The following is a 144179-nucleotide window of genomic DNA, read 5'->3' on the forward strand; positions in this document are numbered from 1 at the left end:
GAGCTCAGGTCCCCTTAGCTCCCCCGTAATTCGAACTCTGCCTGTTATTAAAGACAAGTTGATCTGGTGTAGTATTGAATACTAACACTAATGAGAAAAATGTCACTAAAGAGTTTAGTGAGAATTGAATCTAACATTCAAGTTGTTGGTTTAGATCAGGGGTGTGCAATCCTGGTCCTGGAGGGCCGCAGCCAGGCCCGCCCCTCCCTACACGCAGAACACGCGCTGTGCGTAGGGCCCCGCGATCCATGGGGGCCACATTTTGCGCAAGTGAATTGAATTTCCCTCGGGATCAATAAAGTATCATCATTCTCTGCAAATGCGCAAAGGATGCGCTGCATTTTGCCGAGAGGCGCGTAGAACACCGCCACCAAGTCAGCCCGAGGCAGGAGAGAGAGAGAGAGAGAGAGAGAGAGAGAGAGAGAGAGAGAGAGAGAGAGAGAGAGAGAGAGAGAGAGAGAGAGAGAGAGAGAGAGAGAGCTAGCTTCCAAACATCAATACGATTCAGGAGCTAGCAAAAGAAAGAAAAAGTCCAAACAGTCAGAGGCTCGTGCTTCACTTGAAGGTGGGATGTTGTTGAAATAAAAAAGAAAAAACTTTGTGGCATAAACTGTTTATGCCACAAAGTTTTTTCAGATGTGTGCATCTGTAAAGTTCTTGTTCCACTGTTGATCTGTATTATTATTATTATTATTATTATTATTATTATTATTATTATTATTATTATTATTATTATTATTATTATTATGTTATTGGAAGGGGGGCCCCAAAATAAAATCCTGCTAAGGGCGTGTGTGTGTGTGTGTGTGTGTGTGTGTGTGTGTGTGTGTGTGTGTGTGTGTGTGTGTGTGTGTGTGTGTGTGTGTGTTTCACTGCTGGCCTGGCGAGGATGCAAGCCTGAATTACATAAAACAATGCAGAAGTGGTCACTTGAAACGTATTTTCTCTACTCATGCTTTATTTTTAACATCTGAATGATCCAGTTGTTTGCGGTTTCTGATTTTTGGTTCTTCTTTCTATCGCCTGGCCACTCCGGATGAATGCTGTTATTGTGAAGGGTCGCACCGGAAGTGGGCTGCTCGCTGCTCCGTGCCCCCCACCCCCCACCCCCCTGTGCTGAGATGGCTGTTGAGTCTCGGTGGTTCCTGTGAAGTCAGAACGGTTTCTATGGACGTACCGCAGGAGGCAGCGAGCTCTTCGCAGTCCGCTTCGTTTGATAAAAACTCAAATCAACGGTAAGACAGAACAGACTCTGCTAGTTAGCTTAACCATTCAGCCCACAGGAAGAAACAAACAAACAAACCAAAAATCCCACTCATTGAGCGTTCGTTTTGTTGGTTGTGTTCTCCCGCCGAGGGGGAGGGGCGGGGAGGCTGAAGCAGACAGCCGGAGACCGAACCCAGTCTTCTGCCGATGTCGTTCTGCCTGGGCCTCTGCTGAGTTTTCCGCAGAAATGCCCGGCGCCTCCCCGGGCTGTGAGCTCCTGCACGGCTCTGTCCGCCCCTCTGCCCCCGGTCCGGCCCGTCAGCTGCACTCAGCAAACAGGAGAGAGTAAATGCGAGCAACATGGCTGACGTTGGCCCTGCACAACCTGCTCACTCTTTTTATTGTTGTTGTTGTCAGAGCAGAGGATGTGTGCATGTGCGCCTTTCTCTTGTTTCGCTTGTCGACAGGGAGGCCGCTGCTTAAAGACAGGCGGAGAGTGATGGGGGGGGGGGGGGGGGGGGGGGGGGGGGCAGCTGTCAGAGTGGAGGAAAAGCTGTTTTCAGCTGTGGGGAGGGGGAGTTGCTTTGGCACAGTCTTTCAAGGATGCATTTGCTGCATTGTGTCATTTTTAGCGCAGCAGGCAAAGTGAAAGAAGCCTCGGCTTTTTTGAGAGAAAGTGATTTGAATGCACCTTCTGCAACAATCCTTTGTTAACTTGTAACCAAATAAGCCAAGCGAAGGTCATCTTCAGTCTGGATCCTGCAGCTCTGCTGACATCCACCTGCTAATGCTTCGCTCCTTCCTGACAAGCAAACTTGAGACCTGGAGTGATGATGACATTTTTACCCATTTTCAACCCTGAAAGCGGAGCGTTTCACAACATCTGCAGCACATCTGTCTTCCCACACTGTGACAATGACAGCCTGCAGCAGTGATCTTCTTCAGAAGCTGGGTTCATCTGAATCACATCGGTGGCATGAATCCACCCATCATTTTAACGGCACCTCCATCGGTTGACGAGACGTCTGCACCAATTCTTCCTCGCTTATTGAAACGGGAGCATTGTGGAAGCTGATGAAAATACGAGTAACAGACACTGTCAGGGAACGAGACGCACACATTGCAAGTCTCAATTTGTGCATGATGTGGCCGTGCGAGGAACCAGAATGCAGTCGCACCCAAGAATTCAGATTTTTAACGGTATTGCCGAGGACAGCTATCAAACAATCACTGTTTGGATTGAACGCAGTGTTGCACCTCTTGTAACACCTTAAGCAGTTTTCCAGCAGCTGCTGATCAGTTCACTGGGAGATTTGGACGATTCTTCTTTCTAGAAGCTCTTCAGTTAAGCAAGACTCAGGATTTCACTTGTGAATGTCTCTGAGCTCATTTTACAACGTCTCCATTGGATTCAGGTTCAGTGACTGTAGCTACAAAAGAAGGATCCTCTTCATTTGGAGCAATTCTGTAGTAGATTTACCTCCTCTTTGAAGATTATTCTCTCTTGCACACCATGTGCCTTAATAATGGCAAAGCAGCCCCAGATCATCATGATCCCTCCTCCATGCACCCCCTAGGGATTATGGCTGTGTGACATTAGGTGACGATGGAGATGACAATGATAAAAATAAGACGCATTTAAAATACAATATCATAGCAGATAAAATGTGTAGTAAACTGATTTATTTCTATAAATTAGATTATACGAGAATATAATAAAAACTGTAGATCAAAACAATGCAGATTACATCAAATAAAATCAATAACAGAAATGATCTAAGCTCTATTAAAGAATCACAGATAAAGGAAGTGTATGTAAAATAATATAATTGATTGAAATCTTGATTCAATGGGTTAAAAAGGGAAGTGTAGCGATAGGAAACAGATTATATGAAGTATATGTGCTTTGTAATTCCATATAAAAGAGATCTTTCTCTTTACTCGTACAAATGATTTGTGATTGGACAGTTTTTCCACCCAAACCTGTACGTCTCCACCAGCAGCATCTCAGTAGCGGTTTGTAGAGTTTCATTGCCAATCCATCTTCATCTCAGTACGTTTTATTCTGAAAAGGACTGGATTCAAAAGCAACTTCCTGCCTTGCTCAGTCTGCCCTGCAATTCGAATAGATTCAACTGCTGTTCTATTTTATTGGATCTGGAGACACGCCTGCAGGTAGCTTAGCAGTTAGCCACCAGTCTTTGTCCAGGTTTTATTTGTTCATCTTCCAGCATTATTACGATACTCACCAACCTCTCCAGCAGCGCACTCTAGCGCCATACCTTTGTGAAATGTTGTGCAGCCATAGCCGGGACGGTATTCTTTGCAGCATTTGCACCGTCGCTATTTGCATTTTCTTCGCCAGCAACTCAGCAGTAGTTACATTCATCCGTGAAACATTGCTCAGCTTTTATGGAAACTTTAGCTTCACTTTTTTGGAAGAAAAGCATTGCTGCACTTATGAACAGATGTTACCGTGTTCCTGTGAGTTCTTCAAGCCTTCAGCTCCTGCTCTCGCCTTCAGATAAGAGTATCTGCATTATGTGCAGCGGGGAAGAAAAACCTGATGGAGATGAAGAAAGTCCTGGAGAAAATCAGCTCTCTTCCTCCCTGAACGTGACGGAGGAGGACTCATCTGGAGGAGGAAGGTTTGAGGATCTTCTTGTGTCAAAGTGGGAAGTAGCAGGCCTGTGGAGAAACCTGACAGGGATGTAGAGGAAAGTATGTATGTTTGAATTCAATGTGAAAGTATTGCGTTACAGCGCTTTTGTTTTACTCACTGACTCATGACATGTAGACCAGTTTGCCCTGCGCTGTGACTTGATGTAATCCAGATGTTTGGGTCGGGACGGAGAAAAACCTTCAATGCATTTTCTTTTTCGGAGGGGGGGGGGGTCATTAATCTGCTCACAATTACATTGTGGGGATTTTTCCCCCATGAAGGACAAAAATGTGTCCTCGTGAGGCAAGTTATTCAGTTTGAAGGTGAAGGCTGGGTTGAAAGTGATAATATATAATATCATTGGTTTTATGTGATCGGTTGGTGCTCAGCTTTGAAGGCCTGCTCCGCCACTCCAGATTTACCGTATTGTTCAGACTATAAGTCACACTTTTTTTCATGGTGTGACTAGTCCTGTGGCGAGTCAAGAGCCACTTGTATATCAAACTATATAACATAGCTGGTATTATGGTGAGCATCTCTTCTGACCGGGGTGCAGAAGCTTTAATCCCCTTTACATCAAGATGATCGAGTTTGAAGCCAACTTCATCAGTCAACCATTAGCATAGCCACCGGCATCAATCGTGCAGGCCGGCTGAGGAGGGCCGGGGACGGACGCCCCACCGTCCGGCTCAAGATGCCGGAACTGGGCTTGGGCACAGATGTGGAAGTCGTCCCACCTTGTCTGAGCTTAAGAGTCACCCACTGCGGCCCCAGCCACTCCACCCCGGAATAGATGTCGATCAGCTGGTTCTCTTAGAAAGCCCACATTTGACTTGGCCATGGGCCGAAGTGTTGCAGAGAAAGAGCAGAAAGTGTGAATCTATGTTATTGGTCAGGAGAAATCGACCTTCACTGTGGAGCTGGCAGTTTGTGGAGACAAACCAAACCTAGCCACCTACATGAAGCAACTTTAACCTGCACCACCTACATGAAGCAACTTTAACCTGCACCACCTACATGAAGCAACTTTAACCTGCACCACCTACATGAAGCAACTTTCACCTGCACCACCTACATGAAGCAACTTTAGCCTGCACCACCTACATGAAGCAACTTTAGCCTGCACCACCTACATGAAGCAACTTTAACCTGCACCACCTACATGAAGCAACTTTAGCCTGCACCACCTACATGAAGCAACTTTAGCCTGCACCACCTACATGAAGCAACTTTAGCCTGCACCACCTACATGAAGCAACTTTAGCCTGCACCACCTACATGAAGCAACTTTAACCTGCACCACCTACATGAAGCAACTTTAGCCTGCACCACCTACATGAAGCAACTTTAGCCTGCACCACCTACATGAAGCAACTTTAACCTGCACCACCTACATGAAGCAACTTTAGCCTGCACCACCTACATGAAGCAACTTTAGCCTGCACCACCTACATGAAGCAACTTTAGCCTGCACCACCTACATGAAGCAACTTTAGCCTGCACCACCTACATGAAGCAACTTTAGCCTGCACCACCTACATGAAGCAACTTTAGCCTGCACCACCTACATGAAGCAACTTTAGCCTGCACCACCTACATGAAGCAACTTTAACCTGCACCACCTACATGAAGCAACTTTAGCCTGCACCACCTACATGAAGCAACTTTAGCCTGCACCACCTACATGAAGCAACTTTAGCCTGCACCACCTACATGAAGCAACTTTAGCCTGCACCACCTACATGAAGCAACTTTAGCCTGCACCACCTACATGAAGCAACTTTAACCTGCACCACCTACATGAAGCAACTTTAGCCTGCACCACCTACATGAAGCAACTTTAGCCTGCACCACCTACATGAAGCAACTTTAACCTGCACCACCTACATGAAGCAACTTTAGCCTGCACCACCTACATGAAGCAACTTTAGCCTGCACCACCTACATGAAGCAACTTTAACCTGCACCACCTACATGAAGCAACTTTAACCTGCACCACCTACATGAAGCAACTTTAGCCTGCACCACCTACATGAAGCAACTTTAACCTGCACCACCTACATGAAGCAACTTTAACCTGCACCACCTACATGAAGCAACTTTAGCCTGCACCACCTACATGAAGCAACTTTAACCTGCACCACCTACATGAAGGAACTTTAACCTGCACCACCTACATGAAGCAACTTTAACCTGCACCACCTACATGAAGCAACTTTAGCCTGCACCACCTACATGAAGCAACTTTAGCCTGCACCACCTACATGAAGCAACTTTAACCTGCACCACCTACATGAAGCAACTTTAGCCTGCACCACCTACATGAAGCAACTTTAACCTGCACCACCTACATGAAGCAACTTTAACCTGCACCACCTACATGAAGCAACTTTAACCTGCACCACCTACATGAAGCAACTTTAGCCTGCACCACCTACATGAAGCAACTTTAACCTGCACCACCTACATGAAGCAACTTTAACCTGCACCACCTACATGAAGCAACTTTAACCTGCACCACCTACATGAAGCAACTTTAACCTGCACCACCTACATGAAGCAACTTTAACCTGCACCACCTACATGAAGCAACTTTAACCTGCACCACCTACATGAAGCAACTTTAGCCTGCACCACCTACATGAAGCAACTTTAACCTGCACCACCTACATGAAGCAACTTTAACCTGCACCACCTACATGAAGCAACTTTAACCTGCACCACCTACATGAAGCAACTTTAGCCTGCACCACCTACATGAAGCAACTTTAGCCTGCACCACCTACATGAAGCAACTTTAACCTGCACCACCTACATGAAGCAACTTTAACCTGCACCACCTACATGAAGCAACTTTAGTGTTTGATATGTTTTATTAACTTTTGTACAGAAATATAGAAACAACAATTACATATTTTCAGAGTTATATATGAAAAGACAAAGACAAAAAACTCCACCCCACACAAACAACAAACTCCTTGCCCCTACTGTCACTTATACCAAAAAACAACCTGTCAAACACAAATATTATAGACGTTCAGTGAGTCATACAGCCAGAATACTGAGTAAAGAATCACTCCTGCACCTTTGTCGATGGATTGTTAAAAAAAGTTAGACAAGGCCCCCACACCTGATAGAACTTCTTTTCAGAACCCCTCAACACAAATCCAATTTTCTCCAGTTTTAAATGATGCAATACGTCTCTCACCCAATGTGAAACGGTAGGCGGGGCAGCATCTTTCCATTTCAAGAGGATCAAGCGGCGTGCCAACAGAGTTGAAAAAGCAATGAGCTTCCGACCCCCGACAGGTAGTCCTAACCCCTGACCCCCCACCAGTGACCCCGAAGAGGAGCAGGAGGGCATTCATTGTTACCTTAACACCGAGAACACAAGAAAGTGCTTCACAAATACCGTCTCAATACTGTTGTATTTTGGGACAAAGCCAAAACATGTGTATTAAAGTGGCTTCCTTGGATTTACACCTGTCACACGTTGGGTTGATATGAGGGTCAATTCTTGCCAGTTTAGATTTGGGAATATGAGCTCAGTGTACCACTATAAATTGAATTAGAGAGTGTCTCGCACACATTGAGGATGAGTTAATTTTCTTTAAAGATTTAGTCCAGTCTGCTTCACTGATAGCAGCTTCAAGGTCTTGCTCCCAAGCTTCTTTGATGGCAGACATGGAAGGAGACCGCAAACCAGAAATCAAGCGCAACATTAGAGAGATGGCTTTTTTCTTTGTTGGGTTGAATGATGTCACCTCGTCAATAACGTTATCGGGTGGCTTGTCGGGGAACCCTGGGATGGAGGTCAAAACAAAGTGCCTTACTTGCAGGTATCTAAAAAAATGAGAAGGGGGTAAGTTATATTTAACAGATAGTTGTTGAAAGGAAGCAAATGAGTTTTCGGTATAAAGATCTTGAAGCATTTTCAGCCCCTGCCTTTGCCATGCATGGAAAGCGGCATCTAGCATTGAAGGTGGGAAAAATATGTTTGATGCTATTGGGCTGGAGAGACTCATACCTTGGATATCAAAATGTTTTCTAAATTGTAAGTAGATTTTAACAGAATTATGAACCACAGGTTTAGTAAATGTCATGTTTGCAGGTAATGGGATTGATGCACCAATTACAGCTGGTAAGGACAGGGAGCTACAGGAGAGCTTGTCCATCTGCACCCACTTTGGCTCATTATTACCAGAGTGACAATGTGTCCAAAAGGACAAACCACAAAGATTAGCAGCCCAGTAGTAATGTCGAAAATTTGGAAGTGCTCGGCCGCCATCCTGCTTTGACTTCTGCAGGTGTTCTTTACGCAGACGGGGTTTCTTATTGTTCCAAATAAAAGATAACATTCTAACATTTTGGTATCACAGACATTTTGATGACATTTACTCTTCCAACCAACGAGAGTGGAAGGAGTGACCAGTTGGATAAGTCCTGTTGAACTTTGTTTTGCAGAGCATCAAAATTATGTTTAAAGAGATCACAAAAATTTCTTGTTTCAATGACCCCAACATAGACAAAGGTGTCAACAGCTATCTTAAAGGGCACTGCGATATTTTGTAATGCTGCGTTAGTCAGGTTCAGTGGCAATAATTCACTCTTGTGTAGATTCAGTTTATACCCTGAGAGTTCTCCAAATCTCGCGAGAAGCTCCAGAATGAGGGGAATGGTAGTCTCAGCCTTGGATACAAATAGTAACCAATCATCAGCATACAATGATAATTTATGTTCAGTGCCAAATCTTGTAATGCCATGTATAGAATGGCTGTTTCTTATCGCTATGGCTAGAGGCTCAATAGCTAGCACAAAAAGAAGGGGGCTAAGAGGACATCCCTGACGGGTGCCATGATGTAACCTGAACAACTTTGAATAATGGCTACTTGTTAATACCATTGCAGAAGGACAAGTGTACAATAGTCTAACCCATGATATGAATGTATCACCAAACCCAAACCTACGCAAAGTTTCAAACAAACAGCCCCACTCCACTCTGTCAGACGCCTTCTCTGCATCCATGGAGAGAAGGCATTCAGAGTCAGTCTGGCAGGAAGTGTACATGATGTTAAACAAGCGACGTACACTGAAAAAGGAGCGCCTGTCTTTCACAAAACCAGTCTGGTCTGATGATATAATAATCAACAAAACCATTTCTAGACGACGTGCTAATATTTTCGCCAGAATTTTATAATCACAGTTTAAAAGTGAGATTGGCCTGTATGACGCACACTCTAAAGGGTTTTTATCTTTTTTTGGGAGTAGTATTATACAAGCCTGATTCAAAGTGTCAGGAAGAGTCCCCCTATTTATAGAGTCTACGCACACTGCAGCAAAAACAGGTGTTAATTGCTTCGAAAAAGCTGCGTAAAACTCAGTCGGCAAGCCGTCTGGGCCAGGTGACTTCCGGGGTTGTAAAGATTTGATTGCCTCCTCAATCTCCTGCAACTGTGTTGGTGCCTCTAAGGAAGTGACCTGATCTAGACAAAGTTGGAATAGGCAGATCTCTGAAGAAGTTAGACAAGGAAGAGGGGTCACAAGAACTATTAGAGCTATAAAGATCATTGTAGTAACATTGAAATGCATTATTTATTCCTAGCTGCTCAGTGACAATCTCGCCATCTTGCGATTTCACTCCATTAATACATGAAGCAACTTTAGCCTGCACCACCTACATGAAGCAACTTTAGCCTGCACCACCTACATGAAGCAACTTTAGCCTGCACCACCTACATGAAGCAACTTTAGCCTGCACCACCTACATGAAGCAACTTTAGCCTGCACCACCTACATAAAGCAACTTTAGCCTGCACCACCTACATGATAGCGACTTTAACTTGCACCACCTACATGAAGCAACTTTAGCCTGCACCACCTACATAAAGCAACTTTAGCCTGCACCACCTACATGATAGCGACTTTAGCTTGCACCACCTACATGAAGCAACTTTAGCCTGCACCACCTACATAAAGCAACTTTAGCCTGCACCACCTACATGATAGCGACTTTAACTTGCACCACCTACATGAAGCAACTTTAGCCTGCACCACCTACATGAAGCAACTTTAGCCTGCACCACCTACATAAAGCAACTTTAGCCTGCACCACCTACATGATAGCGACTTTAACTTGCACCACCTACATGAAGCAACTTTAGCCTGCACCACCTACATGAAGCAACTTTAGCCTGCACCACCTACATAAAGCAACTTTAGCCTGCACCACCTACATGATAGCGACTTTAACTTGCACCACCTACATGAAGCAACTTTAGCCTGCACCACCTACATGAAGCAACTTTAGCCTGCACCACCTACATAAAGCAACTTTAGCCTGCACCACCTACATGAAGCAACTTTAGCCTGCACCACCTACATGAAGCAACTTTAGCCTGCACCACCTACATGAAGCAACTTTAGCCTGCACCACCTACATGAAGCAACTTTAGCCTGCACCACCTACATGAAGCAACTTTAGCCTGCACCACCTACATAAAGCAACTTTAGCCTGCACCACCTACATGATAGCGACTTTAACTTGCACCACCTACATGAAGCTAACACTCAGGTTAGTTTGACGCGTTAACGCTCTGAGGCAATAACGCAGCTTATCAAGACAATTAATGCACACGACCTGCTTCCACTTAACTTATTGATGTTTTATAGACTTTAAGACATTATTGGAATACTATTAACCTCAAGCTAAGATGCTAAATGCTAACCTCATGAGTACTGCCCAGAGTAAGGAGACTCGTACTTCAACAACATCCAGTATCTGACATTGTGATTTAAGGCTCCAAATGGCTCTTATTACTCTCACTACAGCTCAAGAACAATGTTTAAAATCCTCGACTATACATTGTGCCAAATTCTGACTTTTTTAAAGTTTAAGTAGTTGTATTTCTGGACTGGTTGGCACTTTTTAATTAAATTTTTTTGTGTAATTGACTGAGGAATGAGTTGTCAGTTGCTTGTATTAAGAGCTGTTTTTCTGACAGTCTTCACCTTTGCAATGAGCAGTATCGAAATTAGGATTCAATTAATAACAGCAATCTGATGGTTGCATTACGTATCTTTTTATTGAACTTTACACAGTGCACCTTTAAATGTGAGCATGTAATATCTTTTATTTCAAACTATGGCAGTAAACACAACAGATGCTGGACCTCTTGGTAATTATTGACTAAATTAAAAAAACTGGGTCACACAGTGGCTCATGACTGCCCCCAATGCACAGAAGAGGTATTACTTAGTTTCCTCACTGTTACTTCAAGGTTAAAGGTCAGTGGTGCAGTTCATTTCCAAAAAAAAACGTCATTGTAAAGCTGCTCAAGTCCTGGAAACATGTTTGTGTCACAGCGATGTCATGTTTTTGTCATGTTGCTGGATACTTTAAACTCTAAAGCATCCTGCAACATGACAAAAACACCGGCGTCACTCAGCCCCTCAGGAACGCCTTTGACTGGGTGTCGTTGTTGCCCATGGCAACAGGATCTCTGCCTCCAGCTGCAGTCAAACGCTGTAAAGTATCTCATGTTTCTGGTGGTTGGTTTCCTCTGCAGCTGAGCAGGAATGTGTTTGAAGTGGGAAACGCAGCTCAGCTGATGAAAGTGTTTCACCCTGCGGAGTGCAGAGGAAGGTTCCGGAAACTATCAGCTCGCTGCGTACTGGTTACTTCAGTCTTGTTTGCCGAGCCTCTTCAGATGATGATCAACAAAGTTAAAAATATTGAAAAAAACAGGTGAACAACCTTTGAAATCTTCCAATCTTTTATGTTCATCACACACGTCTTAACCTTGTCCTTTGGAACACTGATGATGGTGGCCCCAAATCATGATGCTACCTCCACCCTACTTCACTATGGGAGGCTGTTCTCATGTTACTGAGCAGTTCCCCCTCACCTGAGGGTTTAATTGTCCACTGGCTGATTGTCACTGAATGTTCTCCACCATAGACACTTTGTCTCAATGGGGATTTGACAACACTTGGAAGTATTTGAAATTACTTTGTGACTCTTTCCAACCTGGTTCATGATGGGACATCTTCACATGTTTTTGTGAGGCCCGGCTCACAGCAGCAGAGTTGGAGGAGGAAAGTATGTTTTGAATGCTTTAAACCAGTTTTCTCCTTCAGGCTTGACTTCAGCTCAGATCCATCACTGAGGCCTTGTGCAGTTTTTTTCCCTCCATCGACTGAAGTTGACTTCAGATTTGGAAGTGTGGCTCCTCAGAGCAGACGGGAGTTATATGTGTCAGGTAATCCACTGACTGCAGATAAATAATACACCACTGACCCGTCTCCCAGGCTCGACCAATCAATAATTGAAGTGTCATGTTCTGGCTTTGCGACCTCGGTGAGCTGTCAGCAACAACTCAGTTTGGGGTGGAACACAGGATGTTCTCAGACGAGGGTTTGGGCTGGACTTATGGAGGTGTTATTGGTGAAACAGGTTTCAGCACTTGTAAAAGTGAAATTTGTAGTTGTGAACATGTAGTTTTGTACTGTGAGTTGTGTACTTGTAGAATCTTTTTTCTCTACAAATACAACTGTATCGTCATCGCAAATTGAAATGTGGAAATTTAATCCAAAAAGAGAGAGCACTGTTATTTGGCTATACAAATAATATTAATTAAAAAAACATACTTAAGTATCACAATGTATTAGTATATATATGTGTATATATATATACATAAGCTAGCAGCTGATACATCCATGATGTTTTCATACACTACACACTGACAATACCACAATTATAAAATGTTGCTGAAATATGGGTGTAATTCACCAAAGTTAATTTATTACAAATCAAATCACAATACTGGTTAGTTTGATCAATTCAGCTTTAATAGAAGGTCATGTTGAGGTCGCATCCCTCCCTTTTTTGTCTTCTTTATACCAGCATGGCAATATAATCTTGTTATATTATGATATTTTAATTTTTCTGTGTAACATTTTTAAAACATGTTTTAGGCACTCTTGATAAAATAATTTATTTTAAATAAGTAAATTGTATTATGTTTAAAAAAAAATAATTCCAAACTACACCAAAGATAATCTTTTAGTGTTTATCCAGCCACTCAAACATGGTTGAAGTGTTTCCTTGTTTTAAATGTCTCTTATTAGCTACTTTGTTTTCAATGTGTCCCTTCAGTGTTTTGAAAGAATTATTTTAAAATCTTTAGTCCTACATGATAGCATTTTTAAACTATAATGCAATATTGATTTAATTAAACTCACTGAGCTTCTCACTGTGTGTGTGTGTGTGTGTGTGTGTGTGTGTGTGTGTGTGTGTGTGTGTGTGTGTGTGTGTGTGTGTGTGTGTGTGTGTGTGTGTGTGTGTGTGTGTGTGTGTGTGTGTGTGTGTGTGTGTGTGTGTGTGTGTGTGTGTGTGTGTGTGTCTGTGTGTCTGTGTGTGTGTGTGTGTGTCGCCCCCTGCTGTTCACTCCCCAGAAAGCACCCGGAGGTTTTCATGCACTGTGAAGGTTCATGCACTGTGATTTTTCCCGCAGGCTTGACTCCACTCTGAAGGAAGTGAAGTGGTGAACGTCCCCGGCACGGTGAAGACTGGGTAACTACTGCTAACATCTGATATTGCTTTAGTTTGAAGGCTATTTTCAAGGTTTTTCTGTTTTAGATTGGACTCCAGAAAGATTTATCATCACATGCATACAGAACAAAATGATGGAAAACAGAAGGTCACTTGAAAGCTGGATAGTCTCTGCAGTGGCTGACGGAAAGGAAGCATCAGGACTATTTAATAATTCTCACTCATGCTGAAAAAAATTCATCCTGTCACTGTTGTTCATGACGTTTTCTAAAAATATCCAAATCATGAAACATTCCGTACACCATTACAGTACGGATTTAGTCCTCTTAAACCAATTGCATTTATGTAAACCAGAGAAAGGTGGTTTACTGCAGTTGAATGTGTGTGTGTGGCTTAATGACAGTGTTTGCTAAGCCTCAGTTCTTAACAGTTAACGTGATACATACATTTTTTAAATACAATATATACATTATTCAATTCAATTCAACTTTATTTATATAGAACCAAATACAACACAGTCATTCCTAGGCGCTTTTAACAGAGAAACTAGAAAAGCCCAACAAATCCACATGAGCAACAGGTTTATTTGGGACTGTGGAAAGAAAAAACTCCACAACAGGAAGAAAGCTTTGCAGAAACCAGACTCAGAGGTGGAGGAATTCTGCGGACCGGTTGGGGTGAAAGATAGAGGAGAGGAGAGGAGAGGGAAGATGGAGAGATGGATCGGGTGGGAGATACAAACCTTGATTCGGGTAATTGGCCCTGGTCACAGACCCTGGTCTGGGTCGAGAGGGGGAGAGAAAGAGGTAGAGAGAGAGGCAGAGCGTTGTTTATCACTGTTATTTATTCACTGTTGTTTATCTCACTTAAAAGAGCATAGAGATTTCTCAGGGTTGAGAGCAGCCAGCGTGAGTTCATCAGCTCTCTAATGGAACTCAACAGACGGGAGTTTTCAGTGGAGCTCACAGACGAGACGTTGTTGTGGTCGTGATGGTGGAGCTCTGGAGGCTGACGGCTCTCCGTCCTGTTGCAGGTGTGTGTTTTTAGCTGTGTGGCCGGGCAGCCTGGCTGCTCCCCTGCCTCCAGATGAATGAAGAACACTCCAGGACACAGAGACGCAGCTGATACAGGTCAGAGGTCGCGGTACACGCTGCCGCCACACTTCACCAAGCTTCCCAATGTTTGTAACTTTTAACCGCGAGATCCTCAAACTTTGGATGTGCTCTTGGCTCTCGGGACACATTTCTTCCATCCAGCGACTGACTGGACCAACAACATGAAGAACTACAGAGATTAAAGGAGCTGGAATGTTTCTATCTGAGTACAAACCCAGTGATTCTGGCAGTTCTCTGGACGATGATGGTCTGAATGGTGAGCGATGCAGCTTCTGTCAGTCGTGTGAACACGTTGTGATGTGTTTGTCTCCTTAGGGCATGCGGGTGTTTCTGCAAATATGATGAAGAAAAAGAATCCGCACAAGTGAGTTGGCTGCGGGTCCTCGGCCCCTCGGTGTTCAGTGCACCGGTCCTGATGCAGGTACACACATCTGACTGTCGTTTAATGTCTTCCTCAAGAAAACATAAGAGCAATCTGGGCCCCACCACCAAAGTCCTGTCTCAGCCTCGACGCAACATTGTGGGCTGCCGGATTCAACACATCTGGAAGGAGGGCGGAGGAGGACATGTGGTCTGGAAGGGGACGGTGCTGGACCAGGTAACGGGACTCCGGATCAATCACTGTGACCGGCTCGTTGTGCGCCACTGTCTTCCTGAAAGGGTAAAGATTGTTTTGTGTTGCAGGTACCAGTGAACCCGTCTCTCTATTTGATCAAGTATGACGGATTCGACTGTGTCTACGGTCTGGAGCTCCATAAAGACGAGCGGGTTCAGGGCCTGGAGGTTCTGCCTGACAGACTGGGTAGGAATCTGCTGCTCACTTGTTAGCAACCAGACTGCTTCAGAAGCCTTTCTAAAGGAAAACACCAGAGACACTTGGTGTTGGAACATTTGCCAACATGCAGCCAGGAATCATTGAAGCGTAGAAACGACCTGATAAAGTTTGGTCATCTGTCAAAAAACATCAATCAATATCGTTCACCAACAGCAGAGAAGTAACGTGATCAACTCTGTGACATGTATTCTGTTGGTTCTCTTCAATTTTCAACATGGAGACTCCACCAGCCTCTATCTGAACTCCACCAGAGACCGGTGGAGACCAGTCTCTACCAGTCCCAAGCAAACCTCCAACAATCCCACCAGACCTCATCTCCACCAGACCTCTACCAGACTCCATCAGTTCCCATCAGACCTCCAACAGTCTCACCAGTCCTCCAACAGTCTCCACCAGACACCACCTAAACTCCACCAGACTTCATCTGAACTCCACCAGACCTCCACACGTCACCACCAGACTCCACCAGTCCCCATCAGACCTCCACCAGTCCCCATCAGACCTCCACCAGTCCTCCCAACAGTCTCCACCAGATACCACCTGAACTCCACCAGACTTCTTCTGACCTCCACCAGACTCCACCAGTCCCCATCAGACCTCCACTATTCTCCACCAGACCATCACCAGTTTCCATCAGACATCCACCTGACTCCACCAGTCCCCATCAGACCTCCAACGGTCTCACCAGTCCTACAACAGTCTCCACCAGACCTCCACCAGACCTCCACCAGTCTCCACCAGTCTCCACCAGTCTCCACCAGACTCCACCAGACTCCACCAGTCTCCACAGTCTCTACCTGACCTCCACCAGTCTCCACCAGACCTCCACCTGACCTTCACCATTCCCCACCAGACCTCCATCTGATCTCCACTAGTCTCCATCAGAACTCCATCAGTCTCCATCAGACCTCCACCAGTCTCTACCAGTCCCCATCAGACCTCCACCATTCTCCACCGGACCTCTACCAGTCTCCGTCAGACCTCCACCTGAACGCCACCACTATCCTTCAGATTCCAGCAGTCTCCATCCGACTTCCACTAGTTTCTATCAAACCTCTGCTAGTCTCCACCTGTCTGCTTCAGACTCCACCAGTCTCCACCAGACCTCCACTAGTCTCCATCAGACCTCCACCAGTTTCCACCAGATCTCTGCTAGTCTCCACCAGACCTCCACCAGATTCCACCAGTCTCCATCAAACCTTCACCAGTGTCCATCAGACCTCCACCAGTCTCCATCAAACCTTCACCAGTGTCCATCAGACCTCCACCAGTCTCCATCAAACCTTCACCAGTGTCCATCAGACCTCCACCAGTCTCCATCAAACCTTCACCAGTGTCCATCAGACCTCCACCAGTCTCCACCAGACACTACCTGAACTTCACCAGTCTCCACCAGAACTCCACCAGTCTCCACCAGACGCTACCTGAACTCCACCAGACTCCACCAGACCTCCACCAGACTCCACCAGACCTCCACCAGTCTCCACCAGACCTCCACCAGTCTCCACCAGACCTCCACCAGAACTCCACCAGACCTCCACCAGTCTCCACCAGACCTCCACCAGTCTCCATCAGACCTCCACCAGTCTCCACCAGACGCTACCTGAACTCCACCAGACTCCACCAGACTCCACCAGACCTCCACCAGTCTCCACCAGAACTCCACCAGTCTCCACCAGAACTCCACCAGTCTCCACCAGACGCTACCTGAACTCCACCAGACTCCACCAGACCTCCACCAGACCTCCACCAGTCTCCATCAGACCTCCACCAGTCTCCACCAGAACTCCACCAGTCTCCACTAGACGCTACCTGAACTTCACCAGACTCCACCAGACCTCCACCAGACTCCACCAGACCTCCACCAGACTCCACCAGACCTCCACTAGTTTCCACCAGACATCTGAAGGTGTGCTGTGGTATCTGGTACCAAGATGTCACAAGTAGATCCTTTCAGTCCTGGAATGTATTCTTTGATTACTGGCCTCTTCTGGCAGCCATGCCAGTCTCAGGAATACTACAGCCCACCTAAAAATCCTAAAATCTTTCAGGGTCCGCCACATCTCAAGTTCACGCCAATCCTTAGATTTTTCATTTTTGGGACTCTTACACACTGTCTTCAAAAGTGGAGCGTAGATTTGCTGCATAATATGTCATGGCGGGTCCGTTGAGGTGAATGTAGTAGTTGGCCCTGGATAGGGGTCATAATGTTGCGGCTGACCGATGTTTCAGCTGACTTGTTTGGCGTTTTTCCTCAAACAGCTAAATCCCGACTGACAGACGTCAACCTGGCTGATACCATGATCGGCAAAGCAGTGGAGCACATGTTTGAGACGGAGGAGGGTCCGAAGGAGGAGTGGAGGGGGATGGTTCTGGCACGGGCCCCCATCATGACCACCTGGTTCTACATCACCTATGAGAAAGACCCTGTTCTCTACATGTACCAGCTGCTGGATGACTACAAAGAAGGAGACCTCCGTATAATGCCTGACTCCAGTGAGTCAACTTACCTCACTCCGTTTTCACTTCAATGCTTTTTGGGTGGTTTTTTTTTTTATTCCCTTTTTGTTCCATAAGGAAATCAGCAGACTTTCTTACAAACGTACAGTGCCAACTGTTTTTCAGGTTTGTAAACAACTAGACAAACAGAATGAGCATGAAAAATAAGAATAGCAGAAGACATGCCAGACCAGAAAACGGAAAAGAAAAAGAGTAGCATAGAATCAGGTCTCATAGTACAGCTTGTGTTATGTCATTTAAAGTCTGATCTATATGGGCTGATAAACTAAAGCCAGCCGTTCCAACATTTATCAAACATTTGTTTTTGAGTCTCTCCGTAACAAAACCTGTCTTCTATGGAAAGTGATTCCTGGCATAACTTTCTTTGTCAAGGTCATGCTGGAAACCAACACATTTCTAAATAGTATTTCTTAGGGAATCTTACCAAAGTACAAGACCCCCGAGTTCAGTATCATACTGTTGATTTTACTACTGAGCAGTTGTGTTCGCCTGGCCCACGAGACGAGTCCAACTCTGGGTTTAACTGAATATTTCCACAATAGTTGTTGATGAGGACAGGGTTTTCATGTTCTGCTCTCTGTCATTGAATTTTACTCTGCTGCCTCTGCATCTGGAGTTCAACACTGTCTTCTTCACATTGACAGAAGTTATCTCCGTTCATACTGAGTCCAGTGGTAGAACACTGAATTCTCAATGAGGTTGAAAAAAATGGGGTAGTTTGACCCCAAGTATGACATGTTGTTGCTTTAGTAAACCCTCTTATAGCCTCTGTTCAACCAAACGTACCTACAACCTTGAGTCCGGGGGCCTTTAAGAAACTGAAATTGTTCCTGTGTGGATTGTTGCCTGTGCTTCCACTGCTTCTTGGTGACGTGTTGTGGAGATGAAAGAAAAAGTTGTATAAGATCTGTGCGGACTGTGAACAGAATAATGCACGAGGCGAGTGTTTGTCCAATAGAGAGAAAGATGTAGATCCTGGTTCCTGTGTTCCAAACACACACACAGTTCTTGTGATGGTTCTGCTGGGAAGTTCCTACAGTGGAAATGGTGACCATGCAGTTGAGTCGTTGTTATTCGATCAGAATGACGACTCCGAACATTGAAGTGAATCCAGCACGGAATACCTTCGACCGCCTCTCAATTCCAGCTTTTACTTCTATATTATAGCAGCCTTTGTTGAATGGCTGCGTCCAATTCTGGAAATGTAAGACTGGAATTGTTCGTCTGAAATAATTTGGGTGAGAAATTCATGTCACTTGATGAAATTTGACCTTTCAATGGTTTGCACACTTGAAGTTGTATTTTCTTTCCAATAACGAACATATGTTGTTGATCCTACGTAGAAAAGTCCTTTTTCATGTCAGAAAATCAAGAAGTTGTGAGCTGATTGCGATGCCAACGTGTGTCTCCTGCAGACGACAGCGTCCCGGCGGAGCGCGAACCTGGCGAGGTGGTGGACAGCCTGGTGGGCAAGCAGGTGGAGTACGCCAAAGAGGACGGCGGGAAACGAACGGGCATGGTCATCCACCAGGTAGAGGCCAAACCGTCGGTCTACTTCATCAAGTTCGACGACGACTTCCTTATTTACGTCTACGACCTGGTGAAAACGTCCTAAGACTGTGGAGGCCTGAGCTCCGCCCACCACCCAGTGAAACATCTGAAGCATTTACCCAGCACTCGTTCCTCAAACCATCACAGACTGAACTGGCTTTTCACAGCTTCAAGAAAGAAAAAGAACCCGTTATTTTATTTGTTCTTTGGAGGAAGAAAATATCTTTAAATCCTAAAATACCAGGAGAAATCCCGCTTTCCCTTTTTACAGGCCTTGGGAGCCCTTCTAGCTTTCTGAATCAAGAAAGAGATTTTGAAAAGCTTCTGTCGTCAGAACAAAAAGGCTTTAGGATCTTTTTTTCTAAACGAGTGGATCTGTGAGCTCATGCTTATTGATTGATGAATTGACTTGATTCATGCAAGCCAACCGTGCTCCGCTTGGAAATCTGAGAAATCGCATCAACCAACAGTTCTTCTCCTTGTTGCCGTCGTCAGTCGTCCAGAGGAGGAGTCTCCAGTGAAGAAGTGCAGAAATCAAACCGATGGGAGAAAGTCTGATGGTCATGAAGGACTCACTGGCGGATTACAGTCAGTTTGGAACGGTAGCTCCGATGTACCGTAGCCCTTCATCCCACACAACGATCGTGGAAAATCAGTATTACATAATAATAAGTAAATATTACTTCAAAATTTAAATACTAAATGGTAAAAATTTGATTGACATTGTCTGCTTACTAAATGATGTTTTAATGTTTCAGTAGAAGAAGAAATGTCACAGTATCCACTGATTTGTGGCTTTTACAAACAAACATTGACTTGTAATGTGAAATTCAGCACTTTTCAAATGTATCAGGACAACCTTGGCCTAATAAAGGTCGTGACTGAGAATTGTGGGTTGGCAGTCTGAAGACCTCGTTGGGTTTGTACTCACCAGTATCAGTTTGGACTTGAAACCTTGAAGACTCATTCAGGAACTTCCTACCCTCTATTTTGCGGCCGTGTGTTGGAATGGAGTGAGCTGAAGTGAGATCTCACTTCCCGTTGTACAGAGCAAAAGGACTTTTTCATCACCATAGTGCGCTACTTCCAAACTTCATCATCCGTGAAGGTGGAGGAATCCTCATCCGAACATCCACAGTTAAAAACTGATAAAAAAAAAAAAGAGGAATGATTTCCAGATTTTCTTTAATGCGTTTTTGCTTTCATCATTGCCAAAACTTTTCCTGTTGTGAAGTTGTTTGACGTTAAATATGATCAGACAGCTTCTTCTTGTGATTTCACTGTAGCCTTTGAGTTCGGGTGTTCGTCTTTTCTAAGTCGCTGTTGAAGGAGCGGGGGAAACCCTTTGTGTTGAAACAGTCGCAGAGAAACGCCAGTTCTGTAGTTTGTTGGATCTTGAATGCAGTGCTGGTCCTGAGCAGAAAACACTCCCACTCTGGTTCCACCTGTTGCTTGTTGAAATTAGAACTGGAACACACACAAAAAAGAGAAATCTGTTTGTTTTTACACACAAGTCAAAAGCTGAACAGACCTGTTAGGATGGAAACGTTTCTTTTACCTGGACTTTGTAACAAAGGCCCCGAGGGGAGTGTTGGCTTCTGAGGCAGGCTTGCAATAAAAAAGGACAGTCGGCTGTGTTTGGTAAATGAAGAGATTAACAACCAGTCAAGGTTAAAAAAAGTTCCCTTTTCACTAATGTAGCTTTTGTTTGGATCTACTTCAGACTGGAGGTTTTGCATAAACTTTTGTTATTTGCTGATTTGAACGTTTTGGGGAAGTGAGAACTTGAAGTGTTTTGTCATCCAGCTACATTTCCAGAAGAGAAACGTCTTTAAAAGACGTTAGTCTCAGTGAAAAGGATTGTCCAAGACAAAACCGGCCAGCCCACTTCTGCTAAATTTTAAATTTGGTGGGATTATGAAGAGATTGGTTACAGGGTAAAAATCTTAAAGAGAACATTTTGGTGTGTGTGAAGCCTTCAGTCTGTAAATCCTGTGATGTAGTTAGCTATTTAGGCAGGTTAAAGCGCATTGTTGACTTCTCTAAAAGTGAGAAAAGAAAAAAAAAAGAGTCTGCATTGTGTATCTGTTTTGTTTTTCCATTACAAAGCAGAACGATTGTGATCATCTCTCCCGGTCGAGGCTGCAGCTTCACTTTGCTGTTCTGTTGATGCCAGATTATTGTTGTTGTTGTTGGAATGATATGGGCCTTCTATCATCCTTCTGCCTTTAACTTGCTTTGTTTTGTATGTTGGAAAATGTATGTTAATTTTTATTGTCATTGGAAAACTGACATGGCGTGCTGCGTCTTCTTTCTCACCTCAGTCTGCTCTTCACTTTAGCACCTTGTTCAAATCCGTTCATGACGGGAAGACGTTTGTAACCCGTTTAAAAAAAACAAAGTCAAGTCTTGCATCCAACATTAAGGAACATTTGTAGTTTTAAATTTGTCTGGAAATGTGTCTGCGTGGAGGATGACACCCTGTACAGCAGCGTTACTCATGTTAATGGTTCCTCCTCACTACCAGAGGTCCAGATTGTCCTGGGAGGACGGCCTCTAATTCATGAAAAGGACTGAAATCAGTGAGCAGCCACGTTGGAGTTTCCATCTTATTACAAAGTCATCAGTATGGTGTCAATTGTTTGAAATAACTATCCTACACACGCACACATACATGCTCACACACTCAGGGTCTCCAATTAACCTTAAATGAACAGTTCAGAACTGCAGAAAGAACCTGGAGGAGAATGAAATAGTGGCTACACAGGAAAATATGCAAACTCCAAATAATACTTAAGGTGCTGACCAGTAAACCAAGTTTCTCTCAAATCACAGAACTTTTGTGGCTGCAAGGTATGGTGACATACACGGCTCAAAAAAATAAAGGGCCCTGAAATAACAAGATCTCAATGAAATATTGCAGTTGAAAGTCTTTATTCAATATATAGTAGAGTGTGTTGAGAACAAAATAACATAAAAATGATCACTGTAAATCAAAATGATTCTCTGGAATCTGGATTTCGAATCCTATCAAAATAAAAGTAGAGAATCACATTGTAGGCTGATCCAACGTCGGTGACCAGTCAAAGTGGTGTGTGTGTGTGTGTGTGTGTGTGTGTGTGTGTGTGTGTGTGTGTGTGTGTGTGTGTGTGTGTGTGTGTGTGTGTGTGTGTGTGTGTGTGTGTGTGTGTGTGTGTGTGTGTGTGTGTGTGTGTGTGTGTGTGTGTGTGTTCTCCTGAGGGATGGCCTCCAAGACTGGGATCAAAGCATCAGGAACTCCTGGACAGTCTGTGGTCAACGTGTGGGTGGTGGACAGAACCAGAGATGATGTCCAGATGTCCATTGGCCTGAGGTCTGGGAGACGGGCCGGCCAGTCCAGAGCATCAATACCTTCATCATGAAGAACTGTGGACACACTTCAGCCACATGAGGTCTGGCATTGTCCTGCATCAGAAGGAACCCAGGTTCCACTGCACCAGCATCTGGTTTCACACTGGGTCTGAGGATCTCATCCTGGTACCTGATGGCAGTCAGGGTTCCTCTGGCTAGAACATGGAGGCTGTGGGCCGTCTAAAGAAATACCTCCCTACACCGTTACTGACCCCCTGTCAAACCGCTCATGCTGGAGGATGTTCCTGCAGCAGAACGTTCTCCACGGCTCATGATGGAGGATGTTCCTGCAGCAGAACGTTCTCCACGGCTCATGATGGAGGATGTTCCTGCAGGAGAACGTTCTCCATGATGCTGGAGGATGTTCCTGCAGCAGAACGTTCTCCATGATGCTGGAGGATGTTCCTGCAGCAGAATGTTCTCCACGGCTCATGCTGGAGGATGTTCCTACAGCAGAACGTTCTCCACGGCTCATGCTGGAGGATGTTCCTGCAGCAGAACGTTCTCCACGGCTCATGCTGGAGGATGTTCCTGCAGCAGAACGTTCTCCACGGCTCATGATGGAGGACGTTCCTGCAGCAGAACGTTCTCCATGATGCTGGAGGATGTTCCTGCAGCAGAACGTTCTCCACGGCTCATGATGGATGACATTCCTGCAGCAGAACGTTCTCCACGGCTCATGATGGAGGAGGTTCCTGCAGCAGAACGTTCTCCACGGTGCTGGAGGAGGTTCCTGCAGCAGAACGTTCTTCATGATGCTGGAGGATGTTCCTGCAGCAGAACGTTCTCCACAGCTCATGATGGAGGACGTTCCTGCAGCAGAACGTTCTCCATGATGCTGGAGGATGTTCCTGCAGCAGAACGTTCTCCACAGCTCATGATGGAGGACGTTCCTGCAGCAGAACGTTCTCCATGATGCTGGAGGATGTTCCTGCAGCAGAACGTTCTCCACGGCTCATGATGGATGACATTCCTGCAGCAGAACGTTCTCCACGGCTCATGATGGAGGAGGTTCCTGCAGCAGAACGTTCTCCACGGTGCTGGAGGAGGTTCCTGCAGCAGAACGTTCTTCATGATGCTGGAGGATGTTCCTGCAGCAGAATGTTCTCCACGGCTCATGCTGGAGGATGTTCCTGCAGCAGAACGTTCTCCACGGCTCATGCTGGAGGATGTTCCTGCAGCAGAACATTCTCCACAGCTCATGATGGAGGATGTTCCTGCAGCAGAACGTTCTCCATGATGCTGGAGGATGTTCCTGCAGCAGAACGTTCTCCACGGCTCATGATGGATGACATTCCTGCAGCAGAACGTTCTCCACGGCTCATGATGGAGGAGGTTCCTGCAGCAGAACGTTCTCCACGGTGCTGGAGGAGGTTCCTGCAGCAGAACGTTCTCCATGATGCTGGAGGATGTTCCTGCAGCAGAATGTTCTCCACGGCTCATGCTGGAGGATGTTCCTGCAGCAGAACGTTCTCCACGGCTCATGCTGGAGGATGTTCCTGCAGCAGAACGTTCTCCACGGCTCATGCTGGAGGATGTTCCTGCAGCAGAACATTCTCCACAGCTCATGATGGAGGACGTTCCTGCAGCAGAACGTTCTCCATGATGCTGGAGGATGTTCCTGCAGCAGAACGTTCTCCACGGCTCATGATGGATGACATTCCTGCAGCAGAACGTTCTCCACGGCTCATGATGGAGGAGGTTCCTGCAGCAGAACGTTCTCCACGGTGCTGGAGGAGGTTCCTGCAGCAGAACGTTCTCCATGATGCTGGAGGATGTTCCTGCAGCAGAATGTTCTCCACGGCTCATGCTGGAGGATGTTCCTGCAGCAGAACGTTCTCCACGGCTCATGCTGGAGGATGTTCCTGCAGCAGAACATTCTCCACAGCTCATGATGGAGGACGTTCCTGCAGCAGAACGTTCTCCATGATGCTGGAGGATGTTCCTGCAGCAGAACGTTCTCCACGGCTCATGATGGATGACATTCCTGCAGCAGAACGTTCTCCACGGCTCATGATGGAGGAGGTTCCTGCAGCAGAACGTTCTCCACGGTGCTGGAGGAGGTTCCTGCAGCAGAACGTTCTCCATGATGCTGGAGGATGTTCCTGCAGCAGAATGTTCTCCACGGCTCATGCTGGAGGATGTTCCTGCAGCAGAACGTTCTCCACGGCTCATGCTGGAGGATGTTCCTGCAGCAGAACATTCTCCACGGCTCATGATGGAGGACGTTCCTGCAGCAGAACGTTCTCCATGATGCTGGAGGATGTTCCTGCAGCAGAACGTTCTCCACGGCTCATGATGGATGACATTCCTGCAGCAGAACGTTCTCCACGGTGCTGGAGGAGGTTCCTGCAGCAGAACGTTCTCCATGATGCTGGAGGATGTTCCTGCAGCAGAATGTTCTCCACGGCTCATGCTGGAGGATGTTCCTGCAGCAGAACGTTCTCCACGGCTCATGCTGGAGGACGTTCCTGCAGCAGAACGTTCTCCACGGCTCATGATGGAGGATGTTCCTGCAGGAGAACGTTCTCCACAGCTCATGATGGAGGACGTTCCTGCAGCAGAACGTTCTCCATGATGCTGGAGGATGTTCCTGCAGCAGAACGTTCTCCACGGCTCATGATGGAGGATGTTCCTGCAGCAGAACGTTCTCCACGGCTCATGATGGAGGATGTTCCTGCAGCAGAACGTTCTCCACGGCTCATGATGGAGGATGTTCCTGCAGGAGAACGTTCTCCACAGCTCATGATGGAGGACGTTCCTGCAGCAGAACATTCTCCATGATGCTGGAGGATGTTCCTGCAGCAGAACGTTCTCCACGGCTCATGATGGAGGACGTTCCTGCAGCAGAAGGTTCTCCATGATGCTGGAGGATATTCCTGCAGCAGAACGTTCTCCACGGCTCATGCTGGAGGATGTTGCTGCAGCAGAATGTTCTCCATGATGCTGGAGGATGTTCCTGCAGCAGAACGTTCTCCATGGCTCATGCTGGAGGATGTTCCTGCAGCAGAACGTTCTCCATGGCTCATGCTGGAGGATGTTCCTGCAGCAGAACATTCTCCACGGCTCATGATGGAGGACGTTCCTGCAGCAGAACGTTCTCAATGATGCTGGAGGATGTTCTTGCAGCAGAACGTTCTCCACGGCTCATGCTGGAGGATGTTCCTGCAGCAGAACGTTCTCCACGGCTCATGATGGAGGATGTTCCTGCAGCAGAACGTTCTCCACGGCTCATGATGGAGGATGTTCCTGCAGCAGAATGTTCTCCATGATGCTGGAGGATGTTCCTGCAGCAGAATGTTCTCCACGGCTCATGCTGGAGGATGTTGCTGCAGCAGAACGTTCTCCACAATGCTGGAGGATGTTCCTGCAGCAGAACGTTCTCCACGGTGCTGGAGGAGGTTCCTGCAGCACAACATTCTCCACGGCTCATGATGGAGGATGTTCCTGCAGCAGAACGTTCTCCACGGCTCATGATGGAGGACGTTCCTGCAGCAGAACGTTCTCCACAATGCTGGAGGATGTTCCTGCAGCAGAACATTCTCCACGGCTCATGCTGGAGGATGTTCCTGCAGCAGAACGTTCTCCACGGCTCATGATGGAGGATGTTCCTGCAGCAGAACATTCTCCACGGCTCATGATGGAGGACGTTCCTGCAGCAGAACGTTCTCAATGATGCTGGAGGATGTTCTTGCAGCAGAACGTTCTCCATGATGCTGGAGGATGTTCCTGCAGCAGAATGTTCTCCACGGCTCATGCTGGAGGATGTTCCTGCAGCAGAACGTTCTCCACGGCTCATGCTGGAGGATGTTCCTGCAGCAGAACATTCTCCACAGCTCATGATGGAGGACGTTCCTGCAGCAGAACGTTCTCCATGATGCTGGAGGATGTTCCTGCAGCAGAACGTTCTCCACGGCTCATGATGGATGACATTCCTGCAGCAGAACGTTCTCCACGGCTCATGATGGAGGAGGTTCCTGCAGCAGAACGTTCTCCACGGTGCTGGAGGAGGTTCCTGCAGCAGAACGTTCTCCATGATGCTGGAGGATGTTCCTGCAGCAGAATGTTCTCCACGGCTCATGCTGGAGGATGTTCCTGCAGCAGAACGTTCTCCACGGCTCATGCTGGAGGATGTTCCTGCAGCAGAACGTTCTCCACGGCTCATGCTGGAGGATGTTCCTGCAGCAGAACATTCTCCACGGCTCATGATGGAGGACGTTCCTGCAGCAGAACGTTCTCCATGATGCTGGAGGATGTTCCTGCAGCAGAACGTTCTCCACGGCTCATGATGGATGACATTCCTGCAGCAGAACGTTCTCCACGGTGCTGGAGGAGGTTCCTGCAGCAGAACGTTCTCCATGATGCTGGAGGATGTTCCTGCAGCAGAATGTTCTCCACGGCTCATGCTGGAGGATGTTCCTGCAGCAGAACGTTCTCCACGGCTCATGCTGGAGGACGTTCCTGCAGCAGAACGTTCTCCACGGCTCATGATGGAGGATGTTCCTGCAGGAGAACGTTCTCCACAGCTCATGATGGAGGACGTTCCTGCAGCAGAACGTTCTCCATGATGCTGGAGGATGTTCCTGCAGCAGAACGTTCTCCACGGCTCATGATGGAGGATGTTCCTGCAGCAGAACGTTCTCCACGGCTCATGATGGAGGATGTTCCTGCAGCAGAACGTTCTCCACGGCTCATGATGGAGGATGTTCCTGCAGGAGAACGTTCTCCACAGCTCATGATGGAGGACGTTCCTGCAGCAGAACATTCTCCATGATGCTGGAGGATGTTCCTGCAGCAGAACGTTCTCCACGGCTCATGATGGAGGACGTTCCTGCAGCAGAAGGTTCTCCATGATGCTGGAGGATATTCCTGCAGCAGAACGTTCTCCACGGCTCATGCTGGAGGATGTTGCTGCAGCAGAATGTTCTCCATGATGCTGGAGGATGTTCCTGCAGCAGAACGTTCTCCATGGCTCATGCTGGAGGATGTTCCTGCAGCAGAACGTTCTCCATGGCTCATGCTGGAGGATGTTCCTGCAGCAGAACATTCTCCACGGCTCATGATGGAGGACGTTCCTGCAGCAGAACGTTCTCAATGATGCTGGAGGATGTTCTTGCAGCAGAACGTTCTCCACGGCTCATGCTGGAGGATGTTCCTGCAGCAGAACGTTCTCCACGGCTCATGATGGAGGATGTTCCTGCAGCAGAACGTTCTCCACGGCTCATGATGGAGGATGTTCCTGCAGCAGAATGTTCTCCATGATGCTGGAGGATGTTCCTGCAGCAGAATGTTCTCCACGGCTCATGCTGGAGGATGTTGCTGCAGCAGAACGTTCTCCACAATGCTGGAGGATGTTCCTGCAGCAGAACGTTCTCCACGGTGCTGGAGGAGGTTCCTGCAGCACAACATTCTCCACGGCTCATGATGGAGGATGTTCCTGCAGCAGAACGTTCTCCACGGCTCATGATGGAGGACGTTCCTGCAGCAGAACGTTCTCCACAATGCTGGAGGATGTTCCTGCAGCAGAACATTCTCCACGGCTCATGCTGGAGGATGTTCCTGCAGCAGAACGTTCTCCACGGCTCATGATGGAGGACGTTCCTGCAGCAGAATGTTCTCCACAATGATGGAGGACGTTCCTACAGCAGAACGTTCTCCACAATGATGGAGGATGTTCCTGCAGCAGAACGTTCTCCACAGCGTCTCCAGACTCTGTCTCGTCTGTCACATGTGCTCAGTGAGAACCTTCTCATCAGTGAAGAACTCAGGGCTCCAATGGCCAATCTGCCAATATTGCTGTTCTCTGGCAAATGCCAATGGCCCTGCAGGGTGTTGGGCTGTAAGAACAGCTCCCCCTGGTGGACGAGGTTCCTCATAGCACCCTGGTGAAGTGTGTTTCTGACACTTTGAGCAGAAACATCACATTAGTGTCCTGCTGGAGGTCATTCTGCAGCTCTTGCAGCTCCTCCTGGTCCTTCTTGCACCAAGGAGGAGGTAGCAGTCCTGCTGCTGGCTTGTTGTCCTCCTACCCCCCCTCCATGTCTCCTGGTGTCCTGGCCTGTCTCCTGGTATGTCCTCCATGTCTCCTGGTGTCCTGGCCTGTCTCCTGGTATGTCCTCCATGTCTCCTGGTGTCCTGGCCTGTCTCCTGGTATGTCCTCCTACCCCCCCTCCATGTCTCCTGGTGTCCTGGCCTGTCTCCTGGTATGTCCTCCATGTCTCCCAGTGTCCTGGCCTGTCTCCTGGTATGTCCTCCATGTCTCCTGGTGTCCTGGCCTGTCTCCTGGTATGTCCTCCATGTCTCCCAGTGTCCTGGCCTGTCTCCTGGTATGTCCTCCATGTCTCCTGGTGTCCTGGCCTGTCTCCTGGTATGTCCTCCATGTCTCCTGGTATGTCCTCCATGTCTCCTGGTGTCCTGGCCTGTCTCCTGGTATGTCCTCCATGTCTCCCAGTGTCCTGGCCTGTCTCCTGGTATGTCCTCCATGTCTCCTGGTGTCCTGGCCTGTCTCCTGGTATGTCCTCCATGTCTCCTGGTATGTCCTCCATGTCTCCTGGTGTCCTGGCCTGTCTCCTGGTATGTCCTCCATGTCTCCTGGTGTCCTGGCCTGTCTCCTGGTATGTCCTCCATGCTCTGGACACTGTTCAGGGAGACACAGCAAACCTTCTTGCCACAGCTCATTGATGTTCCATCTTGGATGAGCTGCACAACCTGAGCAGCTTGTGTTGGTTGTCGACACGCCTCCTGCTCCTCCAGGACTGAAACACTAACAATGTTCTAAAGTGAGCAGAACATCAGCCAGGAACCAGGAGAACCCCATCATGGTCTGTGGTCACCAGCTGCAGAACCACTCCTTGAGTGGAGTTGTCTTGACCAGTGCCTTATTTCCACGTCTGTTTCATTTCACAACAGATGAAATAGATTCACAGTGAGTGTTGCTTCCTACCTGGACAGGTTGATTTCACACCAGTGTGATATACTGGGAGTTACGTTGTGTTGTTTTGGCGTTTGCTTCAGTTTTTATTAGCAGTGTATTTAGAATTCAGTCATTCACGGCATGAAATCCATCACTTTAGTGAGTTTATAGTACATGTTATAAGGCTTGATCTCTGCAGCTTTGAGGTCAACCCTTTGAATTTTTGCATGTTTATGCCTTCAAATGTAATCAGTTGCACACAATATTCTTCAAACACTCCATAGATAGCAGGTTTTATTACAGGTTAACTTAAAGTGTCAACATGGGGCAGAAAAATAACAGTCTCGAAATACCAACGTCAAAGGTTTATCAGTTTTAGTGAATAAAAATACAAGTACATCCTAAAAATGTATCCAATTGAATGTGCTTTAAAATCTATGTTCTGAAAGGTGCTTGGGAAACAGCTGAATTAAGCCTCCCGCATCACTCTTCTTCTCATTCTTGTGTTTTCTATCACTTTCTCATACTGTTTCTCACCGTTGTCTGAGCTCCAGAGACGGAAGGGCAGCAGTTGTTTGTTAAATACTCAGACCAACAACCACAGTCACTTCTAATCATTTTCTTCAAGACGGGGAACTTTAGCCGCTCATCTTCATGTTGAAGATGTTTGCATTCACAAGTACTTGAATAGGCGTTCCTAATCAAATGCACACACTGACATGAGTGAAACTCCTACGATTGATTCTGACTCGAGGCAAGAAACGTGATTTGGTTTGTTGATTCAAAGTTGACAAACAAACTTTCACGGACACAATGTCTCAGTACTGTTTGCCTTTAATGCCACCAAAGCAGGACAATAAATAGTCAGTAGGCGAGCTGGTTGAAGATGCAGCGCCAGTTCCTGAAGAGACTCAGCAGAAAACAAGGAGAACATCCAAACTTGTCTCAGCAGTCATTTTTGGCTTCTTGTTACAACGAGACGTCAGAAGTGCTCGTCTATTGTTCTTCTGCTGACAGGGAAAAAGCAGATCCGAGCAGAAGAGGCAAAGACAGGGTTCAAATGAGCAGCAATACATTGGGACTCGCTGCCGACCAAAGACTCGGCGCTGATCTGTAAACCGACCAAAAAAACTAAACTCATGATTTTACTGGGAAGAGAAAAGAACAAAAATTCGAGACTTTGCACGACAGTCAGCGTGACGGGCTTCCATTTGGAAATTAGAAAAATGACGCGCCGTAAGAAAAGTACTGGAAAACCTGAAGCTCGCAGTGCTCTCCAAGACTTGATCATTATGAAAATATCTCTCACTATATATATATTAACAGGCAGAGTGGGTCCTTCTGTACAGTTGGCACTGAGGTCAAAGCTCCGGGTCCGACCGTCACTCGTCGATGAAGGTGAGCCGGCCGGGTCCCTCGTTCTTCATCCAGCGCCGGTACCTCTTCATCCGAGGGTCCATCGCCATCTTCACCTTCATCTCCTCCTCCTGCTCTCTTCTATACACCTGCAACGGCACATCAGTGTCGGCGTCACCACACAGCTGGAAACGCTCCACCTGCTGCAGTTCAATGTTCTGGAAGCTTCACCAGCACACAGGGAGACCATGCAAACTGCCAGAAGAAAGTCTGGAGCCTGCAACAACACTGTTTCCAGGAAAAAACGGTTTTACTTTTGGTAAAGTCCGACTAACTGCGTGAATAATCGTCACATGAATTGTATTAATAGTTGTAGAAAGCAATCGGAGAACAGAGTTCTACATTCACTGAAGAAGTTTTACCGGATAAGACTTAGAACACTTTCCTGGTCTAGATGTGGCGGTAGTTCATGAGCTGGTCATAAAAAGTGGTCTGACCCATCCCAAGCGTCTCCTTCCGGTCCAGGACGTTTGAGCTGCCGATCACTTTTTGCTCTGACGTTGTCACAATTACTGTATTTTCCAGACGATAAGCTTTGAACCCTGCGGCTTATAACACGATGCAGCTTATTTATGGATTTTTTATGTGTTAGCGGGCTTCATGCCGCCAGATTGTACTTCCGCATGTGGATACATGCTGTTTTTAGCCTCTGCTTCTCCTACACTTGCCTTAAAAGTGACATTTGTGCTCTTGGTGAGCTCGTCTTGTTCTGCTTCCTGAGGTCCGACTGCCGTCAATGCTGCGTTCAGGTGCATCACGTAAACTAACGTGGCTGGGGAATCTTCCTTCTCAGAATCACAATCAGCAAATAACCAATAAAATACTTTATCAAGAGATAAAACGCTGGCTGGCTGTATCTGTCTCTCTGTGCGTCTCCCTCTGTCTGCGCCTGTCAATGTTGTGTTCAGGTGCATCATAAAGCCGACGTCTTGCATCCTTGGCTGAGAAATCTTCCTCCTCAGAGTCACAATCACCAAATAACCGATAAACCGATCAATAGAGATATAACGCTTGGTGATCATGTATGTGTCTGTCTGCAGGCTTCACCGCAGGTGCACAACACAGCGCTGTGTGCAGGAGCTCCAGCACTATGAAAGACAGTTTAGCGGAGGCAGACAGTTTAGCGGAGGCAGACAGCTTAGCGGAGACAGACAGTTTAGCGGAGACAGACAGCTTAGCGGAGACAGACAGCTTAGCGGAGACAGACAGTTTAGCGGAGACAGACAGCTTAGCGGAGACAGACAGTTTAGCGGAGACAGACAGTTTAGCGGAGGCAGACAGCTTAGCGGAGACAGACAGTTTAGCGGAGACAGACAGCTTAGCGGAGACAGACAGCTTAGCGGAGACAGACAGCTTAGCGGAGACAGACAGCTTAGCGGAGACAGACAGTTTAGCGGAGACAGACAGTTTAGCGGAGGCAGACAGTTTAGCGGAGACAGACAGTTTAGCGGAGACAGACAGTTTAGCGGAGACAGACAGTTTAGCGGAGACAGACAGTTTAGCGGAGGCAGACAGTTTAGCGGAGGCAGACAGTTTAGCGGAGACAGACAGTTTAGCGGAGGCAGACAGTTTAGCGGAGGCAGACAGTTTAGCGGAGGCAGACAGTTTAGCGGAGACAGACAGTTTAGCGGAGGCAGACAGTTTAGCGGAGACAGACAGTTTAGCGGAGGCAGACAGTTTAGCGGAGACAGACAGTTTAGCGGAGACAGACAGTTTAGCGGAGGCAGACAGTTTAGCGGAGGCAGACAGTTTAGCGGAGACAGACAGTTTAGCGGAGACAGACAGTTTAGCGGAGGCAGACAGTTTAGCGGAGACAGACAGCTTAGCGGAGACAGACAGCTTAGCGGAGACAGACAGCTTAGCGGAGACAGACAGTTTAGCGGAGGCAGACAGTTTAGCGGAGGCAGACAGTTTAGCGGAGACAGACAGTTTAGCGGAGACAGACAGTTTAGCGGAGACAGACAGCTTAGCGGAGACAGACAGCTTAGCGGAGACAGACAGTTTAGCGGAGGCAGACAGTTTAGCGGAGGCAGACAGTTTAGCGGAGACAGACAGTTTAGCGGAGACAGACAGTTTAGCGGAGGCAGACAGTTTAGCGGAGACAGACAGTTTAGCGGAGACAGACACACTGGTTTAAATTAAAGTAAATGTAATCATTTAAAGGAGAAACGGTATGAAGCGGTAAAACGGGGACAAACCTCATAGTTTTCTCTTTTCCAGAGTTGTTTTTCCAGGAAAGACTGTCGGAGGTTGTCCTCTAGGCTGTCGAACTGCGACTGGGACATTTTCATATTCCTCCTGAAAATGAAGAAACAGCTGCTGCTGTGAGAAAAGGTCACACAGGAAGTCGGGGACCGGTCCAGGGGGCGGAGCTTACCGGATGATGTAGAGCTTCTCTTCCTCTCCGTACTCCTCCCTGCAGAGGGTGAAGCGGTACAGCCAGGACACGTACCAGGCCACGTAGTTGGTCAGGTAGTAGGGGAACAGGAGGATCTGGCAGACCAGGATGTCGGACAGGTTGGGCTTCTGGTAGCCGCCCTTGATGTCAATCTTGTTTTTGATGATGTCCCGTATAACCTCCTCCTCCTGCTCCCGGATCTCCTCCTTGGAGCGCCGGTTCTTGCCCTTCTCCTTGGTGCGGTTCAGGAGGCCTTGCTCCTTGGCAATGTGCGTGGCCTGGATTCGGTACTTGGGCACCGTCACCAGGTAGTTGATGGCTTCGTTGTAGCTGCTGTGCCAGCTGTAGTACTGGAGAGGAGGCACACGTCAGGCTTCAACACAACACTTCAGACTGGAGGACAAGAGGACAGGAGGACAAGAGGACTGGAGAGGAGGCACACGTCAGGCTTCAACACAACACTTCAGACTGGAGGACAAGAGGACAAGAGGACAGGAGGACAAGAGGACTGGAGAGGAGGCAGACGTCAGGCTTCAACACAACACTTCAGACTGGAGGACAAGAGGACAGGAGGACAAGAGGACTGGAGAGGAGGCAGACGTCAGGCTTCAACACAACACTTCAGACTGAAGGACAGGAGGACAGGAGGACAGGAGAGGAGGCAGACGACAGGCTTCAACACAACACTTCAGACTGGAGGACAGGAGGACAGGAGGACAGGAGGACAGGAGGACAGGAGAGGAGGCAGACGACAGGCTTCAACACAACACTTCAGACTGGAGGACAGGAGGACAGGAGGACAGGAGGACAGGAGAGGAGGCAGACGACAGGCTTCAACACAACACTTCAGACTGGAGGACAAGAGGACAGGAGGACAAGAGGACAGGAGGACAGGAGGACAGGAGAGGAGGCAGATGACAGGCTTCAACACAACACTTCAGACTGGAGGACAAGAGGACAGGAGGACAAGAGGACTGGAGGACAAGAGGACTGGAGGACAAGAGGACTGGAGAGGAGGCACACGTCAGGCTTCAACACAACACTTCAGACTGGAGGACAAGAGGACAAGAGGACAGGAGGACAAGAGGACTGGAGAGGAGGCAGACGTCAGGCTTCAACACAACACTTCAGACTGGAGGACAAGAGGACAGGAGGACAAGAGGACTGGAGAGGAGGCAGACGTCAGGCTTCAACACAACACTTCAGACTGAAGGACAGGAGGACAGGAGGACAGGAGAGGAGGCAGACGACAGGCTTCAACACAACACTTCAGACTGGAGGACAGGAGGACAGGAGGACAGGAGGACAGGAGAGGAGGCAGACGACAGGCTTCAACACAACACTTCAGACTGGAGGACAGGAGGACAGGAGGACAGGAGGACAGGAGAGGAGGCAGACGACAGGCTTCAACACAACACTTCAGACTGGAGGACAAGAGGACAGGAGGACAAGAGGACTGGAGAGGAGGCACACGTCAGGCTTCAACACAACACTTCAGACTGGAGGACAAGAGGACAGGAGGACAAGAGGACTGGAGAGGAGGCACACGTCAGGCTTCAACACAACACTTCAGACTGGAGGACAAGAGGACAAGAGGACAGGAGGACAAGAGGACTGGAGAGGAGGCAGACGTCAGGCTTCAACACAACACTTCAGACTGGAGGACAAGAGGACAGGAGGACAAGAGGACTGGAGAGGAGGCAGACGTCAGGCTTCAACACAACACTTCAGACTGAAGGACAGGAGGACAGGAGGACAGGAGAGGAGGCAGACGACAGGCTTCAACACAACACTTCAGACTGGAGGACAGGAGGACAGGAGGACAGGAGGACAGGAGGACAGGAGAGGAGGCAGATGACAGGCTTCAACACAACACTTCAGACTGGAGGACAGGAGGACAGGAGGACAGGAGGACAGGAGAGGAGGCAGACGACAGGCTTCAACACAACACTTCAGACTGGAGGACAAGAGGACAGGAGGACAAGAGGACAGGAGGACAGGAGGACAGGAGAGGAGGCAGATGACAGGCTTCAACACAACACTTCAGACTGGAGGACAAGAGGACAGGAGGACAAGAGGACTGGAGGACAAGAGGACTGGAGGACAAGAGGACTGGAGAGGAGGCACACGTCAGGCTTCAACACAACACTTCAGACTGGAGGACAAGAGGACAAGAGGACTGGAGAGGAGGCACACGTCAGGCTTCAACACAACACTTCAGACTGGAGGACAAGAGGACAGGAGGACAAGAGGACTGGAGAGGAGGCACACGTCAGGCTTCAACACAACACTTCAGACTGGAGGACAAGAGGACAGGAGGACAAGAGGACTGGAGAGGAGGCAGATGACAGGCTTCAACACAACACTTCAGACAGGAGGACAAGAGGACAAGAGGACAGGAGGACAAGAGGACTGGAGAGGAGGCAGACGTCAGGCTTCAACACAACACTTCAGACTGGAGGACAAGAGGACAAGAGGACAGGAGGACAAGAGGACTGGAGAGGAGGCAGACGTCAGGCTTCAACACAACACTTCAGACTGGAGGACAAGAGGACAAGAGGACAGGAGGACAAGAGGACTGGAGAGGAGGCAGACGTCAGGCTTCAACACAACACTTCAGACTGAAGGACAGGAGGACAGGAGGACAGGAGAGGAGGCAGACGACAGGCTTCAACACAACACTTCAGACTGGAGGACAGGAGGACAGGAGGACAGGAGGACAGGAGAGGAGGCAGACGACAGGCTTCAACACAACACTTCAGACTGGAGGACAAGAGGACAGGAGGACAAGAGGACAGGAGGACAGGAGAGGAGGCAGACGACAGGCTTCAACACAACACTTCAGACTGGAGGAAAAGAGGACAGGAGGACTGGAGGACAAGAGGACAGGAGGACTGGAGGACAAGAGGACAAGAGGACAGGAGGACTGGAGGACAGGAGGACAAGAGGACAGGAGGACTGGAGGACTGGAGGACAGGAGGACAGGAGGACAGCCCAGCAGCAGGCAAACACCAACACATCGTCTGCAACCGGGAACAGATCCCTCCTGTTCACTGCAGCTTTTCCTCATTAATGCCCAGTTGATGGCAGAAAGCGACGGTGGCTTTGTAAACGTTATTCACTCTCAAACAAGTGCATTTGTGTAACCTCTGCATTTTAACCTGGTTTTTCCCCAAACATGCTGCAGCATCTACAGGTATAATGTGGCTAATAATGCACCTTTTACAAGCATGTTGCGTCTTTTGCTTGCGTTTGTGCCATTATTATTTGTAATGTGCCGTTTGCGTGCCATGGTGAGGCAGGTCTGACCCTGGACACATTCCAACCTTTGGAAAATCCCCTCATCAATTCACATCAAATGCAAATGTTTGTACTTTGGGAGGAAGACTCGTCAAAATGTTTCAAATCAAAACTTAACTTGGGATCAAGTCACTGATCACTTAGTTAACTGGGATTGTTTCTTACAGTCACATCTGAACGATTCCTTGTGTTGTCCTGAAAGCCAATCCTTCGCTCGGCCGGCTCTTACCTGGAAAATGGAGACGGCACAGATGGTGACCAGGATGACGACCCTGACGTCCACTTTGGGCGTGAGCTGTCGGCGATAGTAGGCATAGTAGTGCTGGTAGTACTCCTCAGGGTGGTCCAGCATGTAGTCGTAGTCCCGCCGCGTGTCTTCATCCTACACACACACACACACACGCACACACGTTGTCCAAACCTCCAGTAAAGAAGGATTACGTCTCTTTATTCAGTTAAATGGCTGATAATTATACGTTTCAAGTTTTCAGGTTGTTAAGCAGGTTTTTGAACACGTGTGACTTCGAACCATCAGCTGTCATGAAGCCAGTTGAAATACTGTCAAGTCTCCATATTTTGGTCTAAAATACAGACCAACTCAATTTGCTCTACCTGACAACCTTTAGTTACATTTCAGGTGTTTAGAGTCGCCCATCACACACTGCAGTCGTACAGTAAGGCAAACCAGATAAACACTTCAGTCATGTGTATACATTCGTCTAAAAGAATTTTACACGCTTTAAACACCAGGGGTCTCATCTATAAACGCTGCTGACGTACAAAACGGGTCCTGAAACATGCCTGTGCCACTTCCCACGCAAGGTTTGTGATGTACAACAAGAAACTTTGCGGGAGAATGTGGAACCAGTACAACAAATATGGATCCTGTGCACATTTTCCCACAACAACGGAGCTGCAGCGTTCTCTGTGTTTCTTTAGTGAACCATTAGTACTGAATCATCAGCACCATGTTCATGTGTCAGACTCCATCTTCAACTTTGACTGTGACACCAAATAATGTCTTTTTCTGGTCTTCACCTCCCCATGACCGTTTCGCTCTTTCTAAAATTCCATTTCCTTGTCCTTTCTGCCAGGATAGATTGGGAAAGGCCGTTGATCAGCTGATTGAGCTGCACAAAATTCCCAAGACACTTTGTATTGCATGATGCGTGTTGAGGAGGGACATCTACTGCTCAACCTGCTGGCTGGACTGATCTATAAAAAGCAAGGTGCGTGCAGATGTGCATTTTACTGAAACAAATATTTTTGGGCACACGTCATTTTCAGCTATTGGGTGCACATACATCTTGAGGTTTTTTTGTTATGCAATGTTTTATAAATGAGGTCCCAGAACAGTATCCTAACTGTAATGTACGGTGGAGGGAGCATCGTGATCTGGGACTGCTTTCCCATTAAAGTAGAAACATGACCTACAAAATTCCTCAGACATTACAAGATGAGGTGAGGGTCAGTCTATAGATTGTCTTTAAACTAAGAAAATCCACTTTTTGAAGTGATCCAGTCAGACATGTTAAGAAGCTGTCCAGTCGAGGCAGATCCGGAAGGAAACATTGATCCGAGTTCCTTCTTAACATTACAGTTCGGATGTTCTGTTCAAAGCTCAGGTTCCTACTTTTAAACACCCGGGGTCCAATTCTTGGCAGGACTGTGAATGCTGAATAAAGGCACGACAGTTTATGTGGTCTTAAGTTGCACTCAGTGCTTTTATGACGCGGACGAAGAATAAAGCAGGAAACAGAGACTTTACATCCTCCTCCATATGGCAGCTGCTCAGGAAAGTTACCATATTCTGATATAGAAAAGATATTTTTGAAGAAAAGCGGCGATATTGTGAGATACAACATGTAGAAGCACAAAACTACTCTGTTGTTTCGAGTAAGGAAGATAAATGAGGGGCTGAAGAAGAGCAGAGATGGACTCAGCGACTGATTCTGTCTGATAATCTGACAAACTGAAGTGAACAAGTAAGAAGACTTCAGCGACCTTTAACGTCTCGTAGGCGGTCGCGATGAGCAGGAACTTCTGGTGGGCGAACTCCTGGGAGTCTCCCTCCGAGCCGGGCTCCCCGGGCCTGAAGCGATCCGGGTGGTACCGACGGGCCAGCTGCCGGTACGCCCGGGCGATCTCTGCCTTGGAGGCCTCCCGAGTGACGCCGAGCACGTCGTAGCACACGTCGGTGCCGCAGTATAGCCCCTCCAGCAGCGCCGCGGCGCCCGGCAGCGAGGCCGCGGCGAGCAGGAGCACCGCCAGCCGCCACCGTGACGCCCCGGGAGCCCCCCTTCTGCTGCCGCCGCCGCCGCCGTTCGCCGCTGCGGCCAACTCCATCGCTTCGGTCCGTCTGCCAGCAAACGACTCCGGAGCAGGTCGACCGACGCAGACTAATGACGTCTAATGCAACCGCCATGCTACGTTCAGGGGCTGCTCGGATTCACCAACACCTGTGCTGAATGAAACATTCATTCGTTCGTTCGTTCGTTCGTTCGTTCATTCATTCATTCATTCATTCATTCATTCATTCATTCATTCATTCATTCATTCATTCATTCATTCATTCATTCAAGGTTCCTTTCATTAAAGCAAAAAAACCCGAAAAAACAATTAAACAACAGTACACCCTAAATTATCAGATAAGTATGCATGACTGGAACGAAACAGTTGGAAGAAAACCCATCCATCCATCCATCCATCCATCAATCCATCCATCCATCCATCCATCCATCCATATTCTGCCGCTTATCCGGGGCCGGGTCGCGGAGGCAGCAGTCTGAGCAGAGTTGCCCAGACTTCCCTCACCCCAGACTCTTCCTCCAGCTCTTCCAGTGGCACCCCAAGGTGTTCCCAGGCCATAGAGAGACATAGTCTCTCCAGCGTGTCCTGGGTCTGCCCCGAGGCCTCCTACCGGAGGGACATGCCCGGAACACCTCCCTAGGGAGGCGTCCGGGGGACATCTGAAACAGGTGCCCGAGCCACCTCAGCTGGCTCCTCTCTATGTGGAGGAGCAGCGGCTCTACTCCGAGCTCCTCCCTGGTGACTGAGCTCCTCACCCTATCTCTAAGGGTGACTGAGCTCCTCACCCTATCTCTAAGAGTGACTGAGCTCCTCACCCTATCTCTAAGGGTGACTGAGCTCCTCACCCTATCTCTAAGGGTGACTGAGCTCCTCACCCTATCTCTAAGGGTGACTGAGCTCCTCACCCTATCTCTAAGGGTGACTGAGCTCCTCACCCTATCTCTAAGCGTGACTGAGCTCCTCACCCTATCTCTAAGGGTGACTGAGCTCCTCACCCTATCTCTAAGCGTGACTGAGCTCCTCACCCTATCTCTAAGGGTGACTGAGCTCCTCACCCTATCTCTAAGGGTGACTGAGCTCCTCACCCTATCTCTAAGCGTGACTGAGCTCCTCACCCTATCTCTAAGCGTGACTGAGCTCCTCACCCTATCTCTAAGGGTGACTGAGCTCCTCACCCTATCTCTAAGGGTGACTGAGCTCCTCACCCTATCTCTAAGGGTGACTGAGCTCCTCACCCTATCTCTAAGGGTGACTGAGCTCCTCACCCTATCTCTAAGGTTGACTGAGCTCCTCCCCCTATCTCTAAGGGTGACTGAGCTCCTCACCCTATCTCTAAGGGTGACTGAGCTCCTCACCCTATCTCTAAGGGTACGCCCAGCCACCCTACGGAGGAAGCTCATGTATCCGGCATCTGGTTCTTTCGGTCATGACCCATAGTTCATGACCATAGGTGAGGGTAGGAACGAAGATCGACCGGTAAATCGAGAGCTTCGCTTTTTGGCTCAGCTCCTTCTTCACCACGACGGACCGATACAACGTCCGCATAACTGCAGACGCTGCACCGATCCGCCTGTCGATCTCACACTCCATCTTTCCCCCACTCGTGAACAAGACCCCAAGATACTTGAACTCCTCCACTTGGGACAAGGGTACTCCACCGACCTGGAGGGGGCAAGACACCTTTTTCCGGTGGAGAACCATGGCCTCGGATTTAGAGGTGCTGATCTTCATCCCAGCTGCTTCACACTCGGCTGCGAACCGTGTCAGTGCACGCTGGAGATCCAGGCTTGATGGGGCCAACAGAACCACATCATCCGCAAATAGCAGAGATGAGATCCTGTGGTCCCCAAACTGGACCCCCTCCGGCCCCCGGCTGTGCCTAGAAATTCTGTCCATATATATAAGGAACAGAATCGGTGATAAGGGACAGCCCTGCCGGAGGCCAACGTGCACTGGGAACAGGTCCGACTTACTGCCGGCAATGCGAACCAGACTCCTGCTCCGGGAATACAAGGACCGAACAGCCCTCAACAAGGGACCCCGGACTCCGTACTCCCGGAGCACCCCCCACAGGAAATCTCGGGGGACGCGGTCGAACGCCTTCTCCAGATCCACAAAACACATGTGGACTGGTTGGGTGAACTCCCATGAACCCTCAAGCACCTGGTGGAGGGTATAGAGCTGGTCCAGTGTTCCACCATCAGGAGAACCTGGTGGAGGGTATAGAGCTGGTCCAGTGTTCCACCATCAGGAGAACCTGGTGGAGGGTATAGAGCTGGTCCAGTGTTCCACCATCAGGAGAACCTGGTGGAGGGTATAGAGCTGGTCCAGTGTTCCACGACCAGGATGAATACCGCATTGTTCCTCTTGGATCCGAGGTTCGACTAACGGCCGGACCCTCCTCTCCAGTACCCTGGAATAGACTTTCCCGGGGAGGGTGAGGAGTGTGAGCCCTCTGTAGTTGGAACACACCCTCCGATCCCCCTTCTTAAAGAGAGGGACCACCACCCCGGTCTGCCAGTCCAGAGGTACTGTCCCCGCCCGCCACGCGATGTTGCAGAGACGAGTCAGCCACGACAGTCCCTGCACATCCAGAGACTTAAGGAACTCTGGGCGAATCTCATCCACTCCCGGTGCCTTACCACCGAGGAGCTTCACAACAACCTCGGTGACTTCAGCTTGGGAAATGGACGAGTCCACCTCTGAGAACCCAGTCTCTGCTTCCTCAAAGGAAGACATGGTGGCGGGATTGAGGAGGTCCTCGAAGTATTCCTTCCACCGCCCAACGATATCCCCAGTTGAGGTCAACAGCTCCCCACTTCCACTGTAAACAGTGTTGGTGGAGAACTGCTTCCCCCGCCTAAGGCGCCGGACGGTTTGCCAGAATTTATTTGGGGCCGACCAAAAGTCCTCCTCCATGGCCTCTCCGAACTCCTCCCAGACCCGAGTTTTTGCCTCCACCACAGCCCGGGCTGCGGCTCGCTTGGCCTGCTGGTACCTGTCGACTGCTTTGGGAGTCCAATGAGCTAACAATGCCCGATAGGACTCCTTCTTCAGCTTGACGGCATCCCTTACTTCCGGTTTCCACCAATGGGTTCGGGGATTGCCGCCACGACAGGCGCCAGAGACCCTGCGGCCACAGCTCCGAGCAGCAGCTTCGACAATGGAAGTGGAGAACATGGTCCACTCAGACTCAATGTCTCCAACCTCCCTCGGGATCTGTGAGAAGCTCTCCCGGAGGTGGGAGTTGAAAACTGCATGGACGGAGGGCTCGGCCAGGTTTTCCCAGCAGACCCTCATAACACGTTTGGGCCTGCCGAGTCTATCCGGCCTCCTCCCAGTCCAGCGCATCCAACTCACCACCAGGTGGTGATCAGTTGACAGCTCTGCCCCTCTCTTTACCCGAGTGTCCAAGACACACGGCCAGAGATCAGATGACACGACCACAAAGTCTATCATTGACCTCCGGCCTAGGGTGTCCTGGTGCCACGTGCACTTATGGACACCCCTGTGCTCGAACATGGTGTTCGTTATGGACAAGCTGTGACTGGCACAGAAGTCCAATAACAGAACACCGCTCGGGTTCAGATCGGGGAGGCCGTTTCTCCCAATCACCCCCTTCCAAGTCTCACTGTCATTGCCCACGTGGGCGTTGAAGTCCCCCAGGAGAACAATGGAGTCCCCAGTTGGGGCACTATCCAGCACCCCTCCCAGGGACTCCAAGAAGGTTGGGTACTCTGAACTGCTGTTCGGTGCATAGGCCGAGACAACAGTCAGAGACCTGTCCCCTACTTGAAGGCGTAGGGACGCAACCCTCTCGTTCACCGGGGTGAACTCCAACACATGGCGGCTGAGCTGTGGGGCAATAAGCAAGCCCACTCCAGCCCGTCGCCTTACACCGCGGGCAACTCCAGAGAAGTGGAGTATCCAGCCCCTGTGGAGGAGCTGGGTTCCAGAGTCCAAGCTGTGAGTGGAGGCGAGCCCAACTATATCTAGACGGTATCTCTCAACCTCCCTCACAAGCTCGGGCTCCTTCCCCCCCAGCGAGGTCACATTCCATGTCCCAAAAGCCAGAGTCCGTGTCCGGGGATCGGGTCGTCGAGGCCCCTGCCGTCGACTGCCACCCAATCCACACTGCACCCGACCCCTACGGCAGCCTCTGTAGGTGGTGGGCCCATAGGAGGATGAGGAGGAGGGGCCCGCGTCGTCCCTTCGGGCTGAGCCCGGCCGAGTCGTGCGGGCAAGAACGCGGCCACCAGTTACTCGCATATGAGCCTCAACCCCGGGCCTGGCTCCAGGGTGAGGCCCCGGCTGCGCCAAACCGGGCGACATCACTGCTCTCCTCTGATGCGTGTTCATAGGGGGGTGTTGAACTGCTTTTAGTCTGACCCGTCACCTAGGACCTGTTTGCCTTGGGAGACCCTACTGGGGGCATAAAGCCCCCCGACAACATAGCTCCGAGGGTCATTCGGGTGCTCAAACTCCCCCACCACGATAAGGTTGCAGTCCAAGGGGGAAGAAAACCATTTTTTTCATATTTCGCTGTCCTTCACAGGAGAATGATGAAAATAGTATCTATAATTTAGTATTATATATAAATTTTTTTCCATAAGCCTACAGCTTCCACATAGTAATTGTAAAACACTAAACAATCAAACAAAAGCCCAAAGCCCATGCAGTATAAATTTACAGTCCATAACAAAGTTTGGTACCTGTTCCTTACCATGGTGTACCTGCCCATAGGGTGTACCTGTCTTACTCCTTACCAGGGTGTACCTCTCCTTACTCCTTACCAGTGTAGGGATTTACTACCTCATATGGATCACTATTTATGTTTTGGTTGACTATCGATAATGATTAATAATTATCAAAGATAGTTATTAATAATGTTGTTGAAATGTAATCTGATCTGTATCAGAACCTCGGAGCTCCACCTGTCTTAACAGGAAATGATAGCCAATCAGTTATATCAATCTCATAAGATATACTAAACAGTTAATCAGGAATTTGAATTAATATTTAAATTAATTACAGTTACCAGAATTAACAGTCAAGGTTGAAGGATTTTGGAGTTCTTGACACAGAAGAGTCGACATTTCATTCTCCTTTGTGTTCATTAATAAAACAGCAAGTATGATTCCAAACATTATATTTATTAACAATGAAAACAAATAAAACACAGATTCTAACTACCTATATACAGCTGGGTGTGTGTGTGTGTGTGTGTGTGTGTGTATGTGTGTGTGTGTGTGTGTGTGTGTGTGTGTGTGTGTGTGTGTGTGTGTGTGTGTGTGTGTGTGTGTGGAGAGAGAAAGAGAGAGAGAGAGTTGGAGGGAGTATGTGTGTGACGTGTGATGGAACTACAAAACAAGATGGCGGATCACAAGAAACTACATTCAAATGGAGGTTATCAGAGAACAGGAAGTCTGTCCTGGGTCTCCACCATGTGCTGATAGCAATGGAACATGGAAGCTAGTCTTTAGCGTCTGCTTCCTGTGTGTCTCTGCTAAAGGACCATTTCTAGAATGACTTGATGTGAATGAGACTTGTTTTGTAAAACGTCAGGAGTCGTCAGATGGTGTTCAGTTACTGTGTGATGTTGTCTTTGATGTGATATGTGTAGGATTGTGAGTTAACGAGTTAGTAAAGCAAAGATTAGCATGCAGACCCTGTGTCTGTGGCAGAGCTAACGTTGGTTTACAGGTTGATAACTGCTCCTAATATCATTATCTATAGAACTCAATCACTGTAACAGAATCAACACATCTTCATCAAGTTAAACAGTTCTATCATAGCATCAGGTTTAACTAATCTCAGGTAAAGCCCAGTTGTTACCACTTCCTTGAAGGAGTTCAGTTGTTGTCCTGCTGGAGGGAAGCTGGTGTCTTCTCCTGTAGTTAGCACCTCCTGCTAACTGTGGTTGCTGGTTCTGCAGGCTGAGGAGAAGAAGATGAAGTTGATGTTTCAGGAGTCCTTCTTTACAGCTCCTGGTTGTTCCTTTTGTCCAGACTGAGGAGCTGATCGCTCAGGTCTGTGATGGTTTTCCTGCTGGTTGAGGAAAACACAAAGAAGTTCTGTGAGGCGTTGTTTCCCTGGTCCCGTTCGGGAGAAACCGGTTGGTTTCCCTGGAGATCAGACTCTGGGTGCTGGTCTCTGGATCAGGGGAAGGTCTGACCCTCGTGGTTGGGTCAGCAGAAGAGTTGAGGAGTGAAGGCCTCTGGTTGCAAGAGCGTCTGGTGTTAGCTGTGTGCTAACACTGGGTGAGTTGAGCTGCTGGGAGCAGCTCTTCAGCAACCTACTCAGGGTCCAGTCTTGCAAGAGAGAATGGAGGCTGGCTGAAAGCCTTTTGTCCACGTGTGAATTCAGAGGTGTCAAAGCCTGAGAGCTTCAACCAATCAGTGACTGGCTAAATGCATGGGGGAGAGTCTTGAGCAGAAAGGGGGGGAGGAAGGTCCTGCAGAAGGCCCTCCACCCCCACTGGGTGTGATGGTCAATCACATTCCTGGGTCAGAATTCATGTCATGACTGCATCTCTTGACAAATGAATATTGTCTCTCCCCAGAAATGAACAAACTTTCTGTGGTCCTGTGACATCCCAACACCAGTTTGTTGCTGTCCTGGCCCAAAGTTAGCCGGGATTGACTCAGTGACCCTGTTATATAATCTATATGTTCAGTAAGAAAACAAATGAGGCCTCCTGCACTCCTCCAGCTGAACCTCTTGCACAACAGGTTTGATCCCCTGAATGAAATGTGCCAGGGAGGCAGAAAAAGTTCTCAGAAGTCGTTGCAATAATACATGAAACTGGGGGCCAGTAGAAACAGAAGAGATGAGAAGAACTCCTTCTCAGACCAGCTGGACTCTCTTCTGATTGGACCCTCAATAGACACATTGGTGGAATATTTTCAATCTTTGTTGCAAATAAAACACAATATTGGTAGAGATGACTGAATGAGGCATTTCAGAAATGCTTTATAGCATCTTAAATACATTTCACAAAAAATCACCTCATCATTCTTAAGCTGTAAACTTTAATATGAGCAGTTTTACTCAGTTTCGCACTTTTTGCTCATAATATAAATGAACATTATTTTTTTAGACTCCAGGTCTTCCAAAAGTTAAAAAAAACAAAACGTGATTGAATTACCCTTAAAAAGTCCTGAGTGGAAATGTTCCATATGGACCTTTCTTTTAATGATTTAGTGTAGAGTATGTGTTAGATCCTTGGAGGTGAAGGGACAGAAAGAAAAGCATCCTACAGATCTGTCATTCAAGTCATTTTTCTTCATGTCCTTCAAACAAACAAACAAACAAAAAAAAACCCACAAACGTATTATCTGCTTTCCATCAGACACGGACTCAAATAAGATGCAGTCTATAATTTCATTATATTAAATAAAATTATTTTAACAAGTATCTCTTTAAGATGATTTCATGATCCTTAAGACACAGTGCATGGAATTCTCTCCCTTTTCTCCAAATTCTGTTTTTAAACATACTTTATATTCACTGTGAAGCTCTTGGTGTATTTACGTGGTTGTACTAGTGATAAATCAAGGTATTCTAATAGCAAATAATAAAGCAAATTATTTATACCAGATTTTTCCATTTCCAATCACAAAGATTTGTAAAGTTTGAGGAATACGACCCAGCAGGAGAAAAGCAAATCATTTGTAGTGAGATTTAAGTGGCCAGAGGTGGAGAAGTTGTGTCTTTGCGTATCCATTCATTAGTTGTGTAACCTGTAGTGAAACTAAAAATCAACCATGCAAGGCACCGTTTTGAACCAATCCTTCTTTATTGCTTATTCATATTTTTTACACTGTTGTCCTATTCTGATAAAGAGAAAGTGGAACTCCATACAGCTTGAATCCAAAGATCTGCCACTTGTCTTCTCATATCAGCAGTTACAAACGAAAACAGAGTGTGAACAGGCTGGAAAGGAAATGTGGGAAATTAGCAGGTGGAATCAGAGAAACCCAGAAAGCTGTTTTCCTGAAGCAGTGTTGCTTCCCAGTGAAAAACAGTCTGTCTCAGAAACTACATCATGGGCCAGAGCAGGAGACAGAACGTCCAGCTGATCCTCCTCATCTGTCCCCAGGACTTTTATCAACATTGTGCAATTCCCCAAAAACACAACACTCAGAACAACAAAAACTACTGGAGTTTTGATCATGTGTGAAACCTCTTCAGATTAGTGAAGTGTCTCATGCAGCCTGTTATCTCATGCCGGAACTCCACTTCACTGTGAGAAGGAACATGAGATCCACCAAGTCGCACTGAGAAACAGCGAACATGAGAACTATGGACCCCCGAGGATGAGGAGGTGGAGTTCAAATCATGTGGAAGGGCTCTCATCTGGAGTTCTTCGTGGAGGAGCAGGGGGAAGAGGAACATGAGGAAGAGGAACATGAGGAAGAGCATCCATTTCCTACTGGTCTGAGGTTACACTTCGTATTTATGTAATGAAATCTGACCATTCGAGACCTTTTCACTCTGAATCCTCAAATATCTATGGGTCGTTTCCAGAAGCCAGTTCACAGCAGGAGAAGCAAAAGAAGAAAACAGCTGCTTTTAAAAGTGCAGAATGTAAAATGAGGCAATGTCACATCTGTGCAGCAGGTGGCAGAAGTGAGTCAACGTGTGGTTTGTTCTCTCTACGTTCCAATCCAATATTTCTCTGATCAAACGGACGACAAACTAAAAGCTGGACTGATCCAAGTGGAGTGGGGGCAGCAGCAATCGCTCACTGACTCACTGGGTCTCACTCACGAGCTCTCTCACTCACTCACTCACTCACTCACTCACTCACTCACAGACTCACTCACTGGGTCTCACTCACAGACTCACTCACTGGGTCTCACTCACTGACTCACTCACTGGGTCTCACTCACAGACTCACTCACTGGGTCTCACTCACTCACAGACTCACTCACTGGGTCTCACTCACTCACTCACAGACTCACTCACTGGGTCTCACTCACTCACAGACTCACTCACTGGGTCTCACTCACTCACTCACAGACTCACTCACTGGGTCTCACTCACTCACTCACAGACTCACTCACTGGGTCTCACTCACTCACTCACAGACTCACTCACTGGGTCTCACTCACGAGCTCTCTCACTCACTCACTCACTCACTCACTCACTCACTCACTCACTCACTCACTCACTCACAGACTCACTCACTGGGTCTCACTCACAGACTCACTCACTGGGTCTCACTCACAGACTCACTCACTGGGTCTCACTCACTCACTCACTCACAGACTCACTCACTGGGTCTCACTCACTCACTCACAGACTCACTCACTGGGTCTCACTCACTCACTCACAGACTCACTCACTGGGTCTCACTCACAGACTCACTCACTGGGTCTCACTCACTCACTCACTCACAGACTCACTCACTGGGTCTCACTCACGAGCTCTCTCACTCACTCACTCACTCACTCACTCACTCACTCACTCACTCACTCACTCACTCACAGACTCACTCACTGGGTCTCACTCACAGACTCACTCACTGGGTCTCACTCACAGACTCACTCACTGGGTCTCACTCACTCACTCACTCACAGACTCACTCACTGGGTCTCACTCACTCACTCACAGACTCACTCACTGGGTCTCACTCACAGACTCACTCACTGGGTCTCACTCACTCACTCACTCACAGACTCACTCACTGGGTCTCACTCACTCACTCACAGACTCACTCACTGGGTCTCACTCACAGACTCACTCACTGGGTCTCACTCACTGGGTCTCACTCACTGACTCGTCCACTAAAAGTAACAAATGGGAGGCTTACGACAAATAATTCATTTTAGTTTTACCCCAAAACATTTCCTAGCATGAAAGCGGAAATAAATTGTAGTTCAGGTCAGAAGCCACTTCTAGAAATATGTTGTTGTGATGGCTACACCTTCACACACTTTCAAATAAATGACTTTAAACAACATGAAGCCAAAACCAGAGCAATATTTTAATACCCGATTGTAAAATAACTTTGATTTTTTTTCTTTTGTTTAAATCAAACTGCTTGTGTAATTTTGACATTCATTTCTTTGTGTCAACAGATGATGCATATTTTATATTTAAATAATGAAAACTAATAGTTTTTTTTTCAAAAAAGGGAAATTATGTATGCATGCTTTGTGGATGAATCATAATAGTTAACTAAATACAAATGACCTTAACTGGATTTGCATACTTCTGTTTTTCACCAATGAACTTAAATGTGTATGTTAAAAAAGTCATCCGACTGAACGGAGCGACTTGGTGAAACTGGCGACTTGTTTCAGTTAAAGGATCCACTCAGAATCTCAAAGCTCTGCTTCTACCTGACAGCTCAGAGAAATCGAATGTCCCTCCAGTGTCTGTTGGAGAGAAAGTTCGAGAGGCAAAATGACTGTTTGCTGTTGAAAGTGAGTTTGAGTATTTTGTGTGGGGATTACTTCCATTGGTGGTGTAGTCGCCCAACGCAACCACTCCAGACCCTGAAACACAAATTCCCCTTCAGAGTGAACCTGCGATGGCCATTAAGATCCAAAAAAGCCTCTTCTGGAGACACAGCGGGCCGATGACTTTACAACACTGTTTTACACGCCACCTTTAAATGACTTCATCAAACAGTTGACACATTTTTTTCCCACCCAACTTTGCAACTGATATCAGACGTCCAAACTCTGGAAGCACTTCAATCAAAGCAGTCAAATCTTGTGACGCTGTCTCCTCCTACTGAAACACACCATTTTAATATTCGGAGCGTATCAAAAGGCACAGAGCGCAAACTTCTGTTTGATTATTCGTCTCATCAGGATGAATCTTGATTCTACCCCGAGCGGCGCTGGGATGAGTGAATGACAGTTTCTCCACAGATATGAAGTTTAGCTTTGATATCTGGAGAAAAGCTGTAAAACCTGAACCACACGTTATTCTTTTGTAAGAGCTGAAGGTTGATAACTTCTTGAAGTGAAGGTGGAAAAGCTAGAAAATACATGCAAATGTGCAATGTACTAGAGCAAGCAACACGCCAAAACTAAGCTTTTACTCTAAAACATGTCCGAAACGCTCCCCTCGGTCTTCATGGAGCTTTTAGTCTAAGTGCTTGTGATGGTGAAGTGTGAACGCTCACCACTGTTTCCAGGTGTCCGGTGGAAACAGAAGTGATGGAAATGATCCTCTAAAGAACAGAGGATCCACAGAAGCTGGACGACACTGGGACCCCTGTGTTCTCTGACCGAGCGGCAGGTAACCCTAAACAAATTTAAATAGAGTAACGTCATGAACATTATTAGAATAATTATCACACAGTAAAAAGGATGAGACACACACAGTATTTACATATGTAACACCAGAGTCCAGCGCTGCTGTGAGCTGCGGAGGCTTCCTCCTGTCAGCTGCAGCTTGTGTGCACGTGATGGTGAATATTCACTGTACATGTTCCTGCAGCTCATGAACGCCAGCAGAATGTGTGACGTCCGCCGGAGTGCTACCGCATCTGAGCTGTGGGTGGGGGGGGGGGTGTCCCTTTCTGGTTCCTTCCATCCAGAAGAGAGAGCAATCCCATCTCCCAAAAGACACACAAACACACACATGAAGAGGCACACGACACCCAGACCTGCACGGCGCCCTCGACAGACCAGGTGCTGCACTGCAGCAAAGTAAAAGCATCCTCACAACAAAAACCCACACACCGCATCCTAAACTCTGGGTTTCTTCAAGCTGCTGTGAGGAGGCTCAAGAGAAACGCTTCTGCTCTATGACGTTACAAGAAGGACCAAAAAGAAGAATTCACACAGTCCACCCCGGTGGAGATGACAGTAGGAGGGGCCTTGGGTTGGTTCACTGAGACTGATGCTTCCTGCCGTCAACCTCTCTGTCCGTAGTTCACATCCTGTCCGTGATTGGTTTCCATGGGGTCTTCTTTGAAGTTCTCACACTGCTCGATTACTTTCCTGAAACGTGACATTTACAGAAGAAAGTCAACAAAGACCTTCCATGAACAACACAAATGTTTCTGCTGCTTCTTAATAAACACTGGAGGGTAAACTTTGAGTGCAGATGTTATTGGCTTACGTTACGGCCAAAACCTTCTAATGCAGTTTCAGCTTGTTTCAGGATAAAACCTCTGCAGCAGTTGTTCCTGATGGAGCCCCTCCCCCGTCTCACCTGGCCATGTCCTTGGTCTCCGGCTGTGAGCTGTCCAGCTCCAGAACGTTCTCCAGAAGACTCAGTCCTCCCTCCTTTATCAGCAGGGGGCAGTACTTGCTTGCTGCAGACCAGAGAAAGTAAAGATAGAAAATCAGAAAGATTGTGAAGACAAAAGAGAGAAGCTCTCCTGAAAATGTTCAGCACACCATGTGCATGGAGACTAGAGGGGAGCAGCTAATTCGTGAGCCTCTCGGAGGCAGGTGCTGCAGACTGCTCTGCCAGGTCTGAGGAGCTCAAACAGCCAACAAAAGAAAGGGGAGGTTTCACAGGTTTCCTGTGATTCAGTTACAAGAGGTTCAGCAATGAGAGTGGATCAGAAGAGGAAGAGTAAAAGACAAGTAGCACTGCAGGTAGAGCTATTTAGCTTCTAACTCTGTGATGCAGAAATGTTCAGAGAAACACTGCAGCACGGTGAGTAGACATGCTGCAGTGTTTTCACCTTCTGCAAGATACATTTAGTAAAAAGTGCAATAAATGTGATTTTTTTTCCAGGACTTTTTTGCTCGAAAACTGATTAATACTTTTTTCTTTCCATGTGTAAATCTAATTTTAACCAAGAGAGGGTCCTGGGCCTCGGTAGAGAGAATCCTCGGCTGTGGTTGGGAGCCTGCAAGTACTCACGGTAAACGGACACCAGGTTGTAGAGCGCCCACGTGGCCCAGTGCTGGCTGACAGGGGCGATGCTCTGTGGCAGCAGCCGCAGGATCGGCTCAAAGGACCTGCCGGGGAACATGTGATCAAAGACATGATGGTGAGTGGAAGCGTTCAGTCATTTATTGAACAACAAAAAAAGACTATAAAATATCTTGTAATGTAGTAGTAAAAAACTGTTGTACTGCATTCAATCTTTTGAAAACAATAAATAAATAAAATACAATAACATATAGATATACTTCAATAAATAAGTCCAACATAAATACTTCGATAAATTGGTCAAAAATAAAATTTCTTTCTCTCCAACACGAGCACAGCGCAGTGTCACACCAAAATACTTCCGACCAGAAACCCCGCCTCTCTACAAAATAAAGTTCCCCACTGTGGTGATCAGTTAAGGTCATAATTCACCCAGTTAGTCTGGGGCAGTGGGGAACTTTATTTTGTAGAGAGGCAGGGTTTTCGAGCGGAAGTAGTTTTGTTGTTCCACCGTGTGAGCGATCTGTTGGAGATGAGAGAAAAAAGAGAAGGGAAAAGCGTTTCTGAGTGTTTGAATTGAGGATAAAGTTTGGAGTTCTTTGCTGAACACGCTGCCACTGACTCCCGTTCATCGGCTCTACAACATAATCGTTTTTCTTTGATTATATGAATTTTGAGATCGTCTGGAGCCGTAATCGGAATTAGAATTCGATTAATTGAGCAGCCCTTATGGGTACCCGCCGTTTTTGATTCGGTACATAATTCGGTTACACTAGGTAATATGATTTTCTAGATTAAACCAGCCTGAGCAGCTCTATCTAGACAGTAACATGATTTTCTAGATTAAACCAGCCCGAGCAGCTCTATCTAGACAGTAACATGATTTTCTAGATTAAACCAGCCCGAGCAGCTCTATCTAGACAGTAACATGATTTTCTAGATTAAACCAGCCCGAGCAGCTCTATCTAGACAGTAACATGATTTTCTAGATTAAACCAGCCTGAGCAGCTCTATCTAGACAGTTACATGATTTTCTAGATTAAACCAGCCTGAGCAGCTCTATCTAGACAGTTACATGATTTTCTAGATTAAACCAGCCTGAGCAGCTCTATCTAGACAGTTACATGATTTTCTAGATTAAACCAGCCTGAGCAGCTCTATCTAGACAGCAACATGATTTTCTAGATTAAACCAGCCTGAGCAGTTCTATCTAGACAGTAACATGATTTTCTAGATTAAACCAGCCTGAGCAGCTCTATCTAGACAGTTACATGATTTTCTAGATTAAACCAACCTGAGCAGCTCTATCTAGACAGTAACATGATTTTCTAGATTAAACCAGACCGAGCAGCTCTATCTAGACAGTAACATGATTTTCTCGATTAAACCAGCCTGAGCAGCTCTATCTAGACAGCAACATGATTTTCTAGATTAAACCAGACCGAGCAGCTCTATCCAGACAGTAACATGATTTTCTAGATTAAACCAGCCTGAGCAGCTCTATCTAGACAGTAACATGATTTTCTAGATTAAACCAGCCTGAGCAGCTCTATCTAGACCAGTGCTTCTCAAATGGTGGGGCGCGCCCCCCCTGGGGGGGCGTGGTGGGGTGTCAGGGGGGGCGCGAGGCGGGCGCGACTTGTCTTTATTCATGCTTGAAGGATTAAAAAAAGGGCCTCCAGCCACTAGGTGGCAGCAGTGCTCAAACTAATCAACAGGCTGCCTGTTCAACCAGTAGAGTAGAAGAAGTACTACACCAACACCGGTGTACAGAGCTGGCGGAGGAGGAGGAGAGGTGGAGAAGTTTCTGACAGGAGTGAAAAGAAAAAAGGATGAGGCGTCAGAGGAAAAGAAAACAGGTGAGAGTAAACATAAAGCTAGTAAGAGCAGGAGATATGACGATGCTACATCGCCCTTGGGTTTACCGTGAACACGTCGGAAACCAGGAAACACCCTTTTGTGTTTTATGCCGAAAAACTCTGGCAGGACAGCATGAAACCAAATAAATGAAGACGGCACCTGGAGACCATACACCTGGAGACCATACACCCCAGTTATGTCAGTAAGCCACTGGAGTTGTTTCATGGTAAACTCCATGAGTATGGCCAACAAGCCGCTCATTTTGTCAGCGCGGCATCAGTAAACAAAAAAGCCTGTTAGCCTCTTACAAAGTTGCCCACCACATCGCAAGGTGCATAAAACCTCACACCATAGCAGATTTATTTTGATAATCAGGCGATTGTATGCAGAATGCTGGTGCCAGCAACTCATACAGTGGTTTATACAGATAAATAAATAAATATTATCAAGTTCTCAATGGTAGTACAATTCGGGGGGGGGGGGCCTGAAAAAAATTCTGTCCTCTAGGGGGGGCGTGACAGAAAATAATTGAGAACCACTGATCTAGACAGTAACATGATTTTTTAGATTAAACCAGCCTGAGCAGCTCTATCTAGACCAGGGGTGGGCAATCTTGGTCCTCGAGGGCCGCAGCCCTGCACGTTTTAGATGTCTCCTCACATCAATACAGGTGACAGCAATTAGTGACTCCTTGTCAAGCTTTCTGCAGAGCCTCATCATGATAACAGGTGTGTTTGAGCAGGGAAACATCTAAAACGAGCAGGACTGCGGCCCTCAAGGACCAGGATTGCCCACCCCTGATCTAGACAGTAACATGATTTTCTAGATTAAACCAGCCTGAGCAGCTCCTCAACCAGAGTGCACTTATTCTGTTGTAGTGATTTTCCGTGTTTCAATGCCATCAAGAAGTTCTTTCTATCACCATAAAAGCTGCCTCATGCTCTCACTCAGAATCTTCTACTGAAGGTCAAGGAGATCAGTGGGAGATGTTCCTCCTAAATCCTCCCTGGCACACTGACAGTCAGTTCTGTTCTGAAATGGGACAGATCCAAAGTGCTCCGTGTCTCTGAGATCAGCTGAAAGAGCTACTCTGTGTTGCGGTGCATTCAGTGCCCTTTTGAAAAGCCTGCCTTGAAAATGGTCTTAACAAATAAATCTACACCCAAATCCCTCTCTCACCTCCTTCAGCCATTGTAGGTTGACCAACCAACTGTTAAATCAGCACAACTATATTTGTGCTGGTGCAGCTGACACTGGGATCGTCAGTGTTTGCTCACCAGCGCAAGCTAACAGCGTCTGTAGGGACAGACGCTGTTAGCTTGCGCTGGTGAGCAAACACTGACGATCCCATCAGAGCGCTTGAATACACCGACGCAGTTGTTTTGCTTCGAGAAGGCACTGATTGACCAACTTAGAATCTGATTGGTTGAAGCAACAGTATGATCAGAACTTATTTTATGTTGCAGACTCCTGCAGAATGGTTTGTAAAGACCTCGGGCAGATTTCTTTACCCTGACAACAGATGATGGCTGAAATGTGGTTGGTGAAAAGCTTTAAGATGAAACTACATGTCTGGACGCAACGTCTGATTCAGATATTTTTCTTCACCCTGCAGAGAAAGCCTTGCAGGCCCTGAGGCCCACCACTGGTTTTCAAGGCCACCCCAGTCTCAGTCACTCGCCGGACACCGGAGTGACACTTGGCGTGAAGATATTTTTGCGTTACTGAGCTATGGACCGGCATTTCCCGCTCTTTGGCTTCATACATTCAGTGCTTGAGGTTTTCATAAAAACACACCGCCGTGCGCAGCTGCAATACTCTGCAATACGCTTTCCTAGTCCAGAAACCAGCGGCAGGTGGACAAGCGAACACATGTTCCTCGCCCATCTCTGAGGTGGGATAAAAGTGGTGGACCTGCACTCGAACAAAACCCAGACTTATGTTAGATGTTTATTAATTAATTTAAGTTTTTATTATTTTGCTGATCTTGGAGGGAAACAGTTTCACCAAAAGCTAAAAGGACGTTATGAAAATAATCTTTGAATTTAAATATAGTCTCTGTGTGTTGAGTCGACATTAATTCTGTGGTTTTCCCTGAAGAAATATCATTACAAACTTCAGTGTTCAGGAGAAAAACAATGCGATTAATTGCAATTAATTATAAAAAATTGTGCAATTAATAAAATGTTTTAATCGATTGACAGCACTACTATTATACTAATATATAGTCCTAATAACCAATCCCACCATAATGGCTCCCTATGTGATGCTGTTTGATACCAGTTTTCTTACAATAACTGCGTAATTAATCCAGAATTGATTAATTGATGATAGGAAACACACATTTGCAGCACTGCCGAACAAAGTCAATTGTCTTTTGTGAAGCGGTATTGTTACATACCACCGTGACCGGTGTTTATGTGGGTGTGTCACAACAGTGACGTGTACCTGTCTTTGCTGTTTGTAAAAAAGCCCGCGCTCCTGATGGATGCTGGGAAAAGTAGTTTAGTTAAATAAAGTCGTTGTTCGAAGGTACACAGTCGTGGTCCTCCTACTTAAAACATAATATTGGCGACGAGGATGGAGTTTTTTCCACTTTCACCACTTTCTGCGTTCCTCGCTTTGCCGGGCGAGCCGCCGATCCCATGGCTGGTTTGAGTCTTTTCAAACTTTTATCGCCGCCGCCGGGTTAGCTGATGCTAGCGACGCTAGGCTAACGGCTCTGCTCATTCACAACCTGGGAAACGAGGGACAGCGTATTTTCCGCACGCTTGGACCCGCGGTCAAGTATCAGGACTGTGTCGCCTTACTGGCCGGACATTTCGCTGCTCCACAGGGCGTCATCGTCCGCCGGATCTTCTTCAGACAGCGCCGACAGCGACCCGGTGAGCCCGTACACCAATACGTCACGGACCTCCGCTGTTTGGCCAGTGTCTGCAAATTTGGAGCCTTGGAAGACGAGTTTATTCGGGATCAGTTAGCCGAACACACAGCGGATCACAAACTACGTGAGAGACTGCTTATGGCACCGGATGATGCGACTCTGTCTCAGGCAGTGGACATGGCTTTTCAGCTCCAGTCGGCTGCTCAGCTGACATCGCGGCTAGTGGCTACAAACGCCCCTTCCTATTCTTCTCCGCTGGCACAGACCGTGGCCCCGGCAGCTCAGGATCCCGGCCCCACTTATCCTCACAACGAGTTCGAGGTTAACGTCGCGGGACACCAGGATACCTCACCACGCCGGCCATGTGGAAACTGTGGCTCGTTTTCCCACGCCACACGAGCACAGGTCTGTCCAGCCACGGGACAGAGATGTCAGCGGTGCGGTAAGCTCAATCACTTTGCTAAAGTGTGCCGCTCTGCACCTTCTGCTACAAGAACCCAGCGCCGCTCATGCCGCCCAGCAAGCCCAACCACCATTCAACAACCAGCCCTTCACCTGGTGCACGGTGGAGCTGGATGATGTGTGTTTACCACTACTACTGGACACTGCTGCCTCCAGGTCCCTTCTCAGTGAGTCCACAGTCCGGCAGCTCTTTCCCAGACAGACTATTAAAACAGGAGCAGAAGAGCTGTACGGCTATGGACACACTAAAATTAGAATGATCGGCACGGCTACCTTCTCTGTCCGTTATGGCTCCAGAGTCCTCCCAGCGTTCACGTTCCAGGTGTCACAGCATGGCGCCAACCTCCTGGGATTCGATTTGTTCTGCGCCCTGGGTTTCTCCATCTCTGATAACCTCGGTGCTACCATCCTGACAGTGACCACGCCATGGCAGCAGCGTTGGCCATCGCTTTTCACTGGGCTGGGCTGCCTCACTGCCTTCAACCACCAGCCGCTCATCGACCCAACTGTGAAAACAGTCATCCAACCTCTGCGTAGGCTACCCCTCACCCTGCGCGAGGATGTCACTGCTGAGTTGCAGAAATTGATGGAGGCTGGCATCATCGAAAGAGTAGACGCCTCGCCCTGGATCTCCAATCTGGTTGTAGCAAAGAAGAAGACAGGCGGCCTCGGCCCCTGTGTCGACCTCAGACAGGTTCACAAAGCGGTGGTCCCAGACAGATACCCACTACCCACAGTAGAGGAGCTCTCTGCGCAGTTTTATGGCTCGCAAGTTTTCTCAAAACTCGACCTTCGCCAGGGCTACCTGCAGGTTCCCCTACACCCTGACAGCCGCAACCTCACTGCCTTTGTGACCCATATGGGGGTCTTTCGGTACACCCGGATGCCCTTTGGACTCAGCTCCGCTCCCAGCTGTTTTCAGAAGATCATGGCCACCATCTTCGCAGGCATTCCCGGGGTGGTTGTGTACCTGGACGACATTGTGGTACACGGAGCAACATCAGCCCTGCATGACGATCGCCTCTCCAGGGTGTTGGATGTGCTCGCCGGTCACAACCTCACACTGAATGGGGAAAAGTGCATCTTTGCAGCTCCTGTTATTGAGTTTGTGGGGTCTGACCGCTGAAGGCCTGAGCCCGCTGTATTCAAATGTCGACGCCATCCTGCGCCTGCCCGAACCCTCCTGCCCGGCGCAGCTGTCATCGTTTCTTGGGATGACTGCATCTTACTTGCGCTTCCTTCCCCAGTACTCTGACACCACTGCACCGCTACGCGCCCTTCTGAAGCAGGATGCACCCTGGGCCTGGTCTACTGCATGCTCTGCCGCAGTTAGCCGGCTCAAATCCCAACTCACCTCCCCACCTGTACTTGCTCACTTTGACCTCGAGAGCCCCACATTTGTGACCTGCGATGCCTCCAACACTGCAGTCGGCGCAGTCCTGTCTCAAATCCACAAAGGGACTGAGTGTCCGGTGGCGTTCGCTTCAAGGGCGCTTACTCCAACTGAGCAGAAGTACTCTGTAGGGGAAAGAGAGGCACTGGCCTGCGTCTGGGCATGTGAGCGGTGGCACATGTACCTGTACGGGCGACATTTCACCTTACGGACCGATCACCAGGCCCTCACAGCCCTCCTGGTCACAAGCGGATCTGGCCACAAACCGCTGCGCCTCTATCGATGGTCTGAGAGGCTACAAGCATACAACTTCTCCACACAGTTTACCCCAGGCAGGGAGAATGTTGTAGCAGACCTCCTCTCCAGAGCCACATCCACTTCTGCACCAGACACCAACCAGGACTCCTCAGAACCAGAACTGATCCTCTTGCTGCACGCACCCCTCGAGGCAACTGTTTCCCTGAAAGAACTTCAGGCAGCTTCTGCACAAGACCCTGTTCTCACCCAGCTCTGCACTTTCATCCGTAACGGCTGGCCTGCCAGGGTTCCTGAAGATCTAGCACCCTTTCACCGGGTCAGAAGTGACCTCTCCTGCTGGAATGACGTCTGTGTGGCGAGAGGGCTGTGCACAGTGGTCCCAAGCGCTCTGAGAGAACGAGTCCTGACCATGGTCCATGACGGCCATCTCGGCATTGTAAAGGTCAAACAACGCTGCAGGGGACTGGTCTGGTGGCCAGGTATCGACAGAGACATTGAAGATCTGGTCAAAGACTGTGCAGCCTGTCTCACCAGTGGTAAAACCGGCCCTCCCCCGCCTCCACCCTTACAGCCCGTGCCATGGCCTCAGGCACCATGGACCCACATACAGGTGGACATATGTGGTGAACTTCATGGCACTCCACAGCATCAGCGCTTCCTCCTGGTGGCCTACGACCTTCACTCCAAATGGCCAGAGGTGCTTCCTGCCGGGTCTGTCACCACTGCAGTGATCATTAACTTTCTCTCCTCCTTGTTCGCCCGCTGGGGTGTCCCTGACGCCATTACCACAGATAATGGGCCCCAGTTCATCTCAGCCGACTTTGCAGCTTTTGCAGAAGAGAGGGGGATAAAGCACATCAAAACTGCCCTCTACCACCCTCAGGCCAACGGAGGTGTGGAAAGGTTCAATCAGACCCTGAAGAATGGGCTCAGAGCACACATGGCGGATGGCCTGTCATTCTCCACATCACTGCAGAGCACCTTACTGCACTACAGAGCCACACCCCACACTACCACCGGCAGCTCTCCAGCCCTACTGATGCTAGGGCGGGAACTACAACTTCCTTTGGACCGCCTACGCCCTCCGGTGAGAGACACCCCAGTAGCAGCGCCCTCACCAGGCGACCGAGTGGCACAACAACAACGTACCATGAAGCAGCGGTTTGACAGGAAACATCGTGTGGAACCACCTGCCCTCACTGTATCGGACTGGGTCCGAGTCCGGCGTCCCACTCGTTCTCACAAGCTGCTCTCTTTCTGGTCGGCACCAACGCAGATCACAGCACAACTGGGGCCGGCCACCTTCCGTGTGACCAATGGTTCACGCTGGCATGTCAGTCGCCTCCGACGGGTGAGGCAACCTTCTGTGTCGGCCCAGCAAGCTGCGGCTGATTATCATCACACCAATGGGGTCTGGGACCCTCCAGACATACGGGTGGAGACTCCGGCGAGACAACCCCCTCAACCACATGTGCAGGCTGAACCCCTGCAGAACAGGCCCCGCCCACTTCGGGCCCGCCAGAGGCCCTTGTACCTCAATGACTACGTTACTGACTTTTGAGACACTATCACAGTGTATAGCCTGTCATGTGGCAGAATAACCCACAGGGCTATACTAGTAAATCGGCAGTCTAGCCGGTTTACTTAGTTAAGCTGGCCGTTCGGGCCTGAATGTTATTTTTGTATATTTGGGGTCTTGGTTTGCGACCATTGTTCTGATGTTTAAATGGGGGGGAGTAAATGTTACATACCACCGTGACCGGTGTTTATGTGGGTGTGTCACAACAGTGACGTGTACCTGTCTTTGCTGTTTGTAAAAAAGCCCGCGCTCCTGATGGATGCTGGGAAAAGTAGTTTAGTTAAATAAAGCCGTTGTTCGAAGGTACACAGTCGTGGTCCTCCTACTTAAAACATAATAGGTATAAAGTTACTGACCCATTTATTTCCTTTATAAGCTTCATCCATTTTATGGTTGTAATGGTTCTGTAACACACGACTGGTTGGTATCATATAATATGCTTGTCACACGTTTACTATAGATATCGGTAAAAGGACCATCTGCTCCACTCACCTGTAGTTGATGTTGCGTCGGGAGCTCACGTCCCAGCTCTGGATGGCATCCCACATCTTGTCCATCAACGAGTCTCTCCGTGGCTCCTCCATTGACCAAACCTCAGGCCCATCAAACATGATGTGAGACAGCACGCCGCACGCATTGTATGACACCTCGATCCCGTCAGCCTTACTGTCCAGCAGGTTACTGGGAGAGAGAAGATTAATAAACCTTTTACTCACACCACAGAATAATGAAATAAATTCCTTTAATCAACAAGTTAACACAGTAATGTGCACTCAAACCATTCTGAATGGTTTCAATCTCACTGTGTATATCTCTTTATTAATCGAATGGTTCTCATATTATCCCACAACTGTAAAGCATTTTGTGTCGTCTGTTCTTGTAACACGCTTCATTAATAAATGTTCATCTAGGGAGCATATAGCGGTTTAGGGAACTTTAAATTCATTTGAGCAGGCATTCATCTCATTCTACATACCGGAATGTTCTTTTTTGGGCCAATACACAGCAGAAAAAATAAAACATGACTATCGATTATTGATTTGTGATGAAAATCACAAAATGATTTTCCCTTTCGAATTAATAAAATATCTCTATTCTATTCTATTCTAAATGGAGGGGGGATTCTCTTTGTAACAAGTTGTACATGACCTTTTTTCACATTTGATACACTTGTGCTAGTTAATCATATTAAGTTGAGTAAATAAGACATTTTTGGAGCATTTGGTGAATAACAGAAGACACACACACTGTAAGAGTGCATTAGGTGTGCAGTTTGGTTTTGTTTACTCCAATGATTAGGATTAAGCTGCCATTGTTATTTTGTGTGTTTTGTCATGAATCACTTCTCTGTCTAAGTTTGACAACCTGAACTTTAGTTGTGTGTGACAGTTGTATTGTGAAAACAAGTGGAACAGTATGGAATGTACATCCAGCCCTCATGTGGTAAAGTAATCAAACTGCTCCGTGAGTCTGATACCCTTGTGTTGTAGTATTTTTAAAATGTGTTTCCCTTACCTGAACACAGAGATGAACTGTGGTGTGAGCAGCTGTGGCCGCAGAGCTTTGACCTCAGCAACGTTTCCTAAAAGACCCAACATGTTCCTGTGGAGCTCTTGCTTGTCTGGAAACTCCTACAATAAACACACAAAAAACTGAATTACACTTTTATTTTGAAATTCATCAATATCAGAAAATCCAGTTGAGTTCAATATGCAGGTACTTGCTCAGATACACTTTGTAAAGTGACCCAGTATCACAGCCCTACCATAACTTCAGCTTTTATAAAAGATACTAATGACCAGAAGATAATCATGGAGAACAAAACCTCTGATCAGAACAAGTAGTAGAAGATTTGATATGGGTCTGGAATCATTCATTTGATGTTTTATTTTAATTTATTTGAACCTGCCACAGAGTCAGTGTTACACTTCTCTCCAGGGTTGGTTGGATGGTCTATGGGGGAGTGGGGGGATTTTCCCGTCTATGAAATGAGCACAATATTCCTGACAGGTTTTTCACCCTCACAGCTCTGATGACTGGTGGTTTTCAAATTTTACTTCTGTTGTTTTCTACATGCTCTACTGCTTTTGCAATGAAGAAATGCTTGCTAATCATATTTTTTATTTATTTTCATTCATTCTTTATTAGTCAAAATAGGAGGGAATGTTATAGAAATCGTGTTTTGTCTCATAAAGAATGATGTGAAAATTCTGCAGGCTGTGTTCCAGGATGACCTGTGTCAACACTGTTGAAACCTCTGTGCTGCTTTTGTCGTCTTTCAATGCACTCTCAAAACTATTTCAGCCAATAAGAAGGCACTGTCTGACTTCAGAGTTAGAAACTCCTGGACAACCATGCAGGGATTAGGGTTAGGGCAATTTTATTACATTATTCTTGCAAGAATAATGTAATAAATTTGTCTTAAACTTTTTCAAATAGCTCTCAATCTGACTCCTGTGTATTCTGTCTTCCTGAGATTTTTACTAGGTAATTCTCTTGATGGCAGTTTCTTTCAGGTCTTTAATGTGTAGCAGAAATGGTGAAATGCAAAGTCACTGTGCAGCTCAAAGTTATGCAATCTGTGAAAAAGACAATATCGACTGCAACTTATTTACTGGAGGGCCAAAAAGTGGTACTTTTGTGAATTTCTCTTGGAGATCATTAAAGTATTTATCTATCTATCTATCTTTATCTTTTGGATATATTATCTTGTTGTGGATTCACCTGTAGACACTCCAGAAAGAGGTTCATGCCGCGACAGTTCAGGAACATTTGGCAGTTGTCGGGCGTCTCGTCCGTGATGTTCCACAAAGCGCTCCAGGAGAACTCCATCACCTGGTCACACTGAGCACAGACAGAGTGGGGAAGTTCAACTCATCAGTTCAGAGTCACATGCAGTCCGACTTGGTCCCGAGTGGACAGGAACAGACAAATGGCAGCATGATAATCTATAAATAACCACAACTACAAATGTTTCATCTTTAGGGCCAGTGACGGCCTTGAGGTTAGAGGAAAGGACTTAAGATTAGGAGTTCACTCCAAATGTGGCTGCACCTCTGTATCCCAGCAATAGGACTCTCATTATAAAAAAAAATATTCCCAAGGGGATAAATATAATGAGGATGATAAAGTTAGTATACGAAGTATGGGTATATTATGACAATTTGAATATATTTTCACAAAAGTTGAAACATTTTGCACAGACATATAAGCACACATTAAAATGATGCTTCCAGGTACAAAAGGAGGTGAAACGTATTCCTCTATTTGCAGCCAGTTTCATTATTTGTTTGACACCCTCAGGTTAGGCTGTAGAAATTCTTATGCGAGTAGCTTTGAGTCTGCAGTAGCTTCAAACGTTACGTTATCCAGCAATCATAAAGCAAAACACAGGACTCCGTATGTATTTGCCTCAAACTGCCACTAAACCTGTTGATTTACAGCTACTTTGCATCTTTTTACTCTGCGTGTTCACACTTACTCCCTCATGACTGACAATTTCTTTTCAAAGCAGAGGCACTGCACAACAGGACTATTCTCCTCCTCATATCTGGAGAACAGCTCTGAATCTCTGTCCTTTTTGCCTCACTGAAGTAAGAGTTTGGCTGAATGTTCACCTGGAGAGAAGTTATATACACATGAAATAGTTGTGACACACATACACACATATAGCTGAATACACAAAGTAGCCTATATTAATGTTTATTGTGTATGGCTGTTCATAAAACTAAATATATTATAAATATTACAAATTAAGCTTTATATACGGTTATAGTATATAGTTTTTTATACACAAAACATTGAATTTCAATTCTGAGGCTGTTTTGTAAATAGTTTTCAAATAAACAATAAATAAAGCAACTTCTGATCAATCCACATCAATTTCAGACTTAAAATAATGTACAGATTTAAGCCCCACCCTGTTTCACTTGAACCACGCCCACTTCCAGTTTAGGCCCCGCCCACTCAGAGTATAGATACGGATACAGATATTTTAGATGGCTGAACAGATACAGACACAGATACAGATGGTGGTGTACTCGCTCATCCCTGTTTAATTGCTGCCAATACAGATCCAAACTGAATTTCATTGTATTTCTAACAGTGACTATATAAACCTTCAATCTGTCAATAACAACGTCATTTAGTATAATAGGCATAACATACCATCTGAACACCCATAAGTGCATTTAATATTTGCTACTTTTGAAGAGGCTTAACATTTGTAGATGAGTGGATGTTCTTATGAATTAAAAATTGTGACATTACTGAGAACATTATTTGCTATACAATGTCCTAACAAATCAAAACAGTTAAAGATTAACATTTATAAAGCACTACAAACTAAAGGGAACAAATTCCAAAGACTGAGACTCACCATTTTGTCCAGGAGTTTCTTCTGAATTAAATTCAACATTGTCTGTGAAATAAGAGAACCAAAATCAATCCAACACAACTCTAAGCAGCTAGTATCAACCAACACCACTCAAAAGACTGGTGCATGAAATAGTTTGAGGTGAAGAAAAGTGGATAATGACAAGGGATTGGCAAGATGATGTTTATGATCACAACCTTCAAGAGTAAGATTTGATTGGAGAGACAATGATAGAATTATGACAGTGGAGCCAAAAGACAGTGTCCTACTGCACAGTGTCTGGCATTTCTTTCAAGGTCTGTGAATATATCATATGTCAGAGACACATCATTTTCAAAATATCAATAGCCAGCAGAAATCTAGTGGTGAAATAACTGTGCTGTGATCACATGGTCCGTCTGTGTTCACACAGGTCAAAAAGAAGCTTGGTAAATATTAGCAAGACTCCTGCCATTGGCCCCGAATCAGTAAGGCTGAAAACTGGATCTCTGAGCTCTGCATTGAGACTGCCTCCTGCTCACTATAACCATGAGTCTGAAAAAGCAGCACCTCACTGAGGATTAGTCGATCTGTGAGTCGAACTGAAAGTCCAGCTCAAATGATACAAGAACAGAACCCAGAAAACCACGACCGTGCTGGTACTTGTCCAGTGACAGTGCTGCTGCCATTACCTTAACGAAGCCCATCTTTCCCACAGCTTCTTTGTGATGGTTGTCCACCTGGCAGACCAGAGCGTTGCACAGGTGAACAGCGATTCTCTGAATGGACTCGTCTTGCCGGGCTGGCTCCAGGATCTTCAGTAGCAGTTGGTTGACCCGACTGTACTGGAACTCCAGCTCCTCTGGTATACTGAAGTTACACAGCGTCAAGCAGCAGTTCCTCTGGACCTGGGTGGTATCATTTAGAGAGACATGTCACTCAGACAGTGTGTGTTATAGAGGAAGCTATCCATGTCATGATCTACTTGGGCCAGGGTTAGCTGGGATCTAGAGATTCTTTTATGTCTTCTAACTCTCTTTTTAATCCAGATCTTTCAACTTTTTTGACTCTTATGTTTGCTGAGAGCAAGTGGAGGGTTTGGTATGTGGACTTTATGTGCAGTTCATTGCACTCCTCTGCATGCTCGTCTTCGCAGCTGTGGACTCCAGTTCACTGTAGGTGGTCAATTCCTGACTGGATTACTTTCATGTTTTCCTTTCTTTGCAGCACACGGCTAAGAAAGTTGTTCCATCTGATGCCCTTGTAGAGCTGTTGGTTCCTCATCTGGAAGGCAGAGCCCCATGTTGGCAGCTGCAGTTTATAATGAGAATTTCTATCAATCATTTTAACGTGTGCACATGCCTGTGTGTTCCAGTGAAGCAGACTGAGTGAAACTACAGGAAGTCACCATCAGAGAAACAAAAACCCGTGAGATGAGTTCCCTTACAACTCTTTAAAGCTGTCAGAGGCAATATGTGGTGTAACTCCCTCATTCATTATTTCCAAAGTCTCAAGTTAATTGGATTCATGTTTTAGAAGCAGAGTGTGAATGTAGGAGTTAATGTGTTGGTAGACTTGACGTCCCAGGGAGGACTTACGGTGACCTCCTGATATTGTTCCATCCCGTTTAAAACCACTTGAATGACTTCTCGCCGCAGCCGGACGCTCTGGTCACTGCGGTACTCGGTGTTGGTCAGGTAGAAGAGAGCGGCGCTGCCGGTCACCTGGATGCTCTTATCGTATTTATGGCACTTCAGTGCGGCTATGACGAGCTGAGAGGAGGACAGGAAGAAGTTTATAAGTGGGGACCGGAACAGACATGCAGAATTTCTACAGGACCTGGAAACAAACATCCTACTTGTAAAGCTCGCAGCAGTTGGCTGCAGTGTTGTATCCTGGCGATGTCAAACAGCTGGTTGATGGCTCTGTGCGCCAGCTCAGGACGAAACTCTGTGTATGCCTCAATGGCATTCAGAACCTGGTCCTCATTCTTTGATCCCGTCACCTGAAAGGTCAGACAAACACACATTTTTTCCTTTTAAATGATCCTGCTTAATTGTTGGGTTTTAATACTTGAAATTTAGACATTTTTTTACACAGACAAAAAAAAGCAGAACATACAGAAACATGAGCAGTAGAATAGTGCCACAGTACATCTCAGTTGTCAGGCATTGTTTTCCACCAGGTAATGAACATCACTACCAAATTTGGTAAAAGGGGTTTTTTGACTGCATTTTGAATTTGCGTGATGAGGGAGCAAGTGGGGTGATCTCATATCTGAAAATATATCTTTAATTTAGTCCACTTTGCAATGTACGACTCCTTTTGCAGGCGTAATAACAAGGTCAGCCATTCCATCTCATGAAACTCCCTGATTTCAGTCCAGTCGTGCAGGAGCATCTTTCTGTAACCATTTACAAGTTATTGCTTTCTTTGCTGCCGCAATTAGTATTTTCAGCAGGTATCTATCATGTGCTGTCAATCTTTCTGGTAAATCACCCACATAAAAGTGTCGTAGGATGTTCTGATGAAAGATGTGTTGTATGACTTCCTGATTTCCCCCCCCAGAATATTTGGATTATTGGGCAGCTCCAAAAAATGTGGTTGGGATCTGCTCCTCCATCCCCACCACCTCTCCAACATGCACGGCCCAGTGGTGTAAAATATGTTGTCATTTTACGAGAACCCCCCCCGTGGGATGTGGGCAGCTGTTTGTCTTGGTTTTGTTTAGCAGTTGAGCAGTGAGTGATTTTGTTTCTTTTACAGGTTAAACTACGTTTCTACTTACTTATTTGTGTACACAACAGCTTTTATTTATGTCAGTGTTCTCAGTTTTACTCTTCATTCTCTCTGTAATTTGTTTTTTTTACACATTTTAGTATAATCATTATTATTACTATTATATTTCTCTATTTTTTATTTTCATATTATTTCTGTTGTATTTATATTTTTGTTAGGGAAATAAAAACTGTCTGGTTGAACCTGTCAGAATCATTTTTGCAATAAAAAAAATTTTGAGAGTAAAAAAAGAATGTTATGCGTAACTGCTGTGGCTTTAATAAAACTTGAAGCTCACACAGCTTTTAACAGCATTGGCAAACAACTGACCAGCTGCACCATTCAAATGTTTGAAATAAAATAAAAGTGCAACTTGGTGCAAATATTTAAATTCCATTAAATAATTCCAGTGTATAAACAGAAAAGTCACTTTATACATCAATGACATTGTAAAGCTCCAATAAATCTCCAATACATAATTCATTGAATTAATATAAAATAATAGTATCCCCACTAGAATAATGTAGGAAGACACTGTAGGAGGTAGACTGAGGTCCCCTTTAAGAGTGGGCGGGCCATAGGTCTGGGCTGTCAGCACCACACCTGTGGCCACTTTTGATAATCACCCTGCCCTATATATGTCCTGTGTGTGTTTGTTCATTGTTGGTTTGTTTGTTATCGATGTCCCGTCCGTCCGGTCCAGTCTGTCAGTCGTCCATGTCTCGTCCGGTCTGTCCAGGGCGTTGGAGTCCAGTCTGCTGTGCTCCTCATGTCAAGGAGCAACCTGCGATTCATCGGTCTGTGCCGTCATTGAATAAAAGACTTGACTGAACCCAGCCTGCCTCCACAGTCCTGCACTTGGGTCCTGTCCGTATCCGTGACAGACACAAGTTACACATGGTTTCTTAAGACACACAATCAAAACAAAAAAATCTAGGCTATACACCTGAGGCCTGTACTACAAAGTGTGATGAACATATCCAGGATCTCCGTTTCCTGAGTTGATTTATCAAGATGTGATCCTGATCACTGTTACTACGAGGCAGGTGATCAACTCTCTCGTTCAACAGACACACTGAGAAACCCTGCAGAGCAGTTTATAGACTGAAGGAGCGATTATTCTCTGATAAAATGAAGAATTAAAACACATCCAGCAGCTAAAAGAAACACTGCTGCTGCTGCCAAAGCCTGAACATTCCTGACTTGTTAATGGTGACTTGGTGAGATTATATGATATTAATTCATCAGCAGAGAGCACGGCACGCTGATCACAGTTTCACTTTATTACAGCGGAAATATGTCGGGATGAACTTCCTCAGTCCTCGTCTTTTAGTTTACATTTTCCATCCAGTTGTTTTGAAGCGGAGTTTCTCTTGTGTGAGTTTTTTGTGTTGGAATATTAACTCATCACCGTGACGACAAGAGGAGCTCTGGTTCCATAAATTCATGTTTCTGCAGTCTCACACATGTTTTCCTGTTGCTCACTGGTTATTCTGTCATTTAATTATTTTTCCCATCTCTCCCATGTGTAGTTTTGGTCTCCCTTCTAATTCCCCAATACCACTATAAAGTATTATTGATATTGATTGTATTATTCAACTAGGTTCAGTAATTGCCTCATTCTTCCTTATTTCTTTTAATAAGTGTTGTCGCAATTGTAAATATGTGAAAAATGTGTGCTTTCCCAAATTGTATTTTTCTTTTAGTACTTGAAAACTTAAGTTTTTCTTCTCCATTATACTAAAATAGGTATTGATGCCATTGTGCTTGAATTGCCAGTACTTGAATCCAGAATTCATTTCGTTGGAATTGAACACGGTATGCAAGCGATCAAAGTTTATTTTTTTTTTTTTTTAATCTGGTCCAATAAATATATAGTTGCATTACTTTAGATGTTTTTATGTTTGTAACCTTGTATGGTTTTATGTGGGACAACGGACAGAAATCAGTAAGGATGGAGACGATCCAGTATCGGTATCGGGCTCCGATATGAACGGAATTCACGGATCAGAAATTTCTGATCCAACCTGCAGGGGTTTCTGCTCCATGAAGCCTCATCTGTGCTTCTGCTGAATGAGTCCACGCGTTTTTGCTCTGGCTGCTCTGCTGGCTGCAAAATGTGGAATGGATTTCCTGAACAGAGGCGGGTCTCAATGAGAGGCAGAGTAATGAGTCAGGAAATCCTTTCCACAGTTTTCAGTCAGCTTAGCATGCTACGGAACTAGCGCCGTTGTGCTAACCAACTGTTCATGACAATATGTCGCTGTTTGGACGGATTTCACGTTCAAAACACTGCAAAGTATCGATGTGAATGTTTGTAAAGACGTTGTACAGCGAGGCGGACGCTCTGCTGCCAGACGTCACTGTTTTAAAACGCCAGCTCACCAAGAACAGCTTGTTCCTCCGTGGGAGCAGGCTAGTCACACCTCCATGAAGCTGCGTATTACTCCTCATTAAACTCCCCGAAAATAGTCCCAATCATTTGTGCTGCTGGAGCTGTAAAAATTGCAGTTTGTGCTGCATTGCAAAATAATTTCTCCAGGAATTAATAAAATGATTGCAAGGTTTCAAAGATAGAACTGGTTTATTATGAGATGGCGTCATGCAGACCCCCACATTGTCTTAATGGAACAAAGTTGTTTGTTTCCTTTTCTGACCTTCTACGAACCTCAAGTTGTCTTTTGAGAGAAAACATGCAAACATTCCTACATTTATTACTTTACTGTAGAGAGGAGTTTATTACTGCCTCATAAAACAACAATAATGATGATAATATTATTAAAGCAAACACAACTCTGGTATTAGAATAATATCGGTATCGGCAGATAATCAAATTTGGGTATCGGTCAAAAAACCTGGATCTGTGAATCCCTAGAAATTAGTATTGTGCTAAATCCGGCATATTTCAAGTAACCTCATAAAGAGATTGCCTGTTCATTAATATGCGCTGTCCTGTCCAAATAAACTAATAAATGAGCTGAAATGAAAACTTTAAACAAAGTATGTAAGGTGAATGAGGTAAAGGGGTTCAAATCCTCTTGATGAGCTATGGTTAGCTTGTAATCGATCATTGCTTGTATTGGAGCTCCCTCACATTCACTTTCCTTCCATTTTGCTTCATGTCTACTGTCCTACCAAAGGCCTGTAGTTTCTAAATTAGAAGGAATAATAATAGTCTCTAAGGCTGGGGAGAGACATACCTCCTCCCTCCTTACTAATAAAGGTACTGCATTTTATTCTGAGTTTTTTTTCCCCCCCACTCCTGAAATTGTTTAATTGGGACTACAACTGGAAGTGACATAAACAGATCCAGCAGCCTGGGCAAAATAGATTTTATATGATATCAATTCCTGCACTGAACTTCAACGAAGGTGTTGATCATTGTTTGTGGAGTTTGCATGTTCTCACCATGAATGTGGGTTTCATCCGGGTACTCCGGTTTCCCCCACAGTCCAAAAAACATGCACTGGGGGCCCCTGAACACTCACCCCCCCCCCCCCCAGCTCTCCAGAACACACTTGTAAAAAACATGATTAATCTCAATGCGCTTCTCCTGGCTCAATAAAGGCTAAATAAAAAAGATCAGCTTATCTTTAATAACAGGCTATGTAATACAAGCCTTTTGGGTTGCTGTTATTACACCTTTTCTAAAAAAAAAAACAAAAAAAAACCACCCTTGACCCACGTGTCTTAGCAAACTACAGGCCAATATCCAACCTTCCCTTTATTTCTGAAATCCTAGAAAAAGTGACTGCAAGTCAGCTATGTGACTATTTATGCAAAAACGACCTATTTAAGTATTTCCAGTCAGGTTTTAGAGCTCATCATAGCACAGAGACTCTGGTCAAAGTTACTAATGATCTTCTCTTCAGACAAAGACCTGGTCTCTGTTCTGGTCCTGTTAGATCTCAGTGCTGCTTTTCATACTATTGATCAGAACATCCTATTACAGAGGCGAGAACATCATCAGGCTTAAAAGAACAGCAGTAAATAGATTTTGATCGTATTTCTAAGACAGGTTCCACTTCGTCTATGTTCACGATGACGTCAATCCAGACTGAAGTTACGAGGTTCCACAGGGTTCTGTCTTAGGACCTATACTTTTTATTTTATACATGCTTCCTGTAATATTATCAGAAAATACTCCATCAACTTCCATTGCCATGCAGATGATGCACAAATCTATTTATCTATGAAACCTGCTGATACTGATCAACTTTCTAAACTAGAAGCTTGTCTTAAAAACATAAAAGGCTTGGTTGAGCTGTAACTTTCTCGACAAAACAGAATTTATATTTGGCCCAAAACATCTAAGAGAGAAACGATCTAAAGATATAGGAACAATGGATGATATGTGAAGAACCTGGGATTTATTTTTGACCAGGACTTATCTTTCATCTCCAACAATACTCAAGTCTGCAAGACAGCCTTTTCCCACCTGCGTATATTTCTATAATCAGCATGTCGCAGAGTGTCTGAGAGGGAACTAGACATTTTTGGTAGAGACCGATAAAACACAGCTTTATCTGTTTATTAAATGTATGACTTAAATATTTAAACAGGGACTTGTAAAAAGGCTCAGTGGACTTTGTGTTGCACCGGTGCGTCCCAAGCGCATGGCAGAGCAGCGCCTCCAGTGCATCATTATATACTGCAGCCGCCGCACAATTTATATGCCAACTCAGCAATGGGGCTGATTGTTGCACACCTTGTCACAATTGATAATCAATCAGTTCTATCCACCGCTCTATCATTTGAAGATGAAAGTTTGAAGTATGTATGTGTATATATATATATATACATATATATCGTGCTGCTGATTCAGTAGTAATGTTCTACTAAAGAAACCCACCTAAAACACTACAGCTTGGCGGTTTATGATTACATGGATCAACAAGTCTTCAATTCACCACTTCACCATCAACACCGCCAGTTTCCCGGTCTCCAAAATGTGTGTGCGCAAGATCCAAAGTTGTCGTACTAGTACCACATTCTCCCGCAATGTTACCGTATTTTACGCACTATAAGGCACCTAAATACCTCAAATTTTCTCAAAAGCTGCCAGTGCGCCTTATAACCCGGTGCGCCTTATAACCCGGTGCGCCTTATAACCCGGTGCGCCTTATAACCCGGTGCGCCTTATATATGGAAGAATTGCTCTACTCCAGACTGCTATTTGACAGCTGAACAACCAGAAGCTTTTATTTTGACAACTCTAACTTCGCAACGGGATCTTCAGAGCGGACGACACTCCACACAACACCTTCATCACTCATGGTTGCACACCAACATTCTAACAAACCAAAATAAACTAGATGAAATAATTACTCCCTAAACTGGGGAACAAAAACACATAAACACAATCAACACAACACCAAGCCCAACAACAACCCACAATAACCTCCAACAACACAAAACATGAATTTGTCGCTGATGGGACATCATGCCTTGCAGCGACAAATTCAACCTGAGCTCCTCAGTGCAGCCGATAGAAACTCCCATAATTCATTGCAGCTGTTTGTGGTGTTTTAAATGCAATTATTGGGGGTTATATTTGGTTTGTGGTGTCGGTAATAATTGTGTTGTGTTGTGTTTTTGTTGCTTAGTTCATGTAGTTTAGTTTATTATTATTATTATTATTACCGGTAGTTGTAAGTTGTCAACCAGTAGTGAAGAAGGTTTTGTGTGTAGTGTCCTCCTGGCATAGGCTGCAGGTAGGACTATCAAAATAAAGGGCATGCACCTCTCTGGGTGTTAGAATCAGTGGAAAATGTAACCTAATGGCTTTGAGTTATAAAGGTTGCTGACCACTGGTCTATTCCATGCGCCTTATAATGCCGTGCGCCTTATATACGAACAAAGTTGTAAATTATGTAAATCGATGTAGGTGCGCCTTATACTGCGGAAAATACGGTAATTTTTTTTTGATAACAAACTTTGTGTGGGAAGTGGCGTAAGCATCTTTCAGGAGCCATTTTGTGCGGAAGCGACCGTTATAAACGAGGCCCCTGAACTGTGTGAAACCAGGTGATCTTTGTCCGCAAATGTAAAAATCCCTACCTCACACCCAAACCAGGATATTAATCCCTCTGCCGTCCTCTACTTTTCGCTCTTATTATGGCCTGACCCCAACTGGAATAGCAGAAAGCTGCCACCTCTGAGCCTGGTTCTGTAAAGGTTTCTTAAAGGGGAGCTTTTCCTTTCCACAGTCGCTTATGGTTTAACATGTGGAATTGGGTTTTTCTCTGTAAAAAATAAGAAAGCACTGCGTTGTCCTTGGTGCTATTTAAATAAAGTTTAATCAAATTGAAATGAATAGGCCACTCTAAAATGTGCAGTATTATCCCACATTACAATGGTGTTGCAAGTTTTGAGGGAGCGTGCAATTGGCAATTGGTTGCATGTTAATTTCTCCACCATAAGGTGTCTTCAAAGGCGTTGCAGAGAATTTGCCAATACACCCAACCAGCCTCATAAACTCAGACATGGTGTAACCACACCAGCCCAGGACCTCTCCAGCCAGCATCTTCACCAAGATGGTCTGAATGTAGCCACCTGGACAGCTGCTGCAACAAGGCATGTTATGGACAATAAACACAGGTGCATTTTATTGATGGCATTTTGAATGCACACAGACACTGTGACGAGATCCTGATGCCCGTTGTTGTGCAATTCATTCACGACCATCACCTCATGTATGAGCACGATAATGCAAAGCCCCATCCGTACACAATTCCTGGAAGCTGAAAACATCCCAGTTCTTGCATGGCCAGCATACTAACCCAGCATGTCACCCATTGAGCATGTTTGGGATGCTCTGGATTGGCGAATGCAACAGCATGTTCCGGTTTCTACCAATATCCAGTAACTTCACACAGCCATTGAAGAGGAGCGGACAAACACTCCACAGGTCACATTTGACAACCTGATCAACTCTCCACTGTATGTTAAAGAGACATGCTGCACTGTGTGAGGCAGTGACTGGCTTTCTGATGCCCCAGACCCCCACAATGCAATAAAGCTATTGCATTGTGGGGGTCTGGGGCAATAGTAATAGGATTACTATTGCAACAACACATCATCAGTAGGGTAAAACTAACCTGTCTCACGACGGTCTAATCCCAGCTCACGTTCCCAAAGTGGCCTTTTATTGTGGCCAGCATAAGACACATAAGACATGTGCAATAATTCTGCCATCTATCAGCATCTTGATATGCCACATCTATGAGGTAGATGGATGCTCTCTGCAAAGGAGAAGTGCTCACTGGCACAGCTTGAGATAAATTTGTGATACAGTTTTGAGAGAAGGTGTTTGGTGGACATTGAAAAAGTCTCGGATCTTTGAGTTGAGCTGTGACAGTTCTTCCTGAAAGTTAAAAGACGTACCTTATAAGCAGGGATGTGCGTCACGTTGCAGAGCGTAGTGTCATACAAGCCCAAAAACTGCAGGGGCCTCTTCAGCTCCTGGAAGGGATAGATGCTGCTCTTACATGGTTCAATGCTGAAAGACAGAAACACAGGGCAACTTATATGAAGATCTAACAATAAGAGGATGCATTCACCGCACATGTTGGAGGAGGATCAGCACCTTGGACGTCCCATAGCGTCTTCAAAGTGTGGGACTGTGCAGTTGTCCAGCATGGTGTGACCCGAAATGTCCAGAGACACCAGGTTGAGCAGGCGCTGCACAATGGCTGTCAGAGTTTTCCTGGTCATCTTAAACTTTGAAGTCCGCCTGCTCTCCCGGGAGATGTCAAGATGCCTGAAGAAGCAGAAAGCTGGGTTAGGAATTAGAAATGTGGGCCACAAACAAGCAGGAGCAGTACCAGGACAATTGTTAGATGATCTCAGGTGTTACAGGGGTCTTTCCTGAAGGAGTCGAGTCGGGCGTGAGGGACTTTTCGTGTGATTTTTGCGTGTGTGTGGTGGGTTTACTCCAGATACTCAGTTTCCTCTGATCGTCCATACTGAGTGTTTTAAATAAGCATCAGCACTGTAGATATTTTGGCCATGCTTCATTCTTTATGGAGCGTCAGTGTGACATTAAATGCTATATGTATATGTAATACATACAATACAACCATATTTGTTTTGACATACAAATAGATGCAGTCCAATACTATGTAAGCAAATCTTTTTTAAATAAAAATAAACAAGTCTAGAGAAGCTACACTGATCATTTATTCTGCTTTACATCCATTATATTGGCTGGTTTTTGTAGTATTATTAGACAAGTTTTCAAATGATTGAAGGTTCTTCACAGACATGGATGGGGTTTAACTTGTCTTTTAACTTGGGTTGGGTACCAAAATTCAGTTCCAAGTAGGTACCGAATCAAAAACGGCAGTGCTGGGTACCCATAAGAGAGCGCAGCGCAGTGTAACACCAAAATACTTCCAACTGTAAACCCCACCTCTCTACAAAATAAAGTTCCCCATTGTCGTGATCAGTTAAGGTCATAATTCACCCAGTTACTGTGGGCAGGTGGGGTACTTTATTTTGTAGAGAGGTGGGGTTTTCGAACGGAAGTAGTTTTGTTGTTACACCGCGTGTGCGCGAGTGATGAGAAACCCGACTCCTTGAACGGACTCATGGATTTTTGAGTCATTCATCCAAGTGAACCGGTTGTCTGAGTCATTTGATTCAGTTGCACATGCTCACTATTTCCACCCACTCCAGGACCTGGAGGCTCAGCTGAACTCGACATGAATCACGGGGGAGCCTCATGTATTCATAAGAAAATGCAGAAACACTTCTGAAGGCGCCATCATGCTACCAATGTCCACGCTGGTACGCCAGGACGCGCGGACTTTGTGATGTCAAAACTGTCATCCGCCCCCGGACACGAATGTCCCTGCAACCCTGCGGCGGTGGTCCATGCGCAGCCCAAATTTTGTGACTGCGCGTCCTGTACGTGCAGACTGTGCATGCGCCGGAGCTTGTGCAAGGATCTCCACCGTCTCCCCGTCTGAACAGTCCCAATTTAAAAGCAAATAACGATAGCCACACGGCTCAAAACTCCTGAAGTGAAAGATAAAGTACTTTAGGAAAGGTGCTGGGCAGCAGAAGTGGAACTATTTTCGGGATCGTAAGTTGAGTTTTTGAACGCGCACGGATGTGAGCCCGAGTTGAGCATAATAACAAACGTGTGCGTCCCGCGGACATGAGCGGACACAAGCGTACTCGACACGTGCGGACATGCATGACAGTGCCTTGAGGAAAATAAACAATAAGTACACACTAGTTTTTATTGGCCCTGGTCTCCTTATTCTAGATTATGTGTGTTGTTTCTGAGGTTTATTTGAACCAGGAAATAAATGAAATAAATGATTAAACTGAATAAATACCTGGGATCCAGAATTGCAGATATACAGTATATATTCATATATACATAGGATTTTATAGTATATTTTTTCCTCCAACATTCTGATTTTCTTTTTTACTAGTGTCAATAAATAATGTGATGTTCATAGGGCAGAACTAAGTATAGGGGACGATATTAAATGTAACACAATACATGCTACAGTCATATTTTAACATTATCTATTGTGTATTTATTCATGTATTATTCATGTATTTATCTCTACACCCTTTGTGAAACATTGTGTGGGTTTTTTCCACCGTCACTCAGAAATGTTCTGAGCAGAGCGCTGCTGCAGATTTTCAGGTGAGGGAGGGGCGGAGCCTCACCGCTCACCAGGTGAACGGCACCATGCGGTGCTACTGACCGATTCAGTGGAGGTGAATGACTCTTTCGAGTCTCAAGCTGACTCAGGCATTCGAGCTCAACCACTATAGCGAGGTGAGTTGGGCATTTGAGCTGAACCACTGAGGTGAGGTGAGTCTAGCATTCGTGCTGAACCACACTTACGAGCTGACTCAAGCTGCTGAAAGCCTCATGTGACCTGAAGGAGCCAGCAGCTGCTGTGATTAGCTAGCGTTAGCTACTCGCTGCTTCTAGCAACTATTAGCAGTAGCATTACAGCTGCTCTACCCACAGGGTGACTACAGTGAGTAATGTGATATATTTATACAGATGGAGTTAGACTAGCACCAGTACAACAGTGGCGTTTATGTTTTCCTCTCTGCAGCTGGACGGCTGGAACAAGAATAACTCAGTGAACGAGTTAATGAACTTGATAGCTCGTGAGTCACCGCTCAGTAAAGTGACTCGCGGGTTTTGAACGATTCGTTCAAATTTGATCATCACTCGTGTGCGCTCCGTTGGAGAGGAGAGAAAAAAGAGAGAAAGGAAGAGCATTTCTGAGTATGTTCAAATGGAAAATAAAGTTTGTTCCTTGCTGAACACGCTGCCTCCGACTCAATTATATTTTTTACTAATTTATACAAGTATTTATGTTGGACTTATTTATTGAAGTATATCTATATGTTAATGTTGTAATTTATTTATTTCTTGTTTTCAAAAGATTGAGTGCAGTACAACACTTTGTTTTTTACTACTACATTACAAGATATTTTTATATATTTAACCAGAAATTCATGTTCAATTAATGCTGTTCCAAATTCAAAGACATAATCATGTCAATAATCGTGATTTCAATCTTGCCCAAAATAATCGTGATTATGATTTTTTTCCATAATCAAGCAGCCCAAGTACCCATACTTTTGTTTTAGTTTATTTCTCAGGGATATCTACTGATTGTAAGCAGCTGTTATATACTGAATGCACTTTAATCCTTGATGTTTATTTGTTGTTTTGCTGTGAATACAATGCATTTTAGTATTTTAGCACTAATGCTGCTCAAACAGGATTTTATTTTTGTTAACCAGTTTCTTCAAACGTAAAGGAATAAAGGTACTTTTGTTAAATAAACAATTGACCTATTTTTTCACTATTTTGAAATCGAAGTAAGGAATCGTTAGGAACCGGAATTGATAAGCAGAACCGAAATCGGATTCATAAAAACCCTAACGATACCATCCCTACTTTTAACTGACGTTTTGTTTAGGCTGAATACCAAACTGCTTAAGACTGTGTTTAATTTGTAGTTAGTAATTTCAAGAGAGTGAAGTGAGGATGATTTTACAGACCTCTAGTTGATGTGAAACAGGTACTGTGAGGTTAATGGTGCTGCCATGTCAGTGCAAAGCACAGTGATGGTTTATGTGTAAAGGTGAGAGTGCGTTGAAGCCTCCTCACCTGAGATTTACCAGCTCCACCACGGTACTGACCAGCTCCTCCGACAGGTCCACGTTGTACAGAACCAAAGAAGCCAGTCTGTCCTTCCACTGGGCGAGAAACGCCGTGCCCAGCAGCTGTACGTTAGACAGATCCAGTGAAGTGAGAGACTTCAGTGGTTTGAGCAGCGTCTCTGCATCCACCTCGTCAGGCAGCCCGCCCAGGTTCAGCAGCCTGAGGCGGTTGAAGCTGTGGAAGTTAAAGTCCGTCTCTAAGGCTTGTCTGGAGGCGGGGCTCTCCTCCTCCTCTTCCTCCGTGTCCTCATTGCAGGCGAGCGGCGCGCCACCCTTCCTGTAGAAGATGTGGCTGCAGCCAAAGAGGCAGAGGGAGACCAGCGTCTCCCTGAAGCAGGTGAGAGTTTTTAGGCTGCGTGATGATAAGCTGTTGCAGTAGGTGAGGTGGAGTTCAATCAGGTCCTACAACACACAAAACACAGAAAAGTCGGCTTACCTTTCATGTGCAAAGTGTAGTTTAAGGTCATTGGGAGGCACACCTTCCAATGGGAAACCGACTTCAATTAGAAATGAACTATGATGGTAGAGCTGCTCAATTAATCAAATTTTAATCGTGATTATGACTTTGGCTCCAGATGATCTCAGAATTCCTCTGCAGGAGAAAAAAGAATGATGTTGTAGAGCTGATGAACGGGAGTCGGAGGCAAGGAACTCCAAACTTTATCCTCCATTAATCCACACTTCTCAGTAACTCTTCTTTTCTCTCTCTCTCTCTCTCCCTCGTACATGAGAGAGCAGCGACACATGCTGTGTAACACCAAAATACTACCGACCGGAAACAAAATAAAGTTCCCCACTGTGGTGATCAGTTAAGTTGATCATCAGTTAATCAGTCATAATTCACCCAGTGAATTATGACCAGTGAGGTCAGTGGGCGGTGGGGAACTTTATTTTGTAGAGAGGAAGTAGTTTTGTTGTTCCACCGTGTGTGACAGAGAAGTGTGTTGGAATAGGGAATAAAGTTTGGCGTTCCTTGCTGTACCCTGCTGCCTCCGACTCCCGTTCATCGGCTCTACAACATAATCAGTTTTCCTCGATTATATGAATATTGAGATCATCTGGAACGAAAATCGTAATCACCATTAAAATTTGATTAATTGAGCAGCCCCATTTCAAGTGCAGGTTTTCTGGTTGAAGAGTTGTAGAAAAGTGAAATTTGAGAATTAGGATTCTCTGTTAAAGATGTCAGCAGCTTGCTATGCGAGTGCGTGATTGTCAAACCTGCTTTCTGATGGCCTCCAGGTCTCTGTCGCGCACAAAGTCTTCCCTCAGCTGGATCCGGGTCAGTCTGGTGCTGCGAGGGTCTGAGAAGAGTTGGAAGAAGCTCTCCTCTGGTTCAAAGTTACTGTCTGTGTGGATCAACTCCATATACCTGTCAAAAAAGCAACACAGCACCTGTTACACAGAAGAGTTCAACGCACTGGGAAGTCAGGAATCAGCATGTCGTGACGTACGTGTTGACCAACTTGTCGCAGATTTCGCTGGGGAGGAAGATGTCGGAGCGCAGGCATAGCTTGTTCCTGAGTCCCTGGTAGCACATGGTCTTCCTCAAATTCCTCAGGCAGTAGACTATGGCCAAGGTCATGAGGCTTTCGGGGTCGTCTCCCACCTTGGCTGCCATGTTAGCCTCTGGTTCTCAGGCAGGAATCAAACACGCGGCCGAACAGGGGACCCAAGAAGGCGTGCAGGCTGCAGGCTGGAGGGCTGCAAGCATCCCCCTTTACACAACAAGCAGCTTGTACTTGGAAAAAGAAAAGGTTAAATTCAATATCTGAGTGATCATGTAATGCATTGTAATACTGAAAGAAGCTGCTCATTGGAAATATGAATATGAACAAACCACATTTAACATGAACATTTCAGCATGATATAAGCTGGATATTTCTGATATTACCTATTTTTTGTCACAGATCAGCTGAAGGTGTTTTTGCCTGTGCTTGAATTCAAAGTGTGAACTGATAATACTCGTAGTTTACCAAACTCATCATCACAGTGAACCAACACACTAAATTGTCAAAAAGGCAATTATGACAGATTTGTGAAAGATTTGTTCATTTCTGCACTCAGTACTTGGTGATTACTTCTTAAGTGTGGGGGAGATATGGCTGTAGATCTGTTGAAAGTCTTTCAAGTTTCTTTGAGAGCAGAGAGGGAATAAAGTGGAGTTTTGGCACTGTTGAAAATGGAAAGTTCTGCTGGAAAAGGACATTATGGAGCTTATCAGCAGTCAGAAGCTTCAAGTGATCTAAACCCTGCGAGTAGATGCTGCAGTCACTTTGGCCTTTATTGTGGGGAAAAAAAATCCTGGAACAGCATGAATGCCAAATGCATCCAATTTGATACAACCATTTCTGAGACCTATTGCATCACCCTATGGCAAAAACTTCACTCAAAACCCTCTTGTAGCCAATCTGATACTTGTCTTCTACCCCCTGGTGGATACCTTTATCACTACAACAATTCAGACACAGCACATGGGACAATCCAAGATGGCCACTTTCAGATGGTTCCCAACTCACTGGATCAAGGTAAAGAAAATTGCAATTTTTATGATTTTCTGGGGACATTTACTATGAAATTTTGAATAATATTCTAACATAACTACTTAATTGTTGAAGCAAGTTATAATCACTTACTTTTTGCATTTTCGTATATAGTAAAATTGCGCATAAAATGTGTGTTCAAATTTGATACTACAGGTAAAAAGTGGAATTTGGTAGTAAATCCCTCAATTGTCATTATCTTTTTTTTCTTGGTTCAAAATGCATTATATTGATCATTGTGTATCACAAAAATGTTTTGATCAATCAATTACACATAATACAGATTGAAATGTGATATTTACAACAAATAATTGCACTAAACCTATATTTCTCTACTTTATATGGCTTAACAGCACAGAGTTGAAGATGTCCTACGCTTACTTGATGGCAATTCAAGTGACGTAGAGGAGTTGATGTCAGAAGATGATAAAGTTTTGGATAAAGATTGGGCCCTTAATGCAGGCTTTGATGGAGAGAACTCTGGGACTAGTAGTAGCAATGAGGAAGATAAAACTCTTGATGATGGGTTTGAAGAGGAAGAGGAGGGTCTAACAAGGTCACAGGCAACAAAACAAAAGCATGAAGGATGAAAAAGACCTGAGGGAAGAGGGTCCATGGATTACAGAGTCAACCAACACAACGTAATAGTTGTAAGGTGTTGTGACAACAAACCCGTCAACCTGGTGTCCTCTTTTGTGGGCATCACTCCACAAGACCACGTGAAACGCTGGGATCGGAAGATCAAAAAATATGTCTTGGTTCCCAGACCATCCATCGTGGAAACATACAACAGATTCATGGGGTGTGTGGATCTTATGGATATGCTGTCTGCCCTGTACAAATACAGCCTCAAAACCAGAAAATGGTACTTGTACACCTGATGGCATAGTGTCACAGTGGCACTCATCAATGTTTGGTCCCTGTACTGAAGAGACCTTAAGGCACTGGACCTAGAGAAAAATGTCATGCCCCTGAGAAGATTTCAGGCATTGGTTGGCTTTTCCCTGGTAAGTGCAAGAAAAGCAAAAGTCAGGGTTGGTGGACCATGGTCCTGGTGGTCCTCTCCACCACAGTCACCAACATCACCACCACCACCTCAGAGGAGGTGGCGATCCACCAGTGTGCCTCCGGATGTGAGAAGAGATATGGTTAACCACTTCTCATCCTGGGAAAAGCAACAAAGGTGCAAGCACTGCACAGGACACTTTTCCTATGTGTGCTGTGGAAAATGCAACGTCCATCTCTGTCTGAACAAGGACAGAAACTGTTTCCATGATTACTACATGGCATCATAAAAGAAATGTCTTGGGAAACAGTCACAGTTTTAAAAAATTAAGAGGCAGATGTTCTTGTCGTATTGCCTGAACTGCTATTTTCATGCTTACTACTGTTTATAATAGAAGAAAAAGTCACTGGAAAAGGTCGCATTTTGAAAAAAATAAGAGGCTAATGTTCGAGGCTAATGTTCTAGTTGAATAGCCTTAACTGATGTTTTTCATGCTTACCACTGTTTATAATAAAAGAAAAAGAAAGAGGCCGAAAGAAGCTCACGTTTTTGTTGGATTACCAGAACTGCATTTAATGCCCAATGTATCATTTACGATACAAAAGGAAAAACCTATTTGCAAATAATTTTTTGTAATTTTTTTTTCAGATTTTGTGAAAGGGCCTAATAACGTTTCCAGATTCAATAAATCTGAATTTTCTGATCATTATTTCTGGGGTCAGGTATGACAGGGTTAATTATCACTCTGACGCAGCTTGGATTGGGAATCTCTTCATTTCCTTTGACTGTCATGTAAAAAAAAAAAAAAAGAGTTCTGGTCCTGCCTCTGGTTAGGGGGCCATCACAGTGAATGTGGCACCTGTGGATGTTTTCTTGATGCTCTGACTCCAGCCTTGTTTTGCTCCTTGTGAAGCTCCTGCAGCCTCTTCAATGTTCTTTGCTTGATAATCTCCTTCAGTCACCAAAGACATTTCCACAAATTCTTCCCGTCTGCTTTCATCAGAAATGTGTGACCAGCAGCTCTTTCACCGACCACAGACATCTGGAATCATTATTTATTCAAACTACATGATAAAGTCTAAACATTTTTGATATTTGCTTTTATTTTTCAGCACTCTTAATAAACATTTAAGTGTAAAAACAGAAGACCTGGCACATTTGAGTTCACATGTACTGACATTAGACTCAGTTTTTAATCTTTTATTCAGTTGTTTGTCGTGCCAGCTAACTGCCATGAGATGCTAAAGCTACATTATAAAGTAAGCAAACCTTAAAGTCAAGCTGTCATGCCACTAGTGTTAGCTACTTTAGAAACGTTTTCAGCAGGAGAAATTGAGGTGTTTGTCAAAGTGTGAAGTTTAATCCCTCCTCCTGCTGCTGAAACACACAGCTGACTGTTACCAAGTTAGCAAGCCAAGCTAACGAGATGCCGTGAACAATAATTCACTTTAACATCTCTAACGGGAGATAAAGTGGGAATAAGTGACAGCCGGCTGAATTATAACAAGCGTCAGTATCACAGGACAACACTTGTTCCAGTGAGTTAAGTGTCGGACAGGGAACCAGCGCTCCAGTTCAGGCAGGAATTAGCTCCCGGCTAACGATGACTTTCCCTGCGTTAGCCAGCGGAGCTAGCAGGGGCTCGGCTAGCTCGAGCCGGAACGACCCGGACCAGCCGGACCACCGGCAGCGGGCTCCGAGGGGGCGACTCACCGGCCACTGCTCCACCGGAGCTCTCTCCGCCGCTGGCTGCGCTGATGACGGCCACAAATGGAGCTTTTAGCAGCAGGCTGCAGTCATCTGATTGAGGTTTTCGTCCGATGTCAACAAACAGACTCCTCCTACTACTTCTACTATACTCCTCCTCCTCCTCCTCCTCCTCCTCCTCCTCTTCTTTGAATTATGCAGACTCGAAACATCACTGGCATATTGCTGCCATCTATTAGATGTTATTTACATTTCATTGAGAGTCCTCTATATCAAGGGTCGGCAATTAAATTCGGCCAATGTTTTTCTGACCAACTCAATGGCGGGCCAAACTTACAATGGGCAAACCTCTCATTCCTACTAAATAAAACCTTGTTTTTCCTGATCCATACTATGTTATACTGCACAGCAACGCAATTTAATAAAGTTATGTATTCAAAATGAATGTAGTTGCTATAGGCTGTTATTACTGTGTTACCACTTTGGCTCCACACTGTCTGCGTTATGAAACAGACCTGGTGATAAACACTCCTCAATCCTCCAATGCACTTTTAGCACTTTGTATGTTTTTTAATTGTACACTTGTGAAAATAAAAGAAAGAAAGACGTGGACCACCCACAAAGCTGACTCCATCACTTATTTTACTCACTGCTCAAACCGCTCTTCAGCCAGTCTGGGGCCATATTGGAGATCCCAGGCACAACAGGTGGAAACGGGGCTTTTGACAGTCATAGAGCTGGTGGAGGGATACCTCAAAAATGGGAAGGAAAGTATGATTAAGACCCCACAACATACCATAGGCGAGATAGTTTTCTACCTTTTGGTTACTGACGAAGGGAATAAAGAAACTAAATGTCACCTCGCGGCCATGGAGAAGATTGAGCTTGACCCCAGACTGAAAACTCTTCATGCTTGACTGTGGTACCCTTTCAGACTGGAAAACATGTTTTTTGTAAAAGAACTTTGTAAAAGAACTGTACATATGATTCTGTACTTGTAAATACTGTTCAAGGTGTATTTCTGTGTGTGGTGTATTCTATATTTTGCTTCTTAATATTGTATTTTGGGCTTTTTAATTTTCTGCTGCTGCAACATGAATTTCCAATTGTGGGATGAATAAAGTACAATCCAAGCTAATAATCTTTGAGTTTTTAAAGGTGAAATATGTGGTCTGCAATCTGACACAGTAAACACTTCATCCATCAAGCTTTGTTTATATTTTATAATCAAATGTTCCTCTCAGCTTGGATATACCAGCTATACAGGCTCTGTGGTGTTTTTAGAAGTTGCATCCATAGGAGGCCTTTTTATACTGTGATCACCGTAGGTGTAGCTTTTCACTAAATTTTGCAAGACCTCGAGGTAACGTCTGGTGTTGTGAGCTGTAAAATATCACCACATTCCAGTTTTCAATAAACGATGAAATCTTTCAACCCCAGAGGTTCCAGTGTTGCCAGAGTTACTTAGTAACTGATCTGATTACTGGTTACTCCTTTTAAAAGTAACTTAGTTACTTCACTGATTACTTGTTTTAAAAAACTAAGTTAGATTACAAGTTACTTTTTTGGTTACTTTCAGCAGCTGCCGACAACCCCCATCGTCTGAACATAAAAATTACAACCGGTTTTGCCAAAAACTCTGCTGATCCTGCCTCCTGCACCTGCTGATACATATTTAACCTTTGACCTTCATTCTTTGTTGTATTTATATCTGACTCACGTTTTTATGGTCACATTTTTACTATTACTGGTATTTATTTACCCAGAGATGTAGTTGTAGTCTGTTGTTGCACTATTTATCTATTTATTTGCACTGCCTGTTCTTTGCGACATTAATTGCCCCCCTCCCGTACAAATATGGTTAGTATTTCATTGAATCATTGCTTGATTTAAAAAGGGGGGCAATGTTAGGGTTTATTGTTGGCAATGGTTGGTTCTAATTCTTTTGTGCTACCTGAACACAGCATTAGAGCGAGTTGGTCTGGGATTGGCTGAGAGTGTAGAAGGGGTGGGTCAGGTGAGTGCAGTGTCTGCATGCATGTGCTGCTTCTTAGAAATGAGAAACCCGACTCCTCAAATGGACTCACGGGTTTTTGAGTCGTTCATCCAAGTGAATCATTTGTTTTAAGTCATTTGAGTCATTTGATTCAGTTGCACTATTTCCACCCACTCCAGGACCTGGAGGCTGAACTGTGACATGAACCAGGGGGAGAATCATGTATTCATAGTAAAATGCTGAAACACTTCTGAGGAAAATAAACAATAAGTACACATTAGTTTTTATTGGCCCTGGTCTCCTTATTCTACATTATGTGTGTTGTTTTTGAGGTTTATTTGAACCAGGAAATAAATTAAATAAATGATTAAACTGAATAAATACCTGGCATCCAGAATGGCAGATATGCAGTATATATTAATATATACATATGATTGTATAGTTTTTTTTCCTTCCAACATTCTGATTTTCTTTTTTTACTAGTGTCAATAAATAATGTGATGTTCATAGGGCAGAACTAATTATAGGGGACAATATTAAATGCAACACAATACACGCGACACTCGTATTTTAACATTGTTTGTGTATTTATTCATGTATTATTCATGTATTTATCTCTACAAGCTTTCTGAAACAAACAATGTGTTTTTTTTCCCCACCGTCACTCAGAAATGTTCTGAGTGGAGCGCCGCTGCAGATTTTCAGGTGAGGGAGGGGCGGAGCCTCACCGCTCACCGCTCACGAGGTGAACGACACAGTGGAAGTGCTACTGACCGATTCAGTGAACGACTCTTTCGCGTTTCGAGCTGACTCGGGCGTGTGAGCTGAACGACGGAAACGAGGTGAGTCGATCATTCATGTTGAACTACACCTACAAGCTGACTCAAGATACTGAAAGCCTCATGTGAATGGAAGGAGCCGGAAGCTGCTGTGCTTATCAGCTAGCATTAGCGGTTCGGCGTCGAGCTGCTTTTAGCATTACAGCGGCTTTTCTCACAGCGTTAGACTAGCAGCAGAACAGTGACATTTATATTTTCCTCTCTGTAGCTGGAGGCTGGAGCAACAATGACTCAGTGAACGAGTTAATGAACATGAAAACTTGTGAGTCACCGTTCAGTAAAGTGACTCGCGGGTTTTGAACGATTCGTTCAAATTTGATCATCACTAGTGCTTCTGTCTGTCAGTTTGGAGGAGAACGGAAGAGCAGCTGGTTCTGTTTAATAATAACTAAACAGTTTTGCAGACAAGAAACTCTACTATAAACTCTAATAGTAACGCACAGTGAATTGGACAAGTAACTTTAATCTGATTACTGGTTTGGAAATAATGCCTTAGATTACTAGTTACTGAAAAAAGGTCATATGAGAGTAACACGATACTAATTAACGTTTTACCGTCACTGTTTAGATCACTGACTATGGCAAACTGTTTGATTCTGCGTTCGTCCATCAGAATCTCAAAATTCTTGTCAAATTCTTTGCTGGCATCAGTTTGTGGTTTTTCTGGTGTTTGACTGTCATGAAAAATGGATAGGGCTTGCTCCTCCTCAGTGGTGCTGCTTCTGGGGATTCTGCTTCTCCAACAGCATGCAATTCTCTAGTATCTACAGCAGGGGTGTCAAACTCATTTTCACTGAGGGCCATATCAGCATCATGGCTGCCGACAAAGAGCCAAATGTAACTGTAAGGCAGTGTAAATGTAACTAAATGTAAACAAATATGTCAAATAAATTGAACTACTACTCATTTTTAAATAACTCTGATTTTATTACTTATTCATATCACAAATATTACATTTGCATAGATATAAAAAATATTTGCCAGTTGCTCTGTTAAATCTAACTTTGGCATACTTCGCTCTGCGTGGTGTCAAAATTTGGATTTATATTACATAATATATTATATAATCTCTTTGACAACCGATACGCCTCATAACACTAAAGAAATACTGGGTTTTTTCAGGCTGAACACGGATCAGCATGGGGAACATCTTAGGGTACTTCCGAAATGTACCTCCTATCTCCGTACCTATGGACTTTTCTTTAACCCTAGAAGTGTTTTGTGTTGCAGCCATGCTAAGGACTGTCTGAATTCTCAATAAGCAACTCAGGCTTGTTGCTTCCTTTAGATGAGGAAACACTGATGCTTCCTTTAGAGCCTCCTTTAGCCTAGGAAACACTGATGCTTCCTTTAGAGCCTCCTTTAGATTACTTTGTGGACTGGTGTGATCCAACCACTTGTGCTTGAACACCAGTAAGACGAAGGAGATGGTGATGGACTTCAGGAGGAAGAGACCACCACACACACTGGTGAACATCCAGGGGGAGGACATTGAGGAGGTGGACAGTTTCAAGTACCTGGGTGTTCACCTCAACAATAAACTGGACTGGTCCCACAACACCGACGCCCTGTACAAGAAGGGCCAAAGTGGCCTCCACCTTCTGAGGAGACTGAGGTCCTTCGGAGTGAGCAGGCCTCTGCTCAGGACTTTTTATGACTCTGTGGTGGCCTCTGCTCTCCACTACGCTGCCGTGTGCTGGCCCCCTGGCCCCTGGCCCCTGGCCCCGGGCCCCCGGGCCCCGGGCAGCACAGAGCGGGACAAGAACCGACTGGACAAGCTGGTCAGGAGGGCCAGCTCCGTCCTGGGCCCCTGGCCCCTGGACTCTGTGAAGGAGGTAAGCGACAGGAGGGTGGTAGTTAAGGCTCCTCCATCATGGACAACACCACCCACCCACTGCACGGGACTGTAGAGGAGCTGAGGAGCTCTCAGTGGCAGACTGAGACACCCTCAGTGTAGGACGGAGCAAGTCCTTCATCCCCACTGCTTTCAGACTGGACAACAGGACTGTGTAGTAACAGTGACAGTATGTGCAACAACCCTGCACCTAGGACACTTTATCTAAGTCACTTTAATTGTAAAAATTGTATATAAGATACCTCTATTCTACTAACTGTGTGCACTTTCCTTGCCCTTTCTACTAACAGTTTGCATTCCTCTCCTTTCCTCATGTGTCCTCAAGAACTGTATGCAACAAGTACATTTCTCCACTGTGAGATTAATAAAGGCGATCTTATCTTATCTTATCTTATTAGCCTAGGAAACACTGATGCTTCCTTTAGAACCTCCTTTAGCCTAGGAAACACTGATGCTTCCTTTAGAGCCTCCTTTAGATGAGGAAACACTGATGCTTCCTTTAGAGCCTCCTTTAGATGAGGAAACACTGATGCTTCCTTTAGAGCCTCCTTTAGCCTAGAAAACACCGATGCTTCCTTTAGAGCCTCCTTTAGCCTAGGAAACACTGATGCTTCCTTTAGCCTAGGAAACAGTGATGCTTCCTTTAGAACCTCCTTTAGCCTAGGAAACACTGATGCTTTCTTTAGAGCCTCCTTTAGCCTAGGAAACACTGATGCTTCCTTTAGATCCTCCTTTAGCCTAGGAAACACTGATGCTTCCTTTAGAACCTCCTTTAGCCTAGGACACACTGATGCTTTCTTTAGATCCTCCTTTAGCCTAGAAAACACTGTTGCTTCCTTTAGAACCTCCTTTAGCCTAGGACACACTGATGCTTTCTTTAGATCCTCCTTTAGCCTAGGAAACACTGATGCTTCCTTTAGAACCTCCTTTAGCCTAGGACACACTGATGCTTTCTTTAGAACCTCCTTTAGCCTAGGAAACACTGATGCTTCCTTTAGAACCTCCTTTAGCCTAGGAAACAGAGATGCTTCCTTTAGCCTAGGAAACAGTGATGCTTCCTTTAGATCCTCCTTTAGCCTAGGAAACACTGATGCTTTCTTTAGATCCTCCTTTAGCCTAGGAAACACTGATGCTTTCTTTAGAGCCTCCTTTAGCCTAGGAAACACTGATGCTTCCTTTAGAACCTCCTTTAGCCTAGGACACACTGTTGCTTCCTTTAGAACCTCCTTTAGCCTAGAAAACACTGTTGCTTCCTTTAGAGCCTCCTTTAGCCTAGGAAACACTGATGCTTTCTTTAGAGCCTCCTTTAGCCTAGGAAACACTGATGCTTCCTTTAGAACCTCCTTTAGCCTAGGAAACACTGATGCTTCCTTTAGAACCTCCTTTAGCCTAGGAAACACTGATGCTTTCTTTAGAGCCTCCTTTAGCCTAGAAAACACTGTTGCTTCCTTTAGAGCCTCCTTTAGCCTAGGAAACACTGATGCTTTCTTTAGAGCCTCCTTTAGCCTAGGAAACACTGTTGCTTCCTTTAGAACCTCCTTTAGCCTAGGAAACACTGTTGCTTCCTTTAGAGCCTCCTTTAGCCTAGGAAACACTGATGCTTTCTTTAGAGCCTCCTTTAGCCTAGGAAACACTGATGCTTCCTTTAGAACCTCCTTTAGCCTAGGAAACACTGATGCTTCCTTTAGAACCTCCTTTAGTCTAGGACACACTGATGCTTTCTTTAGAACCTCCTTTAGCCTAGTAAAAACTGATGCTTCCTTTAGAACCTCCTTTAGCCTAGGAAACAGAGATGCTTCCTTTAGCCTAGGAAACAGTGATGCTTCCTTTAGATCCTCCTTTAGCCTAGGAAACACTGATGCTTTCTTTAGAGCCTCCTTTAGCCTAGGAAACACTGATGCTTCCTTTAGAACCTCCTTTAGCCTAGGACACACTGATGCTTTCTTTAGATCCTCCTTTAGCCTAGAAAACACTGTTGCTTCCTTTAGAGCCTCCTTTAGCCTAGGAAACACTGATGCTTTCTTTAGAGCCTCCTTTAGCCTAGGAAACACTGTTGCTTCCTTTAGAACCTCCTTTAGCCTAGGAAACACTGTTGCTTCCTTTAGAGCCTCCTTTAGCCTAGGAAACACTGATGCTTTCTTTAGAGCCTCCTTTAGCCTAGGAAACACTGATGCTTCCTTTAGAACCTCCTTTAGCCTAGGACACACTGATGCTTCCTTTAGAACCTCCTTTAGCCTAGAAAACACTGTTGCTTCCTTTAGAACCTCCTTTAGCCTAGGAAACACTGATGCTTTCTTTAGATCCTCCTTTAGCCTAGGAAACACTGATGCTTCCTTTAGAGCCTCCTTTAGCCTAGGAAACACTGATGCTTTCTTTAGAACCCCCTTTAGCCTAGGAAACACTGATGCTTCCTTTAGAGCCTCCTTTAGCCTAGGAAACACTGATGCTTTCTTTAGATCCTCCTTTAGCCTAGAAAACACTGTTGCTTCCTTTAGAACCTCCTTTAGCCTAGGAAACAGAGATGCTTCCTTTAGCCTAGGAAACAGTGATGCTTCCTTTAGATCCTCCTTTAGCCTAGGAAACACTGATGCTTTCTTTAGATCCTCCTTTAGCCTAGGAAACACTGATGCTTCCTTTAGAGCCTCCTTTAGCCTAGGAAACACTGATGCTTTCTTTAGAGCCTCCTTTAGCCTAGGAAACACTGATGCTTTCTTTAGATCCTCCTTTAGCCTAGGAAACACTGATGCTTCCTTTAGAGCCTCCTTTAGCCTAGGAAACACTGATGCTTCCTTTAGAGCCTCCTTTAGCCTAGGACACACTGATGCTTTCTTTAGATCCTCCTTTAGCCTAGAAAACACTGATGCTTCCTTTAGAACCTCCTTTAGCCTAGGACACACTGATGCTTCCTTTAGAACCTCCTTTAGCCTAGAAAACACTGTTGCTTCCTTTAGAACCTCCTTTAGCCTAGGAAACAGAGATGCTTCCTTTAGCCTAGGAAACAGTGATGCTTCCTTTAGATCCTCCTTTAGCCTAGGAAACACTGATGCTTTCTTTAGATCCTCCTTTAGCCTAGGAAACACTGATGCTTCCTTTAGAGCCTCCTTTAGCCTAGGAAACACTGATGCTTTCTTTAGAACCCCCTTTAGCCTAGGAAACACTGATGCTTCCTTTAGAGCCTCCTTTAGCCTAGGAAACACTGATGCTTTCTTTAGATCCTCCTTTAGCCTAGAAAACACTGTTGCTTCCTTTAGAACCTCCTTTAGCCTAGGAAACAGAGATGCTTCCTTTAGCCTAGGAAACAGTGATGCTTCCTTTAGATCCTCCTTTAGCCTAGGAAACACTGATGCTTTCTTTAGATCCTCCTTTAGCCTAGGAAACACTGATGCTTCCTTTAGAGCCTCCTTTAGCCTAGGAAACACTGATGCTTTCTTTAGAACCCCCTTTAGCCTAGGAAACACTGATGCTTCCTTTAGAGCCTCCTTTAGCCTAGGAAACACTGATGCTTTCTTTAGATCCTCCTTTAGCCTAGAAAACACTGTTGCTTCCTTTAGAACCTCCTTTAGCCTAGAAAACACTGTTGCTTCCTTTAGAACCTCCTTTAGCCTAGGAAACAGAGATGCTTCCTTTAGCCTAGGAAACAGTGATGCTTCCTTTAGATCCTCCTTTAGCCTAGGAAACACTGATGCTTTCTTTAGAGCCTCCTTTAGCCTAGGAAACACTGATGCTTTCTTTAGAACCCCCTTTAGCCTAGGAAACACCGATGCTTCCTTTAGAGCCTCCTTTAGCCTAGGAAACACTGATGCTTTCTTTAGATCCTCCTTTAGCCTAGGACACACTGATGCTTTCTTTAGATCCTCCTTTAGCCTAGAAAACACTGTTGCTTCCTTTAGAACCTCCTTTAGCCTAGGAAACAGAGATGCTTCCTTTAGATCCTCCTTTAGCCTAGGACACACTGATGCTTCCTTTAGATCCTCCTTTAGCCTAGGACACATTGATGCTTCCTTTAGCACCTCCTTTCGCCTAGGAAACACTGATGCTTCCTTTAGAGCCTCCTTTAGCCTAGGAAACACTGATGCTTCCTTTAGAACCTCCTTTAGCCTAGAAAACACTGTTGCTTACTTTAGAACCTCCTTTAGCCTAGGAAACAGAGATAATTCCTTTAGCCTAGGAAACAGTGATGCTTCCTTTAGATCCTCCTTTAGCCTAGGAAACACTGATGCTTTCTTTAGATCCTCCTTTAGCCTAGGAAACACTGATGCTTCCTTTAGAGCCTCCTTTAGCCTAGGAAACACTGATGCTTTCTTTAGAACCCCCTTTAGCCTAGGAAACACTGATGCTTCCTTTAGAGCCTCCTTTAGCCTAGGACACACTGATGCTTTCTTTAGATCCTCCTTTAGCCTAGAAAACACTGTTGCTTCCTTTAGAGCCTCCTTTAGCCTAGGAAACACTGTTGCTTCCTTTAGAACCTCCTTTAGCCTAGGAAACACTGTTGCTTTCTTTAGAGCCTCCTTTAGCCTAGGAAACACTGATGCTTCCTTTAGAACCTCCTTTAGCCTAGGACACACTGATGCTTCCTTTAGAACCTCCTTTAGCCTAGAAAACACTGTTGCTTCCTTTAGAACCTCCTTTAGCCTAGGAAACAGAGATGCTTCCTTTAGCCTAGGAAACAGTGATGCTTCCTTTAGATCCTCCTTTAGCCTAGGAAACACTGATGCTTTCTTTAGATCCTCCTTTAGCCTAGGAAACACTGATGCTTCCTTTAGAGCCTCCTTTAGCCTAGGAAACACTGATGCTTTCTTTAGATCCTCCTTTAGCCTAGGAAACACTGATGCTTCCTTTAGAGCCTCCTTTAGCCTAGGAAACACTGATGCTTTCTTTAGAACCCCCTTTACCCTAGGAAACACTGATGCTTCCTTTAGAGCCTCCTTTAGCCTAGGAAACACTGATGCTTTCTTTAGATCCTCCTTTAGCCTAGAAAACACTGTTGCTTCCTTTAGAACCTCCTTTAGCCTAGGAAACAGAGATGCTTCCTTTAGCCTAGGAAACAGTGATGCTTCCTTTAGATCCTCCTTTAGCCTAGGAAACACTGATGCTTTCTTTAGATCCTCCTTTAGCCTAGGAAACACTGATGCTTCCTTTAGAGCCTCCTTTAGCCTAGGAAACACTGATGCTTTCTTTAGAACCCCCTTTAGCCTAGGAAACACTGATGCTTCCTTTAGAGCCTCCTTTAGCCTAGGAAACACTGATGCTTTCTTTAGATCCTCCTTTAGCCTAGGACACACTGATGCTTTCTTTAGATCCTCCTTTAGCCTAGGACACACTGATGCTTTCTTTAGATCCTCCTTTAGCCTAGAAAACACTGTTGCTTCCTTTAGAACCTCCTTTAGCCTAGAAAACACTGTTGCTTCCTTTAGAACCTCCTTTAGCCTAGGAAACAGAGATGCTTCCTTTAGCCTAGGAAACAGTGATGCTTCCTTTAGATCCTCCTTTAGCCTAGGAAACACTGATGCTTTCTTTAGAGCCTCCTTTAGCCTAGGAAACACTGATGCTTCCTTTAGAGCCTCCTTTAGCCTAGGACACACTGATGCTTCCTTTAGAGCCTCCTTTAGCCTAGGAAACACTGATGCTTTCTTTAGATCCTCCTTTAGCCTAGGACACACTGATGCTTTCTTTAGATCCTCCTTTAGCCTAGAAAACACTGTTGCTTCCTTTAGAGCCTCCTTTAGCCTAGGAAACACTGATGCTTCCTTTAGAACCTCCTTTAGCCTAGAAAACACTGTTGCTTCCTTTAGAACCTCCTTTAGCCTAGGAAACAGAGATGCTTCCTTTAGCCTAGAAAACACTGTTGCTTCCTTTAGAACCTCCTTTAGCCTAGGAAACAGAGATGCTTCCTTTAGCCTAGGAAACAGTGATGCTTCCTTTAGATCCTCCTTTAGCCTAGGACACACTGATGCTTCCTTTAGAGCCTCCTTTAGCCTAGGAAACACTGATGCTTCCTTTAGAACCTCCTTTAGCCTAGAAAACACTGTTGCTTCCTTTAGAACCTCCTTTAGCCTAGGAAACAGAGATGCTTCCTTTAGCCTAGAAAACACTGTTGCTTCCTTTAGAACCTCCTTTAGCCTAGGAAACAGAGATGCTTCCTTTAGCCTAGGAAACAGTGATGCTTCCTTTAGATCCTCCTTTAGCCTAGGACACACTGATGCTTCCTTTAGATCCTCCTTTAGCCTAGGACACATTGATGCTTCCTTTAGCACCTCCTTTCGCCTAGGAAACACTGATGCTTCCTTTAGAGCCTCCTTTAGCCTAGGAAACACTGATGCTTCCTTTAGAACCTCCTTTAGCCTAGAAAACACTGTTGCTTCCTTTAGAACCTCCTTTAGCCTAGGAAACAGAGATGCTTCCTTTAGCCTAGGAAACAGTGATGCTTCCTTTAGATCCTCCTTTAGCCTAGGAAACACTGATGCTTTCTTTAGATCCTCCTTTAGCCTAGGAAACACTGATGCTTCCTTTAGAGCCTCCTTTAGCCTAGGAAACACTGATGCTTTCTTTAGATCCTCCTTTAGCCTAGGACACACTGATGCTTTCTTTAGATCCTCCTTTAGCCTAGAAAACACTGTTGCTTCCTTTAGAACCTCCTTTAGCCTAGGAAACAGAGATGCTTCCTTTAGCCTAGGAAACAGTGATGCTTCCTTTAGATCCTCCTTTAGCCTAGGACACACTGATGCTTCCTTTAGATCCTCCTTTAGCCTAGGACACATTGATGCTTCCTTTAGCACCTCCTTTCGCCTAGGAAACACTGATGCTTCCTTTAGAGCCTCCTTTAGCCTAGGAAACACTGATGCTTCCTTTAGAACCTCCTTTAGCCTAGAAAACACTGTTGCTTCCTTTAGAACCTCCTTTAGCCTAGGAAACAGAGATGCTTCCTTTAGCCTAGGAAACAGTGATGCTTCCTTTAGATCCTCCTTTAGCCTAGGAAACACTGATGCTTTCTTTAGATCCTCCTTTAGCCTAGGAAACACTGATGCTTCCTTTAGAGCCTCCTTTAGCCTAGGAAACACTGATGCTTTCTTTAGAACCCCCTTTAGCCTAGGAAACACTGATGCTTCCTTTAGAGCCTCCTTTAGCCTAGGAAACACTGATGCTTTCTTTAGATCCTCCTTTAGCCTAGGAAACACTGATGCTTTCTTTAGATCCTCCTTTAGCCTAGGACACACTGATGCTTTCTTTAGATCCTCCTTTAGCCTAGGAAACACTGATGCTTCCTTTAGAACCTCCTTTAGCCTAGGAAACACTGATGCTTCCTTTAGACCCTCCTTTAGCCTAGGAAACAGAGATGCTTCCTTTAGCCTAGGAAACAGTGATGCTTCCTTTAGATCCTCCTTTAGCCTAGGACACACTGATGCTTCCTTTAGATCCTCCTTTAGCCTAGGACACATTGATGCTTCCTTTAGCACCTCCTTTCGCCTAGGAAACACTGATGCTTCCTTTAGAGCCTCCTTTAGCCTAGGAAACACTGATGCTTCCTTTAACAAAGGAGACCAGCTCATGCCACCCCTCAATTCCTTGCAGCGACAACGTTTAAAGGGACCGGCTCATCAGATCGTTCAGGGAAACTCAGGGTGACTGAAAACGGGAGCAGATCATGTAAGTTACCAAAGAATAATCTGCATTGAACAACTTTAAATCATCTAAAACCCAAATGTGCTTTTTATAGTCCATTTTCAGAAACTTGTAGTTCTTTCCCTGCCACAGCAGACGTCACCAAGTTGTACCACCATCGCATTATGATGTCACCAAGTGAAAGTGCGGTCTGACTGCCACACTAACGTGACCACCTTTCACCAACTCCTTTAGGAAGCCTCCTAACACCTTTCCTTCACTGCTTTAGGAAGCCTCCTAACTCCTTTAGGAAGCCTCCTAACACCTTTCCTTCACTGATTTAGGAAGCCTCCCAACACCTTTAATTAACTCCTTTAGGAAGCCTCCTAACACCTTTCCTTAACCTCGTGATGTCATCCAGGGGTTAAGGGAAAGTCCATTGATAAGGAGAAAAGAGGAACTTTTCAGATGTACCCACTGTTACGGTGTGACTTCGGAGGCTCAGGTGCGGATAAACCAGCTGGAGACAGACGAGTACAATGGAAGAGTTTATTTTCGACAACGAGAGTGAACAGAAGGTTCTGCAGGTTCCGGTGGCAGGAGGCCAAGGCTGCGTTGTGGAAGCTACTGGGGGCAAGAGTCGGGTCTGGTCACGGTGGGTCCGGAGGCAGAGGAAGCTGAGGCAGGCGAGTCTTCACAAGGAGAGCAGAATGAAGCGGCGTTAGTATCAAACACAAACTGAGGGACAACACACGCAGGCATTCTAATGCTGGGAGTGTTACGATCCTGCGCCCAGTGGAGTCGAGCACCTTTAAGAGGTGCAGATGATCAGGAGAAGACGAGCTCCACCCGGTCGTCGCAGCTGAACAGAATCAGGTAATGAATCCCTCAGCAACTCCCACTTCCTCAAACACAGCCTGAAACAAAAGGGGAGGAGAGACAGAAGAGGGAAAAAACCCAACCACACCCCTAAGAGGCCTCTGAGGAGTGGGGCATGACACCCACAATCCGGATATGCATAAGTACAGAACTACTTCCATGACAACAAAGGCACATGTAACTACTTTATTGTTCCCAATAGACGCGCACCCCAAGGCATGCACTGTGCGTCTATTGGGAACAATACGGTATTTATTTGAAGACAATCAGACCTATAAGCCCTTGCAGGCCACATAAAATATTGTGGCGGGCCACATTTGGCCCGTAGGCCTTGAGTTTGACACATGTGCTCTCGTGGATAAATACAGGAAGAACAGCAGAAAACTCCTGTCAACATGATCATCACTTGGTCACGTATTAAAGGTCCCATATTATACTAAAGTGACTTTTCTGTGCTTTAAACATCATAAAAGTGTTATTTGGGGTTCAGATAATCCCCAAAGTGTTTTTTCATTGATTCCCTCAAGTTGAGTTCACTGTGAACTTTCTCTGTTCTACCTGGTGGGGGAGCTCAACACCTTGATTCTATTTGATGACGTCACAGAGCTGGAGAAGCCCCGCCTCCAGGAAGATTGACATGAGGAGAAACCCAAACAAGACACGCCCACCAGTGTGCCAAGGAGCCTCTTCTCTGCTCTCTCAGTCTCTGCTGCTTCACATTGAACTGCTGTTTTTGTTGTTCCACATCTGTTTTCACCTTCATGTCCACTGGAGAAAATGTGTTTTCACCTTCATGTCCACTGGAGAAAATGTGTTTTCCCCTTCATGTCCACTGGAGAAAATGTGTTTTCACCTTCATGTCCACTGGAGAAAATGTGTTTTCCCCTTCATGTCCACTGGAGAAAATGTGTTTTCACCTTCATGTCCACTGGAGAAAATGTGTTTTCACCATCATGTCCACTGGAGAAAATGTGTTTTCACCTTCATGTCCACTGGAGAAAATGTGTTTTCACCTTCATGTCCACTGGAGAAAATGTGTTTTCACCTTCATGTCCACTGGAGAAAATGTGTTTTCACCATCATGTCCACTGGAGAAAATGTGTTTTCACCATCATGTCCACTGGAGAAAATGTGTTTTCACCTTCATGTCCACTGGAGAAAATGTGTTTTCACCATCATGTCCACTGGAGAAAATGTGTTTTCACCTTCATGTCCACTGGAGAAAATGTGTTTTCACCTTCATGTCCACTGGAGAAAATGTGTTTTCCCCTTCATGTCCACTGGAGAAAATGTGTTTTCACCTTCATGTCCACTGGAGAAAATGTGTTTTCCCCTTCATGTCCACTGGAGAAAATGTGTTTTCACCATCATGTCCACTGGAGAAAATGTGTTTTCACCATCATGTCCACTGGAGAAAATGTGTTTTCACCTTCATGTCCACTGGAGAAAATGTGTTTTCACCTTCATGTCCACTGGAGAAAATGTGTTTTCACCTTCATGTCCACTGGAGAAAATGTGTTTTCACCATCATGTCCACTGGAGAAAATGTGTTTTCACCATCATGTCCACTGGAGAAAATGTGTTTTCACCTTCATGTCCACTGGAGAAAATGTGTTTTCACCATCATGTCCACTGGAGAAAATGTGTTTTCACCTTCATGTCCACTGGAGAAAATGTGTTTTCAGGTACCAGTATGGTTCCTCACTATTTGTCTTGTGGAAGAAGAAGCACAGCGGCCAATGTGGCTGGACTTGTTGTTCTTTTCCACAAACAATGTTTGTTTGTTTGTGAGCGACTCTTCACCAAAGAAGCTTCCAGAACTACGGTACTTTGAAACTGGACTTCCTCAGAAGCTCATCTTGAAACCTGCTGCTATTCCCACAATAAAAGACTAACGAGGGCCGAGATGTGTCAGTACATTACTACAACTACCAGTGTGAGCTGCTGGCTACGTCACCCAGGGGGTGGAGGAGGCGGCTGTGGGCTGGGCTGCAGTCTCCGTGAGGGTGGAGGAGCTGAGAACCACCATCATGAGAGGTGACGTCAGCTCAGTCCAAGAAATACTAGAATTTCACTAGTTGTGAGTGTTTATACTGGATCAGCCACATTATTATCCCACATGAGCACAGGAGGGACTGTGAAACCTTAAATATAGACAAATATGGGTCCTTTAATCTTTGAAAATAATAAACACAACCAAGGCATAGGAATGAGTTTGACATTGGGGGGGACACATATTGGAAACCTGACAGATTCGTAAATAGTTTGTTGTTGCTCTAATTGTTGTTGTAATTTTTCATTCAAATATAAAAAATAAAATAAAATAAAAATGAACAGTCTTCGTACCAAAACTTCCAGTTCACATTTTGAATGAAATTAGGGATAAGCTAGTACACCACTATCTGTATCTGTATCTGTATCTGTATCTGTTCAACCATCTAAATGATCTGTAGCCATATCCGTACTCGGAATGGGCGGGGCCCAAACCGGAGATGGGAGTGGGTCTATTGAAACTGGGTGGGGGCCTATATATATATATATAGAGCACAATATTTGCTTAGATCTTGACTTTCATCTTTACTGACCTCACTCAGTCCAGGCCACTGGAGAATTCACACCTGCATTTATGGAAATAGCCTTTGAGAGGATGAGGCTTTCGGGAGGAGGTGAGGCCCTTGCTGGGGTATGGCCTTCAAGAGGGTTTGACCGTTGAGAGGGCAAGGCTTTTGGTCCCCTGTGCCTCTAACTGATACACAGATATAATCTCAAATATCACACATTTTGAAATGAAATCGGAGGAAAAGAGGCTGCCAGGCTACGAGGAACTAAAGTGAAACAGCTGCCATTTGAATCAATAAGCAATCAGGGGCTGCTACTCTGCCACAGCCACTCCTGACACGGCTCTGAGTGTCAGGAATGTTTTTTATGTTTAATTCGTGGTTTTGAGTGTGTTTCCTATGGACTGCTTCAATGGACAGCAAACAACAACAGCACCTTATTTGCTTGGCCTCTGGCTCGTTGTAGTGACTCTATGGTGAAGAAACGGACTTTGTTTGCCACCTGCACAGCCGTTCAACACCACCACAAGTCGACTCACATGTGTCATTGAGCATCTGACAAAAATAAATGCTGACACTGCCAGAAAAGCATGGTTTTTGAAAAAACGAGGTAAAATTTGTCACACATGAACTGCAAAGTTTTTCTCAAACTGAACGGAGCACAGGAACAAGCCAAAGTTTTGGCAATCAGGAGCATTGATGAACTGAACAAACATCAGTAATCACCCCAACCGGATTGTAAGGTATGCCCAATGGACAACACATGCATCCAAGGCTCAGGATCAAGGAGACATCTCACTTGCATCTGGTGAGAACATTGCCAGGAAATGGATAAAACTATTGACAATAATCACAATATCTGAAACATGGATTCATGATGATAAAGGAATTGACTTTGAATTAAAGGTTTATGGATTTCATTATATAAATAGAAAGAGCAAGGATGGAGGATAAGTCGCTGTATATGTAGAAAATGACAAGAATTATTAGATAGTGGAGAATATGACAACTGCTATTGATAACCTATTAGAATGCATAACAATAGCAATCTGTAAAGAAAAAAAGAAAAATATGCTAATTAGCTGCATATGTAGAACACAAGTTTTCAATATGGAAACATTTAAGGACTGGGTGGAAGATATGTTCTCTAAAATCAATCAAAAAGTTATGTTTATTTGTGATGATTTCAACATTGACCTGTTGAATCCAAATAAGCACAAAGCAACGGATGAATTTATCAATACAATGTACAGTACAGTACGATGACCCAGCAGAACAGCATCTCATAGTTCCATATTAATTGACAACATATCCACAAATGACATGGAAAACAATACAGTGAGTGGACTATTGATCAACGATATTGGTGCTCACCTGCCAGTGTTTACAGTGTACAACAGCAACTCCAGAAAAAATCACCCCGTAGTAAAACAGCCGAGTGACGACAGAAGAAACCATTAAAGCATTAAAAAATTACGTGATGGCACCAAACTGGGAAGCTGTTTACAAAGAAAAAGATATAGACAACGCATACAATACCTTCTTAGAAATATCTATATCTTTATATAACAAAAAGTGTTCAATTAAAAAAATAGCAGAAAACAAAGACACATGTCAACGATGGATGACCAAAGGATAACAGAATGCCTGTAAAAAGAAGAATACACTTTAAAGAGAATTTATCAAACCAAGAACTCAGGAAGCAGAAGATAAATATGAAAAATACAAGCATTTGGGACACATTAAATATTTTAATCCAAAATTATTCTTGATGTCAGAATTATCCCCAATACTTCATTGATCAATTTGAACAAAAAAAGAGCGATAGGAACATTTAAATAAAATTGGGTATAGAAATCACATAAATTCACTCTTCTTCAAATCAAAAATACAAAGATTCACTGACCTGTTACAATTTAAAACTGCACAAATAATGTATAAAGCAAATAAACAATCAACTTCCTTCAAATCATTTTGTCCTTCAATATGAGGAGTGAGGGAGTGGAATGGATTGGAGGAGGAACACAGGAAGTGTCCAAGCACAACCCAGTTCAAAAAACAATGAAAAGCAATGGTTTTCACTAGGGATGCTCGATATTGGCTTTTCTACCGATATCCGATATTCCGATATTGTCCAACTCTTAATTTCCGATACCGATATCACCGATACCGATATCACCGATACCGATATATGCTGTCTTTTTACATCAAAACTGTTAGGTAACAACAACATAAAATAACTCCTACTGTGGAATTAACACATTATGCCTAATTTTATTGTGATGCCCCACTGGATGCATATGTGAATCAAACATGGCTTTCCAAATGTACACACTGAGAAAAATAAGAGAACAACAACCTAAATTATGGAAAAAAGTGCCATATTTATTTAGTGTTAGAGAGAAACCTCAACAACAAACTCAACAACACCACAGACAATATTAAAAAAAAGGAAGAGGCATATCTTCAGTCCATTAGTTGTAAACAGTCAATGAATGAATAACTGGACATAACTTGTCAAATAATAGACTCAAACTGGGCTCAATCTCTTTTAAGAGTAACAAAATAGTGCAACTATAAACAAGAAAGGCACAGAAATGCTCACAAAATTAAAACAGCCCTCCTTTAAAGTGCAACAAAAACAAAGACTGAAGTTGACTCGTCCATATAACTGGTCTATTTCTTTTTCCATGTCCTCATGTGTAAGAGGGAGATTGTTCTGTATGAATACAAGCATCTCAGCATCTCAGCAATGTATGAGATTTCTCTTCTCATCAATGATGCTGAACACTGGTTCACTGTCAACACTGGTGCAGGGTGCAGTCAGGTACTGGTACCAGTGCTGAACACTGGTTCACTGTCAACACTGGTGCAGGGCGCAGTCAGGTACTGGTACCAGTGCTGAACAGTGGTTCACTGTCAACACTGGTGCAGGGCGCAGTCAGGTACTGGCACCAGTGCTGAACACTGGTTCACTGTCAACACTGGTGCAGGGCGCAGTCAGGTACTGGCACCAGTGCTGAACACTGGTTCACTGTCAACACTGGTGCAGGGTGCAGTCAGGTACTGGTACCAGTGCTGAACACTGGTTCACTGTCAACACTGGTGCAGGGTGCAGTCAGGTACTGGTACCAGTGCTGAACAGTGGTTCACTGTCAACACTGGTGCAGGGTGCAGTCAGGTACTGGCACCAGTGCTGAACACTGGTTCACTGTCAACACTGGTGCAGGGTGCAGTCAGGTACTGGCACCAGTGCTGAACACTGGTTCACTGTCAACACTGGTGCAGGGTGCAGTCAGGTACTGGCACCAGTGCTGAACACTGGTTCACTGTCAACACTGGTGCAGGGTGCAGTCAGGTACTGGCACCAGTGCTGAACACTGGTTCACTGTCAACACTGGTGCAGGGTGCAGTCAGGTACTGGCACCAGTGCTGAACACTGGTTCACTGTCAACACTGGTGCAGGGTGCAGTCAGGTACTGGTACCAGTGCTGAACACTGGTTCACTGTCAACACTGGTGCAGGGTGCAGTCAGGTACTGGCACCAGTGCTGAACACTGGTTCACTGTCAACACTGGTGCAGGGTGCAGTCAGGTACTGGCACCAGTGCTGAACACTGGTTCACTGTCAACACTGGTGCAGGGTGCAGTCAGGTACTGGTACCAGTGCTGAACACTGGTTCACTGTCAACACTGGTGCAGGGTGCAGTCAGGTACTGGTACCAGTGCTGAACACTGGTTCACTGTCAACACTGGTGCAGGGTGCAGTCAGGTACTGGTACCAGTGCTGAACAGTGGTTCACTGTCAACACTGGTGCAGGGTGCAGTCAGGTACTGGTACCAGTGCTGAACACTGGTTCACTGTCAACACTGGTGCAGGGTGCAGTCAGGTACTGGTACCAGTGCTGAACACTGGTTCACTGTCAACACTGGTGCAGGGTGCAGTCAGGTACTGGTACCAGTGCTGAACACTGGTTCACTGTCAACACTGGTGCAGGGTGCAGTCAGGTACTGGCACCAGTGCTGAACACTGGTTCACTGTCAACACTGGTGCAGGGTGCAGTCAGGTACTGGCACCAGTGCTGAACACTGGTTCACTGTCAACACTGGTGCAGGGTGCAGTCAGGTACTGGTACCAGTGCTGAACACTGGTTCACTGTCAACACTGGTGCAGGGTGCAGTCAGGTACTGGTACCAGTGCTGAACACTGGTTCACTGTCAACACTGGTGCAGGGTGCAGTCAGGTACTTGTACCAGTGCTGAACAGTGGTTCACTGTCAACACTGGTGCAGGGTGCAGTCAGGTACTGGTACCAGTGCTGAACACTGGTTCACTGTCAACACTGGTGCAGGGTGCAGTCAGGTACTGGTACCAGTGCTGAACACTGGTTCACTGTCAACACTGGTGCAGGGTGCAGTCAGGTACTGGCCCAGCAGGGAAGAGGGCCTGGTGGAGCCTCCAGTCCTCCACGGACATTTCATTCACCGGGCTTCAGTACTGGACATGGAGGAGGAGGAACAGGTCCTTCAGTACTGGACATGGAGGAACAGGAACAGGCCCTTCAGTACTGGACATGGAGGAACAGGAACAGGCCCTTCAGTACTGGACATAGAGGAGCAGGAACAGGCCCTTCAGTACTGGACATGGAGGAGGAGGAACAGGTCCTTCAGTACTGGACATGGAGGAGGAGGAACAGGCCCTTCAGTACTGGACATGCAGGAGGAGGAACAGGTCCTTCAGTACTGGACATGGAGGAACAGGAACAGGCCCTTCAGTACTGGACATGGAGGAACAGGAACAGGCCCTTCAGTACTGGACATAGAGGAGCAGGAACAGGCCCTTCAGTACTGGACATGGAGGAGGAGGAACAGGTCCTTCAGTACTGGACATGGAGGAGGAGGAACAGGCCCTTCAGTACTGGACATGGAGGAGCAGGAACAGGATCTTCAGTACTGGACATGGAGGAACAGGAACAGGCCCTTCAGTACTGGACATGGAGGAGCAGGAACAGGCCCTTCAGTACTGGACATGGAGGAGGAGGAACAGGCCCTCCAGTACTGGACATGGAGGAGGAGGAACAGGCCCTTCAGTACTGGACATGGAGGAGCAGGAACAGGATCTTCAGTACTGGACATGGAGGAACAGGAACAGGCCCTTCAGTACTGGACATGGAGGAGCAGGAACAGGCCCTTCAGTACTGGACATGGAGGAGGAGGAACAGGCCCTTCAGTACTGGACATGGAGGAACAGGAACAGGCCCTTCAGTACTGGACATGGAGGAACAGGAACAGGTCCTTCAGTACTGGACATGGAGGAGCAGGAACAGGAACAGGCCCTTCAGTACTGCCTAGGAGCTACTGGAGCACAACACAAAATTGCGTCACACACACAAATACAACCACAGTCATAACAATTGATATTATACAATAATTTGTGGCCATAAATGATCCTATATTATACATTCAGCAATAGTATAATATGCTGGAGAGCTGCTGTGCACACACCAGGACCAGCAGACTAAGGAATGACTTTATTTGAACCATCCATGCATGCGCTGCTTGGAGTTGTGCGCTCAATCGCAACCTCCCCGTGACTCAGGGTGTCACATAAAATGCACATGAATCACATGTAAGACTAAGATACCTGGATACACAAACTGTTACTGTAAGAACTGACACACAAACTACAACTGACTGAGACAGTAAAAACAAAACACGGGACTATAACGTAACTGAGGCAACACAAGAACAAAGTTACAAGAGGCACTTCCCACGTCCTTTGTGCCGCAGCCCCTTCATTCCACAGCGGTCGCTACAATACAATCATTTATTGGCATAAATACTCAGGGTACACGTGCTATATAGATTTTAAAAAAGCAAAAACGATATGTACTGTACTACATTCAAGAAAGTAGCTTTTAATGTTGCGTTGTTGACTAATTAACGCATTCTGAATTATCCACGAGCATTTCGGCATTTCAGTCTATCCCATTTTATTTTGAATTGTCGCATTTTGTTTTGCATGAGCACTTCCTGTCTGACAGTGGAGAGAGCCTGGAGTGGAGATTCTACAGACTTCGTTGCTGCAGGTAGTCTCTCTCTCTCTCTCACTCTCTCTCTCTCTCTCTCTCTCTCTCACTCGCACTCATTTATTCCTTTCTGGAAGGAGAGTTGGAGGAAAACCCACCGGCCGCCTCGACATGTCTACTGCGTACAGAAACAGGTGAGAAGCATCGAAACATGATATGTTTCAGTTTTTCTTCATTTACATTCATTTTTGTTGCTGTTAGCATCAGATCTGTAGTCAATAGTCAACATGCAGCTCGCAGCACCCAGCTAACCAAACACAAGCTTACTTCAGGCTGCGAAACATTGACGACACGGAGGATAACTTTATTCTATTCACCTTGACACTTCCCAATTTGGTGTGATATTTATTGAATACTGGTTTACATTCTAACTTGCTCTTTTGGAATTAGCGGCGCTAGCTCCCGGTTAGCACATCAGCTGACCCGCACTTCCCCTGTTAGCTTAGCTTAGCTTCCAGCTGCAGGATGTGCTGCTGTCAGCACGAAGCAAACGACCAGTCAACACAGGACTTCTTCCCCCTTAAAGGCTGCTTCGACCCTCATTCAAACAGCTGTTAACAGTTACATAGAAAACTGTTTTAATACCCTGCAAACACTGCAAGAAGCGGCTATGCAAATACAGTCGGCATGTAAACAGCTCAGCCCAGTTGTCCGCTGTCCTCTCATGACACATTTCTTTAAGTACACGGGATTCCTTTCATACACAACTGAATTCAGAATTATATCTACTGCCATGGCTGCATTATATTCGGTTTTTTTCTTGAATTGTATGCTTCGTAAAACCCTCAAACCATTGATTAGGTAGTTGCACAATGTTTTGAGAATGAACTACAAATCATCACACGTGTCATACTTCAAATTCAGTCGTTTTGAATTTGGAGAACATGCTTGCTGAGTGCAGGGACATCAGAGTTAAGTCACTAAGTTTGTGATATGTTTCTTGTGATTGTTCCTATTGCCATAAACCTAGGCTCTGCTGTGCATCCTTAATGATTACACACAATTAACCAATATCACTAACAGAAATATTATAATAATATTACCAACAGATAAAAAGTAGTGCAGTGGTTTGTGCTCTGGCCTCACGGCGAGAAGGTTGTGGGTTCAAGTGTGGAGTTTGATATTGGGTTTTCTGCATGTTCTCTGGTTTCCTCCCACAGTCTAAAAAAAAATGCGTATGAGGTCACTTGGTGATGCTATAATTCTGTCAAGTTGTGAACGTGAGCGGTTGTCTATATGTGGCAGCCTGGTGACCTGTCCAGGGTGTCTCCTGCTCTCGCCATCAGTAGGCTGGGTTCACCTCCAGCACCCCACCACCTTCAACTGGATAAGTGGGATAGAAGATGGATAGAGAAAACAACTTAACAAGCACAGCTGAGACCAACTAAGTTACCTTACACAGCATTTCTTTAAGTTTGTCATTGTGTTTATTTGTTCAATCTTCAGGTCTTAACTAATGTGTAATGGGCAGCTTTTTTTAATCTACATTCTTTGGGGGCGGTCAAATGTAATACAAAGTCCACAATCACACAATAACATTACAAAAATCCACACTATACACTACAAATGCTTTAAAAAAGAATAAGCAGAAAACAAAAACAAGTCAAAACACTACACCAGCAATAGTAAACAAATAAAGGAACCAACACAAGAAAAGAAAATGAAAAAGGAGATATTTTGACTTTAGCCAGAGTAACGTCAATATAATGGCCACACTGTGTGTGTGATAAAAAGTAAGAGGCCAATCAGATCATCATTCAACCATATGAGATGGGAGATTCTCCGTGTAATTGATAAACGTTTTCTTTTGTAAAGGTATCCAACTCCTCCCTTCTGAGAACCACAATCCAACTGGTATTGCAAGGTCTGACTTCCATTTCAGTGCAATAAACGTTTTCGTAATGGTGAGATTTCTGTCAGCTTGATTGAGAGTCTATGTGGGAGGTTTCCCAAACAACTCACCTCGGGAACCAATAGAAAAGCAATGACGCATTAAATATAAAGCATCACAGATCTGCTAAAAACTTTGTAGTTTACTGCAGTACCAGGTGAAGTTGGACAAAAGTGCCCTCAGCAAGGCCACAGCTGAAGCTCATGGGGGAAAGGTTTGGATTAAAACCATGCAGCTGGGAGGGGGTTAAATACGTCTGATGTAGACATTTTAACTGAATTAACCTGTAACTTGAATTAAGAGTACATGTAGCAGCGTTGCTGCAAAGGTTCCTTTGACAATCCTGGGTCAGTCCCTGTGCCTGAATCTGTCTCCTATTCGAAGCCTAGATTTGTCAAGTGCAGATACTGGTAAAAAGGATAACAGATCTCCATATACCTTAGAGATGGTTTTAACCATTGGTTTACTATTATGGAACAGTTTTTCAACCAGTGGCATTTCAGGTAATGACCACTGTCTATTAAGGTTTACCCTTATAAGATTTCTGAGCTTTTTCGGATCCGATACCCAAATTAGAATATCTGCCAATACCGATATTATTCTGATACCAGAGCTGTGTTTGCTTTAATAAAATTATCATTATTATTGATTTTATATGAGGCAGTAATAAACTCCTCTCTGCAGTAAAGTTATAAATGTAGGAATGTTTGCATGTTTTCTCTCAAAAGACAACTTGAGGTTAGTGGAAGGGTCAGAAAAGGAAGCAGTACAAAAATGTTGTTCACTTTGGACAATGTGGGGGTCTGAGTGACGTCCTCATAAGAAACTAGTTCTATTTTTAAAACCTCAGAATCACTTTATTAATTCCTGGAGAAATTCTTTAGTGAAGCAGCACAATCTGCAGTTTTTCCAGCTCTAACACAACACAAATGATTGGGACTATTTTCAGGGAGTTTAGCGTGGAGGAGGAGGCAGCTTCACTGAGGTGTGAGTTGCCTGCTCCCACGGAGGAACGAGCTGTTCTCCTGGGCGAGCTGGAGTCTTAAAATGGTGACGTCTGTTGGCTGAGCGTCCGCCTCACTGAGGCAAACATTCACGTGGATACTTTGCAGTGTTTTGAGCGTAAAATCCGTCCAAACAGCGACATATTGTCATGAACAGTTGGTTTGCACAACGGCGCTAGTTCCGTAGCATGCTAAGCTGACTGAAAACTGTGGAAAGGATTTCCTGACTCATTACTCTGCCTCTCATTGAGACCCGCCTCTGTTCAGGAAATCCATTCCACATTTTGCAGCCAGCAGAGCAGCCAGAGCAAAAACACGTGGACTCATTCAGCAGAAGCACAGATGAGGCTTCATGGAGCAGAAACCCCTGCAGGTTGGATCAGAAATTTCCGATCCGTGAATTCCGTTCATATCGGAGCCCGATACCGATACTGGATCGGATTGTAAAGGCGTTGTACAGCGAGGCGGAAACTCTACTGCCAGATGTCTCCGTTTTAAAAGGCCAGGTTGTTGCGGAGAATAGCTTGTTCCTCCACGGCAGCAGGTGATTCACACCTCCATGAAGCTGCGTCCTCCTCCACGCAAAAGCCCCTGAAAATAGTCCCAATCATTTGTACTGCAAGAGTTGTACGAATTGCAGTTTGTGCTGCATTGATAAAGCATTTCTCCAGGAATTAATACAGTGATTGTGAGGTTTTAAAGATGGAACTGGTTTATTATGAGATGATGACGTCACTCAGACCCCCACATTGTCCAAAGTGAACAAATAGTTTGTACTGCTTCCTTTTCTCACCTTCTACTAACCTCAAGTTGTCTTTGAGAGAAAACATGCATGCATTCGTACATTTATTGCTTTACTACAGAGAGGAGTTTATTACAGCCTCATATAAAATCAATAATAATGATGATGATAATATGATTAAAGCAAACACAACTCTGATATCGGAATAATATCGGTATTGGCAGATAATCAAATTTGGGTATCGGATCGGAAGTCAAAAAACCTGGATCGGTGAATCCCTACTCATTACCAATAGTTAATTGAAACTGCAATTAAGGTAAATGAGCAATTAAATAGATGTAGTTTACCTTAGTGGCTTACAGTAAATTATAGCTTGTTGGTCAACAGAAGTAATCTCAACAGTGACAAGCGACCCAAGAATAAAAACATCACCATCCAGTTAGTGGGATGAAAAATTCACCAAAACATTATTATTAATGTAGAGATTGTTATTGTTCATAACAATAATAAAAATAGCAAAAGATAATGAGAGCTTTAATCTATCGAGGTTTGACAACATTAGCATCTCCCTGTAATCCATTAACAGTAGCATTAACAAGGACTTTACAGTATTGACTGCATTGAAAGAAAATATTCAAGAGTGTGTATAAATGTACTATTTTGACGATATAAGGTTTAACACAGTCGTAACAGAAAAAAAAGGGGGGGGGGGTACAGCTTGTCTCCTATAATTATGCTGAGGCTCTAGTTCTACCTCAATGTCGCGAGGACTCCTGACAAATGGGTTTCACAGAAAATAGTTCTGTCTGTCCCTCCCTCCCGTGATTACAAGATTACAGTTTTAATTCCTCCACCAGGGCTAAGGCCGCCAGGTGCAGAGATCCTTATTTAAATGAGTCCAATGTTTTTAATCAGCTGCTAGCCCGATCCAGAAAAAGAAAATGTTACTGCTATAATAAGATGCTGCCGAATAAAATGGGTTGGTGTGGAATGATTAGGCTTCTTCGGGTGTGTTAAAGGCTACACTTTCTCTGTATTCGTGCATGACCTGGAGGTGGGTGGATGTCGGAGTGTGAAGCCAACTGCTTTGTGATGCAGCAGAGCTTTAACCTCGTTGAATGCAGTGCATTAGGGTTCTGTGTAGAGTTTTGCCCAGCACAGAACCCCCTCTTTGTCCTGGCACCAGTGAAAACTGAGTATGATTTTTGAGCTAATATCTCATATTACAACGTGGGACACGTGCGGCTTAAAATCCGGTGCGGCTTGTACAAGAACAAAATGTATTTTCTTTCTAAAATTAGAGCATGCGGCTTTTAATCAGGTGTGCTCTGTAGTCCGGAATTTACGGTACTTCCTCTCTACGAAATAAAGTTCCCCACCGCCCCACAGTAATTCGGTGAATTATGACCTTAACTGATCATCACAGTGGTGAACTTTATTTTGTAGAGAGGCGGGGTTTCCGGTTGGAAGTATTTTGGTGTGACACTGCGCTGCACTCTCTCTCTGGAGAGAGAGAAAAGTAAGGAGTTACTCATAAGTGAGGTTAAATGGAGAATTAAATTTGGAGTTCTTTGCTGAACTTTGCTGACTCCCGTTCATCGGCTTTTCTTCGATTATGTCCATTTTGAGATCGTCTGGAGCCGTTATTGTAATCGTGATTAGAATTCGATTAATTGAGCAGCCCGAATGGGTACACATAAAAAAATTATTCTTTATGAGTCCCTGGTACCTGCCGTTTTTGATTCAGTTCAGTCCTTTCAGACAAATTGAGGATTCCTCAATTTAAAGTCTTTTCTGTGATTTCTGTGTGAAATACAAACTTTAGAGTACATTTCATTCACTGCAGGCTCATGTACACAGGCAGAAGGGCCCCAAAAATCTAGTCAAACCAATCTTTAATTGGGCAACTGAAACACACCAAAAGTCTGAGAAAACTGAAGCATTGCATGATTTCCGATAGCATTTATTATCTTGGAGGTTGATGTTAATAGAAATGCAATGATGAGAAATTATTTTAGTTGTAAAACTTCCTTCTTTCTTCAGAATACAGGAGTTCAAAGTGGCCTTAAGTGAGGAAACCATTAACCTGAAGACACTGAGAGACCTGTGCTTCAATGGTAAGTTTTACTTTGCAGTGCTGCTGCGTTGTAGTGCTTTTATGAAATAATTTCTTTGACCATTCTGCTTCTTCACTCATTTCAGGAATACCCTTTGAAGGAGGCATACGTGCACTTTGCTGGAAAGTAAGTCATCATTCCTCTGTCAGGAAATGCTGCTTCAAGGTTCCTCTCTTTCAACAAAACACAGTCAGACATCAAACTGGGGGTTTACATTTGTCTGTATCGTGCATTTCGAGCTAACCACTTGAGTTGGGAATGTGTTGGTACCTTCCATTAAATGGCACAGTGTGCAGTTCTGAGTCATCCAGCTTGGTTTGGACGGTTCCTCTGCCCAGGCCGTTTTAAGGCTCAGTGTCTCTGCAGACCGCCAGACACAGACGTCCATGTCCATGTTGGAACAACGGTACAACTCAGACTGGCACTTCCTCCTAAAGGAAAACACAGTGTGCACTGAACATGTTTATGTCTTACTTATGGCACATTTATTGTGAGGCCACTGTCCCAGGACACTTGTGACACATGTTGTTCGCACAACAAAGACTGGCTCTTGAGCCAATTTACAAAAATGAATAAACTATAATTTTCTCAAGCAATTGCAGGATGAAGGTCATTTTAAATGCTTTGAACCAGTGATCTGTTAACAACACTCCAAAAGACTGAAGTCTCTCTTCAGCTAATATTGTCAATGTGACAGAAAGTAAAATGTGTTCTTAAACACTGACACAACCTGTCCTCATGTTCACAATAAATACATCATGACGTTGCCACTGCCTATCTTTAGAGACAGACATTAAGATCTTGTTTCAGATATGTAATAAACTCGGAGGAAACACTCATGACATGATTGGCTCCCGACTTTTGGCAAAACTCTTGACAAGAGTTGGGAGCTTCGTCTTTGTGTGGACTGGATCTTACTCTTCATGAACCTCAGAACAACTTTCACTAAATGGAAAAACTAGATGAATACTATTAAAGAAAAAAAGTAAATCCTTTAGAAAACAGCCTAAATCAAGCACAATAATTGTAGACATTTATCTGAGATATATTGTATGTATTAAAACGCATTTGAAGCCTTTAATCCCAAACTACAGCTTAAAGTGCTGCTTAAGTACGCTGATGCACAGCGAAGAGTAGCTGAGACACGACTGGTACATGATCATCAGGGGTTGGACTTGTTTTGGAACTAAGAGATGAGACTTGATCATGAAGTGTAATTGGATCAGAACAGGTGGTTTTCTGGTTGATGCTAATGCCATACAATGGTTTCATTACAGTCATTGAAAAAATAAATAAATATGCTGTGCATATAAGCTTTAATGCCTTAATAATGAGTGTTTGTCCTGCACTTATGTATATGTGATTGAGTTTCCCATTTAATACAATCAAAATGTGAAAATAAAGCCCAGTTCCACTGCACAAAATGTGACGGGACTGAACGATACGGTATGGCAAAATGTACTCGGACCCAAAAAGCATTTACGCGGCAGAGGGTACTGTTAAAATGTATGCGGAATTGATGGTGACACTGATGTCGTCATTACGCAACAGTAGTCTTCGCTGTGGGCGGGCCGCCTCCGAGCTCCAGTCCGGGCCGGTCCGGTTCCAGCCGCAGCGCATGCACCTGCAACACCTGCTCTTTCAGGACCAATATGGATGTTGTATTGCAGCAAAATGAAAAACAACCAATGCAAAACACAGTCTGTGAACAACAACAAAAGATTTATAGAGCCAATGAGATATTTAAATATTGCTGGCGTGTCGAGAGTGACATCAATCGTTGGCCAATCAGCAGGCGGCTGCGTTTTACTGCTTATTGGATTCGTTCTATAGTGTCGGGTTTCCCAACGGAAGGGTGATGAAAAATCGTAACCCTTTGGTACAGTTTTGAGTGACAGATGCTTCATGAATAAATAACAGTATAATATTTATTGTCTTGTATGGTGAAACGTTTCACCTATTAACGTCATGGCTTATGTCATTATTCCAAGAACTTACTTTTGAATGGGGAAACATTGTGGGCCCAGAGCGATTTATAATTAGTTGGGGTAATACTGTATATGGGAACATATGGGGAAGGTTTAATAGTGTCAAACTGTGGATACTGCACAGCCACTGCCACATCTGCTCTGGTGGATAACACTATTAACCAAGGTGATAACAAGGGACTGTCAAACAAGTTGCCATGAGACAGTGTGGAGAGTTACATAAGTCAAGGGTGATGCCACTCACATGTATGTGTCTGATGGAACATAGCAAGTTTGTTCAGGTTGCCCAGAAGGAGCAACAGAACTTCACGTGCTGTAATTATTAAACCATGTCATGTGTCTGCGCACAGAAAAATAACAGAAGCAAAAGAACTTCAGTTTCAGACGATTGTGTCAGGAATCGACACAAAAAGTGAGATTAGCATTGATGGTGCCATTTTAAAAAAACGGTGTCATCGGTTAATAGGATCACAAATTAAATGTGACTAAAGAAGACAGCCAAACATATTGTGTTTATAAATAGTGAGTTTAGTTAATGCTTTTTTTTTTTTACAGATCCTTCTAAATTATCTACCTCTGGATCAGACGTTATGGGAGTCTTTCCTCAAAAAGCAGAGGTAAGTACATCATGGCGCTCCGCTGAAACTAAATAAGAGGGGAAAAAAGTGAATAGCGAGCCAAACACTGTGACGCTGACAGTTTTGAAGAAAAAGGTCAGATATTATACGAAGTAGGTTGAAAATGTCCTTATTGCCAGCTTAGATTACTGAAGTATTCATTACTGTCAAGAAAAAGCTGCAAATCCTCCAGTCTTAGGGGATAAAGTCACTTACGGTTTGTTTACCTGAAACTTTGAGTAACGGGTTGAATTGATTGTTGCTTTCAATTTATAAGGTTGAATACTTGGCTTCCTTATTTGTGTTGTCACAGGGAGGTGTACTCGCAGTTCCTCAAAGAAATGATCATCCAGCCTGGGATTGCCAAAGCCAACCTGGGTCTTTCCAGAGAGGACGTAACAATGGAGGACCACGTGAGTGCGGCAGCCAGCTCCAAACCCAACCTCAAGTTCACATGGATCAGTCAGGAATCAACCTTTCACTTGACAGGGTTCACACAGTCATGACAAACCTGGAGACATTATGAAAATCATAAATGTCATTTCCAGGCCCTGAAAAGGTTATTGATTTGTATTTTTTGTTTATGGTTTTGGAAAAGTTATGGAAATGCATATTGCATAATAGCTAACTAGGGTAGATATAGTCCTAATTATTATTTTCAAACATTATTAATAATCATCGATCGTGATATTTCACTGGTGTACAAGAAGTGCATTCAGTGATTTCCACCTCTGGGGTCATGGCAAATACGGTCCATATTTACAACAGGTTCCATTTGAACTTCTTTGTATGTGCTGCAGCCAACATAACATTTAGATACAGTTAGCATACTAGGAGCAAATATGATAAAAACAGTTACTTTGTATTGTGTTTTTTCTCACATGAATTTGGTTTATTTCGTTTGCAGTTGCCAAACTTGACTTTTGTGAAGTCAGATTATAGTGCTTTTTTTTTTTGTGTAACAATATCTGAAGCCGAAATGGGTACAGGTTAAAGCCAAGGCGTATTATTTGGCATGTAATGCGTGCCCAATTGCTCCACAGCGAATCTGGGGCATGTGCAGTAGTTGAAATCAGACTCAATTTAGACTCGTACCGTATTTGCCACGACACCGGGAGCCTTGTGACACTAACACTGGGAGCAGGTATCAATCAGCTCTGCTGGGCCGGGCAGGGAGCTTTTAAAATACCAGTGATTGTTGTCAAACACATCGACCCAAGATGCTCAGTGCCAGTTGCTCTGTCAAACATTCGAGATCTCCAACATGGACGAAGCTGTGCTTGTTGGCCACATAAAGAGGAAAAGTGCCGCAGCGCACATCAATAGCCACATTTACTGTGAGTTTTGTTACTCGGGTTTACATTTGTAGAAGTTTTTAAGTTTTTTCACATGAAGTGATGCATATTCGCACTTCTTAGTTATGGAGAATTCTTAACAACAAATAAGGTGAAAAGATGTATGAACCCTGTTATTTTTGTGATTTATTATTCTAATAGAAATCAGTTTTTCATAATTTTTTTCAAAAATGAGCAGATGGAAATGCACTGCAGTTTTATATATAGAATATGTATATTAGTGCTGTCAAAAATAATGCGTTAATATAGTTAATTGATTTGAAATGTTTAATTTGTTAAAATAATTTAACGTAGTTGAGTTTTTCCCCTCCCTCACCGGGGCAGCAGGATGAGCAGCGTCTCTGGATGCACTGTGACGACAGAGCAGCACAATACCTAGTGCAATAATATGAAGGTAGAAAGTTTCACTTTACTTTAAAGTTCCCTGACAACTGAATAATAAAGTGAAAGTCAATAGCTCTACTTTGAAAAGCCGAATTTAAGTAATACTGAAACAGCAGGTTGCCATGTTGGCTGACCAGGAGCCAACATACTGCTGAAGCTGGAAGAAAGACTTGCAAGTAAAATATGAATTTCTCCTCTTTCTCTCTTTCCCTGGCTCTCCTGTATTCTGTGTGTGTGTGTGTGTGTGTGTGTGTGTGTGTGTGTGTGTGTGTGTGTGTGTGTGTGTGTGTGTGTGTGTGTGTGTGTGTGTGTGTGTGTGTGTGTGTGTGTGTGTGTGTGTGTGTGTGTGTGTGTGTGTGTGTGTATTGCAGTGTATTTTCACTTAGTTCATGTAATAGGTTTACAACTTTCTTTGTAGAAAGATTCAAATGATCAAAGTGGTGAACCTGCACTCTAACTAAACCCAGACTTACTTTAGACGTTTATTAATTCATGTATTTATGTTTTTATTATTTTGCTGATGTCGGGGAGAAAGTTTCACCAAAAGCTAAAAGAACGTTATAAAAATAGTCTTTTATTTTAAATATAGTCTCTGTGTGTTGACTCGACATAAATTCTGTGGTTTTCCCTGAAAAAAATATCAATTACGAGCGTCAGTCTTGAGGAGAAAAACAATGCAATTAATCGCAATTATTTACAGAAAATTGTGCAATTAGTTAGTTTTTTTAATCGATTTACAGCACTACTATATACAGCTATGTTCAAAATAATAGCAGTGTTTTTAAAAATGTGAATAAAGCTCAAAATCCTTATAATATTTTTAATTTTCTTTCATTAGGAACGCTGCACATGGTATTGCACAACAAATCATGAAGAAAAAAGTATCAATATTTAATCACTTTACAGAATATGAAGGAAAAGGTGATATTTCTGTGTTAAAAAAAATAGCAGTGTCGGCATTTCTCATTACAAACTCAAATATTTACTAAATAAACTGAAAAAATATTAACATTTAGCAATCCTGACAATTGGTTAACTAATATTTCATTGAATAACCCCTGTTTTTGATAACTGCTGCACATCTGTGCTGCTTGGAGTCAACCAACCTCTGGCCCCTCTGAACAGGAACATTGGACAACCTTCCACAATTCCTCTGCATTTTGGGGTTTTGCCTCAGAAACAGCAAATTTTATGTCACACCACAAGTGCTCAATTGGATAAAGGTCCGGGGATTGGGCTGGCCACTCCAGAACCTCAATGTTGTTGGTCTGGACCAAGATTTGGCTGCTTACTGGTATGTTTGGGGTCATTGTCCAGTTGAAACTCCCATTTCAGGGGCATTTTACATTCGGCATAAGGCAGCATGACCTTCTCAAGTATTGTGATGTATCCAAATTGATCCATGATCCCTGGTATGTGATATAAAGGTAAGAGAAACAGCCCCACATCATGATGCTTCACGGTCTTCAGAGTGTGCTGGGGCTTGTATTCAGGGTTTGGGGGTCGTCTGACAAACTGGATCCAAAAAGAACAATCTTACTTTCATCAGTCCACAAAATGTTTCTCCATTTCTCTAGAGGCCAGTCGACATGATGTTTGGCAAATTCAATCCTCTTCAGCACATGTCTTTTTTGCAACAGTGGGACTTAGCGGGGGCTTCTTGCTGGTAGATTCGCCTCACATAGCGTCTTCTAATGGTCCCAGCACTCACAGGTCCCTTCAGACCGTCTCTGATCTCCCTGGAGCAGACCCTTGGCTCAGTCTTTCCCATTCTGACTATCCTTCGGTCCATTCCAATGGTAGTCTTCCTTGGTTTGTCTTTCCATTTTAAAGCATTGGAGATCATTTTAGCTGAGCAGCCGATCATTTCCTGCACTTTTTTATACGTTCTCCCCTCTCCAATCAACTTTTTAATCAAAGCACGCTTTTCTTCTGAACAATGTTTGGCACGACCCATCTTTCGTCAGTTTTCACAGAGAATTGCCTGCACAACATGTGCTGGCTTCATCCTTAAATAAGGGCCACCTGATTGACACCTGTTTCTTTCACATAATCAATGATCTCACTGATTGAACTCCACACTGCTAGTTTTTTGAACATGCCCCTTTTATTTAATTAGTCAATTACACAGAGCCAGGAGTATTCTTATCATCAAAGTTGGGTCTGTTGGTTCCTCTGACTTTACTACACCTGCTGGTAAATTATTTTCCATTTATTATTATGTTTTATACCAAAAACAGTGATTTATCTGGTTAGTCATGTTGGACTGCTATTATTCTGAACATAGCTGTATATATATATATATATATTACAATAATTTCCTTATTGAGAAGCACCTTATGTTTGAATACTGAGTTCAGTGAACACTTTGGTCACAGACCAAATGAAACCAGTGAAAGGTTCTGGAAAGGTCTTAGGTGAACAAGGGTTTGTATCTTGACTTTGTTTTATTCAACATCTGTTCAAAAACCTTCCACATCTGTACTTGTGTCTTGTGTTTCTCTCTGAATCCTTTGTTGGGCCTTTTTAATGGGAAACTACAACCCCATCCACAGCTTATGCTAAGTTTACACAACATTTGAAAGTGACAACAGTAAATAGGCCACCTTAAGTCCCTGAAAACAGCACTTCTTCTAAAATGTGAAGTCTGAGCACCTCTGTGACTTTTCAGATATTTAGTGGAGACTCTTCCTGTCCAAACGACAGATAAAGTTTGATGTAACTTCTGGTATTGATGGGATTGTTCACAGTCAGGTCAAAAATGTTCATTTATGTGTTTGATCCGTCAGCCAGGACTAACAGAGAAGTAGTCGTAGAAGTAATAGTTTATACGGTTAACCAAATACACGATGCAACAAAAACGAAAAAGCAGAGGAAGACCGAAGGGTTTAGACTGTAGTTAAACTTATTTAACCGAACCCTGTACATACTATAAGTAAAGCTTCTGCAATTTAAGTAAAAGAAACAAAAACAACAAAAACCTGCATTTTCTTTGCTTTTTCTGAGAAACCAAACATAAACTGTCCTCTAAGGGAACACAGTGACTCTTAATCTTGTCTTTGCTGAGCTTGATGTGCTGAGCTTCAACCAACTTTGAAATGTTTTAAGCATGTCAGATTTTTTTTGGTTATCATGCAATTTGTTCCAAAGACTAACCCCTCTTACAGAAACGCATCAACTTTTTAAAAATGTGTTCATGCCTTATTTTTTTAACAAAACTCCCACTGCCCCTGAGGCTATATTGCCTCTCTTTGTTTGAATAACTTCTTGATATGAGGTGGAAGATTATAATTATGAGCCTTATGCATTACAGCTTGTGTATTGCAACTGAGCTTCTCATCAAAACTAATTTCTAAAACATGTTTTACATGCATTTGTTCAATTGTTTACCATTCATTTGAATGTGGGTTTGACTGTTAATATCCTTGTTTCCAAAGATGACATATTTCATCTCAAAGTTTATCAGGTACAGCAACACATTAGGGAGAGTGAATTAAATATGCATTTGTTGTGTTTAATTCTATTCTTTTCAGCCTCTGAATCCAAACCCAGACAGCAGGTGGAACACATATTTCAAAGATAATGAGATTCTTCTGCAGATTGACAAGGATGTGAGGTAAGACTTTAGAAAAAGAAACACTCGTTTAGAAGAGGGCTGCATGATTTTAGTAAAACAATGACTTTTATAAATAAGTGTCTGTGAACAGATACTCATTTCTATGATGTTGACATCTTTCAGCTTTAGGAATTGTTCTTCCAAATACCAGTTTGTCCTTGGCATTATCAAAGGTCTGCATACATAATGTATTCTGTCATATGTAGAGTTTCTGGATTTTGAGTGTGATGTGATGCGCCAGGATGGTCCGAGGACTCTGTCCGATTGCATCTGCTTCCTCAGAATCGCCTTGTTCGCTTTTTGTTTAATACCCAGAATGCACTGTGCTATACATCAAGTCCTCTTGCTCTATCAGCTAGAAGGTTTGCTGATAGTCCCTGGCATTGCCTGACTATGATATCAAAAATATGGTTTTTATTTTCTATGCTTTTGTTTTTGGTGTTTTTAGGTTTTCTGGTTGCCTTCACATGTTCTACTCAGGCCCCGTCCACACGAGCTACAACTCATCTTTCTTCTCCCTGGCGATCTCAAAAAATGTTCTGTCCACACGCCACTATCAACAATCAACATTGTACCAACATTATGTCTAAGGACATGTAGTACGTACGCCAGGCCTTCAAAGGCGCTGCGAGTCACCAAAAACCCAAAAGACGTGTCGTCGGAGAACATAGAAATATAGAAGCTGACTCCTGCTCATAGACTTCTCCAATAACTCTGCGTTATATAGGTCGATGCTCCTGATCCTCCTCCTGCTAGCATCAGTAGCTTCTGCAGCGCCACCTGGAGTATGTAGTCTGTGATTGTTGTGGTTATTAGGTGACATGGTGGACCGGGGTTTTCGTGCTCCTAAAACGCACCCGTGTGGATGGTTGGTGTTCTCGTGTGGACGGCCCCTTGATGTGCTGCTTTTAAATTGCCCCTTGGCGATAAATAAGGTTTTCCTGAATCATGTTCACACTGTGAACCGGACTTCAGTTCACTTGTAAATGAAGGGTGAACCAGAGTTCCTCTTCTTTGAGCCAGATGAGGTTCCAGGGAGTTTTCACAGAGGTGTGAAAGCTCCAAGCCAAGCAGATTTCCCCTGAAACAAACTCTGGTCCGGACCAAACAGTGCTGCTGTGAGCGCCATTATCCTAAAACTTTGTCGGGTACTGAGAAACATTCCCTTTTAGTCAACTGTACAGTACAATTGCACAAGTACATTTATCAATCATTACTTTATAAAAATTATTTAATTAACCTCTGTTATGAACAAATTAAGTTTCCAACCAAACTCTTCAACCAACTTTTAATGAGCTCTTATGGGTTTTTAGAAAACATTCCCCATGATGTTCCATGACTGAACCTGATGGTCCGTGTATGTTCATGACAACAACCTGTCATTGTGTGAGGGGACAAAAAAACCCTTGTTTTTTAATTTAAAGGTATTTGAGTTGCTCATGAAGAAGAAAATAACAGCATTGTGTGTTTGCAGGCGGCTCTATCCAGACATGGCGTTCTTCCAGCGACCCACAGAATACCCCTGCCAGTTGATCCTGGACCCTCAGAATGATTACGAGACGCTGCGTCGACGAGTGGAACAAACAACCTTGAAAGCACAAACTGTAAACCGTAACCGCAGTGGAGTCACCAACGTGAGTCATCATCTGTGTGTGCCGTTTGCGTGACAAAACAGTGATTCGCCTCTTTTTATTATCCAGGATGAATCGTCCTCAAAGTGCTCGCTCATTTGTTTGCTTCAAAGCTTCTCATTATGCACAAATGCTGAAATACGTTTTTAGTTTTTACATACGGTTTGTCCTGTTGACACTGAGATGATACAGAATTAGAACCTCGTCCAGGAATCTCTATCAGTGTGTTTAAAAAATCATGTTTCCAGCCTCTGGCTTGCTGTTTGCCAGCAGCAACATATTTCTGATGATTTGAAACTTGATTACTCTGGAGGGTTGTAGTAGTAACAAAGAACTTGTGGTTTTACAAAGGTTTAGTACTCCAATTAGAGTGCGACACACCTCAGACCCTCTAACAATAACAAATGTGTGGTGTTCCACCAGGTCAGCTCTCCTGGAAAGGCTTTGAACCTTTACCCCTCCAATGAATATGAAGTGCTCCCAAATGGCAGTGAGGCTCACTGGGAGGTGGTGGAGAGGATCCTCTTCATCTACGCCAAACTCAACCCGGGGATTGCCTACGTCCAGGGCATGAACGAGATCGTCGGGCCAATCTACTACACGTTTGCCACAGATCCTAACAGCCAATGGAATGGTCATTGTTATTCATCTTCAAACAGAGTTGGTGTATGGGTGAAGCTTCGTGGTGTTAAATATAGTCAGTTTGAGGAAGTTTCTGGGTCAGAGCTTGGAGCTCCAGTCTTGTCTGAGACATTATTTGTATGCCAGAAAGACACATGGACTACATGTTTTTACTATTGACTTTCTGATTGTACAGAGCACGCAGAAGCCGATACCTTCTTTTGTTTTACCAACCTGATGTCGGAGAACCGAGATAACTTCATCAAGAGCCTGGATGACTCGCAGTGCGGCATCACCTATAAGATGGAGAGTGTTTACTCCATGCTCAAGCAAAAGGACATGGAGCTCTATCTCAAACTGGTGAGCTCTCTCTACTCTTCTAGTCACATTAAACACTAAAGCCCGTCTCTGCTGGAACCTGCGAGTCACCTCAAAGCTCATCTTTGTAATATTGATGCTGAAAGGGCGTCAGGACAGTAACTGACCCTTCTGTTTTCCTTCTCATCTGCTCCATTGACACAGGAAGAGCAGAACATCAAGCCTCAATATTTCACATTCCGCTGGCTCACCCTGTTGCTATCTCAAGAATTCCTGCTCCCAGATGTCATCCGCATCTGGGACACCCTGTTCTCCGACCAGGACCGATTCCACTTCCTCATCCTGGTCTGCTGCGCCATGCTCATGTGAGCCTGAGCAGTCATGCTCCCATTTTCTTCTCTCAACCCACATGTGTTTACATGGACACAGATAATGTGAAGGATGTAAACACATCTATTGGAAGATTCTAATCTGATGAGGTCCATTCGGAGAGAAAGAGGTGGTTTATGCTGATCCTCTTTCTCATTGGTGGCCATTTACACTCATGTGTTGCAGTACAACAACCTGTTCTGCACATCAATTCGCTCATTCTATTCTGTGTTCATGTAATCGGGACAATCTGATCTCACTTGGAGAGAATTCAATCATTTTAGTAAATAAGTGATCATGTAAACACATCCTACTGAGCCTGTGACTCATAATCTCTCCATCTGTTCACAGACTCATTCGTGATAACTTGCTGGTTGGAGACTTCACAGTTAACATGAGATCACTGCAGGTAGGGTCTCTGTCCTATTCATTTGGAACATAAATGCTGAATTTTGTGACCTGGTTTTTTTATCCCGGCGTACATTGCCCCTTCAGGATTACCCCATCTCAGACGTCCACACTATCCTCACCAAGGCCAAAGAGCTGCAGGATAACTCCTAACCTGCTCCCTGCAGACCTCCTGCCTCTCCACCCACACATGGTAGGTGGGAGCTTAAACTTTGTAAACCTTGTCGTGTCAGACGTGTGTTGTGGGTGGACTGATGAGTGAAGGTCGTGGCCCGCCGGGACCAGCCACTGGAGACGCACGGTGCAGCATCTGCACTGAACATCTTGGAGGGACAGAGCCACCACCATACTGCTCCATGGAAACATCACAGCCAAGACTTGAGCAGAAATCTCACTGCAGCCTGTACAGAGTTGGAGTAAGCTGTCGAGCAGCAATGCATGTTTGTTCACCCTGTGACTGGATTATGTTTTTAACTTTTTCATTTTTTACTCTGTAACATGTATGCCTTATCTGTTCAACCATGTGAAACAGGACAACAGTATATTTGGGATCTTTTCAGTCTGAATTATGAAGTGATGGGCCCACGTTGTCATCTCAACAATACTTCTGAATGTTTTCATTTTTTTTCAGTACCATTGCAAAGAAACGACTCTTGAATGAAGGGCACCATTTTACTTTTCAAGTTTCTTGCACAAACAAGTCTTTACATGTGAGTGTAAAGACTTGTGGAAAAAAGGTTGGGAACCACCAGTATAAAGTAATGTGATTACATTACTTTATACTGGTGGTTCCCAACCTTTTTCCCTATGAATATTGTCTGAATAAATGCTGTGCCACCCCAACAAACAACAATAATACATTAAAATCTGTGCTTGCCAAAGTATCACAGTGAAGACAAGCCCCGAGGACACGCCCACTCTCACCAAGAGAGCAGGTTCTCGTCATACGTTCTAGAAATTGTCCGAGTCTTTCGTTCACCTATTGATAAACTTGTGGCAGGAAAGCTCTGGGGTGTCGGGTGGTTTCCGGTGCTCCCCACGGGGGTCCCAGACCACAGGTTGGGAACCACTGCTTTAAGCAATGGATTAATTCTGTAATGTAATAGAAGTTATTCCTGGTGGTTGTAATGATGCAAGTCCTGGTTTTCCTCCTCTTTTCAATGATCCAACATCTGTAACAACATGCATTTGTGGGATTTGATTTTACAGCCATGATTTACATATTCAAAGCTTTTCCTGAGGTTTATTCCTCCATGTTGCTTTCAGTGATTGAAGTCAAGTTCATTTCTTTCACAAACCACAGCCTCAGTCGTTGAGGAAAAACGTTAATTGGGGCCACATCAGGTTTTTATCTTTGCTGGAGATGATTTAACTCATTTTCACAGGTATAGTCTCCGCTCTTCTCATCCCATTCAAATATATATGCTACTCAATTATGATACCATTTAAAAGGAAAATAAACATGCATTCCAACAATTCTTGCTAAGAAGCAATGTTACAATGAAGAGAGGACCTAACAAAGAGCGTCTGTTTCACTGCAACATTTCAAGTCCAATACTGCTGATGAGCTCCATCTTTTGAACATTTACCAACACTAGTGTTACGTGGCACCACTGAGTTTTGATACACCCCGTTAAAGTACTCGCCGCTGTATCTTGTAACTTTTTTTAAATTCTTGCTTTCGCATAAACTATCAAACAAATAAGAAAAATTGCAAGTTCCATACAGAAGTTAATGTTTTTGACATTTTGAACAATTGTGGTGGAAACCAAGCAGTTTCAGCAGCACATCTCGTTACTGTGGCTGGAAAGTGATGTGGTGACAGTGGTCCACAGTGACGACCCAGGTGCCCAGGACCCCACCAGACCCAAGGGGGCCAGAGAAGATCACGCCTCCACCGTGAGGAACCAGAGAAGATCACGCCTCCACCGTGAGGAACCAGAGAAGATCACGCCTCCACCGTGAGGAGCCAGAGAAGATCACGCCTCCACCGGGAGGAACCAGAGAAGATCACGCCTCCACCGTGAGGAGCCAGAGAAGATCACGCCTCCACCGGGAGGAACCAGAGAAGATCACGCCTCCACCGTGAGGAGCCAGAGAAGATCACGCCTCCACCGTGAGGAGCCAGAGAAGATCACGCCTCCACCGTGAGGAACCAGAGAAGATCACGCCTCCACCGTGAGGAGCCAGAGAAGATCACGCCTCCACCGGGAGGAACCAGAGAAGATCATGCCTCCACCGTGAGGAGCCAGAGAAGATCACGCCTCCACCGTGAGGAACCAGAGAAGATCACGCCTCCACCGTGAGGAGCCAGAGAAGATCACGCCTCCACCGTGAGGAACCAGAGAAGATCACGCCTCCACCGTGAGGAGCCAGAGAAGATCACGCCTCCACCGGGAGGAACCAGAGAAGATCACGCCTCCACCGTGAGGAGCCAGAGAAGATCACGCCTCCACCGTGAGGAACCAGAGAAGATCACGCCTCCACCGTGAGGAGCCAGAGAAGATCACGCCTCCACCGGGAGGAACCAGAGAAGATCACGCCTCCACCGGGAGGAACCAGAGAAGATCACGCCTCCACCGTGAGGAGCCAGAGAAGATCACGCCTCCACCGGGAGGAACCAGAGAAGATCACGCCTCCACCGTGAGGAGCCAGAGAAGATCACGCCTCCACCGTGAGGAGCCAGAGAAGATCACGCCTCCACCGTGAGGAGCCAGAGAAGATCACGCCTCCACCGTGAGGAGCCAGAGAAGATCACGCCTCCACCGGGAGGAACCAGAGAAGATCATGCCTCCACCGTGAGGAGCCAGAGAAGATCACGCCTCCACCGTGAGGAGCCAGAGAAGATCACGCCTCCACCGTGAGGAGCCAGAGAAGATCACGCCTCCACCGTGAGGAACCAGAGAAGATCATGCCTCCACCGGGAGGAACCAGAGAAGATCATGCCTCCACCGTGAGGAACCAGAGAAGATCATGCCTCCACCGGGAGGAACCCGATCTAGGAACCAGAGAAGAACCCCCCTCCAGCCAGGAGGAGCCTGCAGGAGGCAGCACACAGGGCCCCACAAGCCATCATTCAGAGATCAGGCAGAAAAGATGGCCGTGTTCCACCCCCTCCGACGGCACCACAAGAGAACCCGGGCAAGCAGACATTCTCTCCTGTGTGACGTTGTCCCAGAGCAGGTTTTTATATAAGTTTATATTGAAATGAACTTTGGATATCCAGTTCATGAGGGTAGGGCCTTTTTTTTGCAATGCTTTTGGAGACCAGAAGCATGCAGAATTCATTTTTCTCAGTTTCAATCTCTGTGAGATCACCTAACAGGCAAAGTGCAGGTGAGACAGGAATACCACGGCCCAGGCATAACCACTAGTCTTCAGATCTTTTGCCAGAACGTTTGGACTGGTGCACACAGCCACTGTGTATAGATTTGAGGAGACCACCTGTGCAGTTTGTGGAAGTGGGGTCCACCTTGAACATCCTTGTTATTGTATGAGCTGTATGTTCATTGTATCGTGTAACACTAAGTGCTGAAATGTAGAATCATGCTTAAACACGGTCAACCAAGATCTTCCAATAAAATTCAAATGGGACTCTGGTGAAAATGCTGAACTCAACTTGTGGTGGTTGTAAGTTTCGAACACATCCTGTTTGATTTTGGCCAAATGAAAACTCAGAATGCCACTGCTATTGATTGATACGTTTCTTTGAAAAGGACGGAAGCTTGTGTTTTCAAGCTGACAAGCATGTTGCCACCATTAAACCCTGATCTGTTTTGAGAATTTGATTTGTTTGTCACTGTGTCTTGATTATTTGTTCAGTCAGTTGGACATTTTGAAAAGCATCAGCATATTTGATAGAACTCACTGGCTTTTCCTGGAAGAATTGAGGCAATTAAATGCTTCCATTATTTTACGTTTAGAACAAAAAACAATAGTCATAAGTATATCCTGGGACATTTGAGTCGTCATCCATTAGTTTACCTTGTAATTGAAACTAAAAGCATCTAACTAGCATGTGGAGGGTTGAGCAGACTGGCTAGATAGAAAGAAAATGAAGGAAGCACAAGATTCAAACAAATTGTATGTTTATTAACACAAACGTCTTGTATATGTGAAAAATTGCCTGTCTGGCGGCCCACTCTGGACACTTTCTCACTTTGATCAAAACTCCTTTTATTTCTTAAGAATGCATTTAATTGAACTCAAGGTGTTGTTTAGGTAGTTTTGATTGGACATTGGCTGAATCTTCCATGCACATGGCTCCAAACCACAACAGCAAGAGGAGAAGGTCCAAATTTTATCAAGGTTAAATGATGGTTTGCTTTAAATCTTTAAAAAATCTTTTAAAAGTTATTCCTGACTGCCGATTTCTTATGACTGTTCCTGAAATGTCCCAAAATGTCATTGTGCTTTGTTTTTATTCCTAAAACCCTTTACCTGAGAAACAGAATCAATGTTAATGTATGTTTATATCAGGAAGTACTCTTTATTCACATTTGGGGGTTTGTTCACTATACTTGGTCTTATGTCAATTATTTGCATGATTTCAATTTTGTAAGCTCGTTTTTGTAAAGTCTTCAGTGTTAAGACTTGTGTATATATGTTTTTACTTGTTTACAGATGTACATTAAATGATTGAATAGATGAAGTGTTGTGATTGATGATTTTACTGTACAGCTGGGAGTGAAAATACTCTGCAAAATGTACCGTCAAACACATTCAGAGGATCTGTATTCAATAAATGCATCAATTATTTAATGCAGTATTCAATTTTTGTAGCACTCCGTTTCGTGTTATTTAATCATCTATATAACAAATTAACTTTGTTGGTTTTTGGAACATCAGTAAAGCCAAGAGAGTTGACTCTTTAAACCAGTGGACCTTTCTCAACATGTCCCTCAAAGTCAATGTCTGTCTGATGATGTGTTTATATTTGATGTCTCATACAGCTGCAAGCATCAACTCTTTTCAAACATACTCATATACACTTTTTACATGTTATAAACACACACACACCCCCTCCACAAGACACTGGACAAGCTGAAGAGCAGCTTCAGCAAGAGACTGATCCAACCCCGCTGCTCGAAGGAACGCTACAGGAAGTCGTTCCTCCCCACGGCAATAAGACTTTTTAACACGTCTACCTCCGCCAGAGCCTCATTATAGTTACTCACGCTCATTTCTTAAGTTATGTCCTACCCAGATATTTCTATATTTCTATATTTCTATATTTGTATATTTTTATTCCCTACTTTTTATATTCTATTCCATTGTATTTTATAAACCAGAATGCTGCAACAAAACAATTTCCCTTCAGGGATTAATAAAGTCATCTATCTATCTATCTATCTATCTATCTATCTATATATGAAGTATTTGTTTTTATCCATGAATATCACAAACATCAGCAGTTTCAGCCCCAACTGTTGAGCAGTTGTTGAGATTTAGACATATCAGGATACAAGTTGTGTGTGTTTGGAAGTGCTAATGGACTATGGGCAGACACACACTATGAGTTGACCAAAAAAATAACAACCTTCCTTGTTTTGACAGGATTTTTTTGTTCCAAACACAATTGAGTGACAAAAATACTTGAAGTTTAATACACGTCAAAAGGTTATATTCGGTGTGTGTGTGTGTGTGTGTGTGTGTGTGTGTGTGTGTGTGTGTGTGTGTGTGTGTGTGTGTGTGTGTGTGTGTGTTCATGTTAGAAATAAATGCACTGGGGGCGCCGTGGGACCCATCCAAGATGGCGGCCGTGTGGTACGTCCGCACTGGACGACCTCTCGGTCTTTCTGTCCCGGAAGCAGCAGCAGCCGGAGGAGGAGACGTCATCACCGCTGCTAAAGCTAAGCGAACGAACGAAGTGAGTGAAAAAAAAGTGTTTGGTAAGGACAAGTGAGCAGAACTGCAGGATTTTCTGCTCCTGTGCAGGAGAAAGCAGCAGGTTGGAGTTTACCCCCCCGGCTATAACGGTGTCATGCTTCGGGCCGACACATGTAGGGAAAGAAAACATGACGCAATGGAAAGGTTTCGCTCAGACTCCAACCCTGACACACTGTTGATGAGATGAGACTTAAAGGTAAACCTATATTGTATAGATTGGTAATATCGATACACCAAGACAAACTGCTCCTGTAAAGCAGCTGCAAACACTGTAAGTTATTTCACACATATACGCACATCATCAGCTGTCAACTATGTGTTATATTGCATTCGATTGAATTGAACATTGTTAGTAAACAAGAAAACAAATATTCACAAATTAATATGTATGGTAACTTTCATCATAATCATTATCATATCCATAATTATTATCACCAATCGTTATAATCATCAGTCATTATCGTAATCATTCTGGGGATTTTTCATTAGAAAAATAATATGTAATGACAATATAGTTGACTGGTAATCCAGAAATGAAATATGAAGTGTAAGCTGAGTGAAGTCCAGACGGTCCACCATCAGGGGGAGCGCCTCCTTTACTGTCCTGAGCTACTTTCTGACTTAAATGGTTCCAAAGGTCTGGCTCAGGTCCCTGCAGCCTGCAGGCACCTGCAATAAACACGTGTGTTTTTGAAAAAGTTTCTTGGAACTCATTTTCACTTCACTCTCATACGTAAGTATTGTGCATGCTCTGTACTGTTAATTGTATTACTTGTGATGGGATTTAGGTCCATTTCCTGCTGGTTGGAGAACCGATATGCTCTTCCACTTTAAGAAAATGTGCCACACATGCTGAAAGTTCAGATCTTCATGTGAGAGACGACAATATGAAGAGATGCATTTAACTAGTTTCTTTTACCACATTAAGTTCCTTTCTTGTACAAATGATAGGTATTGTATTGAGGTGACATCAAGCATCACTTGCTGTGGTTCCAAGCTATTGTTTTGTGTTGTCAGTCAGTATTGTATGTTGAGAGCATATTGTGTGTTATGAGTGTGTTGTGAGTGTGTTGTGTGTTGTGAACATATTATGTGTTGAGAGCGTATTGTGTGTTATGAGTGTGTTGTGAGCGTATTATGTGTTATGAGTGTGTTGTGAGCGTATTATGTGTTATGAGTGTGTTGTGAGTGTGTTGTGTGTTGAGAGCGTATTGTGTGTTATGAGTGTGTTGTGTGTTGTGAACATATTATGTGTTGAGAGCGTATTATGTGTTATGAGTGTGTTGTGAGCGTATTATGTGTTATGAGTGTGTTGTGAGTGTGTTGTGTGTTGTGAACATATTATGTGTTGAGAGCGTATTGTGTGTTGAGAGCGTATTGTGTGTTATGAGTGTGTTGTGAGTGTATTGTGTGTTGAGAGCGTATTGTGTGTTATGAGTGTGTTGTGTGTTGTGAACATATTATGTGTTGAGAGCGTATTATGTGTTGAGAGCGTATTGTGTGTTATGAGTGTGTTGTGTGTTGTGAACATATTATGTGTTGAGAGCGTATTGTGTGTTATGAGTGTATTGTGTGTTGAGAGCGTATTGTGTGTTATGAGTGTGTTGTGAGTGTGTTGTGTGTTGTGAGCGTATTATGTGTTATGAGTGTATTGTGTGTTGAGAGCGTGTTGTGAGCGTGTTGTGTGTTGTGAGCGTATTATGTGTTATGAGCGTATTGTGTGTTGTGAGCGTGTTGTGAGTGTGTTGTGAGTGTATTGTGTGTTGTGTTGGCAGGATGCAGTACTGCAGTACTCGTGGTGGTGTCGGTGGCTGGAGCTTCAGGGACGTCCTGTTTTCGGGCTACGCTCCGGACGGAGGGATGTTCATGCCGGAGACGCTGCCCCTGCTGCGCTCCGACACCCTGAGGGGCTGGAAGGGGCTGCCCTACCCCAGTCTGGTGGTGGAGGTGGCCTCGCTGTTCATCCCTGCTCCGCTGATCCCCAGAGCGGACCTGGAGGGTGAGAGGGGCCACAACCCCACCCACCAACACCATCACGACCAGTTACAATGGAGGCGTGGCAGTAGCTGCACTCACAGTGATCCACACTCCAGCTGCACAAGGAGGAAGTCACATTGAATAACTTCCTGGGAAAAAAACGTGCAGTCTACACTCCTTTATCATTATCTAACCCTTTCATCTCCCTTACTGACATTCATTTCTGCATATATTCTCCTTTATGTATTTAAAAATCCACTCGAACTAGAATTGCCAAGGATTCCTAGAAAGTATCTGAGTACATGTTCCTGCTGCTGAGCAGCACGGTGTGTGTTCTTTGTATTCATGCACATTGTGGAGTGTTTTACTTTAGGTTTCAGGGGATTTCTTTGCCCTGCAGGAGTTTTTCCCCCAATAATTTCTCAAATTAATTCCAAAAATGAGACATACATTTTAGGCGAAACAAAAAAAGATCTCATTAAAACACATTTTTACAACTGAATCAAATTATTACATGTTCAAAAACCATTAAGGACAGTGACAGTGACAGACGACAAAGGAAGAGTAGTCAGAGTGAAACACTCTAGATGACGGGAGTCAAACACATTTTATTTAGTTTAGAGGCCACATGCAGCACAATTTGCCCTCGATTGGCCAGACTGATAAAACAGTGACATCATAACCTTTAAATTTAAACTTTAAGGATTTTCTTTGTTGTAGTGCAGAGAAAATGCGATGAAAATGTTTATATTATTCTAAATCTGAATAATCACTACAGAAAATTACTGCAATCTCTGCATGAAACCAATTGAAATGAAACCTTCTGGAGGAAAATATTAGCAAAAATGTGTTTAAATAAAAAAAAAAATTTTTTTTTAATTATAATTAGTTTGAATGATTACAATCTGCTTGGTTTGTCGTGCAGATTGGAGCCTCTTGCAGGTCCACGGGCCTGATGTGTGACACCCCTGCTTCAGAGACACAACGTCGTTTAAACTCTTTAAAGGTTCACATGCAACACAAGTTCCTCATCATTATAAGCACTTTCCCCCATACAAAAGTCAAAAAGAGCTGAAGTGTGTTCTTTAATCGCCTGCAATATGATTGGGTTTACTCATTTTTGGAAACACTGCAGCAGGATTTCTCTGCACATACTCAATTCTACAATTGCTTCAAATACCTGCAAAACCTTTTTTCATGAGCATAATGTTGTCCACAGGATTTGGATGAGAACTGAAGAAAATGGTATTTAACTGTCAAACAATGGCTCAGAGATCTTCTTGAGATAAAAAGATGATCGTGTCAGACATCTCCATTGCATAGACTAAACCCCTCTTTTTCAAGTCAAATGCAGCTTGATTGTAAATTCATCCATACAGAATGTACAGGACACACAGTGACTTTAAATCACGTAGCTCATCAGACCCTTGGTGCAAAATTAAAACATTTGGAATTCAGTGGTACAATAATTAATATAAATCTACATTTCGGCATTATTAAAAACTCAAATAGTAGCTGAAAATAATAATAATTCCTTGCATTGCAATAGAGTCTGGGCAGTGGCTGATGCTCGGACCCCAATAAACATAATTAGCAGGAGTTGACTGACACGCCGTCTCCCTTCAGTGACGAGCACAGAAACGATGTATTGACTGTGTGTGTGTGTTTTTGCAGCCCTTGTGAGTGAAGCCCTGTCTGGCTTCTCTGTGCCGGAGGTGGTCCGGATCGCCCGGCTGAAGGATGGCCTGTCAGTGCTGGAGCTCTTCCATGGAGACACGTTAGCATTTAAAGACCTGGCCATGACCTGCACCGTGCGCTTCCTCAACTACTTCCTGCAGAAAGAGAGCTGCCGGGCCACGGTGATCGTAGGTGAGAACACCAATAACCTGCACCGCGGTTTCAAACCAAGGACTCAGTCAGAGGGTCGGGGGGGTCAGGTCTGCACATTGATCAGCATGTTGCTTTCTTTTTAAACTCTCCTGCTTTCATATGTAAGCAAGTTGTTCTGTGTGTTGAACCCGCAGGACCCTCAATGCAGCACCTCAGAGACCAGAGAAATTAATGTTGAACAAAAATGGAATGGAAAAACCCCAGTGAAAATGTTCATCAAACAAAAGTGTCAAAATGATAGGGACAGAGTGAACGGTCTGGGTTTTCCTCCAGAAAATGGTACAGAGCAACACAACAGGGCCAGGATGGTTTATGACCGGACACATGACCCCAAGCAAAGGTGACAAAAAACTATATATTTTATTGACACTGTGTTCAGGTAATAAGTTTACAACTTTGTTTCTAGAAATATTCCAATCCTCAAAGTGGTGGACCTGCACTCTAACTAAACTCAGACTTATGTTGGATATGAATGACTTATTTATGGTTTTAATATTTTGCTAGTCTTGGAGAGAAACATTCACACGAAGCTAAAAGGACGTTATATAGATAGTCTTTGAATTTAAATATAGTCTAATATAGTGTGTGTTGAGTTGACATGAATGCCATGGTTTTTGCGGAATAAATATACAATACAATACAATATAGCTGTTCCTGCTGCACCAGAGTCACCGTCTCACTCCTGTAGGCCTACTCATCTCCAGCGGACATGAGACCCATGAGGGTGGTGTGGTCCCTGAACTTTGGGAGTTTGACGGACTGCTGTCCAGATGTGCAGCAGCTGCTGGTGTCCAGATGTGCAGCAGCTGCTAGTGTCCAGATGTGCAGCTGCTGGTGTCGAGGGAAAATAAGAGAAGGAAGAGGAAATTAGGTGCTGACAGTCCAAGTGTCCTCAGGAAGTTAGTAATCGGGGTCAGCTGGGAGAGCTGGTCTCTGACCACAGCTGGACGATGGAAGAAGAGCTGAAATCCACAGATATCAAAATAAGCATTTTTAGATTAATGATCTTTCATCTAAATAACATTATTTTGATATCTTGATAAATAACACATTAGTCATGATTTAGTATAATCACGTTAAAGCATGACAAAAATACATGTTGCTATGACGAGCTCTAAAACCTACTGGAAAGACTCAAATAAGTCATTTTTGTTAAATGGTCACAAAGCTGACTTGAAACCACTTTTTCTAAGATTTTAGAAATAAAGGAAGGTTGGATGTTGGCCTGTAATTTGCTAAGACTCCTGGGTCAAGGTGTGTTTTTGAAGAAGAGGTTTAACACCAGCAACCTTACAGGCTTGTGGTACATAACCTAAGATTAGTTGATCTGATCTAGTATTGATGTACTAATCACAGGGAAAATATCTTTAAACAGTTTAGTGGGTATTGGGTCCAGTAAGCAAGTTGCTGGTTTAGACGAAGACACGATTGAGTAGAACTCCAGGACTTCTATAGAGTGAAGCTGGATCACTGGAAGTCAGGCTCCACTAATGAATGTAAAGATGTGGTTGATTGATCGGTGACTGCACTGGGCAGTGACTCTTTAATCTTATCACTAATAGTTAGAATCTTGTTATTAAAGAAATTTACAAAGTCATTACTGCTCAGAGTTAAAGGGATATGAGGTTCGACAGAGATGTGACTGTTTGTTCGTCTGGCTATTGTATTGAAGAGAAATAGAGGATTGTTCTTGTTTTCTTCTATTAAGGAGGAAGAGTAGGTAGTTTGTGTTTTGCGTATGGATTTTTTTTTATAGATGAACAAACTATCTCTCCAGGCTGTTCTAAATACTTCTAAATGAGTTAAATACCATTTCTTCTCTGAGAATATTATCATTATATCATGGAGCAATCCTCCTCTGAGTTGTTGCTTTTATCTTCAAGGTGCAACAGAATCAAGTGTGGAGCGAAGTAAGGCTGCTGTTCCATCTACAACCAAGTCAACCTGAGTAGGGCTGAAGGTGTGGCAGCTGTTTACTGCTGGTCCATCTACAACCAAGTCAACCTGAGTAGGGCTGAAGGTGTGGCAGCTGTTTACTGCTGGATCCACGATGGTATTGAAGTCAGTATTGGTGGAGAACTTCCCTGAATTTGGTTCCAGCATTGTCTGATAGATATCTCTTATATTTCAGTTTGTTTTCAGGGGCTATAAAGCCAGTTAATGTAAATTTGAATGATACAGAAAGTGATCTGACAACAGAGGGTTGTGGGGAAAAACTGTTAATTGGTTCAAATTCAGAGTATGGTCCAGGAGGACGGTCCACTATATCCCCGTCTCCACCGCACAAAAAGTGCCGGCCTACACCGGTCTAAACTGCTCCGGTGTGCGTGTCATGACAGGAATGCAGTCTAAACCACTCCGAAGGCGACCGCTTTTCCGCTCCCCTTCCGTTGGGGTACCAGGACCATGGAACGGGTCTGAGGTTGAGCTGCTGTCTGCTGATTGGTCAGTGGTTTACGACACGCCCTCAATATTTTAATGTGCCGGCTGAATCCTCTGCTGTCAGTGTGGTCAGCTGTGCTCTGGTGGTTTTTATTTTCCTTTTCTTTTCTTTGCTGCTCAACTTTAGTGTTTGTGGTGAAACAGCGACTTGAGGCAGGGGGAGACCGGGGGGAGGGACTTTGCACCGCGTTGGAGCTTCCTGTTTGCAGCATAGCGCTCGCCGTGGCGCTGATGTGCGTCCGGGACACCGGAGTCTGAAGCTTTGGGCTCCGGCGCTGACCGCGCTCCGGCAGCTCCGCTTCCCAGAGGCGGTCAGCGTTCTGTTCAGCCGCGGTCAGTGGCGCTTTATCGCGGGGACGGACCGCGGAAGCCATGAAAAGGAGCTTGGAGCTCGGCGCCTCCGTGTTCCGGCGCTGAGCTGCTGGACCGCGATCAGCGCCGGAGTGGAGAGCCTCCTGCGTTTGAGCAGAAAGCTCAGACTCCCGTGTCTGTGCCTCAGCCAACCGGGGGGAACGCTCCGGCCACTTGCCCCACACCCGAGCGCCAGAGTGCGGGGCACGTCGCCCCAAGCTGCTGGCAAGTGGCCGGAGCGTTCACTCTCTCACAAACACGGAAGCGGCTGCGGCACTGCCGCTGCAAAAAATAACCACTGCAAAAAGTAACAGTGTTTTTTTGGGGGGTTTTTCCGCTGCAAAAAATAACAGTGCAAAGCGGAGGATGTAAACAACAACCGAGGATTCACAAGATCTAGATCTGACGACTTTCTTTTCTGTTGTAATGTCACATTTCTGCGGAGCTCATAAGCCCCGCCCACTTTTAAAGCTCCTCTCTGCAGTGGGAACGCGACCCAAAATTTCGGTCGGGGTCTCTATTCCGTACCGCTCCGCTCCGTCCCGGCACTTGTGTGCGGTGGAAACGGGGCTTTAAGACAAGTAGAACTGGCTGCTGGGTTTTTCAGTCACAATGCATCAGATTTAGAGTGAGGTTTTCAAAGGATTTCTGGTTAGTTTTAGGTCTGGGATGGATAAGGAGACTAGAGCTATAAATAGATGCTCCTCCTCCTCATCGTCCAGTTTCTCCAGGAAGATGGTGATTAACATGATGGTAGGAGTTTCTTCATTGAGGCTGAGCTATTCATCTCTTTTTAACCAGGTTTCAGTGACGGTCAATAAATCAAATTTGTGATCTCTTATTAAATCACAAGTAAAGATTTAGACGATAGTGAACGAATATTTAACAGTCTACATTTGACTGTTGTGGGATTTTGTTTACTGATAGGAGCAGTTTTGATTTTTTATCAGATTCCTCTGTTTAACTGTGGGATTCATCTTGTCTTTGGTAAAATGTCATGGAACAGAAACAGTCTCCACATGAAAGATTTGGATGTTGGAGGGTGAGGACACAGCAGGAAGAGAGTTTAGTTTTGAGAACACAGATGGTGAGGATGTAGTTGACAGAAGAGAACAGTAGGGGGTGCTGGTGCTGCCAACAGCAGCCTGAGGAGTCCATGAGGAAGGACATTCAGTCTCGGGAGGGCGAGTGTACTTTATGTAGGATATTAGCAGCTAATATCTCGCTCCCGAGCATTTATTGCTTGAAATCAGTTGTCATTGTGGTAAAATCCCTGCATTGCTTCGTTCAGTGTTTGGGTACTGAAAGGAATTTTGTCAGGTGCTTTGAGAAAAGTTTTGTGTTGATTAAATGGATCCTTTATGAGGAAACATGAAGTACCATTTCCTGGAATACCTTTTGACATTAGAGGTTTTTTCCTCATGATTACTTCTCTATTAGTGTGCCATAGTGGCAACATTAGGAATGAAGCATGAGATTAGAAAGAGTATGAAACATGAAGATGCAACAAGAATAAGGTTGAAATAAAACAAACAAACAAGTAAAGTATTTTTTCAGGTAATTTCACCATTATTGTTTCTGTTGCATGTTTTTCTCTTCAGGCACGTCAGGTGACACCGGCGGTTCGGCCATACACAGCGCCAAAGGTCTCCCCGGGGTGGATGTGGTGGTGGTTTACCCCCGAGGACGCGTCACTGCGGTGCAGGAGAAACACATGATCTGCTGCCTGGAGGACAACGTCCACGTGTTTGCAGGTTGTCTTCAAAAGCAGTTTCTTCTTAAACCAGACTCATAACCTTGTAAGATTTGAAAGATTTGAATTTGTTCTTCTGCAGCGGACGGCAGCTCCGACGACATCGACCAGCCTCTGCGTCGACTGTTTGCTGACCAGGACCTGGTCAAGACTTATGGTCTCATGAGTCTCAACTCAGTCAACTGGTCCCGGATCATGGTCCAGTTGGCCCACTTCATCTATGCCTACCTGGAGCTCAGCGGTATGGACCCAGATGCCGGGGCAGACATGGAGCTTCCTGAGCTGGAGGTGGTGGTTCCTACAGGCGGGGCTGGAAACATCGCAGGTGACCCGATTACTGAGTAATGAAACAGGGATAAAACAGGAAAGCTAAAGATTCTGTTTGAGGCCGGATTGACACCTGAGGAGGTTTTCCTGGTTCAGAATCACAGTGAGCAGAGTCAGAGGACAGGTTGAGGGTCACAGTGAGCAGAGTCAGAGGACAGGTTGAGGATCACAGTGAGCAGAGTCAGAGGACAGTGTATTACACAGCAGCTGTCCTCTCTTCTGAGCTGTTGCTCACTTTCACTACTGCTTGAAATCTCAACCCTCATATGCACTGAGAGCCAGACTGCATTACTTTAAGTCTGATTACTTTTTCAAGTAACCAATAAAGTAAAGGAGTACTTTTGCAAAAACAGTCATTAGATTACTGTTATTTTACCGCCAGCAGGCCAAGGTGCCGTGATCCTAAACCATGGTTTTGTTTTGTGAGCCTGTCTTTTAGCAATGACGTATGAGCAGCACGACGGGGGAGTAAACAAGAGATTATACGGAGAGCAGCACAGAGCAACGTAGAACAGCAGAGAGCAGCAGAGAGCAACAAAGAAACAGAGAGCAGCACAGAGCAACATAGAGCAGCAGAGAGTAACAGAGAGCAGCACAGAGGAACAGAGAGCAACACAGAGCAACAGAGAGCAGCACAGAGGAATAGAGAGCAACACAGAGCAGCACAGAGAACAGAGAGCAGCACAGAAGTGCACAGAGCAACAAAGAAACAGAGTAGCACAGAGCAGCACAGAGCAACAAAGAAACAAAGCAGCACAGAGCAACACAGAGTAAAAGGGCATCACAGAGCAGCAGAGAGCAACAGAGGGCAGCACAGAGCAACAGAGTAACAGAGAGCAGCACAGAGGAATAGAGAGCAACACAGAGCAACACAGAGCAGCACAGAGGAACAGAGATAAGCACAGAATTGCACAGAGTAACAGAGAGCAACAAAGAAACAAAGCAGCACAGAGTAAAAGGGCATCACAGAGCAGCAGAGAGCAGCAGAAATCAACAGAGAGCAGCACAGAGCAACAGAGGGCAACAGAGAGCAGCATAAAGCAACTGAGCAGCACAGCAGCAGAAAGCAATAGAGAGCAGCGCAGAGCAACAGAGGGCAGCACAGAGCAACAGAGTAACAGAGAGCATCACAGAGGAACAGGGAGCAACACAGAGCAACAGAGAGCAGCACTGAGGAATAGAGAGCAACACAGAGCAGCACAGAGAACAGAGAGCAGCACAGAAGTGCACAGAGCAACAAAGAAACAGAGTAGCACAGAGCAACACAGAGTAAAAGGGCATCACAGAGCAGCAGAGAGCAACAGAGGGCAGCACAGAGCAACAGAGGGCAACAGAGAGCAGCATAAAGCAACTGAGCAGCACAGCAGCAGAAAGCAATAGAGAGCAGCGCAGAGCAACAGAGGGCAGCACAGAGCAACAGAGTAACAGAGAGCAGCACAGAGGAATAGAGAGCAACACAGAGCAACACAGAGCAGCACAGAGGAATAGAGAGCAACACAGAGCAGCACAGAGGAACAGAGAGAAGCACAGAAGTGCACAGAGTAACAGAGAGCAACAAAGAAACAGAGAGCAGCACAGAGCAACAGAGAGTAATAGAGGGCAACAGAGAGCAGCACAGAGCCACAGAGAGCAACACAGAACAGCAGAAAGCACCAGAGAGCAACTGAGCAGCACAGAGCAGCAGAAAGCAGCACAGAAGAGCACAGAGCAACAGATAGCAACAGAGAGCAGCAGAGCGCTACAGAGGGCAGCACAGAGCCACACAGAGCAGCAGAAATCACCAGAGACCAACTGAGCAGCACAGAGCAGCAGAAAGCAGCACAGAGCAACAAAGAAACAGAGCAGCACAGAGCAACAGAGGGCTACAAAGAACCAGAGAGCAGCACAGAACAATAGAGAGTAGCACAGATCAGCATAACGCAACAGAGAGCAGCACAGAGCAACAGAAAGCAACAGAGAGCAGCACAGAATAACAGAGAAGCACAGAGTAACAGAGTCACAGAGAGCAGCACAGGGCAACAGAGATCAAAAAAGAAACAGAGCAGCACAGAGCAGCAGAGAGCAACAGAGAGTAGTACAGAGCAACAGAGAGCAGCACAGAGCAGCATAGAGCAACTGAGCAGCACAGCAGCAGAAAGCAACAGAGAGCAGCACAGAGTAACAGAGAGCAGCACAGAGCAACAGAGAGCAACACAGAACAGCAGAAAGCACCAGAGAGCAACTGAGCAGCACAGAGCATCAGAAAGCAGCACAGAGCAACAAAGAAACAGAGCAGCACAGAGCAACAGAGGGCAACAAATAACCAGAGAGCAGCACAGAGCAGCAGAACACAACAGAGAGCAGCACAGAGCAACAGAAAGCAACAGAGAGAAGCACAGAGTCACAGAGAGCAGCACAGGGCAACAGAGATCAACAAAGAAACAGAGCAGCACAGAGCAACATAGAGCAACAGAGAGTAGTACAGAGCAACAGAGAGCAGCACAGAGCAGCAGACAGCAACAGAGAGCAGCATAGAGCAACTGAGCAGCACAGCAGCAGAAAGCAACAGAGAGCAGCACAGAGTAGCAGAGAGAAGCACAGAGCAACAGAGAGCAGCAGAAAGCAACAGAGAGTGGCAGAGGGCAACAGGGAGCAGCACATAGCAATAGAGAGCAGCAGAGGGCAACAGACAGCAGCACAGAACAGCAGAAAGCAACAGAGAGCAGCACAGAAAAGCACAGAGCAACAGAGAGCAACAAAGGAACAGAGAGCAGCACAGAGCAACAGAGTGCTCTCTGAGAGCAATAGAGAGCAGCACAGAGCAACACAGAGCAACAAAGAGCAGCACAGAGCAACAGAGAGCAGCAGAAAGCAACAGGGAGTAGCAGAGGGCAACAGGGAGCAGCACAGAGCAACAGAGAGCAGCACAGAGCAACAGAAAGCAGCAGAGAGCAATAGAGGGCAACAGAGAGTAACAGGGCAGCACAGAGCAATAGAGAGCAGCACAGAGCAGCAAAATGCAACAGAGAGCAGCAGAGGGCAACAAGGAGCAGCAGAGGGCAACAAGGAGCAGCACAGAGCAACAGAGAGCAGCACAGAGCAACAGAGAGCAGCACAGAGCAGCACAGAGCAACAGAGAGCAGCACAGAGCAATAGAGAGCAGCACAGAGCAGCCGTCCTATAAAGAGCATGTTGTCCTGTTTGTCTCGGTTCCCTCTCAGCTGGCACCATCGTGAAGCTGATGGGATTGCCCCTTAAACTGGTTGCCATGGTGAATTCTAATGACATCATCCACCGGACGGTGACCACCGGGGACTTTTCCATGGCAACTTGTGCCACACAAACCTTGGCCCCTGCCATCGACATCCAGGTACACGCCTGGCGGTCCCTCCACCTGTACTGGAGAACGACTGGTCTGCTGCTCTGAGGTGCTACTGCCAAATCTGATTGGACAGCCTCTGATCCAACTTCAGAGCAGTTTACAGACATGTTGGTAAACTGCTCTGAAGTTGGATTGAGCCCTGATGTCTGTCAGGTAGAACTCCTGGTCCAGCTTCACTGTTCCAGAACCTTCAGTGAATTTGGTCCTCAGCTTTTCGTCCGCAATTAACCTTCTTGGTTTTCTTCAGCACGGTAACTGTTTCTGTTCTGTCCCTCACAGGTTTCTCACTCTGAACTCTATCAGATCTGCTTCTGTTTTCTATTCTCACATTAAATTCTGCTGCGGTTATTTTTTTTTTCTGGAGGCCTTTTTTGGTTCTGTCAGTTCAAACTCTGAAGTAGTGGAAGTTTTGCTGTGGTACTGTAGCAGCATTCTGTTGGCACATGGTGACATCGAGTGGCCACAGATGGTATTTTACAGTGTATGTAGAAGTTTCTTCACAATACTGTATAAGCTATAGTGGTGTTTCAGTCAGGGCCAGCATTAATAAAATACACCCCCCCTCCCCCCCCCCACACACACACATACACATCATGTCCTACAGTAAAAAAACAATCAGAATCCAATAAAAGGCCACTATTATGCATCAGTACTTAATTCACACCAACATAACAGCTCATCAACAACCACTACACATCAAGACACCACTGTACAGCTTCACCATCACATCATCTTCCAGTGTTTCCAACAGGAGGGGAAGGGGGAGGCGAGTCTCACGCACTACTGTCATGAGATGCGTGCTTGTCTGTCTGTGTGCACGATTGTAAGGGACACACCACTTTACAATGAAAAACAGGATCAAAGCACCAATCTATTCCAGAGAAAGTAAAAAAAAAAAAAGAACTAGCATCACCATCACTTGTAGATTAAATCCATCCTGCTGTAAAATGCTGCACAAAGCCTTTGTTGGTCTGAGTTTAGCTCCTGGTGTCGGTCTGGTGTCGGTCTTCTTCTACTCACAATTTACATTTCTTCTGGAAACTTGAAAAAGGCCCTGAAGAAGGTCTGCTATTGTATCATCTTGCTGTTAAATTAGCCGCCATCACTCCAGATTAGCAGATAATAGAGCGTCATCACCACCTGCCCATGGGCCAATCATCAAGCTCATTTCAATGACGACACCAAGACCAGCACTAGAAACTCTGCTGGCCCTCAGGCGGTCTGTCAATAACACATCACAATCTGATTGGCTGATGATACTGTCACTCAACATTGTAACCCAATAGCAGGTCCAGCTTCCATCAGAGGGTAGCAATGCAGTTACTGCTGGTCCCCAGCAGGGGGAAGGAGCTGTGATGTGTTTAGAGGACATAGGAGATTTGACCTCCACAAAATATAACCAGTCGTCACTAATTGATTCCAGACACAGATTTCAGAATCACTTTTTCATTATTAACAAAAGAGAAAAATAATTTTTGACAGGGCTCGCAGTGGGTTAAGGTTAACCTCTCGGGTTAATCTCTAGGGGTTAAGACTGCACACCACTGTGTATAACGGTGTATCACGACCAGCCAAAAGTGTGACTTATAGTCCTGAAAATATGGTATAGACCAGAGTCAGTGTGCGGCTCATGGATCCAACTAGTTAACTGAAACCATTGCGTGCAGCTCTTCGAAAGTGTTCTTGTGTGAACCTCAGATCAGATTTTCTTGAGTCGTACTCAAATGCATCACTCAGTGAACTGCACCGTGTCCATAACATGGTCTCACAGTTTAACACAAAACCTGCCTGAACAGGATGAAGGGGGTTGCCTATACTCATCACAGACTTTGGAGAAGTCAATATAAAGAGAAGTAAATGAAGGTAAAACTATAAATTGTTTTGACGAAAAGATTTTTATGACTGAATTTGTGAATTCTGAACTAAAAGCTTGTGTAAAAACCAAGACAGCCGCACAGCAGAAATCCAAAGAATACGTCTGAGTTCAGAAGAGAAAACAATGTGAAGCTGTGATCAGCAGCACGTTAGGCTTTTTACTGACGCAGGAGGTTGAACTGCTTAAATATTCCAGGTTTGTTTGCCTGTAGGACCCGTACAACATGGAGCGGGTGTTCTGGCTGCTGCTGAACAGAGACGGAGCGTCAGTGAAAACAATGATGGAGGAGTTCCAGCGTTCACAGAGACACGCTCTCTCTGAGAAACACCATAAACTGGTAGAGCTGCTCGGCATGATGGAAATCCTCCGTGAGACTCAACCGGGACTTTAAAGCTTCTGTGTTTGACTCACAGCTTTTGCAGGTTATGTCGAGCGGCTCGGTGACGGACGACGAGATCCTGGAGACGATGAGGAGGTGCTGGGAGGACAACCAGTATATCCTGTGTCCTCACTCAGCCGTGGCCGTTTGGCATCACTACCACTGTCCGCACGTCGCCCAGCTCCGCAGGTCAGTAGCACACTTCAATCAAACCTGCAAATACTTTCAGCTCATTGCCTCTGCAGCTGAAGTTGGTTCCAGGGTGGCAGGGGTAGATAAACTGACCCTATGATCTCTGTATCAATCCTTTGTTTCTTTCATTTTTATCACCTGAAGGATAACATTTATCCATAAGAATGAAAGATTCTTCACCAGAAGATCAGACTGAAACATGAGATAAAAGTATTTTTAATTCAAAATCTTTTTTATTAACATTTTCTCATTATAACAAATGTGCAGTGCTGGATAGTCATTACAGAGACATGAGATAGCCGTGGGTGTATATCAATCACATCATGCACAAATGAGATGTATAAAAACATAAAGAAGAAAAAAAGGGGGGGGGGAATGAAAAAAAGAACAAAATAATCCCTCCCATGTCATTGCCAGATTACTAGTCGTAGCATAGAACCACTCTTAAACCAAAAGCTCGGAGTGTATAATAAGTGTGCAGCATAGCTGAGCTGTACTCGAGGACCAAGCCTTTAAAGGGTCTGGAAGTCTTTTAGGAAGGGGCCCCACACCTTCTGGAACTTCTTATTTGAATGCTGAAGTGAGTGTCTACTTTTCTCCAGTTTTAAGCAGGACATGATATCTTCAAGCTATTGCGCGTGAGTGGGAGGGAAAGTGTCTTTCCACCTGAGCAGAATTGCTCGTGGAGCCAAAAGGGAGGCAAAGGATAGAGTGTGTTGCTTTGCTATAGTTAACTTTTTCACCCCTCCCATGACCCCCAACAGAGCAGTCAATGGGTTTGGTTCTAATTTGATGTTTAACACCCGAGA

General features: G+C 44.9%; 5 protein-coding genes across 13 annotated transcripts in view; 3 read left to right on the forward strand and 2 right to left on the reverse strand.

The window, feature by feature from the left end:
• The first annotated feature begins 1116 nt into the window (after positions 1-1116).
• spina (spindlin a) lies at positions 1117-21688 on the forward strand. 6 transcript variants are annotated; one of them, XM_080510134.1, is made up of 11 exons: positions 1168-1235; positions 3731-3927; positions 12005-12126; positions 13381-13439; positions 14452-14548; positions 14675-14789; positions 14849-14897; positions 14993-15131; positions 15218-15335; positions 17631-17864; positions 19304-21688. In XM_080510134.1, the coding sequence occupies exons 6-11, from the start codon at positions 14726-14728 to the stop codon at positions 19501-19503; spliced, it is 804 nt and encodes a 267-aa protein (XP_080366260.1). In that variant the 5' UTR covers positions 1168-1235; positions 3731-3927; positions 12005-12126; positions 13381-13439; positions 14452-14548; positions 14675-14725; the 3' UTR covers positions 19504-21688. The 6 variants fall into 6 exon arrangements, with proteins under 6 accessions (XP_080366259.1, XP_080366264.1, XP_080366261.1 ...); XM_080510135.1 differs by lacking the exon at positions 3731-3927 and having other exon boundaries at positions 1135-1235; XM_080510137.1 differs by lacking the exon at positions 12005-12126.
• An 8402-nt stretch (positions 21689-30090) lies between these two features.
• On the reverse strand, positions 30091-39221 carry dnajc25 (DnaJ (Hsp40) homolog, subfamily C, member 25). Its single transcript, XM_080510454.1, has 5 exons — positions 38861-39221; positions 37086-37238; positions 33536-33906; positions 33357-33456; positions 30091-31247 (listed from the first exon to the last, which is right to left on the reverse strand). Exons 1-5 carry the CDS (start codon positions 39200-39202, stop codon positions 31125-31127), a joined length of 1089 nt encoding a protein of 362 aa, XP_080366580.1. The 5' UTR covers positions 39203-39221; the 3' UTR covers positions 30091-31124.
• Positions 39222-48636: 9415 nt separating this feature from the next.
• zer1 (zyg-11 related, cell cycle regulator) lies at positions 48637-84188 on the reverse strand. Of its 2 annotated transcripts, XR_013936961.1 has the most exons (17): positions 84066-84188; positions 80258-80544; positions 80025-80175; positions 78751-79205; positions 75178-75351; positions 74976-75090; positions 66670-66816; positions 66410-66583; positions 65504-65719; positions 64836-64877; positions 63182-63301; positions 61973-62088; positions 60950-61138; positions 52010-52107; positions 51347-51449; positions 50519-51132; positions 48637-50431 (listed from the first exon to the last, which is right to left on the reverse strand). XR_013936961.1 is itself a non-coding variant. In XM_080510565.1 (16 exons), exons 2-16 carry the CDS (start codon positions 80422-80424, stop codon positions 51045-51047), a joined length of 2355 nt encoding a protein of 784 aa, XP_080366691.1. In that variant the 5' UTR covers positions 80425-80544; positions 84066-84188; the 3' UTR covers positions 48637-51044. The 2 variants fall into 2 exon arrangements, 1 of the variants encoding a protein (XP_080366691.1); XM_080510565.1 differs by having other exon boundaries at positions 48637-51132.
• Positions 84189-105881: 21693 nt separating this feature from the next.
• tbc1d13 (TBC1 domain family, member 13) lies at positions 105882-123576 on the forward strand. Its single transcript, XM_080510572.1, has 12 exons — positions 105882-106006; positions 111553-111626; positions 111712-111752; positions 114170-114231; positions 114545-114644; positions 119504-119586; positions 121061-121220; positions 121641-121851; positions 122035-122198; positions 122361-122521; positions 122877-122934; positions 123021-123576. Exons 1-12 carry the CDS (start codon positions 105984-105986, stop codon positions 123084-123086), a joined length of 1203 nt encoding a protein of 400 aa, XP_080366698.1. The 5' UTR covers positions 105882-105983; the 3' UTR covers positions 123087-123576.
• Positions 123577-128674: 5098 nt separating this feature from the next.
• The window catches only part of thnsl2 (threonine synthase-like 2), a 24956-nt gene continuing 9451 nt past the window's right edge, over positions 128675-144179 (forward strand). Inside the window, exons 1-8 of one of the 3 annotated variants that reach the window (XM_080509799.1) lie at positions 128675-128802; positions 130598-130821; positions 132474-132668; positions 137084-137236; positions 137318-137560; positions 140763-140911; positions 143011-143136; positions 143222-143367. In XM_080509799.1, coding sequence (XP_080365925.1) covers positions 130599-130821; positions 132474-132668; positions 137084-137236; positions 137318-137560; positions 140763-140911; positions 143011-143136; positions 143222-143367 — 1235 coding nt within the window. In that variant the 5' untranslated portion in view covers positions 128675-128802; position 130598. Of the gene's footprint in view, positions 128803-128834; positions 129019-130597; positions 130822-132473; positions 132669-137083; positions 137237-137317; positions 137561-140762; positions 140912-143010; positions 143137-143212; positions 143368-144179 lie in introns of those variants that run through there. The other 2 variants (XM_080509797.1, XM_080509798.1) reach the window with 2 other exon arrangements.

Source organism: Blennius ocellaris, assembly GCF_963422515.1.
Source record: "Blennius ocellaris genome assembly, chromosome: 15".
NCBI classification, from domain to species: Eukaryota; Metazoa; Chordata; class Actinopteri; order Blenniiformes; family Blenniidae; genus Blennius; species Blennius ocellaris.

Excerpts from the sequence above, each read along its gene's own strand:
- spina (XM_080510133.1), top strand. The coding sequence starts at position 14,726 with ATGTTTCTATCTGAGTACAAACCCAGTGATTCTGGCAGTTCTCTGGAC. Across the intron at positions 14,790-14,848 it reads GGACGATGATGGTCTGAATG|GGCATGCGGGTGTTTCTGCA; the intron begins GTGAGCGATGCA and ends TTGTCTCCTTAG. Across the intron at positions 14,898-14,992 it reads AAGAAAAAGAATCCGCACAA|AAAACATAAGAGCAATCTGG; the intron begins GTGAGTTGGCTG and ends GTCTTCCTCAAG.
- dnajc25 (XM_080510454.1), bottom strand. The coding sequence starts at position 39,202 with ATGGAGTTGGCCGCAGCGGCGAACGGCGGCGGCGGCGGCAGCAGAAGG. Across the intron at positions 37,239-38,860 it reads CCGCCTACGAGACGTTAAAG|GATGAAGACACGCGGCGGGA; the intron begins GTCGCTGAAGTC and ends GTGTGTGTGTAG. Across the intron at positions 33,457-33,535 it reads GAGAAGCTCTACATCATCCG|GAGGAATATGAAAATGTCCC; the intron begins GTAAGCTCCGCC and ends CTTCATTTTCAG.
- zer1 (XM_080510565.1), bottom strand. The coding sequence starts at position 80,424 with ATGGCAGCCAAGGTGGGAGACGACCCCGAAAGCCTCATGACCTTGGCC. Across the intron at positions 64,878-65,503 it reads GAAAGATGGGCTTCGTTAAG|ACAATGTTGAATTTAATTCA; the intron begins GTAATGGCAGCA and ends CTTATTTCACAG. Across the intron at positions 62,089-63,181 it reads TCTTTCTGGAGTGTCTACAG|GAGTTTCCAGACAAGCAAGA; the intron begins GTGAATCCACAA and ends TGTTTATTGTAG.
- tbc1d13 (XM_080510572.1), top strand. The coding sequence starts at position 105,984 with ATGTCTACTGCGTACAGAAACAG. Across the intron at positions 114,645-119,503 it reads ACGTAACAATGGAGGACCAC|CCTCTGAATCCAAACCCAGA; the intron begins GTGAGTGCGGCA and ends TATTCTTTTCAG. Across the intron at positions 122,935-123,020 it reads TTAACATGAGATCACTGCAG|GATTACCCCATCTCAGACGT; the intron begins GTAGGGTCTCTG and ends TTGCCCCTTCAG.